Source organism: Tiliqua scincoides, chromosome 5 (assembly GCF_035046505.1).
Source record: "Tiliqua scincoides isolate rTilSci1 chromosome 5, rTilSci1.hap2, whole genome shotgun sequence".
Lineage (NCBI taxonomy): Eukaryota > Metazoa > Chordata > Lepidosauria > Squamata > Scincidae > Tiliqua > Tiliqua scincoides.
This window is the reverse complement of record NC_089825.1, coordinates 116,112,040-116,256,218: the sequence shown is the minus strand read 5'-3', so window position 1 is coordinate 116,256,218 and position 144,179 is coordinate 116,112,040. Positions and strand designations below refer to the sequence as shown.

The window sequence follows — 144,179 nt, the reverse complement described above, 5'->3', positions numbered from 1 at the left end:
AGGACTCTTCAGAATAACATAAATCACAGTAGCCATTGTATTCATGCACAGAAGTGTGTCCTTCTGATGAAGGTTAAGTATATTTAGGCCCAAATCCTAACCAACTTTCCAGCACTGGCATAGCGGTGCCAATGGGATGTGTGCTGCACCTTGCAGTTGGGTGGCATTCATGGAGGCCTTCTCAAAGTAAGGGAATGCTTGTTCCCTTACCTCGGAGTTGCATTGCCTTTCTATCAGTGCTGGAAAGTGGGTTAGGATTGCACCCTTTGCTTTCAAATGCATTTTCCTAATATTTTTGTAAAATACATATAGCTGCAAATACAGCTTCAACATAAAGCATATATCTATTTGCAACATAAAATGTACATACAAACAATGCATAGAAAACAGGTGTTTGTTTTTAATGTAGATTGAATCTTTTTTAAAAATGCTTTGTTGTTCAGCAGGATTGTTTTAGGCCAAACACATTAATTTCCTCTGACTTCACACCAGATTCTTTAACTGCTTGTTTTGCTGGAGGTCATTACTGACTGCCTAATTGGGAGATAATATACTGCTTGGAGATGACAGTCAGATACTCTTCAACAAAGCCCCAGGGAATATAGAACTTTGAGTTGGTTCCCCTGTAATTGTGAAAAGGACTGTAATTAATTCTGTTGCTCACTAGACCATCTTCTAGCCCTTGCTTCAAGTATATCCACAGATAGAGCAATCATTCCAAGTCAGGTTATTTTCCTCAAGGGAGTGCTAAGGACAGTGCAGTAAAAAAGGGGAAACTTTGCTCAAGGGGATGATTTGAAGTCAGTATGGTTACATTGGCGGTATTGCTGCTCATGTTGCTCCCACATGAAGTGTGCAGGGCTCATGTTGCTAAATGCAGAAGGTGGGATCCTGACCCTATTCTTCATAAGTATTTTCAGCCCGGAGATCTCATGTTGGGTGGCTTTATTTTTCAGAAATTCATTGTTACCAGTTCCAAAACCTTCCACAAACCACCTCCTGGGAAAGAATCTGAAAGAATTATGTAAGGACCTAAAATACTTTATGCCTTGGTATAGCATAGCTTATTTTATATGTGATAGTAAACCAGTCGTATGGCTGGATGAAGTGCAGGAATGTATGCAGGAATTTCCATTTGTGAATTTAAGGTAAGTCCTAACCCTGAACTTTCAGTATCTGTTTCGGTGGTGTGCCTCAGTTGACTTGGACACCCCCTTTACAGAGGGTGAGAGTTGTATAAGGCTCTCATGCTTTGAGTGGGATCAAGCAGCATTTTACACTGTGCTGCAGGTGCTTTAAGCAAAATGGAAATGTTCATTAAAAGAATCCTTCATCCTATTAAAAGAAAATGCTGTACAGCTAAAATGTGGTGATGTTTTTGAAACTTGACAGTGACTTTCCTAGAGGGGGAGGCAAAGCACTAAGTTTTGCAGGGCGCCTCAACATGCCCTATAAGCTGCCTAGTGACAGCAATGCAGAGGAGATACCTCCGTTTTGCTCTCGCTGCTCAGAATGACTCCAATGGTGAGGGGGAGGGGCCGCTTACAGGGCACATTGAGACACCTGGCAAAATGTAGTGCTTTGCCCTCCCCCCCAGGAATGCCACTGAAACTTGATTTAATGCTTTCCTGCCATAATACTTTTTTTTTCTTTTTAGATTTTCTTTATCATGCCCTTTTGAAAGTGGTTTTTACCACCCTTCCTTCTCTTAAATCTTGTCTTTGATATTTTGTTCTGACAAACTCTCATCTTGTGTCTCATTCACTGATATTTTAAAACTTTGGCTTCAAGTATGTACATTGCCCAATTCCTAGTTTTGTAATACCATCTTTAACGCAGATGTTGGAAATGAATTTCTTCTGTTTTCCCACTTCCAGTATCTTGCACAACAAAAGTGCATTTAGAGGTGCCTGCATATGACAGTTTTTGTGTGTGTTTTTTTAACTTTTAGCAGACAAAGATGACCCTTCCATCTTTGCTACAGGAAGGGTCCTAATATAGTTTGGTTACTGATTACCTTGTTGCTAAAGTCTGAAATGACTGCCTGCAAGGGTTCTGAGTGAAATTACATCATCTGAATTTGTCCTCCATGTGCACAGTCCAAGATAGCTATTAGAGCCATTTCACCTGCTGAACTGAAAATCAAACATTTGGGATTTGAGAATGTAAACTTGTGTTTCCTCTAGAATGTCTTTGGGCAAGGCCACAGAATTCTCTGGATGTTCAAAATTTATTTCTTATTTCCGTTCTGTATTTGAGAATCATCTGCAAGTACACCAAAAGCCACTGGTGGTCTCTTGACCCTATTAGGAACTGTGGTGACCATTAATACTCATTATCTCAGAACAGACGATTGTGGGTAAATATCTAAAAGACAACTTTTAATGTGTTGATATGGAGAGAGGTTGAACATCAGAAAAATTATGAGCCCCTCAATGCAGATTTGGGGCCTTCTTTACTAGGAAAGACGGCCGTATGCTTAGGTGCAGTTTCAAATACATGAATGTATAATCAGATATTTCCTCAAAATGCATATAGATAGAACATTCTAAGCAATGGATAAACATCAAGAAGACAAGTGATGAAGGCGTGAAGTCATCACCTGAATAAAATCTGGGTGCCACATAGTTAGAATGTTCATAGTTGTCACTGAGTAAGTGGAACTGTGTACATAAAATGGGCCATGTTTAAAGCACAGGCACATATGCAGAGGGGCGGATGGACGTGGGGGAGTAATAGTATATTTAAAGCTATCTTAAAACAGTTTTATTCTTTATGTCATATCATATTGTTCTACCGTAAAGCAAGTTGGGGCAGAGTTCTTTTAGATAACCGTTGCTTTGAATGGCCTTTGGGGATGGGAAATGGGATATAAATCTGTAAATATATAAATAAATAAGTTCTGTTTGGGATGCTGAATTTATTGATCTACCCAGGTACAATCCTATGCATATTTTTCCACCTTGGGGCCATGCCATTCATGCTCAGTTAGGTACATCTTGGATTTAGAATGTCCTCACAAATGGTGACAGATAAATATTGTCATGAATTATCAAAAGAAAATATTCATAGGACAGTTGTGATAATTTTGTTACGTGAAGTAGATGTTTATGGTACAATATGGCAATCTCTTTGTAGTACAATGACTGAAAACTACCAGCATATCCTGGCCTTGGTATTTGCTGTGAAGGAGATCAATGAGAATGCCAAGATCTTACCCAATATCACCCTGGGTTTCAATATCTATGACAGTCATTTGAATGCTAGATGGACCTATCAGTCCGCACTGCAACTCATCTCCCCAAAGAACAAACCTTTTCCCAACTACAACTGTGACCTCCAAGACAGTCTTGTTGCACTCATTGAAGGACTTTATTCAGAAATCTCCTATGAGATACCAAGTATTTTCAATGCCTACAGAATACCACAGGTATGATACTTATGAGTGATTGAGCATCCTTTTTCCTCCAGGGTGGCACTTAAGAACAGCCCCACTGGATCAGGCCATAGGCCCATCTAGTCCAGCTTCCTGTATCTCACAGCGGCCCACCAAATGCGCCAGGGAGCACACCTGACAACAAGAGACCTACATCCTGGTGCCCTCCCTTGCATCTGGCATTCTGACATAGCCCATTTCTAAAATCAGGAGCTTGCACATACACATCATGGCTTGTAACCTGTAATGGATTTTTCTCCAGAAACTTGTCCAATCCCCTTTTAAAGGCATCCAGGCCAGATGCCGTCACCACATCATGTGGCAAGGAGTTCCACAGAGCAACCACACGCTGCGTAAAGAAATATTTTCTTTCGTCTGTCCTAACTCTCCCAACACTCAATTTTAGTGGGTGTCCCCTGGTTCTGCTGTTATGTGAGAGTGTAAAGAGCATCCCTTTATCCACTTTATCCTTCCCATGCATAATTTTGTATGTCTCAATCATGTCCCCCCTCAGGCGTCTCTTTTCTAGGCTGAACAGGCCCAAACGCCGTAGGAAGGTGCCCCAGCCCAGTAATCATCTCAGTCACTCTCCTTTGCACCTTTTCCATTTCCACTATGTACTTTTTAAGATGTGGCGACCAAAACTGGATACAATACTGGACACTTGAGGTTGCCACAGAGATAATTGCATCTCAGTGCTTCACTTTCTATCCATTCACAACTTGAGGCATACATCCCTAAAGAGGTACTCTTTCCCAAATGAGTCTGTTCAGATGCTGTAGTCATCAACAAGACCCCCACCCATGGGTACACAGAGGTGTACATCTGAGGTCACATAGATGTCAGCTGGAGAGAGGGCTGTTTTAACTATGGTATCCCATTTGTGGACTGCTCTACTTAGAAAGGCTTACTGGGTAACACACTGATGTCATTGTGGAATCAGGAAAAGAACTTAAAAAAAGCCCTCGCTTTAAATTCTTAACTATTACAATGCTGATTTAATATGAGAATTTGGATTGCATTTTTCTAGGTCACCTTGTAAGTTGGTCTGAGCATTTTTTTTAATTGAAGGCATATAATTTCTTAAAGTTAAAGTTAAAAGTTTTTCCCCCCTCAAAAATGATGCAATTGCACTAAATCTAAATTGCTTTCCATCTGAGGAATTTTCACTACTCCAATGAGCATCTTTGGAAAGCTGCAAACAGGAATGAAATTTCTCTGTTTTCACTGCAAAGCTCTCCTTAGTACCTGTTCAAGCTGTTGTGCTCGATTAGAATTTCTGCTATGTTAAAAAAAAAAAAATCTTGTTTTGCTCTACAGAAATGAGTTCTGTTCTTTAATAATTTGATATGGTCTCATTTGTGATATCAAAGACGGAAATAGTCATAAAGTTGACTAGTAATAAAGATCCCAAGAAATTGTTCATAAACTCATTCTCACTACCTATTTCTTTTCAAAAATCTTTCTATCCTCTAAATTTCCTTAAGTTTTTATATGCTTCTGCTCCAATAATAAAGGATGAAACCCAATTCCTGACCACCTACCAGATGACCCCAAATGAATCCCATCAGTACAAGGGGATTCTCCAGTTGCTTCTCCATTTCAAGTGGACTTGGATTGCATTCTTTGCTGCAGATGCAGCCAACCTAGAGTGGTTCAAGAAGTTTATGTTTCCCATGTTTTCCCAGAGTGGCATCTGTTTCTCCTTCATGGACTCGTTCACCAATTTAGGTTACTTAAGTGACAGAGGCCGCTATTGGATATGGCAGCAGGAAATCTTTGATAAAATCATGGACACCACAGCCAATGTCTTGGTTTTCAATGGAGACACTCGTTCCATGTTTGTTTTGAGAAACTTGCTAGATATACCAGCATATTTTCACACTGCTCAAAAGGCAAAAGGCAAAGTCTGGATTTTCACAGCCCAGATGGTGTTTAAATGGTATTCTGGCCCAAGGGCCTGTGATATAGAAATCCTCCAAGGTGCTCTATCCATTGGAATGCACACCAGGGAACTTCCAGGATTCCGCCAGTTCCTCCTGGATAGAAATCCTTATAGGAATAAAGAAGATGGTTTCATCAGGGACTTCTGGACAGATGTCTTTGGCTGTGCATTCCCAGAGTCTCTTCCACGCAGTGAGGGAAAGGATGTTTGCACTGGAGAGGAGAGACTGGAATCCCTGCCTGCGCATTACTTTCCAAGGAGTGTAACTGGTCACAGCTACAGTATCTACAATGCAGTCTATGCTGTGGCTCATGCCCTGCATGTCATGTATTCATCCACATCAGAAAGTAGAGCAAAAATGGAAGGAAGGAGAGGGAGAATTCTGGATCATCATCCATGGAAGGTAATGGTTTTGGGGGCTCAATCTTGTTCAGCTTTCTAGCGCTGATGCATCTGCAATCCTCACCTTGAGGAGGCTTCCCTGATGGTCCCTCACTAGAGTCACTAAATTGACTTGCATTTCCTTTCTGCAATTGGACCTCTTAAGAGTACCCACTGATGATGCAGAGTCCTCTGACAAAGTCCATTTGCCAGACAGTGGGAGGGATGGCCACTGAGCCTCGATGCTTTGCTCTCAGAATCATCTGGGTGGATTAATGTGCATGCACCAACACCAGTCTCCTTTAACTCCCCCAAAATTGGAAAAGGTAAAGAAGGGGTCTCTGGCTGCTCCAGAAGGGCCCAGATCTTGTGCCCAATTTGCTGAGATGTGATAAGGTTCATTTTTCCTGCAGGTACTGGTGCAATGATAGGATATTCTCAACTTTGAAGGTTCAAAAGTTTCAATTTAGGTGGAATCCATCAGCTATAGCAAAGCTTAACATGTGTTGGCTTGTAGGATTGTAAATAACAGATAAAGTCTTCAGAGAATATCTGATCCCTTGTGTCGATTTATATGGCAACGATATTCTATTTACATACTGAATAATATACAGCATCTTCTTTATTATGATTGAAGTATGATTGAAATTGATTGTAGATTGTGTTTCATTTATCCATTCCTAAGAAAAGGAATATTTTTGTAATTTGTGCATATAGTGAATTTTTAACCTTTAAAAATATTTATATACCACTGTATCAGGGTGAATTGACATTATTACAGCTGTATCTAGAATGAATGAATAGATATAGATATAGATATATTGAAGGTAGTGACTTTCTATATGTATGGGCAGTTCTGTTCTCTGATGTCTGATGGCACCTTTTGTGACACACGCATGTCTCCCTTTTCAATCCAGCTCCACCACTTTCTGAAACATGTGTCCTTTAACAACAGTGCTGGGGACATGGTTTCCTTTCATCAGAATGGGGAATTAATAGGAGCATCTGATGTGATAAACTGGGTCACATTTCCAAACCAGTCTTTCTTCAGAGTGAAAGTTGGCAAGATGGACCCCCAGGTTCCTTCCAATGAATGCCTCACTGTCAATGAGGATGCCATTGCATGGCACAGGTCCTTTAACCAGGTAGTTCTTGAACACAAGCATGTGAGGACATCCGTGAATGATATGAGCAGGAGGGAGACCATATTCTGTGATATGGTGCATGGTAAATTTTTTCATTATGAAATTTACCAAGACCATTATGTGTGTATATCCCATTACTCACTGGCTGCATTCACATCTATAAAACATGTACAGAGATGGAAATATTCATGTATGGAGATACCTCTGCTATTTCCTGTTCCTCATTTCCTTGCTTAATCTCCCTCCACCTTTTGCTGGACTTTCAGTTCTCCTTAAATTGACCAGTCCTAGTTGCGTACCTCCCATAGACTTTCCTGGGGCAAAAGCCACAGGCACCAGCCACTAGGACCCTGCAGAAGCCTCTCTCAGGCTCCCGACGGGAGCGGAAACTGTGCTTCCAGTTTTTTGGAAGCACAGTTCATAGGTCAGTAAACCTCAGAGAGGTTTCCCCGATGTGGGAGAAGGTCGCACAAGGCTCTGTGAGCCTCTGGTGAGTGGGGGGGGCGGATTTCTGCGCAGAGGGGGCAGCGATAGCCCGTGGGGGGCACCATTGCAGAGCTTTGCCCCAAGCGCGGGGCTGTAGAGGTCTGCGGCTGACCAGTCCTGCACAATTTTTCCTCAATGGACTAACACTGAGGAAAGATAACTTGTCCCTACCTCCAACCTTAAGCATGCCTCGTGTGTTTATGTGCGCATGTGTGTTCATGCCCAATTCTGCAGACCATTTTTAAGTTTTGGGATTAGAATATCTTCTAGGAACTCCAATATAGAGTTGTGCTTCTTCATCTCATTGTATAGCTCATCAGTTGAACGAGGCAATTGACTCTGCCCACATCCCCCAACCAGTATTTTGCCTTTGACTCAAGCTGGTTAACCTGAATTTCTAGGAAAAAGAAAGTGAATCTCTTGAGGCCAAGCCAAAGTTCTGCCTACTATTATCTATCAATACTTAACCTTTCGTACCATCCATTGTGTAAGATACTTTTCTAGGCCTTCTGGCAGGGATGGGTGACACCACAAAAACGGCCACCAACAATGGGAAGAGTCATAAAGTGATCTCATAAAGTGACTCTAGGCTTTGATCAGTTTCCCCCTGAGAGAAGTAAATATCTTTCATATCCTTTCAGTGAGATGATGCAGGGCATGGACTTCCATAGGTTACCCCAGTGCACATTATGGACACAACTCTTCCATAATTGGAAAGTGCTCATACTTACAGTTCATTGGAAAGGAGAGTTAGTTCATGAGAAATGACATGGCTCCCATGTAAGCTTGTACATCATTCTGTTGTTTTCTTAAAAGATTCCATCATGCCTTTCAACACACTCAGGAAACTCACAAGAGTACAGGGCATGCATACTGTGTCTGCTGAACTTGAAGGATTAAAGTGTGTTCCTCAGAGGATGAATTTTCTCCTGTTCTGATTGTGTCTCAGGTGCAACCCATTTCTCTGTGCAATGAGCACTGCCGCTCTGGATTTAGCAAGAAAGTGAAGGAGGGAGAGCCCTTCTGCTGCTATGACTGCATCCCATGTCCAGAGGGGGAGATTTCCAGTCACAGTGGTGAGAGTTGCATTGTACCAAAATATCATTTGTAGTTTGTGATTCAAAATCCAAAGTGACCACCATGCAAGATTAATGTACCCATGAATTAAATCACCCAATGATATTTTTACTTATTATTATTTGAATTTTGGTGTGCAAGTCTGTCATAACAGACAGTTAAATGAATAGTTCTAAATAGTTATAGCACAAATACTCATCTGAGAACATGTACAATGTACCCTGACTAGGTAAGTGGGGGGTCTTTTTCTTTCTTTCTTTCTTTCTTTCTTTCTTTCTTTCTTTCTTTCTTTCTTTCTTTCTTTCTTTCTTTTTATGAACAGATTTATATCCCTCTATTCACAGCACTTTAGGGAAACAAAAAGTCTGCATACTTAGTCTATGGCACTGGTTCCCAAGCTGAAATGGGAACAAGGCATGAGGGTATATCAAGGGTTAAATAACCTGCTACTTAAAGGAGGGAGTCACCATTACAGCCACAAAGGCTTGAGTAGAAGGTAATGTGAAACATTTTTTAGATAGGTCCCAATGCTAAAATGTTTCAGAACCACTGGTCTATGGGACGCATTGCCACAGGATGCCACAGGATGTGGCAATGACCACAAGCTTGAATGGCTTTAAAAGGGGCTTTGTCCAAGCATGGTCTAGCAATGGCTACTAGTCAAACTGTCTACATCCTACTTCCGGGGTGGGTGGCACTCTGCCTCTGAATGCAGTTCTAGGAGAGCACTGAAAGAAAGATCTATGTCCCGTCTGTGCTCTTCCCAAAGGAAATTGGACTAGATGGACCTTTGACCTTTTCGGACAAGAGTTTTCCTGTGTTATGTTCTTAGGATTTGGAATCATTCTCTCCCCCCCCCCCCCCGAGAATTCTCCATCAACTCATGGTTGGTGCATTCACACTTCCATCTTGAAATGCTTGTGCCCTGTCATACTAACATCTGGATCCTGCAGCATGGAAGTGGAAATGGTAGTATTGTCTGGGGAGCTGTGCAATGTTCTGTTACTTTCCTGATGTCAGCAATTATTTTTCTTTTGCAGACATGGACAGCTGCTTCAAATGTCCAGACGACGAATATCCCAATAAAGAGCGGAATCGGTGCATGGCCAAGACTGTAAGCTTCCTGTCCTATGAAGAACCCTTAGGAATCAGTTTAGTCATTGGAGCTCTCTTCTTCTCTTTGGTCACACTTCTGATGCTAGGAACATTTATGAAGCACCACGACACCCCCATAGTCAGAGCCAACAACCGAGACCTCAGCTACGCCCTTCTCTTCTCTCTCCTGCTCTGCTTCCTTTCGGCACTGCTGTTCATCGGCCGGCCTCACAAGGTGGTGTGTCTCCTTCGGCAAACTGCATTTGGCATCATCTTCTCAGTAGTAGTTTCCTGTGTGCTGGCAAAGACCTTCACCGTGATTGTCGCTTTCATGGCCACCAAGCCAGGTTCCAGAATGAGAAAGTGGGTGGGGAAAAAAGTGGCCATCACCATAGTTCTTTCCTGTTCCCTTATCCAGGCACTTATCTGTGCTCTGTGGCTGGCAATGTATCCCCCATTTCCTGATGCTGACATGCACTCTGTCATTGAAGAAATGGTTCTGCAATGCAATGAGGGATCACCTGCCATGTTTTATTGTGCCCTGGGATACATGGGTTTCCTGGCCATTGCCAGCTTCTGGGTGGCTTTCCTAGCCAGGAAACTGCCTGACAGTTTCAATGAAGCCAAGTTCATCACCTTCAGCATGTTGGTCTTTTGCAGTGTTTGGTTGACTTTTGTTCCCACGTACCTGAGCACCAAGGGGAAATACACGGTAGCTGTGGAGATCTTCTCCATCTTAGCCTCCAGTGCTGGGCTGCTGGTTTTCATCTTTTCCCCCAAGTGTTATATGATTTTGCTGTGGCCTGAATTGAACCACAGGGAACAGCTCAGCAGAAGAAACCAACGAAGGCATTTTTTCCCCATTGTAGCAGATTCAGGGCCCAATCCTAACTTGCGCAGGAACAGGCAGGCTAAGAGGCCTGTGCTGTATTCAGTGCACAGTTGGGACTGACTGCAGCTCAGTCTGAGGCAAGGGGAAACTTTTCCCCTTACCCCGGGTAAAGTGGCAGCAGCTCCAATGGGTCTACACAGATCTGCAGCACCTAAAGAGGTGGTGCAGGTCCAAGCAGAATGGAGCAACCTGGAGCTGTGCCGCATGACTTGGGAATGGGGCTAGGATCCAGCATAACAAATGTTCCTTTATCTTGAGGAGGCCTCTGCGACTGCCTCCCCACCACAGAATGCCGCACATGCCCCATTGACAAGGCTGCACCAGCACTGGAAAATTGGATTGAATTGGGCCCTTATTCTGAATCCTGAATGGTCACCAAGGCAGGATGACAGCAGTCTCCCTTGCTCCTTGCTCTCTGCTTAGAACCAGGTTCTTCTTAGACCTGATAGTGGTCAGGGGAGGCGAGATTAGTTCTGCCCCACAGATCCTATAAGGCAGTTGTTCTAACTGTTGAGAGCTGTCAGGTGGCCTGAGATAGGTAGGAATATATATATATATATATTTTCCTCTTGGTAATCTTCACCACTGGATGGAATTTTCCTTGTTTTCTTTACGGACCTTGCAATGTCATTGTTAGGAATAGAATGCTACTAAGGTTTCTGGATTGCCTTTGAACAGGACCCCCGATCCACCATCAACCCCCTGTTCCACCTTCTCTCAACCCCATTCTGCCCACCGCCACCAGGTCTGGCAGTATACTGGCACTCTTTCTCCAGTTCTGCCCACCTCTTGCAGGAACATATGGAAAATGGCAGCTAGCATGTGCACAGATAGTTGCTGTCAGCCATTTTATGGTAGTAGAAGACTTTCTGGTGTGATCAATGTCTCTGGGGGGTGCTCAAATCTGATACAGGATTAGTACCATTTCACCTTAAAAAAATGCATTAGAATCCTGTTCTGGTGGAGGTTAAGTGCATTTCGTTTTCAAATGCATTTTCCTAACATTTTAGTAAATGCATTTAACTGCAGTTTCAACATAAAACATAAATTTACAGTGGGTCTGCTGTATCTGAGAATTCAGGACCCATGGATTTAATTCTCTGTGGATCCCTGAATCTGTGGGTCAGAGCCACATGGAGCATCCAGAGGTGACCGAAACACAGTTCCGGTCATCTTTGGAAGATTACAGAGCCCCTGAAACCCACAGATTTTATCATCTGTGGGTCTTCTTACCCACAAAGGTTCCTGAAATGAAATCCCCACAAATAATGCAGGATGCCCTGAATTTACAGCATAAAATGTGCATACATGTAACACATAGAAAATGGTTCTTGGTTTCTCAGTGTAGATGGAATCCTCAAAATATTGCTCTGTTGTTTTGCAGGGCTCTTTTACAGTCAAACATATTAATTCCCTGTTTGTCTTGACATCAGAGTCATTAACTGCTGGTTTTGCTGGAGGTCATTGCTAGCTACCTAATAGGGAGCTAATATCCTGTTTGGGCATGACAAACAGATGCTCTTCAACAATGCTCCAGGGAACATAGAACTGTGAATTGGCTCCCCTGTAATTGTGAAAAGGACTGTAATTGATTCTGTTGCTAACCAAACCATCTTACATCCCTAGCACATCCACAAGCATATCCACATAGCATATTCAAGATATTCACATACTGAACCATCATTCCAAGTCAGGCTGTTTTCCTCATGGAGGTGCTAAGGACAGTTTTTTGTATTGGCAACCTTCAGTCTCGAAAGACTATGGTATCGCGCTCTGAAAGGTGGTTCTGGCACAGCGTCTAGTGTGGCTGAAAAGGCCAATCCGGGAATGACAATCCCTTCCACACCGGGAGCAAGTGCAGTCTGTCCCTGGTCTGTCTCCCTGGCTATGGGCCTTCCTTCTTTGCCTCTTAGCCTCAGACTGTTGGCAAAGTGTCTCTTCAAACTGGGAAAGGCCATGCTGCACAGCCTGCCTCCAAGCGGGCCGCTCAGAGGCCAGGGTTTCCCACTTGTTGAGGTCCATCCCTAAGGCCTTCAGATCCCTCTTGCAGATGTCCTTGTATCGCAGCTGTGGTCTACCTGTAGGGCGCTTTCCTTGCACGAGATCTCCATAGAGGAGATCCTTTGGGATCCAGCCATCATCCATTCTCATGACATGACCAAGCCAACGCAGGCGTCTCTGTTTCAGCAGTGAATACATGCTAGGGATTCCAGCACGTTCCAGGACTGTGTTGTTTGGAACTTTGTCCTGCCAGGTGATGCCGAGGATGCGTCGGAGGCAGCGCATGTGGAAAGCGCTCAGTTTCCTCTCCTGTTGTGAGCGAAGAGTCCATGACTCGCTGCAGTACAGAAGTGTACTCAGGACGCAAGCTCTGTAGACCTGGATCTTGGTATGTTCCGTCAGCTTCTTGTTGGACCAGACTCTCTTTGTGAGTCTGGAAAACGTGGTAGCTGCTTTACCGATGCGCTTGTTTAGCTCGGTATCGAGAGAATGAGTGTCGGAGATCGTTGAGCCAAGGTACACAAAGTCATGGACAACCTCCAGTTCATGCTCAGAGATTGTAATGCAGGGAGGTGAGTCCACATCCTGAACCATGACCTGTGTTTTCTTCAGGCTGATTGTCAGTCCAAAATCTTGGCAGACCTTGCTAAAATGATCCATGAGCTGCTGGAGATCTTTGGCAGAGTGGGTAGTGACAGCTGCATCGTCGGCAAAGAGGAAGTCACACAGACATTTCAGCTGGACTTTGGATTTTGCTCTCAGTCTGGAGAGGTTGAAGAGCTTTCCGTCTGATCTGGTCCGGAGATAGATGCCTTCTGTTGCAGTTCCAAAGGCCTGCTTCAGCAGGACAGCGAAGAAAATCCCAAACAAGGTTGGTGCAAGAACACAGCCCTGCTTCACTCCGCTTCGGATGTCAAAAGGGTCTGATGTGGAGCCATCGAAGACAACAGTGCCCTTCATGTCCTTGTGGAAAGATCCGATGATGCTGAGGAGCCTGGGTGGACATCCGATCTTGGGGAGAATCTTGAAGAGGCCGTCTCTGCTGACCAGGTCGAAAGCCTTTGTGAGATCTATGAAGGCTATAAAGAGTGGCTGTCGTTGTTCCCTGCATTTCTCCTGCAGTTGTCTAAGGGAGAATACCATATCAGTGGTGGACCTGTTGGCTCGGAATCCACACTGCGATTCTGGATAGACGCTCTCTGCAAGTACCTGGAGCCTCTTTAGTACAACTCGGACAGTATTGGTGCAATAAAAGAAGGGAAACTAACTATGGCTACATTGGCAGTGTTGCTGCTGATGCTGCTCCCACATTTAGCATGCAGGGCTCATGATGCTAAATGCCGAAGGTGGGATCCTGACCCTATTCTTCATAAGTATTTTCAGCCTGGAGATTACATGTTGGGTGGCTTTATTTTTCAGAAATACTTCGTTGCCAGTTCCAAAACCTTCCACAAACCACCTCCTGGGAAAGAATCTGAAAGAATTATGTAAGGACATAAAATACTTTATGCCTTGGTATAACATATTTTATTTTATATGTGATAGTAAACCAGTCTTATGGCTGGTTGAAGTGCAGGAATGTGTGCAGGGATTTCCATTTGTGAATTTAAGGTAAGTCCTAACCCTGAACTTTCAGTATCTCTTTCAGTGGTGTGTCTCAGTTGGCTCAGATGCCCCCTTTAGAGACTGGGTTTTGTATGGGACTCTCTTGCTTTAAGTGGGATCAAACAACCGTGTCTTCCAAGGCACAACCTCCGAACTGTGCATTTTACACTGTGCTGCAGGTGCTTTAAGCAAAATGGAAATGTTCATGAAAAGGATCCTTCATCCTATTGTACAGCTAAACTTGACAATGGCTTTCCTAGAGGGGAAGCAAAGCACTAAGTTTTGCAGGGCGCCTCAACTTGCCCTGTAAGCTGCCTAGTGACAGCAATGCGGAGGAGATACCTCCATGTTGCTCTCACTGCTCGGAATGGCTCCAATGGTGAGGGGGAGTAGCAGCTTACAGGGCACATTGAGACACCTGGCAAAACGTAGTGCTTTGCCCCCCCCCCAGGAATCCCACTGAAACTTGATTTAATGCTTTCCTGTCACATTGTGTTTTTTTTTCCTTTTTAGTCTAGATTTTCTTTATCATGCCCTTTTGAAAGTGGTTTATACCACACTTCCTTCTCTCATATCTTGTCTTTGATACTTTGTTCTGACAAACTCTCATCTTGTGTCTCATTCACTGATATTTTAAAACGTTGGCTTTAAGAACTTACATTTCCCAATTCCTAGTTTTGCTAAAACAATCTTTTACGCAGATATTGGAGCAGAATTTCTTCTTGCTTTCCCACTTCCAGTATCTTGCACAACACTAGCGCATTTAGCGGTGCCTGCATATAGGTGTTTTTTGTTTGTTTGTTTGTTTGTTTTACTTTTAGCAGACAAAGACAACCCTTCATCTTTGCTACAGTAAGGGTCCTAGTGCAGTTGGGAAGATCATCCTTTTTTTTTTTTTTTTTACCTTGTTGCTAAAGTCTAAAATGACTGCCTGCAAGGGTTCTGAGTGAAGTTATATCATCTGAATTTGTCCTCCATGTGCACAGTCCAAGATAGCTATTTGCAGTGCTTTTTTTGTATAAAAAAAAGGGAAAAAAAGTGCAGGAACTCACAACTTGTTAATCTTTTATTTATTTATTTATTTATTTATTTATTTATTTATTTATTTATTTATTTATTTTTACACCATTTTTTATTGGAGAAATAAAATATTTTTATGTGCTTCCCCCCTAAAGATGAACTTACTTCTGAGTCCTTAGGTGCACATAGAAACAGCTACGTTTGCAAACAAGCGATTAAATATAGTTTAATTCAGGTATCAGAATACTCTGTGTCTTTGGGAAGGCGCTTGGCATGCAATTGTATGTTCTCTGCTGCCCTGAGCAGCTGCTGTGCATTGCTGGAGAGGAGCTGCAAACGCTGGCTGGCGGACGGCTTGCTTGTGGGGGAAGGATGAGGAGGATCTCTGGCAAGGCTGGACAGCACATTGTACACACATAGAATCCCTTTTCACCTGCCCTTAGCATGTGAAAACAGGTGCAGATATATATCTCTGCCAGGATTAAGAGCCCAATCCTAGGTATGCCTACTCTGAAGTAAGTCTAGTCAATGGAGCTTACACCCAGGAAAGTGCCTAGGATTGCAGCCTAAGAGCCCAATCCTATACATGTCTACTCAGAAGTCCACTTTAGTGAATGGGGCTTACTGTGGATAGGATGGCAGCCTCAGGGCCCAATCCTGTGCCTGTCTACTCAGAAGTCAGTCCCATTAGAGTAAATGGGGCTACCTCCCAGGAAAGTGTGGAGAGGACTGCAGCCTCAGAGCCCTTCCTCTGTCTGTCTACTCAGGCTGTAAGGCTATGTCACTTTCCCAGAAGTAAGCCCCATTGAACACAATGGAACTTACTTCTGAGTAGACATGCATAGGCTTGGGCTCTCAGGCTGCAAGGCTATGCACCCTTTCCCAGGAGCAAGTCCCATTGAGCACAATGAGACTTACTTCTGAGTAGACACGCCTAGGCTTGTGCTGCAGATTGGCACAGGGGCTGCACCAGCCAGCTTCCTTCCCCTCCTCCTCCGCCAAGCCAGTACCTGGGCATTCCGTGGATGCCGCAGCCCATCTCCCTGGCTGGCTGGCTGTCCATCCATCCTCCTCCTCGCATCGGCGCGTGTCCCCTGTGCCCTTCACCAGCTTGGAAGCTGTGCGGGGAAGCAGAGCGTGGGGGGAGGGGAAGCGGGCTGGGCTCAGGCGAGAGCTTGGGGATGGGGGCAGGAGGGGGTCGTTGTGTGGTCAGGCAGGGGCCAGGCGCCCGCCCACCCTGCACCCCCCAGCCCCCACCCCGCAAATGCCTCTGTTTTGCTCCCCCCCTGGAATGCCTCCGAAGGGGAGGGGCCCTTGCAAAAAGGTGCCGGAACTCCATCCCCCCGCGTTCCATTAGAAAAAAAGCCCTGGGCCTATTTGAGCCATTTCACCTGCTGAACTGAAAACCAGACATTTGAGAATGTAAACTTGTGTTTCCTCTAGAACAGTGTTTCTCAAACTGTGGGTTGGGACCCACTAAGTGGGTTACGAGCCAAATTCAGGTGGATTCCCATTCATTTCAATATTGTATTTTTAATATATTAGTCCTCAATGACTAATTGCAGACAAAGGAAAATTGCAGTCTAATGACTAATTGCAGTCATTGAGGAAAAGAGGAGAGCTCAAGCAGCATACAAGGCCTGTCCCAGTGAGCGCAACCTGCAGGTCCTCCGAGCTGCTCGCAGCAAAGTCCAGCAGACTGCCAGGAGATGTGCTAACGACTACTGGCTCCAGCTCTGTTCCAAGATACAGATAGCAGCTGACACGGGCAACATCAAGGGGATGTATGATGGTATCAAGCAGGCCCTAGGTCCAACACAGAAGAAAATTGCCCCTCTGATGTCTGCCACAGGCGAGGTCATCCAGGATCAGGCACAGCAGATGGAACGCTGGGTGCAGCACTACTCTGAGCTATATTCCAGAGAAAATGTAGTCACCGAAGAAGCACTGAACAACATTGAGTGCCTGCCTGTGCTGGAGGAGCTTGACAGTGAACCAACCCTAGAAGAACTTCACGTGGCTCTGGACTCCCTTGCCTTTGGCAAGGCACCTGGAAAAGACAGCATCCCTGCTGAAGTCCTAAAGTGCTGCAAAGAGATCATCGTCACTGAGCTGCATGAAATCCTTTGTCTCTGCTGGAGAGAAGGTGGGGTACCTCAAGACATGAGGGATGCAAACATCATCACGCTGTACAAGAACAAAGGCGACAGGGGTGACTGCAACAACTACCATGGCATCTCTCTCCTTAGCATTGTAGGAATGTTGTTTGCCCGAGTTGCACTAAAGAGGCTCCAGGTACTTGCAGAGAGCGTTTATCCAGAATCACAGTGTGGATTCCGAGCCAATAGGTCCACCACTGATATGGTATTCTCCCTTAGACAACTGCAGGAGAAATGCAGGGAACAATGACAGCCACTCTTTGTAGCCTTCATAAATCTCACAAAGGCTTTCGACCTGGTCAGCAGGGATGGCCTCTTCAAGATTCTCCCCAAGATCGGATGTCCACCCAGGCTCCTCAGCATCATCAGATCCTTCCACAAGGACATGAAGGGCACTGTTGTCTTCGATGGCTCCACATCAGACCCCTTTGACATCCGAAGCGGTGTGAAGCAGGGCTGTGTTCTTGCACCAACCTTGTTTGGGATCTTCTTCGCTGTCCTGCTGAAGCAGGCCTTTGGAACTACAACAGAAGGCATCTATCTCCGGACCAGATCAGATGGAAAGCTCTTCAACCTCGCCAGACTGAGAGCAAAGTCCAAAGTCCAGCTGAAATGTCTGCGTGACTTCCTCTTTGCCGACGATGCAGCTATCACTACCCACTCTGCCAAAGAACTCCAGCAGCTCATGGATCGTTTTAGCAAGGCCTGCCAAGATTTTGGACTGACAATCAGCCTGAAGAAAACACAGGTCATGGTTCAGGATGTGGACTCACCTCCCTGCATTACAATCTCTGCACATGAACTGGAGGTTGTCCATGACTTTGTGTACCTTGGCTCAACGATCTCCGACACTCTTTCTCTTTATACCGAGCTAAACAAACGCATCGGTAAAGCAGCTACCACGTTTTCCAGACTCACAAAGAGAGTCTGGTCCAACAAGAAGCTGACATAACATACCAAGATCCAGGTCTACAGAGCTTGCATCCTGAGTACATTTCTGTACTGCAGCGAGTCATGGACTCTTCACTCACAACAGGAGAGGAAACTGAATACTTTCCACATGCACTGCCTCCGACGCATTCTCGGCATCACCTGGCAGGACAAAGTTCCAAACAACACAGTCCTGGAACGTGCTGGAATCCCTAGCATGTATTCACTACTGAAACAGAGACGCCTGCGTTGGCTCGGTCATGTCGTGAGAATGGATGATGGCCGGATCCCAAAGGATCTCCTCTATGGAGAACTCATGCAAGGAAAGCACCCTACAGGTAGACCACAGCTGCGATACAAGGACATCTGCAAGAGGGATCTGAAGGCCTTAGGGATGGACCTCAACAAGTGGGAAACCCTGGCCTCTGAGCGGCCTGCTTGGAGGCAGGCTGTGCAACATGGCCTTTCCCAGTTTGAAGAGACACTTTGCCAACACTCTGAGGCTAAGAGGCAAAGAAGGAAGGCCCATAGCCAGGGAGACAGACCAGGGACAGACTGCACTTGCCCCCAGTGTGGAAGGGATTGTCACTCCCGAATCGGCCTTTTCAGCCACACTAGACGCTGTTCCAGAACCACCTTTCAGAGCGCGATACCATAGTCTTTCGAGACTGAAGGTTGCCAACTACTAATATATTAGTCTTGATGCTACAATGGTATGTGACTGCGTTTGGGGAAATGTTACAGACCTGTATTTTTCATAAGATATTATATATATGCTTTTAACAATGATAGGAAATGGGACTTACTCCTGGGTAAGTGTGGGTAGGATTGCAGCCCAGGATTGTTAAAAATTTTCCTGCTCGATGATGTCACTTCTGGTCATGACATCACTTCTGGTCATCACTTCTGGAAAGATTCTCATTCTAAAAAGTAGGTGCTAAATGTGTGAGTACAACCGCTCTAGAAAGTCTTTGGGCAAGGCCACAGAAATCTCTGGATGTTCTAAATGTATTCCTCTTATTTCCATTCTATATTTGTGAAACAACTGCAAGTACACCAAAAACCACTGCTGGTCTCTTGACCCTGTTAGGAACTATGGTGACCTTTAATGCTCATTATCTCAGAACAGATGTTGTGAGTAAATATCTAAAAGACATCTTTTAATTTGTTGATATGGAGAGAAGGAGAGAGGTTGAACATCAGAAAAATTATGAGCCCCTCAGTGCAGATTTGGGGCCTTCTTTTCTTGGAAAGGCAGCCGTATGCTTAGGTGCAGTTTCAAATACATGAATGTATAATCCGAGATTTCCTCACAGTACATATAGACAGAACATTCTAAGCAATGGATAAACATCAAGAAGACAAGTGATGAAGGTGTGGAGTCATCACCTGAAAAAAATCTGGGTGCCACATAGTTAGAATGTTCAGGTTGTCACTGAGTAAGTAGAACTGCATACAAATTGGCCATGTTTAAAGCACAGATGCATATGCAGAGAGGGGGGATGGAAGTGGGGGAGTAACTGTATTTTTAAAGCTATCTTAAAACTATTCTATTCCTTATGTTATGTTACAATGTTCACCCCTAATCCAAGTTGGGGCAGAGTCCTTTTAGATAACAGTCACTTTGAATGCTCTTCATGAAGAGAAAGCGGGATATAAATCTGCAAATAAATAAATACATAAGTAATTAAGTTCTGTATGGGATGCTGAATTTATTGACCTATCTTGGTACAGTCTTATGCATATTTCTCCACCTCAGGGCCGTGCCATTCATGCTTATTTAGGTATGTCGCAGGGACCAAGCATCTACATCACTGAAAATGCAGAGCAATTGTTCAATTTGGTGGGATGAATTATCTCTGAACACTCAGATAAGCTGCAAAGCATTCTGGATTTAGAGTACCCTCACAAATGATGATGGATAAATATTGTCATGAATTATAAAAAGAAAATGACAAATATTCACAAGATAGATGTGATAATCTTGCTAGGTGAAGTAGATATTTATGGCACAATATGGCAATCTCTTTGTAGTACAATGACTGAAAACTACCAGCATGTCCTAGCCCTGGTATTTGCTGTGAAGGAGATCAATGAGAATGCCAGGATCTTACCCAATGCCACCTTGGGTTTCAATGTCTATGACAGTCATATGGATTCTAGATGGACCTCTCAGGCCGCACTGCAACTCATTTCCCCAAGGAACAAACTTTTTCCCAACTACAATTGTGACCTTCAAGACAGTTTTGTTGCACTCGTTGAGGGACTTTATTCAGAAATCTCCTATGAAATACCAAGTTTTTTCAATGCCTACAGAATACCACAGGTATGATACTTAATGAGTGATTGAGCATCCTTTTTCCTTCAGGGTGACACTTGAAGTTGCCACAGAGATAAATGCATTTCTGTGCTACTCTTTCTATTCATTCACAACTTGAGACATAGATTTCTGAAGAAGTAGTCTCTCCCAAATGAGCCTGTTTAGACGCTGTGGTCATATAAAGTGTCCCCCCCCCCAGTGGGTACATAGAGGAGTACATCTCAGGTGACATAGATGTCAACTGAGGTGAAGGCTGTCTCAACTATGCTACCTCATTTGTGGACTGCTCTACTTAGGAAGGCTTACAGGGTAACTCACTGATGTCATTTTGGAATCAGGAAAAGAACTTTAAAAAAAATCCCTCGCTTTAAATTCTTAACAATTACAATATGAGAGAATTTAATATGAGAATTTGGATTGCATTTTTCTAGGTCACCTTGTAAGTTGGTCTGAACATTTTTTTTAATTGAAGGCATATAATTTCTTCAAGTTAAAAGTTTTTTTTTCCCCTCAAAAATGATGCAATTGCACTAAATTTAAATTGCTTTCTATCTGAGGAATTTTCACTACTCCAGTGGGTATCATTGGGGGTTGGGCATATTTGAAAAGCTGCAGTCAGGAAAGCACTTCCTCCATTTCCACTGCAAAGCTCTCCTTGGTAACTGTTCAAGATGTTGCGCTGAATTAGAATTTTATTCTATGTTTAAAAAAAATCTTGTTTTGCTTTACAGAAATGAGTTCTGTTCTGAGAAAAACAGCACAATAGGGTAATATCATTTAGTCCTTCAAAGATTTTACACTAGATTTTACACTTTGGCTGAATACTAAATGGTCATGATGTTGTCACAGATAACAAGTGTCATCTTTAATAATTTGATATGGTCTCATTTGTTATATCAAAGATGGAAGTTGTCATAAAGTTGAAAAGTAATAAAGATCCCAAGTAAATGTTCATAGACTCATTTTCACTGCCTATTCCTTCTCAAAAATATCTTGTTCTGCTCTACATAAATGAGTTCTGTTCTGTAATAAGGAAGGAAACAGGAATAAAAGGGATAGGTTATACAGAAACAACTAAGATTAGTTTATTTGCAGATGATACCTTACTTACATTGGAAGACCCAGTAAAGTCAATTGAGAGGATTAAAATACATTTAATGATATTTGGAGAAATGACTGGGTTACTTGGTGAATTGGAATAAATCAGAATGTATGATGATAAATTATGACATGGAAGATGAAGGAATATTGAAAGGAAAATTTGAAGGGAAACTGAATAAGAGTATAAAATATCTTGGGATAAACATTGTGTGGAATTTCCAAGATACTAAAAAAGCAAATTTAGAAAAAGTTAAAACAGAGATTAAAGAGAAAATGAAGGATTACACAGGCCAACACACATTTTGCTTCCTTAAATGTTACACCAATTCCTGGGTATATTTGGGGTGCTGATTCCAAAAATGGCATCCGTTTTGCCCTATCACGTCTAGTTTTGGAGACATGGCATAGCCTCTTTAGTGGATGGTTCAAGCAGCTTCTTCATGAGGAAGCCTACACTATGGCTATTGCATTCCACTCGAAATTCCACATCCAACAGTATATAATATGATGGGGTTACTTTTAACCCACCGCAATTTTATCATGTCACCTCTCCAGTGCGCGTCATCCCCCCATGCGCATCACCCGGTGCACCCCGCACCCCCCTAGCGAAGCCACTGGAAGAAGATGAGTAATAAAGAACAAATCAAGATGAAGCTGGAAGGGGAGAGAAAGATTTCTTGGTTAAACATTAATCAACTAATTAAATGGACTAAGGATTGGGGGGAAAGCATGGGGAGTTGAGAAAGTTAATAAAGTTGGAAGAGATTATAGAGGAAAAGGAGAAAGAAAATGAAGTTAAAAATAGGAAAGGGATAATAAGTAAGATAGACAATATACTGGTGGTAGCAGGTAAAAGTTTTAATGGTCTTAAGAAGGTTTGGCAAGGAGAATTAAATGAAGAGTTGAGTAATGAAATTTGGAAAGGTTTATGGAATAAAAGAATAATGAAGAATTCATCTATTAGAATTAAGAAAAATTGTTATAAATCTATATGGAGATGGTATTTAACACCTATAAAATTGAATCAGAGCAATAAGGATATAATGAATGTGTGCTTGAGATGTAAAAAAGAGATTGGCAATTATTTTTATATGTGGTAGTCCTGCAAAATAATGAAAAAAAAATTGGGCAATGATATCTAGAGAAGTTAATGAAATGATGGCTTTGTTGAATGTGTTTAGAAATGAAGATATGGAAATGGGGAAAAAGGAATTAATCATGGTGATGGTAACTGCTGCAAGACTGTTGTTTGCTAGGAATTGGAAAGGAGATAGAAATTGAATATTGGGGAATGGTATAAGGGAATGTGGAATATAGCAATAAATGACAAATTAACATGTGAGTTGGAAGTTAAGAAAGGAGTAGTGAAAAAAAAATGTATTTATTGATAGATGGAAGTTATTTTAGAGCATACTTTAGAGAAGGGCAAAGGTTGTATGCCTGATCAAGAATCAATGACTTTTTGGAGAAGAAAGGGAAATTCAAATTAAGAAGAAAATGAAGATGAAATCATAAAGTATGAAGTTGGAAGAGAATGTGTAATTATTCCTGGAGAAGGGGGTGGGGAGCAGTAGTAGATTAATGAGGATAATTGTAAGTTTTTGTTAGTTTTTTTGTTTGTTTATATTTCAGTTATTAAAATAATTTTTTTTAAAAAAACAAAACAATGGGTTCTGTTCTAAGAATAACAGTACAATAGGGTAATATCAATTGGTCCTTCAAAGATTTTACACTGGATTTTACATTTTGGCTAAACACTAAATGGTCATGATGTTATCACAGATATTGTAATCTTCAGTAATTTTATATAGTCTCATTTGCTATATCAAAAACAGGTAGTCATAAAGTTGAAAAGCAATAAAGATCCCAAGAAATTGTTCATAGACTCATTCTCACTACCTATTTCTTTTCAAAAATCTTTCTATCTTCTAAATTTCCTTAAGTTTTTATATGCTTCTGCTCCAATGATAAAGGATGAAACCCAATTCCTGACCACCTACCAGATGATCCCAAACGAATCCCATCAGTACAAGGGGATTCTCCAGTTGCTTCTCCTTTTCAAGTGGACTTGGATTGCATTCTTTGCTGCAGATGCAGCCAACCTAGAGTGGTTCAAGAAGTTTATGTTTCCCATGTTTTCCCAGAGTGGCATCTGTTTCTCCTTCATGGACTCGTTCACCAATTTAGGTTACTTAAGTGACAGAGGCCGCTATTGGATATGGCAGCAGGAAATCTTTGATAAAATCATGGACACCACAGCCAATGTCTTGGTTTTCGATGGAGACACTCGTTCCATGTTTGTTTTGAGACAGTTGCTAGATATACCAGCATATTTTCACACTGCTCAAAAGGCAAAAGGCAAAGTCTGGATTTTCACAGCCCAGATGGTGTTTAAATGGTATTCTGACCAAAGGGTCTGTGATATAGAAATCCTCCAAGGTGCTCTATCCATTGGAATGCACACCAGGGAACTTCCAGGATTCCGCCAGTTCCTCCTGGATAGAAATCCTTATAGGAATAAAGAAGATGGTTTCATCAGGGACTTCTGGACAGATGTCTTTGGCTGTGCATTCCCAGAGTCTCTTCCACGCGGTGAGAGAAAGGATGTTTGCACTGGAGAGGAGAGACTGGAATCCCTGCCTGCGCATTACTTTCCAACAAGTATAACTGGTCACAGCTACAGTATCTATAATGCAGTCTATGCTGTGGCTCATGCCCTCAATGCCATGTATTTATCCACATCAGAAAGTAGAGCAAAAATGGAAGGAAGGAGAGGGAGAATTCTGGATCATCATCCATGGAAGGTAATGGTTTTTGGGGCTCAATCCTGTTCAACTTTCCAGCGCTGATGCATCTGCAATCCTCACCTTGAGGAGGCTTCCCTGATTGTCCCCCCACTAGAGAATACAGTGTACCACCTGTTGGCACAGCTGTGTTAGCACAGGAAAGATGGATAGGCTTGAGCCCTCCACCTTATAATGTGATTAGAATCTGGGCAGCATGAGGCGATCATGTAGTTTCTACAGTAGTTTAAGTGGTACTGCAGCATGTTTGTGGTTTTGCTGCAGCTGGTAGTGGCCGAAGCAAGTTGACCTGTCCATAGACCTGGCATATCATTTTTTCTGCCCAGTCTTTGTGGATGCCCTTGCCATCTCTCTGGTGGGCTGGAGACAAGGTGGCAGACTTAAAGTGAAAGGCACCCTGAATGCATCACATATCAGGAAGATCTGCAAAATAACTTTCCCCGCATACAGAGTGCCTAGATCATTGTCTACCAATGTACATGATGTGTGTGTGTTTACAGACTCTTCAAATAGGCCATTACGTTTATCAGTGTTTCAGCAGAAACATCCTAGGACTTGCTAAAGAAAAGTGATAGAAGAATTTTGAAATGCATCTAGGATAAAATGAACAATTATATCAGTCAGTGACGGATGTGCCTGTTTATATAAGCTTCCATTCATGCCATTTTGAGAAATACATCTGCATTAACCCATTTCTGCCCAACATTGCATTTATGCAACAGGGACCAAATGTGTACACTAGTGGGCTGGGCAAAAATGGGTTAATTTGAGTTTGAAATGTGATAAATTTCAATAGGCAGATAGGGTACTTTTATTGAAATTTCAATCTTTTTTTCTGCAGTTGTTCCCATACTATCAATGTGACCTATATCAATGTGAGAAAATATGTCATGAGGTCACCCAATATGGGACATGCCCAGCAAACCACCCAGATGATCCTTGCAGCCCCCATCAGCAGGCAGGCTGTGTAGTTGCAAGTCACTCAACTGATTTGCATTTCCTTTCTGCGATTGGACCTCTGAAGAGTACCCAGTGATGCTGCAGGGACCTCTGATGAAGTTCACTTGCCAGACAGTGGGAGGAATGGCCACTGAGCCTGGATTCTTTGCTCTCAGAATCATCTGGGTGGATTAATGTGTGAATTTTTAACCTTTCAAGTATATGAAATATTAAAAATATTTATGTATCACTGTATCAGGGTGAATCGTCATTAGTATGGCTGTATCTACAATGAATGAATAGATATAGATATATTAAAGGTAGTGACTTTCTATATGTATGGGCAGTTGTGTTCTCTGATGTCTGATGGCATCTTTTGTGACACACGAATGTCTCCCTTTTCAATCCAGCTCCACCACTTTCTGAAACAAGTGTCCTTTAACAACAGTGCTGGGGACATGGTTTCCTTTCATCAGAACGGGGAATTAATAGGATCATCTGATGTGATAAACTGGGTCACGTTTCCAAACCAGTCTTTCTTCAGAGTGAAAGTTGGCAAGATGGACCCCCTGGTTCCTTCCAATGAGTGCCTCACCGTCGATGAGGATGCCATTGTATGGCACAGGTCATTTCACTAGGTACGTCTTGAATGAAGGCATGTGAGGAAGTCCCTGAATGATGTGAGCAGGAGGGAGACCATATTCTGTGATATGATACATGGTATATTTTTCATTATGGAATTCACCAAAACCATTATGTGTGAATATCCCATTACTCACCAGCTGCATTCTAATCTAGAAAACATGTATAGAGATGGAAATATTCATGTATGGAGATACCCCTGCTATTTCCTGTTCCTCATTTCCTTTCTTAATCTCCCTCCACCTTTCTTCTTTTGCTGGACTTTCAGTTCTCCTTAGATTGACCAGTCCTAGTTGCGTACCTTCCATAGACTTCCCTGGGACAAAAGCCACAAGCACCAGCTACTAGGACCCCACAGAAGCTTCTCTGAGGCTCCTGACATGGGTGGAAACTGTGCTTCTGGTTTCCTGGAAACACAGTTTTGTTTTTTGGTTTTAAAATAAAAATGTCTATTTATTTATTCCAGATACAGGGCAGGAAGATGGGCTAGACTTAGGGTTGGGTCTACACATGTTACACATCAGGATAATGGTCTTGGATTACAACATGCATTCTTAAAAAGTATTTTTAAAACACCAGCTAGAAAGAAAGAGATTATCCATGCAAATGTTACCACATTTGTCATTATAATATTTTCTAATTTATCTAAACAATCAAAATTATTTATCTAAAATTATATATTGAGTCATATAAAGGCTTCCAATATCTTCTTATTCTACCTAGATCTCTCTCTTTCATTCTTTCTGTTAAGACATCCATTTCTGCTGTTTCAGAAATCTTATCTACTAATTTTTCTCTATTTGGAACATCTGTGGATTTTCACATTTGCACATAAAATATTCTTGCCACTGTGCTAATATGTACAATATGGTGTTTCTTGTGTTGTTCCTTAATTTCTGATGTCACATTTAGGAGGAATATTTCTGGTTTGAATGGAATTACAGAATTCAGTATCTCTTGTAACATTTTATGTATCATTTTCCAATGCTTTTTCGCATGCCCGCCACATATGGTAAAAAGTCCCCTCAATCTCTTTACACTTCCAACACTTGTTTGATGAACCTGAATAGATTTTTGCTATTTTCTCTAGAGTCAAATGCCATCTATAAAACATTTTATATAAATTCTCTGTGGAAGATACCGCTTTAGTTATCTTAATATTTAAATTCCAAATTTGTTTCCAATCATCAATCGGTATATTATATCCAAAAATTTTTGCCCAAAGAACCATTTAGTCTTTGACTATCACATCATTCTTTGACGTGACTATCACCTCCATTCTTATCTCAAGGAGAAAATTGTACATTTTTAAAATGTTTTTTCCCTCATCAATCAAAAATATTTTATTGAAACATATCTTATTCATAGAGAGCTATTTTATGGTCTTCTCCTATTCTTGTTTGCAAGTCATTCCATCAGTCCAGGTTTATTCCTTTCTCTTCCAACTCCTTTTTACTTAGGAGCTCTCCTTCAATATTTTGCAGCTCGCTGTATGATCTATTTTGCACAGTTTATAGTGTCAGGGAACCTCAGAGAGGTTTCCCTGACGTGGGAGAAGGTTGCGCGAGGCTCCATGAGCCTCTGGTGAGTAGGGGGAGCAGATTTCTGTGCAGGGGGAGCAGCGATTGCCTGTGGGGGGCACCATCACAGAGCTTTGCCATGGGTGCGGGGTTGCGGAGGTCCGCGGCTGACCAGTCCTGCACAATTTTTGTCAATGGACTAACACTGAGGAATGATAACTTGTCCCTACACCCAAGCTTAAGCACACCTTTTGTGTTTATGTGTGTTCATGTGAAATTCTACAGACCATTTTTACATTTTGGGATTAGAATACCTTCTAGGAACTCCAATATAGAGTTGTGCTTCTTCATCTCATTGTATAGCTCATCAGTTGGATGAGGCAATTGACTCTGCCCACATCCCCCAATCTGCATTTTGCATTTGACTCAAGCTGGTTAACCTGAATTTCTAGGGAAAAGAAAGTGAATCCCCTGAGGCCAAGCCAAAGTTCTGCCTACTTATAAATACTTAACCTTTCGTACCTTCCAATGTGTAAGATACTTTTCTAGGCCTTCTGGCAGGGATCCCCAGGTATGTCAAAACTGTGGACGCTTTGAAACTCGGAAGAGGGGTGATGGGTGACACCACTAAATGGCCACCAACAATGGGAGGAGTCATAAAGTGACCTCATTCTCTAGGCTTTGTTCAGTTTCCCCCTGAGAGAACTAAACATCTTTCATATCCTTTCAGTGAGATGATGCAGGGCATGGACTTCCATAGGTTACCCCAGTGCACATTATGGACACAACTCTTCCATAATTGGAAAGTGCTCATACTTACTGTTCATTGGGTAGGAGAGTTAGTTCATGACAAATGACATGGTTCCCATGTAAGCTTGTACATCATTCTGTTGTTTTCATAAAAGATTCCATCATGCCTTTCAACACACTCAGGAAATGCACAAGAGTACAGGGCATGCATACTGTGTCTGCTGAACTTGAAGGATTAAAGTGTGTTTTTCAGAGGATGAATTTTCTCCTGTTCTGATTGTGTCTCAGGTGCAACCCATTTCTCTGTGCAATGAGCACTGCCGCTCTGGTTCTAGCAAGAAAGTGAAGGAGGGAGAGCCCTTCTGCTGCTATGACTGCGTCCCATGTCCAGAGGGGGAGATTTCCAATCTTAGTGGTGAGAGTTGCATTGTACAAATATATAGTTTGCAGCTTGATACTCTAAATCCAAAGTGACCACCATGCAGGATTAATGTTCACATTGGAGTTATGAAATATATCTCGGTAACTGGAAGGTCTTTCTTTCTTTCTTTCTTTCTTTCTTTCTTTCTTTCTTTCTTTCTTTCTTTCTTTCTTTCTTTCTTTCTTTCTTTCTTTCTTTCTTTCTTTCTTTCTTTCTTTCTTTCTTTCTTTCTTTCTATAGGTCCCAATGCTCAAAAGTTTGGCAACTACTGGTCTATGGGATTCATTGCCGCAGGATGCCACAGGATATGGCAATGAACACTAGCTTGGATGTCTTTAAAAGAAGCTTTGTCCAAGCATGGTCTAGCAATGGCTACTAGTCAAGCTGTCTGCATACTACTTCCAGGGTGGGTGGCACTCTGCCTCTGAATGCAGATATAGGAGAGTACAGAAAAAAATATGATTCTATGTCCAGTCACTGGTCTTCCCAAAGGAAGCTGAACTAGGTTGACATTATCCACCAGACTTTTCCCGTGTCATGTTCTTATGCTTTGGAATCATTCCCCCCTGAGAATTCTCAATCTGCTCATGGTTGGTGCATTCACACTTCCATCTTAGAATGCTTGTGCCCTGTCATACCAACACCTGGATGCTCTAGTGTGGAAGTGGGAATGGTAGCATTGTCTGGGGAGCTGTGCAATGTTCTGTTCCTTTCCTGATGTCAGCAATAATTTTTCTTTTGCAGACATGGACAGCTGCTTCAAATGTCCAGATGACGAATATCCCAATAAAGAGCGGAATCGGTGCATGGCCAAGACTGTAAGCTTCCTGTCCTACGAAGAACCCTTAGGAATCAGTTTAGCCATTGGAGCTCTCTTCTTCTCTTTGGTCACACTTCTGGTGCTAGGAACATTTATGAAGCACCACGACACCCCCATAGTCAGAGCCAACAACCGAGACCTTGAATTTTAGAAGACATGGGCTTGGGGGCATGGGAGAATAGAACCTGCTCACATAGGGGTTACACCAAAAAAAAAAAAAAAAAAAAAAAAAGGACTGAAAATCAGAAGCTGATCAGACACATTTCTTTTCTATATGGGAAAACAATTTCAGCTATTTTATAATCCATGAGACTGGGAAGCAGAATCTGTATCTGGATTTTGCACGTGCAAAAACCAGACACAGGTCAAAACTGGGGTTAATCCAGGACTATTGCATTCCAATAGTTTGGAAATATATCAATCTTTGACATGGGAACAGAATCTGTATCTGGATTTTGCACGTGCAAAAACCAGACACAGGTCAAAACTGGGGTTAATCCAGGACTATTGCATTCCAATAACTTGGAAATTTTTCAAACTTTTTGACATGGGAACTGAATCTATCTGGTATGCACAGATGTGAGATTTTCCCTATAAAAGCAGGACACATCTTTTTTTTGCCACACCACACCTTTCCAAAAGAAAGAAGGCTGCAGATTTTGGTGAGTATATTATTCTCTGATCATGGGTTATGTATGATGTGTGTGTGTATGATCCTATTAGGAAGCATGTCTTGAAATTTTGTCCATTAGGACAAAATGTCTGGATTTTTGTGGGGTCTGATGTCTTTTTTAATTCTGTGTATGCTCAGGGGTTAGTATTGACAGGCGTTTTTTAAAAAAATCCTAGCTCTCTCTCTCTCTTTCTGGTCTTGAATTTTGTATGTGTGAGGGTGCTTGGTCCTCGCCTTTTTTCATGGGATTTGACTGCCCCCTTGTGTCAAACTGTTGAGGGGTTTATTCAAGGGTTGAGGGGGCTGTCTTGAATTTTGACCATAGGGCAAAAAAAGTCTGGATTTTTGTTCAGAGTGAATCTTTTTGTGGGATCTGATGTCTTTTTTTATTCTGTGCATGCTCAGGGGGTATTTTTTATGACAGGAGTAAAAATCCCTACCTCTCTCCCCCCCTTCTAGGTGTGACTGTTTGTCAGAGTTCAATAATTATGCAAGGTTTTATTCAAGGGTTGGGGGGACTGTCTTGAAATTTTGACCATAGGGCAAAAAAAAATGTGTCTTTTTTTTTTCAGGTGTACAGTGCAAAAAAAAAAAATGTTTGACTGTTCAGTGAATAAAAAAAATAGCAGTTTCCTAATAATTTTTTAAAAGTACATGATACATTTACATGTCTTCTTCTGTTTCAAATTTAGTGCTGTTTCTGGGGGAACTGCAGGAATCAACTGCTAAACCAGGTATTTGCACAGTTGAATTTTTATTTTCCATTTCCTCTGAATACTGAGCAAATCAAAATGGTTCTTTTTTTTCAGATCCCCCTAGGCAGTCAGGCGACAATTCAGACTGCAAGAAAAAGCCTTTCACATTTCGAAAAGGTAAAACTGAGCCTATTTTTTAATAAAGTTTCCTGAGTCTCTTTTAAAAAAATAAGTAAAGTGACCCTCCTTATTTTTCTTTTTTAACTGTAGGACTTCCTTCAAGCACCAGATTAACCCCCCCCCCCAGTTCTGATGGCTTATACTCAGCACCCAGTTCTGGTTTGTGTTACTTTACCTCATATTTTATTTAAAAATCAAGAAACTGGGTATCCTACATAATCCATAATTATTTTTACTGTTTTATTTTTTTTTTGAAGGAGAATCATCTCCAGCCCTATTCAAAAGAGGTAAAAATTCTGTTATTGCTCCCCTTTTTTATTGCACATTTATAACCATTTAATATAAAATTAAATTTCTGATCATTTCAGCTAAAGGAATTATTGATACAGCTCTTAGCGACAGATGTGATGGCGGTTCAAGCGTCTTTAAAAGAGATAATATTCATGATTAATAACAAGGAAAAAAAAGTATTGGCATCTACAAAAAAAAAAAAAAAGATTTTCCTTTCTTGTTCTAGTTGCTAGAGGGTCACCAAAATCCAGGACAGGGGGAGGTAATCCTAGGCCTTTTTTTTTTTTAATGGAGCTCAGTTTTTTTTAAAAAAAAGAAAATTGATTTTAAAATTTTGGTTTTTTCCCACAATAGGAAATGTTGAACCTGTGCAAAATCATGCAGGTGTTAATGGACCCCGAGGAAAATCTCCATTGAGTCCAAAGCCTAGCATGTCCAAACCACCTGCTCTGGACAGTCACAAAAAAGGTAACCACTGATCCATGATCAGCTTGAATAAAATACAAAATATGGATATTAATAATAATGGGAAATCCTATGCCACTATTTTCTAGCACTTTTAAATTTTGGTTTTTCTCACACTCAGGAAATACTGGACCTGTGCAAAATATTCTTCAAAGGAAAGCTGCAGGGGGGCCTTCCACTTTTAATGCAGCTAGCAACCAGAAAGGTAACTACCTGTATAAATTACATAATAGGAATATTTTTAATGGGAAATCCTATGCCACTATTTTCTAGCGCTTTTAAATTTTGGTTTTTTTCTACATTCAGGAAATACTGGGCCTGTGCAAAATATTCTTCAAAGAAAAGCTGCTGGGGGGCCTTCCACTTCTAATGTAGCAACTACTGCCAACCAGAAAGGTAACCACTTGTATAAATTTATCCACTAAATTTGACAAAAAAATATTTCTTTACTCCTTGGGACAGGATGCCTTTAAGAGGGGATTGGAGGAAAAAAAAAATCCATTGTGGGTTACAAGCCAGGATTTTAGAAGTGGGCTATGCAAGAGAGTCTCTTTTTTACCTGGTGTGAGATACAGGTCGCAGGACTAGGTGGGGGCCTATGGTCCGTTCTTATGATAATAAATTGCCTATTTCAGTTATGTAGTCTCCCCATTCAGTAAAAGAAAATTATGCCTTTTCCTTCTAGGAACTGTCACACCTACTGGCAGACCAATCCCCGACCGTAAGCGGAGATTTTTGTCTGGCAGTGAAACCGAAGATTTTGCTGAGGATGGTCCTAAGAAAAAACAGAAGAAAACCAGAAACCTTGACCCAGATGAATGTTTTGAATTGGAAGGATTATTGAACTAGTGTATGAATTCTGTTATTGAGAAGGAGAGAAAACTCTCAGCTCAGCTTAGCTACTAGAATTCAGAGTTAAAAAAAAACACCGGTGCTTGTTGTTTCAGGGCAAGGGGCTTGATAAAGAGATGCTTGTTTCTTTTCAAGAAAATATTAAAAACTTCCACATCTATCCTGAAAGTCTGCAGGGGGACCTGAGCCAGACACCACACAAGTCTCCATCTGCTGCAGGGGTGAAATAGGTTGGGGCAGGCTTCCCACACTCCCCACAGGACTCCTCTGATTCAGAGTATGATGATGATGATGATATAGGGCTTTCTCCCATCCCCCAGGGGCCACCTGTTCCTGCACCAGATGCAGGTGATGATATGGTTGAAGACCATTCTGATAGTGGCTATTCCTCCAATCCAAACCCTGTGTCCGATAGCGGTTATACCACCATGAACACTACAGGGGGGGAGGAGGAGCCTGAACCAAGAGTCTACCTGGAAAGGGAGGGTCGCTGGGAATGGCATGCTCCGAGACTACCTGTCTCCCGATACACTTTTTCCTTCTGTTTTGTAAACATGGAGCGCTTAAGTCACCCTTTGTTGGTGGAACAAGCCATAACCAATAGCATACAGGAATTGTTGGACGAGTTACGTAGCGAAATAGATCCGGAGGATTTAGTACAACTGCGTCTTGAAGGAGGGGGCTTAAATAACCCTCTCTTCTCCTTGAGGAGACACATCAGTGCTCTGGACGCTGCATCATTTTTTGCTAACATAGGGAATCTCATTCAGAGCAATGCAGAAGTTCATCTCCATGGTCTGTTACATCTCATTGTTTCTGTTATCAGAAACAGGGGTGGGAGGGGTCAAAGACTCCTAAGCACTGTCCTTTATAGCAAGATCATAGAAAAGAAAAGACAACACCTTGTTGACCTGAATAATGAGGACAGCAACCTTTGCTTTGGGGGGATTCTCTTAGCAAACATAAATGGCCAAGGGTATACTGATTTTCATTTATTACAGATGGCAAGACAGCTGTATGCAGCAGTTGGGATTGCCCCTGATAAAAAAAAATTCTGTTATCAGACCTGGGGAGATTTGAAAGGTATTTACAAGTGAATATAGGGGTTGTCCTACATGGTGATAAAGGCTGGGAAATCTTCAGATCGGGACCACTTATACATGATAAGTCCTACTTTCTACTGCTACACGATGAGCATTATTATGATATTCTAGACATGAAAGGATTCTTTGGTTCTAGAAATTACTGCTCCATCTGTGGAACTCCTTATGCTCATACACACACTTGTAGGTTTCGCTGTCATTTTTGTTTACGGAGACAGTGTACCAGGGAGGTGGAGGTGCGGTGTGAAAGCTGGTATGCAGCTGGAAGGAAATATGTCCTTCCATCGTCAATTTGAAACTTTCTATCGTCTGTGAGTGTGTCCCAGGTGTGAGGGTATTGTATCTCCGCTAACCCCACTTCCCACTCCCCCGGCAGATCCAGGGAGCGCGCCAGATGGATCGTGAAGGCAGCACTACTGTTCTGATCAAATATTTTATTGCAAGCGTTGCTAGGAAGGGTGATGTAAAAATCGTTTTCAGCCATTTTTTTCCCCTTCTCTACTTAGCTTCACACAGTTCAGAGTCTGCGACCCAACTATTAAATTTGTCAGGCCACCCTAACCATTTTACCAAGTGTTGCTTTTTCTTCCCCCTTCCCCTCGTAGCTAGAACTTTTTCAACCCTGTAAACCCTATCCTCTCTGGCCCTCACTCTCTGTAATTCTTCAGGATAGAAAGTCCCCGCAATGCTCTCCCCCTCGTAATCTTTTAAGCTGTACACGGGTCTTCTCCCCTTGCTGCTGACTTGGTCGACTATGAAAATCTCACTGGTAAATCTTTGTTCGTAACCTTTTTCAAATACCCCCTTGAGCTTTGAGATCCTCACATGATCTCCTTTTCTGAACACAGAAACCTCTTTTCCCCCTCTAACCCAATCTCCGTACACTTTTTTCCAGACAGCCCCGGCATTGGAGTGGTTCACATCCACAGGTCAAACCCTGGTTGTTCTGTGCACCGTGCGGTTATAACTGCTTATAAGTCGCGGTAACACTTCCTTGTATCTAAAAGTGTTGTTAGCTGTGAAAAATCTCCACATTCTTGATTTTAATGTTCTATTAAAACGTTCCACAACAGCCGCTTTGACCTCATTTCCTGTAACAAAGTGATGGACGTCGTGTTTTTTTAATAGTTCTCTCACAGTACGGTTTAGAAATTCTTTACCAGAATCAGTCTGCAATTTGCGAGGTATTCTCCCCTGCTTGAAGATGTGTTGAAAAGCAGTTGCCACCTGCCTGCCTGATTTGTCTTTCAAGCTTCTGGCCCATGCATATTTGGAAAGTATATCCACCACCGTTAAAATGTACTTGTGTCCCGCGTTGTACTTAGAAAACTGTTGCATATCCACTAAATCAGCCTGCCACTGCGCATCCATTCCCGAAACAACCGTTTTGTTTCTCTTAAATCGTACTCGGTGCTGTTTGTGCAGTGTATAAGCATCTTGCTCTGCAAGCCAGTCCCGAACATATTTTTGAGTCAGAGATTTAATTTGCTTTTTGGCCTCTCGAAAGTGCGTGTTTACCCCTCCAAAGCTCCCGACCGCCCCAGGTGTATAATATATATTTTTTAAAATTTCCTCATGCTTTCCCATGGCTCCAGTTAGCACAGAAACGCGCACAATCAGATAACGTAATTCTATTTTATTTTCTTCTTCACAGTTATTTTCATTCCTCCTCCAGCTTTTTAGGGAAGCAGGAACAGCCTAACGGCTCACTGAGAGTCATGCGCCCAAAATCCTCTTCAATTTCCTAGACAAAGACAAAAAATCATGTCTCACTGGGCTTTTGGTTGAGATGTGTACTTCATTTAAAAATATATTTTAGAACCCCCTGTGAAATTTACATACAGACATGCAATTTTATAACCCCCTGTGAAATTTACATACAGACATGCATGGACACCACTGCGGTGTCTTCTTTGGGACATTCCAGATATCTTCACCGGTATCCCCATCACCCGACCAGTCTAGTGGCGCAACATCTAGTTCATGCATCTGATTTTTTTAAAAAAGAAAATTGCAAATTATTACCACTCCACGCCATGTACCTGATATCGAAACCATCCCATACCCTCCCCCCCAAAAAACACTTTTTTTTTCTTTTTTTCTTACCATGGATTGCGTCCAATAGGGTGCTGAATCCACTTCACTTTCCAGGCTGTCAGGCAGAGAACTACCCCTGTATAAAACCCCCTCTGGAGGTCCAATACAGGGCTCTGGTTCTTCACTCTCCAAGGGGACCTTTCCAATTAAATCATCCATGTGTGTACCCCATTCAAGTGAATTACTACGCGGATCCATGGCATTATAAAAATTGATAGTTGTACCCAAGCACTGCCAATCTACAGTCTCCATTTTTATTTTTAATTATTTTACACTCGGGCCAGGGCCTTAAATACAGGGGCATGCCATGGCATGCCCAGACATGTTCCTGAAAGCCTATTCCTATTGGTTCATTCCTCCCTCCTCCCCCTCAAAAAAAAAAAAAAAACATACATTGTGGGTCTTCCATTTTCTTTTATTTTTTAAAAAATCATACAAAGGTTTTCTTACATCTCCTTCACTTGTCATGAACACTTAGACAGCAGTGCCCTCTTGCAAGAAACTTTTGATACTTTTTTTTAGAAACCACAGTATATACATACTCAAGGTAAGTGTAATCCTCCCCGTTCACCAATGTATTAAGCCAAACCAGCGGGTCAGGAAAGATACTCATGCTAGCAAACAGGCTTAAAATATAATCAACAGTTGTGGCGGTCAGATGCAAAAACCGAAAACTGGAAGCTATGTTAATCACAGTGTTCAGAATTTCCTTCAGGTAGATTCTTTGACACACAACTTCAAAGAATCCTAATCTATCAAAATTACTCCATTTTCTGCAAAAGTGGGCTTCCTCTTCCTTGGATTTAATTTTACATCCAATGCAGCGGTCAAGTAAATACCCCTTATAGCAATGCTTAAGAATCACATACACTGTAGCTCTGATCAGTGATTTCATAGCGCCTGAGCGGCAGTTGGGGGTGAAATGCTCCACCCAGGTCTTCTGAAGGCCTAAAATTTCACGGAAACTTGTACAGCCTTTTTCTTCTTGATTTCCTGGAAACTTCCGGGTGTTTGGAGATCCGGGACATTCTTTCTCCTTTAAAAAAATATATTAAAAAAAACAATCTTAATTTCTAGTCCATTAATACAGTTGCAATGAGGATCAACCATAAATGTAAAAATGTTACCTGCACAATCTTAATTGCTGCAGCCTTAGGATACTCGGACACTGAGTGGAAAAGCACAAACCCGCAGTCACAGCCGGCTGGGGGAAAACGCACAGTCTCTTCATTCCAAGCCAGCTTGACAAGAAGCTCCATAGGTATCGGCCTATGAAATTCACCACTGACATCGATTTCACAGCAGCGGCTTTTCTTCCTCGGAGGAGAAACCGTCAATAGCTCAGAGCCTGAAGCCTGGTAGGGAAGATTCTCAAACACTGATCTAAGCGCGCTACTATTAGGCAATTCGAGTCTGACCGGGGTCTCCCCCCCTCAGAAGCCAGCACGTTCTCCTTCTCCTCGGGGCTCTCCATCTTGACCATCACCATTGTGTGATTTTCACTCTCCTCCCCGGCAGGGGATTCGCACTCCAACTGGGGAGCCACCATCTCAGAAGGCGATGTGGAAGAGCTTTTCAGAGGGGAGGACATGGCAGAAACAGCAGCAACAGCAAAGGCTGAACGGGTTTCTCCCTCCCCACAAAGGCCCTGGGTCTTAAATACAAGGACATGTCCGGACCTGTTCCCACTCCCCCCTATTTTCCCATTGGCTCCACACGGTGGTCCGAGAGCTATGAAACCTGCGCCTATTGGTCGGCGGTGATGGGGAAAGTTGTTTGAGGGGTCACATGAACCCCTTTCCCACACTTCATTGACGGTCTCCTTTTCCCGCCAAACCAAATGTCGGGGTGCTACAAAACCCCTCCCTAGTGGTCGAGGGGAAAGGGGTAAGTTGTTTGAGGGGTCACATGAATCCCTTTCCCACACTTCATTGGCGGGCTCCTTTTCCCGCCAAACCAAATGTCGGGGTGCTACAAAACCCCTCCCTAGTGGTCGAGGGGAATGGGATAGTTGTTTGAGGGGTCACATGAACCCCTTTCCCACACTTCATTGGCAGGCTCCTTTTCCCGCCAAACCAAATGTCAGGGCGCTACAAAACCCCTCCCTAGTGGTCGAGGGGAACGGGATGAGTTGTTTGAGGGGTCACATGAACCCCTTTCCCACACTTCATTGGCGGGCTCCTTTTCCCGCCAAACCAAATGTCGGGGTGCTACAAAACCCCTCCCTAGTGGTCGAGGGGAATGGGATAAGTTGTTTGAGGGGTCACATGAACCCCTTTCCCACACTTCATTGGCAGGCTCCTTTTCCCGCCAAACCAAATGTCGGGGCGCTACAAAACCCCTCCCTAGTGGTCGAGGGGAACAGGGTAAGTTGTTTGAGGGGTCACATGAACCCCTTTCCCACACTTCATTGGCAGGCTCCTTTTCCCACCAAACCAAATGTCGGGGTGCTACAAAACCTTTCCCTAGTGGTGGGGGGCAGTGGGGAGAGTTGTTTGAGGGTCACTTGAACCCCCTTAGGGGGCAGGATTTCTGGTAAAAAGGGGCGGGACTTGAGCTGTCAAAGTTAGTTTGACATAAAGTATGTACTTCCTACTACTCCCAAATTCAGCTATCTACTATCTCAGCTCTTCCTGAACATTATGCAAGTTCCTCTTTTGCCAAAATCTCTCAGAATGGTGTTATTTCAGGCCAACTCTCTGTGGATGCACAAATTTTCATGTACTTCCTTTTTCAGGCTCTTGGGAGCAAATTCACAGCCCAATACTAACTAACTTTCTAGTGCTGATGCATTTGCACTGCAGCTCTGAGGTTAATTTGCTTCCCTTGGGGAGGCCTCCTTGACTGCCCCCTACCAACATGGGTGTACCACCACTGGAAAGTTGCTTAGAATTGGGCTTTTAAACACCTCTTGCCCACCCAGCATTCACACTAAGGCGCTGATTCTTTTATTAACACCATAATCACAACAACTGAATGATAAACACTTAAAACCACTTTCATGATATGCCTAATTCAGATCTGTTCTTCCTGTGCATCAGCCATTTTTAACCACTGTGCCATGGCACACTGGTGTGCCATGAGTGGTTCACAGGTATGCCACAGGAATTTGGGAGGAGGTGATTTATTAGTAGGGCCAATGGGGGATGTGAGCCCCCACTGGCAGTATGGTGTGCCTTGTCAATTGTCAAAGACCTGATGGTTGCCCTGTCAGTGTGCCGTGAGATGAAAAAGGTTGAGAAACGCTGTTCTACATGCTCTTTATTTTAGGAAAATGAAGTCTACAGGCCCAAACCACAGAACAGGCTGGCATAGATTCAGTATTGTTTGACCAGAAAATATTCCAGCATTACAGTCTTCTGTTGGAAGTCAAATACATTTGACTTTGAAATGCATTTTCTAACACTTCAGTTAAATGTATCCATTTGTAATTACATTTTCAACGTTAACATATAAACAATGTCAACAAAAGAAAGTGTTACTGCAGAATGAAACCGGGGGTGGGGGGATGGGTGGAAGCTGTTCTGTTATTTAGCAAGACCATGTTACAACCAAAGACATTAATTTCCTCTTTGGCTTCACACCAAGGCTATTAACTGCTGGTTCTGCTGGAGATCATTGCTAAGTAACTAATTGCTAAGTAACGAAGTAACTAATGTTTGGGCATGGCAAACACATGCTGTTCATCTGTGCCCCCAGAGAGCATACAAATTTGCTGTAGTTCCCCTGTAACTGAAAAGGACTGCAATTCATTCTGCTGTTTGCTCATTGATCATTTGATCATTTCAATCAAGCTGTTGTCTTCATGGACAGTGAAGGACAGTGTTGGGGATGTAAAAAAAAGAGAAACTTTGTTAGGGGACGTTTTGCAACCAGTATGGTCACACTGGTGTTATTGCTGTTGATGCTGCTGCCACACGTAGTGTGCAGGGCTGGCCCTATCCATCATAACTATTTCCAGGCATATATGGTGTGTGTGTGTGTGTGTGTGTGTGTGTGTGTGTATATATATATATATATATATATATATATATATATATATATATATATATACTCATTCATATACTCATATACCATATAATATATATTATATATATACCACACACACACACACACACACACACACACACCATATATGGTATATACCATATATATACCATATACCAATAATATAATACCATATAATATATATAATAATTACCATGGCCAATGTATTGGTTTTCAATGGAGATACTCGTTCCATGTTTGTTTTGAGTCAGTTGCTACATATACCGGCATATTATAACACCACTCAAAAGGCCAAAGGCAAAGTTTGGATTTTTACAGCTGAGACGTTGTTTAAATGGTATTCTGACCGAAGGACCTGTGATATAGAAATTGTCCAAGGTGCTCTATCCTTTGGAATGCACTCCAAGGAACTTCCAGGATTCCACCAATTCCTCCAGGTTATAAATCCTTACAGCAATAAAGAAGATGGTTTCATCAGGGACTTCTGGACAGATGTTTTTGGATGTACATTTCCAGAGTCTCTTCCAGGCAAGGCAGGAAGGAACATTTGCACCGGAGAGTAGAAACTGCAGTCCTTTCCTGTGTATCGCTTTCCCATGAGTATAACCGGTCACAGCTACAGTATCTACAATGCGGTCTATGCAGTGGCTCATGCCTTACATGCCATGTATTCATCCAGATTGAAAAGGAAAACAATGACAGAAGGATGGAGGAGTGCACTGGATCATCATCCATGGAAAGTAATGGATCAAATTACAAGGCTGAGGCCAGGTCCAAACCCCGGCCCAGGGGCCAAATGCGGCCTGCAGAGAGCCTCTATCTGTCCCGCAGCCAGTCTCTGATCCCCTGAGAGCCTCTGGCCCAGTTGACCAAATACAACCAGAGTTTTGCTTGTGGGGTGGGGGAATGGGGGTCCATTTCAGTGTGTGTGCTTTATTTCTTGGGCTGTGTTGGTACTTGGAAAATCCTGGACATTTGAGCCCATTTATTCATTCATTTCAGTCATTCATCTAAGTTCCATCTCTAATGTATTTATTTAAATTTTATATTTCATTTATTTTTTCCGGCCCTCAACATCGTGCCTGATAGTTGATGCGGTTCTTTGGGTGAAAAGTTTGGAGACCCCTGATCTAGGCAATCGTAATCTAGGGAACATGGAAGTGGGTATCACATTTTATCCATAGCAGTTTGAGAGGTGCAACACTGTTGTGAGCTGGATAGACGTTCACACAGCTAGCCGCTGTCCAGCTGCACGGCTTGCCTATCTCCCAAGGTCAGAGCGCAGGCACTCCCGGGAACAAAGACGACACAAGGCAGAAGTCCTCCACCAAACGCCTCTTTACTATGTACAGTATATACAACAGCAACAGTCCAGATAGCACACGAATCACGGATCACACTGACGTAGCCTTCGGCACAAACTCCACTCTGCATCTCCCACAACCCAGCTTGCCCCTGCTGGAATATATATGAGCTACAGCCAATCAGAGTGGGCCAAAAGGTGCAAAGTCACTCTGATGGTGCATGGGGTGACATACAGGTGACAGTCACCTGGTATGCATCACCAGATGTTGCATCATCCTCTCCCAAGATGCCGTGCTGTGCTCAGTCAGGCCAAGGCTTCAGGGCCTGCTACTATCCAGGCTGTAAATTACTAGCAGTCCCAGGGATGATCCCTTAACAACACCATGTGTGTGTGCTTGCTGCTGCTGATAATGGTTGAAGCAACTTGACCATGTGAATAAGTCCTAACTTGTCATTTTTCTGCATTCTTTTCACTGATTCCCATGCTGCTACAGATAATGTGTGAAGCAACAGGTAAAAGACCAGGTTCTAAACAGCTTCCCCAACAAGCTTTCATACACTTGCATATTTGGCTTCATTTGCAACTAACAGCCCAATCCTACAGGCCATAAGAACATAAGAAGAGCCCTACTGGATCAGGCAGAATGCCCATCTAGTCCAGCTTCCTGTATCTCACAGTGGCCCACCAGATGCCTCTAGAAGCATATAAGACAACAAGAGACCAGCATCCTGGTGCCCTCCCTTGCATCTGGCATTCTGAAGTAGCCTACTTCTAAAACATGTGAGCTTGTATCATGTGATGATGAACTTTTCCTCCAGAAATCTGTCCAATCCTGCTTTAAAGGCATCCAGACCAGATGCCATCATGACATCCTGTGACAAGGAGTTCCAGGGGAAAAGAACATCCCTCTATCTACTCTCTTATCCCCTGCATAATTTTGTGTCTCGGTCATGTACCCCCTCAGGTGCCATTTTTCTAAACAGAAGAGCCTCAAACGCTGTAGCCGTTCCTTGTAGGGGCGGTGCCCCAGCCCAGTAATCATTTTGGTCTCCTTTGTACCTTTTCCATTTCCACTATATGCTTTTTAAGGTGTGGTGGCCAGAACTGGATGCAGTACTCCAGGTGTGGCCTTCTTGTGACCAGCTCATGCAAAAAGCCCCATGATGATGGAAACGGTAAGCCCCTCTGATGACACAGAAGCCTCTTGAGAAAGTGTGTTTGTCAGATATCATGAGCAATGTCTGTTAACCCTTCGTATTCTGTACTCCTCATACTCTGGGTGGCGATGAATGAAAATGCAGCAGCACCATTCCCCCTTACCTTCCCTCCATTGGGAAAGATAGAGGAGACAGTCATTAGCTACAGCAGAAAGCCCCAGGTTTTTTTCCCATTTTATTTATTTATAGAATTTATATCCCGCCTTTCTTCCCAGTTAAGGGCACTCAAGGCAACTTACAAAAGAAATCATATAAAAACATAAAATATATAAATGTGTATAAAAACGAAACGTTTAAAAACAATAAAACACAATAAAACTTGGAACTCAAAATTAAAATAAATAAATAAAAATTTATTTAAAAAATAAATATACATATATAAGTATATTTTATATATATGTTTATATATAATATACGAGATCTTAGGCAGCTGTGTGTTAAGCAGCTTTTTAAAATCACATAGTTTTGCAAATAATAAATTTAATCAATCAATCAATTAAATTGGGGGCGCCAAAATTTTAGTTTGCCCCAGGTGACAGGCCTTGGTACACCACTGCTAGTCCTTACAGAAAAGGATCCCCCAAGTTTGTCAAAACTGTGGACTCTTTTGAAACTGTGGGGTGTTGGGTGCCATCACAAAATGTCCACCGACAAAGGCAGGGAGTTAAAAAACATCATAGACTTCCATAGGTGTCCTGTGCACCCACTGAGTTCCTTGCCTGTGTGTCGCCTGGGGCCAGGACCACAGAATGTCGCTCCCCCCACCAGGAGGCTGCCAGTCCCCACTTACTTGTTGCATATGGAGCATCAAGTGGCATCCTCTAGCCCTCTGAAAACCTTCTGAGGCCTCTGGAGGGCATTTAAACATCACTTCCAGTTTTCTTTGGAAAACCAGAAGGGATGTTTAATGGACCTCTGGAGGATTCAGAAGGTTATTGGAGGGTTAAAGGACACAGCGCAAGGCCTCCCTGGCCCTCAGAAGGGCTCTGGAGGGCAGGCAATGGAAGGGCAGCAGGGAGGCATGGGTGGTGGTGCTGTCCCCATAGGCCCCACAGGTGTGGCGCCCTGGGGTATTTGCCTCCCTGATGCTAGTGCTTGCTCCCAGGAATACCAGTGCTGTGCACAGATTTGACACAACCGTTCCATAATTGGAAGGTGCTCTTATTTACAGTTCATTTGGTAAGAGAGTTTTTGAGAAATGATGCAGTTCCCAGGCAGGTTTGAAGACCATCCTGTTATTCTGCTGAAATCACCATGTGTTCCAACATGCTTAGGAAACTTGCATACAGTTCATTGCATGTATACTGTGGGTTTTAAAGTACATTTTATTCTGAAGGTTAACATTCTCCTGTTTCATGTACGGCTTAGGCACAACCCATTTCTCTGTGTAATGACCACTGCCCCTCTGGTTATAGCAAGAATGTGAAGGAGGGGAAGCCATTTTGCTGCTATGACTGCAATCGATGTCCAGAAGGGAAATTCTCTAATCAAAGTGCACAATATTGTGCATTGCACAATATTTATTTATTTATTTATACTGCCCTTCCTCCAAGGAGCTCAAGATGGTGTACATGATTCCCCCCTCCTTTTTCCTCACAACAACCCTGTGAGGTAGGTGAGACTGAGCGATAGTGACTGGCTGGAAGACCTGTGAGGAGGAAGAAACCTTTAATTACAACAATCACTTTTCCTGAAACACAAGTGCTGAGAAAGATTCACCATTGGCCTTTTTGTGTGACTCAGACCACAATTTAGCCACATGTAGCCAAAGAGACCATGTGCTATTGTGAGAATGCACAGTACTTTGCACATTCTAATGCAGGAGACAGAACTTTCTTGTAGTGTGCTGACAGGCCCTTGTTCTTTGCAATGAACAGCTTTGCCCAGAGCCAGTTCTCAGTCTCGCTCAGAGTGCCACATACCACAAAAGAAAATCTGTGTGGAAGTCTTGGGAGGGGAAGAATCCTTTAATTACTGCAGCCCATTTTCCAAAAACAAAAGTTCTCCGAAAGACTCCCCAATTTATCTTTTACAGATATCACTAACTCTTTTCAATGTCATGAGGATGAGTATCCCAATAAAGAACAGACCTCCTGCATTGCCAAAATTGTAAGCTTCTTGTCATATGAAGAACCTTTAGGAATCAGTTTAGCCATTGGAGCTCTCTTCTTCTCTTTGGTCACAGTTCTGGTGCTAGGAATATTTATGAAGAACCATGACACGCCTATGGTCAAAGCCAACAATCAAGACCTCAGCTACGCACTTCTGTTCTCTCTCCTGCTCTGCTTCCTTTGTGCACTACTGTTCATTGGCCAGCCTCAGAGGGTGGTGTGTCTCCTTTGGCAAACTGCATTTGGCATCATCTTCTCAATAGTTGTTTCTTGTGTGTTGGCAAAAAGCATCACAGTGATTGTTGCTTTCATGGCCACCAAGCCAGGTTCCAGAATGAGAAAGTGGGTGGGGAAGAAATTGGCCAACACCATTGTTCTTTTGTGTTCTCTGATACAAGCAGTTATTTGTGCTTTGTGGCTGGCAGTGTTTCTCCCATTTCCAGATGTTAACACAAACTCCGTGTTTGAAGAAATTGTACTGCAATGCAATGAGGGGTCACCTACCATGTTTTACTGTGTCTTGGGTTACATGGGATTCCTGACCATTGCCAGCTTCTGGGTGGCTTTTCTAGTGAGGAAACTGCCTGGCAGTTTCAATGAAGCCAAGTTCATCACCTTCAGCATGTTGGTCTTTTGCAGTGTTTGGTTGACTTTTGTTCCCATGTACCTGAGCACCAAGGGGAAATATATGGTGGCTGTGGAGATCTTCTCCATCCTTGCCTCTAGTGCTGGGCTGTTGGCTTGCATCTCTTTCCCCAAATGCTATATTATTGTGCTGAGACCTGAACTGAACAAGAAGGAACAGTTTATAAGACGAAAGCCACGAAGACATTAATTCTTCCTGTTAGCAAATATCAGACTCATCCTGAATCATATCTTGGAAACACATGGTCACCAACCAAGGACAATAGCAATTTGCTTTGCTCTGTTCTTAGAAATAGGTACCCACAGTGGTAGAAGAGCAGATATCATTTCTATTCCACAGTTCTTGTGATGTACAAATAGCATCATGTGTTAAAGATTTGAAATTGATTGTGGGCCACTCCATGAAATATACTTCTCATTATGGCACAAGTACAGATCCTGAGCTTTCCCACTTTTTAAAAACATGTAGGCTGAGTTTTGTTATTTGTGAGGTTTCTGTTCCCAGAACTCATGAGGATGGCAAAAATTGTGTTAAAGCAAATCCATTTAAAAACAATGTCCCTTTGCTAGGCGATTTAAATACAGCCTTGCTGACCTTTGTCATTAGGCAAACAATCCATCAATCAGTCTCTCTCCAGGCACTTAGAAAGGCTTCACTCTGAGCCAGCAACCCCTCCCTTCACCCAGAGCACAGAATCCAAAATGATTATCTTTCTTTCACATGCTCAGGGGGTCGCTTGCCTGGAAGTGAAGCTGTTCTAAGTGCCTGGAGAGATAATGATTGATGGATTGTCAGCCACCTGTCCTCTCTCTCATTAATGAGGCAACATTCTTAAAAGGCCATAAAAATTATTTATCCATTTGGAAAACAAGATCAGCTTTACAGCAGAGTTGCTAAACTCAGTGGAATTTGTAATATGTTGTTGAAATCTGCTCATTCTTCAAAGTATATAATATTTTGATTTACCTACACCATATTTGAAAAAGTCGTAAGGAATCAGCTGCCTTCATTTATTTATTTATTTATTTATTTACCACCTTTCCAACAATGTTGAAAGTGGTTTACAATGTAAAACTATTACATCAGCAACAATGTTACATGAGATTACCCGTTTGTCTCAGATCAGATCGTCTTCCTTCTGACATTTCAATTTGAGCCATTTTATAGGCTGAGTAGTTCTTGAAGCAGCCCCTAGGAAAGTGAAGGTTATGGTTCTCCCACATTCCTTTCAGGCCTGTGTGAATCTCTAGTTTGAGTGATGCCTAACTGTGCAGATTTGCTTAATTTATTAAGTAAATGCAGCAGCAATTTCAAGGAAATAAAATTAATGACAATAAGAATATTTATCTACTGTTTTTTTTTAAACATGGAGCAATATACATTAAAAAAATCAATAAATGGATTGTTGTTCTAATTCAAACTAAAATTCAGCTGCTCATATATATTCTAACAATCCAGATTAATACAAATGCAAATACACAGCATTCATTTCCATATGCACAACATGCACAGAAGCTACATGGAACAGATTCTATTCATCCCTGGGAGTAGTATATAGTACATGCTTCATTTCAAAACTATCTTGACATTGGAAGTCCTGCCCCTCTTTACCGGAAACCCCGCCCCCTTAGGGGGTTCAAGTGACCCCTCAAAAAACTTCCCCCAAGACCGTCAACCACTAGGGAGGGGTTTTGTGGCGCCCCGGCATTTTGGTTTGGCAGGAAAAGGCGCTCGCCAATGAAGTGTAGGAAAGGGGTTCATGTGACCCCTCATACAACTCGCCCCACTCCCCCTGACCAGTAGGAAGGGTTTTTGTGGCGCCAGGACATTTGGTTTGGCAAGAAAAGGAGCCCACCAATGAAGTGCAGGAAAAGGGCTTCATGTGATCCCTCATACAACTCAACCCGTCCCCCCCTGACCAGTAGGAAGGGTTTTTGTGGCGCCAGGACATTTGGTTTGGCAAGAAAAGGAGCCCACCAATGAAGTGCAGGAAAAGGGGTTCATGTGACCCCTCATACAACTCTCCCCATCCCCGCTGACCAATAGGCATAGGTTTCGTAGCTCTTGGACCACCGTAGGGACCCAATGGGGAAAAGGGGGAATGGGAACGGGCCCGGGCATGCTCCTGTATTTAAGACCCTGGCCTTCGGGGCAGGGAGAAAGCCGTTCAGCCTGCTGCAGCCATGGCATTGCCTCTGAAAAGCTCACCCGCTTCGCCTGCCGGGGTGGAGACCCCCCCAGATGCCCCCTGAGTCTGAAACCCCTGCTAGGGATTTGACCAAGATGGAGACCCTGCAGCCTTCTGGGGGGGAGACCCCACCCGCTTCGCTTGCCGGGATGGAGACTCCCCAGAAGCCTCCCGCTTGTGAATACCATGCTCGGCAGCTGTTCAAGATGGAGAGCCCTGAAGACCGGGAGACCCCAGTCAGACCGACTGATTCTCAAACCCTACCGCGAGCACCTATGAAGAAGCAGAAACGCAAACGTGATGATGATGATGATGAAACCTCAGATGTGTTACTGTTTCCATCTCTGAACCTGGTTTACCAGTTTGCAATGGAAGATGCACCCGTACCTCGTGAAACTGATGCAGAGAACGAGCCAGTGCCAAAGGTAAATCTGTGCATGTGTGTGCACGTGTGTGCATGTGCGTGTGCGTGTGTGTGTTGACTGATTTGTAAAATCTAAAATTGGTAAAAAAAAATACATTTGTGTTTTTTCTGTAGGCTATTTCAGTGGATGAGAAGCAAGACGCTTACAAAACTTTATGTAACATTCTGGGGGTTCTCCCGCTGGACAGACATAACAATCTGACATCACAGACAAGGCAAAGAATCACAAAAAGTGTGCTGAGAGCAACCCTGTATGCCATTGTGAAGTATTGTGTGACCATCTATCTAGAAAAATCGTGTGATGGGTGCAGAAAAAAGGACCCAGCCCAGGATGCTCATGATTGTTTGGAATGGACTCCTGAGTCCATTCGAGAGAAAATGTGCAGAGTTATGAAAAAAAATAGATATTTCTTGCATTATCCATGCCATTATGTGTATAGCGTTTTCACTGGGGTGTCTGGAAATTAAACAGGATTTCCCAGAATAACTTATGTGCATGCTTCAGCAAATACAATCTGGTTCTGAACCTCACATTGCAATTGAGAAATGATCAAATTTGAAGATCATGTTTTTTTGTTTTCTGTTGAAAAAGTAGTGAGAGCAAAATTGTGGTGGTTCTATCTGAGATGAGGGGTTGTGGGGGTGGATTATTAATATGTGAATGTATGAAATAAAATACAGGTCTTGCATGCTAGGGAAAAATGATCATAATGTCTGATGCTAACAAAAAGAAATGTAGAAGTATAAATATATATATAGAGAGAAGAAGACATGGGGATGTTAGGAAGGAAGGAAGGGGGGTTGCTTATTATTGATCTATGTGATGTATGGAAATAAAAAAAATACAGGACTTAAATGCATGCTAGGGAAAAATGAACATACTGGTTGATGCTTACATAGAAGTATAGAGAAGAAGAAGAGATGCATTCGATTGTCTGGAAATAAAAATCATATTCTTTACAAGGTCTTGTCTGTTTGTTGCTTTCTGGGGACTTATTAAGGATTATTTCATATGAATTTAGAAGACTTGGCTTGGGGGGGGGGGAATAAAGGGCTCATATGAGAATAAAACAGAAGAAGAAGTTGCTCATTTAGGGATACATGATATCTTTACCCCCATGTGTAAACTGATCACACAATCTGTTCCAGGTGGGGAAATAATATCTGCTATTTTATCAATCTAGGAGCATGGGAAGCAGATTTTGGGGTCTGTTACAATCTGTTTTTTCACGTGCATAAACATACTGCTATTTGGTAGTTTATTAGGGTATGACCTGGGGTCAGATTCTGATCTGATACATTCTATTTTTTCACGTGCATAAACATTCTGTTAGAAAAGGTAGTTTATTAGGCCATGACCTGGAGTCAGAAACTGATCTGATACAATCTATTTTTTCATGTGTTTCAACATCCAAACATCTGTGATTTCATTTAAGTTTTAGGGGTTGAAAAACATAGTATCATACCATCATTTTTGTTTATGCAAGGGCCTGGGAACAGAAACTAATTGGTATGCCCAGATGTGAGGGGTATAGAGATTTTCCTATAAAAAGGGGACACCTTTTTTGTGTCAGCACATCTTCCAAAAGAAAGAAAGAAGGCTGCAGAATTTTTGGTGAGTTTTATCCTCTCTCTCTCTCTCTCTCTCTCTCTCTCTCTCTCTCTCTCTCTCTCTCTCTCTCGCTCTCTCTCTCTCTCCTTGCCATGGATTCTGTGTGTGTGTGTGTGTGTGTGTGTCTGTCTGTCTGTCTGTCTGTATGGCTCTGTGAAACTAAGATTCCCAAAAATTGATGTCTTTATTCAGGGCAGGGTGAGTCATGTTTTTTTTCAGTTTTCATATGCTGAATACATTCTGTCTGAAAGCTCAGACTCCTAAAAATGCTGTCTCTATTTCAAGGGGGGCAGGCTACTCACTTTTTGGGGAGGAGGAGGGTGTGAAATGATTGCATGTGCTCTGAACATTCTTGTCCTGAGTAAAAACTTCCATATGCTGGCATATTCAGGGAATATGCTTTTTCATGTGTTCTGTTGTGTGTGTGTGTGTGTGTGTGTGTGTGTGTGTGTGTGTGTGTGTGTGTGTGTGTGTGGCTATCAGCAGAGACATCTCTTATTCAGTGTGGGGTTGTCTGTCTTTTCACTTTACATATGGTCAGGGCAAATTGTTTGAAATCTCTGATTTTTTTGGGGAGGGGTGGGATTGATTTGAGCATTTTCCAACACTGCAGGGGCTTTGTGTGTGTGTGCTGATATGCAAAAAAATCTTGAGTTTTTTTTTTTTCCTGTTGTGTTATAATTTTCAGACTGAACATGTCAGAGGAAGATGATTCTAATTCACAAGAATCTGATGGTGAGAATTATCTTTAAATAATAGTATCCTATTAATTTTTAAAAGTACAAGATACAAATCAATCTCTCCTGTTTTAATTCTCTAGTTTTTTTTTGTTGATGTGCTCAACGATGTTTCAGCTAGGCCAGGTAATTCTTAATGGAATTTTTATTTTCCTTTTTAGATAAATACTGAGCAACTAAAAGAAAAAAATAGGGCTTTCATGTTTTTTTTGTTTTTGTTTTTGTTTATTCCAGATCCCCCTACTCAAGCAGGCCCAAGTCTGTCAGGGAGCAATCCTGGTAAGAAAAAAAGAGGGGTCTATAACATTTAATTAATCATTCATGTCTATTTTTAAAATTTGATTTTCCACATTTTTTTTTACAGGCTATAAGCAAAAGGTTTTTACTTTTCATAAAGGTAAAGATGTGCCTATAATTTTTTTTAAAAGTTTCCAGAGCCTCAGTTTTAAAAATCAGTAATGTGGCCTTCCTTATCTTTTCTTTTTAAAGTAACTGGTGGAGTAACTTCAAGTATCAGATCATCCCCAAATTCTGGTGTGTTATAATTTACCTCTTTTTTTTTTTTTAAAAAACTGACTCCCCTACAAAAATTACAATTATTTTTTTCTGTTTTATTTTTTTTGAAGGAGATTCCCCCAATTTCTTCAAGAAAGGTAATGATTTTGATTTTCTACTCCTTCAATTCCACTTTTATAACCATTCAGTGTAAAAAAAAAAAATTGGTTATTTCAGGTGTAGGAATTTCAGCTGCTGCTGCTGTAGCCAGAACCAGTCTCATTCAGAAGCTTGCTCTTACACCCAAATGTATTGGTGGCACAAACCTCTTTAAGAGAGGTAATGAACCTGATTAATAACAAAAAGTTTTGGAATTTCTACAATAAAAAAAAAAATTAAAAAAAGATTTTCCTTTTTTTTTTTTCTTATAGTGGCTGGAGGGTCAGCAAATTCCAGCATAGGCCCAGGGGGAGGTAACCCATGGACTTTTTGTTTCTAGGGCAGCCAGTTTTTTTAAAAAAAGAAATGATTTTAAAATCTGGTTTTTTCACATGCAGGAAATCCAGGGGTTTTGCAAAAACAAACCTCAAATGCTAATGATAATGTGGTCCAAAGAAAAACTCCCATCACACCAAGAACTGGCCCCTCTACTGCTTTCATTCAAAAAGGTAGCAGCTTTTCCATGACCACACTGTATAAATTAAATATTGATTATTAATAATAATAAAAGGGTGTGGGGAATCCCTGACCTCATTCCCCCCCCCCCGGATGTCAGTTTTTTTTTGTTTTTTTTAAAAGGAAATGATTTTAAAATATGGTTTTTCCACATGCAGGAAACCCTGAGGGTTTGCAAAAACAAAGAAAATCTCCCATGTCATCAAGACCTGGCACCTCTAGTGGGGGCATTCAAAAAGGTATCACTTTTTCCATGGTTCCCCTGTATAAATTAAATAATGATAATAAAAATGGTTATTTTAGTCTTACAGTCTACCAAGTCAGTAAAATAAATTATGATTTTTTCCTTCTAGGAAGTGTCACACCTACTGGCAGACCAATCCCTGACCGTAAGCATGGAGCTTTGCTTGAACTTTTCATAGTGCTCCATGCATTTTTGGGTTTCCTGTTTTTTGGACATAAAATTTGATGGAAAGGAGATACCTTACCCTGATTTTTTCCACTGCATTCAGCTAGAAATTCGGCATCCAACGGAATGTAGCATGATGGGGTTATTCCTAACCTCTGCGATGTTAGCAATGTTGGGTCATGACAGGGGTCGAGCCCTTGTCCGACCCCTGCCTTAACTGGCTGCAGGCCAGGGGCAGTACCGCCTAGCCACAGAGCCACCACTGCCTCTCCAGTTGACCAGGCAAGACTCAGGGCAGCTGGGTGGGAGAGACTGCCTCCAGAGCTCACCTGACCAGAGCAGTGAGCAGGGCAGGGTCACCATTAACCACCAAAGAGGAAGGCAGCAGGCTAGGGTCAGGGCCCATTTAAGCCTAGAGAGGGAGGAAGGGGAGGAGCCAAGGGTGTGGCTGGGGAGGATAAAAGCAGGGAAGCCTATGATGACAGGCAGTTCTGGAGCGGGAAGGCCGGAGACCCTGCCTGAAGACCAAGGGCCTTGGGTCCTGCTTCCAGGGAGGAGGATAAGGGTGTTGTGAAACCCCTCCCCTTGGCTCGGTCTGAGGTTTCCCCTGCAAGGAACCCCAGAGAGGTGGACACCCCACCCAGGGGTCCCAAGAGACAATCCTGCTGACCCTTGGCAACCTGCTGGGTGACTGCAAGAGACCCCCTTTTGGGGCACTCTCACAGGTCATATGTGGTGTCACCCCGCAAGGCTGGTACTTGGGGTGGATCACCCCCCTGCTGCTCGCTAGCTACACCGCTGCTAACAACCAGAATTTCTGAGTTGTCGAGAGCATTTTGGTGACTTTAAAAGACTCCAGTCCCAAGTTTTTTGGCAAAGAAGTCAGCTGTGGCTCTGTGGACAAAAACGGAGCTGCTGCCAGGGTGTGTGTGTGTGTGTGTGTTGGAGTTCTCATTTGCTACTCCCCTGATATCTCCATCCCATCTATAAACAAGGTGGGAGGGGTGGAACAAACTGTGTGAGAGTGGGGACAGAAGCGGTGAGAGGCAGGAGGGTCACATGCAGCAGCTGGCATGTTTACCAGTACGACCCACTCCTTTGCAGCTTGACTCAGAAGCAGTTCCACTGTGGCCAGTCATTCAATGCGCCTGCTGAAACCATGCCATTTTTTCTGGATGATTATGAACCACCACTACCCTTGGCCAACACTTTCTTCCCACACTTGTTAGGGGAAAAACCACCCAATGATTATCAGTTCCTTCAGAGATGCTCCCACCTCCCCCCTACCCTCCTCCTTCTCAGTGCAAAACCCAAACATTAACCCTTCCCTGTCTCCTGGCTGGAATTTCCCTGCTGCTTGCCCTGTCTGAAGGATGGCCCCATAATGTCTTTCATGCCTCAGAAAAAGTAAGCCAGCACACCCAGACTCATTTCCGAGTCAGTGACCTGTATTCAAGACAGTGCAAGAGTATATAATATACAACACTAAGGGCAGAATCCTAACCAGGTCTACTCAGAAGTAAGTCCTATTTTGTTCAATGGGGCTGACTTTCAGGAAAGTGCGGTTAGGATTGCAGCCTTAATTCATAGCATGGGATGGCTGTTTTGCCTTCTTTTTTAATTTTTATATAAGGCACTGGTTCCCAACCTATGGTCCGGGGGACCACAGGTGGTCCATGAGACCCTGAGAAGTGGTCCGCAACATCACAAGAAAAAAAAATTATTTTGATCACTTCCAGTTTCTCGCTGAGCCACTTATTTATTATTTATAAATAATAAATCTCTAATAAACCCTCTACCCCCATACCCACAAATAAAGAGACCAGACTTTGGCTTGGATGAAAATGGGCCACTTTATTAAGTCTTTACTGCAGCAGGGCAATAACAATAACATACAAGCGTCTGGGGCCATATGGGGGAAATGGTCCTAGCCGTCTGCCTCCCCCTGCGATCTCATTGGGTGTACCGCCTGGCTCGAGGCCCCAGATGTCAGGCATCATAGGAGCGGTTCAGACTCACCCCTCCCCCTGCTGCCTTGGATGGACACCGAGCCAGATACCTACCAACCCAGCCCCTCACGTATCCTGCCACAGGGGAGGACAGCCTAGCTCTTCTCATCCCCGCTCCCCACAAGGATGAAATCCTTCAAGCCCTGCTGCAGGTCGGATAAAAACAAGTCATTGCTGACTGGTGACAGGTGCACCCCATCGCTGTGGACAGGGCAGGCTGCCTGAATCCAATAGCAGGGTGTTGGATCACTGCCCTGCCCTGCTCAACTACTACCCTCCCCAGGTAAGCGTTCACTCTTTTCCTGGTGACGTCTATTATGTGGACACTCTGCAACCCGCGCCAAACACGCCAGGGGAGGAAATTGGACCAAAGGATAGCAATCCCCGGAAATGAACTTCTAAGCAATAAGAACTCCCTAAGGGCCTGGAGCCTCAATTACATCGAAGTCCTCTGGTCCAGGTCGTTCTCCCCTAAGTGTACCATGATTATCTGGGAAGGGGGATGCCATGCCAGATAATTAAGCAGCAATGGCATGAACTGTTCCCAGCACACGCCGCTTCTGGCAGCCCAGATGACACTGGCCAGGCCTCCCAGTCCCAACTGGGAGCCAAAGCTGCCAGCCAACGCCCTCTTCTGGGCCCAAAAGATAATTGAGTGACAGCAGATCAGGACCCTCACGAGAGTTGACCAACAAAGACCTGTAACAGAAAAAGTAACATAAGCCACTAACACTGGAATGCAACAAGATGCCATTAGGCAATACAACCAGGGACTCCAACCCCCTCCCTCCATCCCTCCACATTAACACCAAGGCTGGCGATGCCAGACAACACACACCCCCAACCACTGGGGGAGCCCGACAAACTCAGGCCCCACAAGCAGCGGGCCTCAGCGAACAAGGCACCCAAGCACCATCGCCCGATCCTGTGGATAGCTCCAGCATGGAAGCCCAACCTGGCTGCCATCAATGCAGCACCGATTCTAAAAGAATGCAGGCCGAACTGCCCGGCTGCCATTCCAAGCCTCTGCAAAGCGGCATTAAAAACCATCCTGAACTGATACACTGCCAGGGCGGAGGAATTCTGATGCCAAAAAAACAGTCCGTCCCCCCAGGGTGCCACGCGGCGGTAGTCCACAACCACCTGAACTGGGCAGATATCCACATTGGCAGCTCTTTTCAGGTGGACCCACTGGCCCTTACCTCGCTGGTCGGTCTTAGAACACCTTAAAAACAGAGAAACATGGTTAACACCTGACTGAAAATCGCCCCATTGCAAGGCTCTGTCCCCAGGGGTGACTTTAGAAACGGATAATACCTTGCTAGGGCAGAAGGCCCCAAAGAGCAATACCAGGCTACAAGCCTTAAACAGCATCGCCTCATATCCTGATGCGTAATGCAGACCGAAGTCGGCACATAAGCCCTGCAGCAGGCCCGGGGTAACCGGTTTCCATGCTTCTGGGAGCACGGGACAGCTCCTCCTAATCCCTTCCAGCATCCGCCTAACCTGAAAGTCCAATGTCAACCCAACCCAAGGCCTTGGACTGGAAAGACAGAGCTGCCAAGTAGACTGAGATCGAGCGTGCCAACAACTCCCTGCTCTGAAGGGCAATCACAAACTTCATCAGTTGGCTCACTGGCAGAGGCCATGCATCTGCCAGATGCTGCTGCCTGCAAAAAGCCAAAAACTCCTGAACCTTCTTCCTATAACTGTCCCTGGCAGCGGCCGCTAGGGAAGCCCAGATCATGTTTTGGGCAGTGCTGAGCCAAGGCTCCACAGCCATAGGGGCATGGGCTCTGGGTCCAAGCAAGCCTCCGGAGCCAGCTGCCAGAAACGCTCCTCCTGAAAATGAGAGAGAGCATTGGCAATGCTGTTTTGAACCCCAGCCACGTGCCGTGCAGAAAAGAGGACATTAACTGATAGGCACTGGAGAACGAAAGCTCTCACCAAGTGCATAACCCTGGGCGATTTAGACGTTTGCTTGTTGATGATTCTGACCACTGCCTGGTTGTCACACCAGAAGTGAACGGAAGAATTGGCAAACTCAGGGGCCCATAAGTGCAATGCCACCAGGATGGGAAAAACTCAAGAAAGGTCAAATCCCTTGTGATGCCGTCCTGCACCCAGTCACTTGGCCAGTGGGCAGCACACCAGCTACCCCTAAAATAGACTCCGAACCCATGACCCCCTCCTGTGTCAGATTGCACATGCATCTTGGTCTCCACCAACCTCCATGTTCTCCAAAACGAAACCCTATTAAATAGTTCGAGAAAACAGAACCACACAGCCACGTCGCCCCGCAGGGCGGCAGTGACCCGTATGCGGTGGGAAGGCCTACGCAGTCCTGCCATTAAGTCACACATGCGTCTCAAAAAGGCCCACCCCTGTGCCATGACTTGGTAGACAAAGTTGAGGTGCCCAACTAGCACCTGAAGCTCCCTCAGTGTCATTTTCTTGGCAGCCAGGGCCTACCTACGCAAACCAGCCAGTCGCTGCAGCTTGGCTTCTGGGAGCCTATTACACTGGTTAACAGTGTCCAGCTTGATGCCAAGGTATGTCAACCGAGTGGCAGGACCCTCGGTCTTGTCGTGCGCCTGGGGGACTCCCAGCTGCTCACACAGAGCAATAAAAGTCTAGAGCAGCATTTCGAATGTTCCAGTGCCAGCCGGTCCCATGAAAAGAAAATCATCGAGATAGTGAGCGGAAATGACCCACCCCATCTGAAACTGGACAGCTCACTCCAAGAAGGTACTGAAACACTCAAAATGGGCACACGAAATAGCACATCCCATAGCAACGCTCTGTCAACATAATACGCGCCTTCGAAACAAAAGCCCAGGTGGCAGAAATCATCCAGATGGACAGGCAGCAGGTGGAATGCAGACTCTATGTCCGCCTTCGCCATTAGCGCGCCCACGCCGCATGACCGCAGCAGCCCCAGTGCTTGATCTAACGAAGTTTACCTAACGGAACACAGATCACTGGGAATCCAATCGTTCACGGAGCTGCCCTCCGGGAAGGAAAGATGATGAATTAGCCGGAACTCCCCTGGGGATTTCTTAGGCACTACCCCCAAAGGAGAAACCCGTAGGTTACAAATAGGCGGGGTAGGAATAGGTCCAACCACCCTGCCCGCTTCTACCTCTTTAGCAATCATTTTCCGCAGCCTCGCGCCTGCCTGCACCTGCTCGCCCTCGCCTTGCTGAGAGGCGCGCCTGCCACTTGGCGGGGCCACGAGCCAGCCCAGTTCGCTCCCACCGAGAATGCATCTGCCCTCTTTGCCAGCCGGGAGCACACTGAGCCCGGCCGGAGCGTGCACTCCAGGCAGGCGCTCTGGCCCCGCCACCTCCCCCAGCCGCGATAACCAATCAGGCAGAAGCCTCAACCTGGAAGCACGAGGCGGGGAGGGGGGTAATCGGCCGCTGGCGCCAAATTGGCCATGGCCTCTGCGAGCTTCAGAATTAAGCCCAGAATCATTTAAAGTGATTTCTGGTTTTTGGTGAAAACCAGAAGACCCCTTTAAACGAGTTCAGGTTTCATAAGGAAGCCTGCAGAGGCTGAGGGCAGATGTACACGTCCTCTGCAGGCTTCAGAAGAGCCTCTGGGAGTTTGGGGTGGGGGGAAACCACCATTTCATTACCTGTGGGGGTTACAAGAACAGAACCCCTGTGGATAATAAGGGCTGCCTGTATTACAAATTTAAATGTACAGTGGTGCCTCGCAAGACGAATGCCTCGCACACCGAAAAACTCGCAAGACAAAAGCGTTTTTGTGATTTTTTCTGGTGACTCGCAAGACAAATTTTGTATGGCCATGCTTTGCAAGACAAATTTTTCTATGGCCGTGCTTCGCAAGACGAATTTTTAAAATTAAAAAGTTGAAGTTTTGTGCTTGAAATTTTTGAAATCCTCTGTACAGTATGTATGCCTTTAAAGAGCACTTAATAAACACTTTGTAAACCAAATTTGACTTTGTTCTGACTTTTTTTGCCCATAGGAACGCATTAATTAAATTTCAATGCATTCCTATGGGAAACCGCGCTTCGCAAGACGAAATTTTCGCAATACGAAACGACTTGCGGAACGAATTAATTTCGTCTTGCGAGGCACCACTGTATTTTTAGTGTACTGGGGTGGAGGGGTTGCATGTGGTCCCTGACAATTCCAATTTTTGCCTCAGTGGTCTGCGGTCTCTTAAAGGTTGGGAAGCACTGTTATATGTGAAAGAGAAGTTGGAGGGCCTGGCAAATGGAGCTGATCTTTAAGGATGTGGCCGCAGTTCTTTAGGACTTTGCTGTGGTTCTACTCCTGATCTCACCTCTACACAATATTCCAGTGGTTTGCAAACTTTTTACAGATCCTAGAGGCTGCTGTCTAATTTATAAACACTAAGGTGTGTGACTATAATGGTGGTTGAGCAGCAGTGCCCCCACCACCCCAATTAGCAGCTTGTTTAACCCTTGATGCACAATCTGCCCTGTCAGTTTTGCAACCAATCAAAAATTGGGTCATGCCCCACTGGTGGGTTTCAGACTCACAGTTTGGGAACTACTGCATGATTTTAAACAGAACAATGTTTGCATTGACAGCTATTGGGAGCTTTCTTTCTGTTTAAATGTTCACACAGGGGCATGATTGGAAGTGTAACTATAAGCCCTAAAGTCCTAAAGCCCCCCCTCCATCCACCATTGTTCTGTTTATTAAATGTTGTCCCCACTGCTATTAGAAAAAAAATACCAACAGGCCATGTTTTATTTGTAGTATAATATGATTTGGCCCAGCTGCGTAACATTCCCTTATCTGTTTTATTTACCATAGCGTAGCTCAGGGGTGCTCAAACTTTCAACTTTAGAGATCTTGGACCTTTAAAATTGTGTAGGAGAGATAATTTCAGCAGGTGCAGCTTGTCATCTGTGGGATGACAAGTTGCACCTGCTGAAATTCTCGCTTCTATACACTTGTTAAAGATCCAGCATCCCTAAAGTTGAAAGTTTGAGCACCCCTGGCGTAGCTGATCTGTAATGAGGGGTGAAATCTGAACTGGAATCACAGCAAAGGCAACACAAATCTCACATCTCACCATGATCCCAGTTCAGACAGCCCTTCCCAAAATTACATAGTGTTTGATGTTCATAAACATGTATGTTATTCATTTCACAAGGACAATCAGGGAGGTGTTTAGGTACTCTGTAATTATCCAGTACTGTAATTTCCTTCCTTGGGTAGTCGGTAAGAAATACATCCATATTTCAAAAGGAGATGGATTTATTCTGAACTGGGTCAGTGCTTAATGGTGGAACAAAGATTGATCAGGCATCTCGTCTTTAGCTCGCCACACCAGCCAAACATTTCAGGAGGAAACTCTGTGACCACACATTCTGCTTCCATGTGGCTCCTGAGTGAGGTTCTCTTGAGGCACCTGCCATAGAGATATCATTGTAGCTGGAATTGTAGTTCAGGATGCAGAAGTTCAGATGCAGCTGGGTTAGTCATGCATTTGCAGCCCTGTGGTTGTTTTTGCTCTTGTTGCTGCTTCTTCTCCCGTCTCTTGTCTTTTGGGAGGATGTGCCCAGTGAATGTGAATTTGAAGGAAGCTATGGGGATACTAGGCTAGGAGATGCTGTCATTGGCGGGGTCCTCTCTCTTATACGTCCTGTACACACTGCAATCAATTTTCAGAGACTACCAGCAATGAAGGAAGTCAATTTCACGTAAGTTATTTTGTGTTTGGTAGCCATCACTCTACTTGAAACATGAAGACTAGGGAACAAAAGACTGCACTGGGGTGGAATTTCAACAGGTGCAGCTTGTTGAGTAAAACAGTTTGGGGATGGGGCTGTGCCATGGCCAGGAAGGGAGCGGAGAGCATTGAAAGCAGCTCTGTTTATATCCTAGCCCCTTTCCTGGCCACAGACTTAGTGCATATATCCACTTGAATTTGCACCAACAAAATCATTGGCACAGGTCTGAGTAGATCCATTGCAGCAGCTAAGACTTACTTCAGGACAGAGGAAGAAATGTTCCCTTACGTAATCATTTTTGTTCTGGTCCATTCCTGCACCCCTCTTCCTTACACCTCTTTAGTTTTGTTTCCTTTTCTCATTGTCCTTGGGTGAGCTTTTCACTATACAAGCGTATATCCAATAGTGTGGGTGTCATTGTCCCCTAAAATTGAGTGCTGTGCAAACCAGCACTAAAAAAGTCATTGTTCTTGATGGGACAAGAACCTGACACTGATTGGCCAGAATACACTGCTCTGATTGACAATCGCTGTCAGTCATGCCCAGGATGAACAACACTGTAGCAAAACAGTGCTCAAGGAAATGCCATAGTGGCTGGTACTACTGTAAAACCCCTGGAATTGAGAACAGCTCCCTCTTTAGAGTCCTTTCGGTGGGGGCTTTTTATTTAGGGAGGCCTTTTATGCTGACACCAGGGGGCATGGCACTTTTAAAATGGATTTTAATTTGGGATCCAGGTTTTTATTGTGTTTTATTGTTTTAATGTCTTTTATATATGTATATGTTATTTTTTTAATGTGTTCTTAATTGTGAGCCGACTTGAGTGTTCTTCATTGAATAGAAAGGCGGGATATAAATCTTTAAAATAAATAAATGTTTATGTGATGCACATGACAATCAGCTACACCTTATCTCTGCCTCAATGTCAATCTAATTTCAGAAGAGAGTACAAATATTATCAGCATGTCCTGGCCTTCCTTTTTGCCATTCAGGAGATCAACAGGAATCCCAACCTCTTGCCCAATGTGACCTTGGGTTTTAAAATCTATGACAACTTTTTTGAAGGAATGGTCACATACAAGTCCATCCTGAACCTACTCTTCAAACAGCAAAGTAATGTGCCCAATTACAAGTGTGGTAAGGAAGGTGATGTCTTGTCTGTCATTGGGGGATTCACGGTAGAATATGTCATCCAAATGGCCAACATTCTTAGCCACTACAAGTTTCCACAGGTATGTACATTCAGATGCATGAATGGATGGCATAAAACTACTCTTCACTTATTCAGAAGAGATGACCATTTGAGGAGGTCCTTGAGATCTCAGTTGTATAGGAGGACGTAAAATGACTGACCAGCAACCCAGATGTGGGCAGACAGACCTCAAGCTCTTAATAATAATAATAATAATAATAATAATAATAATAATAATAATAATAATAATAATAATAATAATAATAATAATAATTTATTTTATTCACATCAAAATGACAAAACAACTGATAATGATCGTATACACACAAAAAACACTTTATCTGCTGGTAAATCCTCATCCACACGAACATCTGCCTGACGTCTAGGTGTAGATGAGGTATTGATGAAGTATGGGTGCCTTGCCAATTATGGCGGTCTTCTGTAATTCAACTGGTGTTATTGCCAGGGCACCCAGTTGCACAAAGTACTCGTTAAATTGTGTTGATAGTGTTCCTAGTGCACCAATTACTATTTGTTACCCTGCACATGCCTGATCTTGTCTGATCTTGGAAGCTAAGCAGGGTCAGGCCTGGTTAGTACTTGGATGGGAGACCACCTGGGAATATCAGGTGCTGTAGGCTTATACCATAGTCTTTCAAGACTGAAGGTTGCCAACCACCACCACAATTACTATTGGCACTTTTACATGCTTCTTTCAGATACATGTCAATTCTATGCACAGGTCGTGGTATTTGGATATTTTCTCCTGTTCTTTCTCCAAAATTCTCGAGTCACCAGAAATGGCAACAACGATGATTAACACGCGCCTGGCTTCTGTGATGGTAATATCTGGAGTATTGGCTTCCACACGTCTGTCAGTCTGTATCCAAAAGTCCCACACATTTTGACCTCTTCATTCTCTACTACCCTTTCTACCCGGTGTTGCCAGGGCTTTTCTGACACGGGTATGTTGTATGTTTTACATAAGGCCCAGTGAACTAATTTGGCCACATTATTGTGCTGTTCTTTGTAATCAGTGTTGGCTATTTTGGGACATTCGCAGATGAGATGATTGTTTTGTCCCATTTTTTGCACAAACGACATTTACTATCATCACTGGTGCCTTGTATTTTTGTCTTCCTTACATTGCTTTGCAGAGCCTGATGTTGTGTGGCTAGAATCAGTCCTTCAGTCTCCTTCTTGATGGTACCTGTTCTTAACCATGCCCAACTCAAGCTGTTATTGCTTTTGCCTTCTATACCTTTAATGAATTGTCCATGTAATGGCTTTTCTCTCCAGCTATTGACCCATTTTTCATATTCTTGCTTTTTGTACTCCTCTTTGCTTTCTGTAACTTTCATCAGATTTTCCAACTGAACTGCTTTTATCAGATTTCCCAAGCTTCTCATGATATAGTCATTCAGTCCTTGCTTTTCCTCTTCTACTGTTTGTTGTACTTGCAAAAGCCCCCGGCCCCGAACTTCCTCGGTAGGTACAGTTGGTCAACGTCACTACTAGGATGCAGCGAGTGGTAAATGTTCATCAGTTTATGGGTTTTTCGGTCAAGAGTCTCAAGTTCATTTTGGGTCCATTCAACCATGCCAGCTGAATACCTAATCACTGGAAAGGACCATGTATTTATTGCCTTTATGATGTTCCCAGAGTTCAGTTTTGATTTAAAACTGAACTCTCCTTAAGTACTGTCGCTGGGTCACATTTTTTACTCTTAAGTGCAGTATATTGTCGCATTCAAGTATGCCAAGATATTTGTACTAGCCATCATGTGCAAGCACTTTTATTATGTCACCGTTGGCAAGTTCGATACCTTCCAGCTGCTGAACTTTCCCATGCTGCAATTACAATATTGCATATTTATCAAGTCCAAAATTCATCTGTATGTCTGTACTGAAGATCCGCACTGTATTCAACAAGGACTTGAGTTCAACAGGGCTTCTGGCTTATAATTTCAAGTCGTCCATATACAGAAGGTGACTTCTTTTGCCTGCCTGCACTGATATGTTATGGCCCAGTCCTGTTTGGTTCAAAATATCTGTCAGAGGAATAAGAGCAATGTTAAACAACAGGGGTGACAATGAATCACCCTGAAAAATTCCTCTCTTGATGTTGACTTGGCCTATTTCTTCTCCATTAACCAATAAAATAGTAGTCCACTTTTTCATACTCTGTTTTATGAACTTTTGGATGTTTTCACTGATTCTGTAGTTTTCCAGGCAGGTGTTGATCCAGCTGTGAGGCAAGGAGTCAAAGGCCTTCTTGTAATCAATCCAGGCCATACTGGGGTTCGTTTGTCGTTGTTTACAGTTTTTCAAGATCATTTTATCTATCAGAGGTTGGTCTTTTGTGCCTCTGGATTCCTTAAAGTTGCCTTTTTGCTCGGTTGGGTGGAGAGAATGTAGCATCAGGTGGTTGTATCTCGAAGTTGCAATGATTTTTGTGAGAAGCCTGAAGGTAGTTGGAAGGCACGTAATAGGGTGATAGTTGCTGGGCACATTGCCTTTTTCCACATCTTTCAGGATCAAAAAAGTTTGCCCTTTTGTCATCCAATCTTCAGTAGTTGCATTTTGGAGCATGTGATTGAATTGCACTGCAATGCGGTGATGGAGACTACTCAAGTATTCCAGCCAGAACCCATGTCCTTCATCTGGTCCAGGTGCGCTCCAGTTTTTAACAGTCTTTGCATGTTGTTTTACCCTTTGCTCTGTAATTACATTATCCATTTGTTTCTCGCTGTTGTTCTTGTTAACATCCTTAATCCAGGAAGCATCTTTCTTTTGTTCAACCGGGTTCTCCCAGATGTCTTTCCAGAATTTTAAAGTCTCTTCATTATTTGGACCCTCGTTGTTCTGTACTACACTTCCTTTTTGGAGCGATTTGTAGAACAATCGCTGATTCTTGTGGAACTGGGTAGTTTGTTGGAACTGTTGTACCAATGCAAGTATCATCATCATCATCATCATCATCATCATCATCATCATCATCATCAACACAATTTAACGAGTACTTTGCACAACTGGATGCCCCGGCAATAGCACCAGTCCTATTACAGAAGACCATCATGATTGGCACAGCATCCATCCTTGGTCGGTACCTCATCTACACCTAGATGTCAGGCAGATGTCCATGTGGATGAGGATTAACCAGCTGATAAATGTTGTGGGTTTTTTGTGCTGCCTTTTTGTGCTGCCTGTGGGTTTTTTACTGCCTTTTTCGACATCAGATTTCTCCTCAGACTTTAATTCACGGTGGTTTGCATAGCAAGGTTTTCCAAACCCCCTAAGAACCTTTATAATAGAATAGTTCTGATCTTTCATAGAAAGCCTCATTACAGCTGAATTCCTTCCCAGTCTGGCCTCCCTCTGGCTGCTTCACCTCCAATGCAACTTGACAGCAACTCCTCCCTGCCACTGATGGTCAACTCGTTATCAACATGTTGACAGCTCTCAGATAGTTCTGGTTGCTTCAAACTGGTGTCCCCAGATCTTCAGGCATACAAGGCAGCAGCTCTACCACTGAGCCAGACCTCCTGCCCTAAATATGCTTTTCAGTGTATAGCACCCAGGTTTGTATCCCAAGAAAATGTGTCATAAATGCAGCCCATTATATACACCATTCTTAAGCTTAAGCACGCCAATCTGGTCACACGGATTTCAATACTGCTTAGTCATGTATCATATTCTGGGGATGCAAACCAAAGAGGTGATTTTAATCTTTCAAAAAATGGAAACTTGAAGCTCGGCAAAACAATAGCTTGGTCTGAATCAAAGATGTTACCCATTTCAGGACATTAAATGATGGCTTGTGGACATGGTGAAAGGAAATGTGTTATAACACATTTGGAGCACAACCTTATGCATGACTACTCAGAAGTAAGTCTCATTGTGTTTGATGGGGCTTCCTCCCAGGAAAGTGTGTATAGGATTGCAGACTTACTATAATTTATTGATGGGAATGTCTACAAAGATACATTGTTCAGTATACTTAGAACAGTGTTTCTCAAACTGTGGGTCGGGACCCAATAGGTGGGTTGTGAGCCCTTTTCAGGTGGGTCCCCATTCCTTTCAATATCTCATTTTTAATATATTAGACTTGATGCTACTATGGTATGTGACTGCATTTGGGGACCTTTTAACAAGGTTTTAAAAAGCTACTATGTATAATCTTTTAACAATGATAGTAAATGGGACTTACTTGTAAGTGTGGGTAGGATTGCAGCCTAGGATTGTTAAAAAATTTCCTGCTTGATGATGTCACGTCCTATCATGACATCACTTCCGGTGGGTCCTGACAGATTCTCATTCTATAAAGTGGGTCCCGGTGTTAAATGTGTGAGAACCACTGACTTAGAGTATCATCAATAAAGCAAGTCTGGATTTTAATAAACACTTTGGTATGGAAAACTGAGGTTAATTTTCAAACCTGTTATGAGTTATGTTTCCCCCAGTTAGATTACCTATGGAACATATGAGATGCCAGTAACAAGAAATAATTTTCCTTTTATATACTGGATGACAATAAGGGAAGGTACTCTGCACACCGGCATAGTCCAGCTACTACTGCATTTCCAATGGACATGGATTGGTCTCATTGTTTCAGATGATGATAGTGGAGAAGGCTTCCTGCAAAGGCTGACGCCATTGCTGGCCCGGAACAGCATTTGTGTTGCCTTCTTAGAAAGAACAGGCGTTCTCAAGGATCTTAATTTGGATACCACTCAAAATGCATTATTGCAAAACATATTGAGGATACGCTCCACACTTTTATCCACGACAGTCAATGTTGTTATTGTTGACGGGGACGCTCAAACTCTGGAACCATTGGAAATTATTTTATATATAGAAGAATTTATACATAGACGTCTTATAGGGAAGGTTTGGATCACACCACCTCAGTGGGATTTCGTCAGCGTTATTGAAACTGAAGGCTTCTGTGTAAAAACATTCCATGGGACTTTGTCATTCACAGCCTCCACAAGGCCTGTGCCAGGATTCCAGGACTTCCTTCAGACTCTAAAGCCTGATAAGTCACTCACACGTTTTCTCTGCATTTTCTACAAATATGCATTCAGCTGTTGCCATGATGGGCAATTTGAAACTTGTAAACACTGTACAGGAGAGGAGAAACTGGAGAGCCTGCCTCAGTCTACTTTTGAGATGGAGATGAGTGATCAGAGCTACCGTATTTACAATGCTCTCTATGCTGTAGCGCATGCTTTAAATGCCACATATATGCCCAGACCAAAAACAATGTTGAACAGAGACACATCCAAACTGTTGAACATTGAACCTTGGCAGGTATATTCCTCACTGTATTGATATGGTTATGTATGATACTGCTACTAGGAAGAAACTTGCTACTGAGCAGAATGAAAAGTTCTTCTAAATGAAATTGCTGTGGATGGTATGGGTGGTGCGGGTGAAATCATGTCCCTGGGCACATGGGGTGGACACACTGCTGAAGCTAAGCAGATCTGGATCTTGCAGGACTTTGAAGACAAACTGGGTATCCCAGATGCAATGCTTTAAGTTACAAAATGAAAGAAAGGTGGAATATAAATATTTAATTGTGAAAACCAGCCACTAGCATTGTTAACACAAAGCTCCCTGAAAACCATTGAGTAGAGGAACAAATGTAATACTTCAATAGGGCTCAACCCATCCAGCTTTTTAGCACCAATGCAGTTGCTTTGTTGCCCCTTGGTCTCAGTGACTACCCCCACACTGCAGGATGTAGTGCATGCCCCATTGGCATCAGTACTAGAAAGCTGAACAGGATTGGGCCCATAGATAACAAAATGTTGGACATGATGGTGAGCTAAGAGAGGAAAATGAGGAAGATCTGCCAAGCCTATTCTGTTTTTAATGAATGACTAAAAGGCTCTTGTAACTTGTACATCTTAGGTTTACAGGTACCTTTTTTTGACGAGGGGTTTGGTAATACAGTGTACAATATGAAGCTATCAGCTGTTTTCTATTTTCCATTTTTGTCCAATCTAGATGCACTCTTTTCTGAAAAATGTCCGCTTTAACAATGGTGCTGGCTATGAAGTCTGGTTTGCCCATGAGGGATTGTCATCTGGACTTGATGTCATCAACTGGGTCACTTTCCCTAATCAATCCTTCCTTAAGATTCAAGTTGGAAAGATGTCTCCAAGTCAAGAGTTTACCATCCAGGATGATGCCATTGTGTGGAATAGCAGATTTAAGCAGGTAGGGCTAAAATCCTTCAGCAAGGTTGCCTGGGAACATGATTTTACCTACACCACCCAAGCATTCCTGAGCACTAGAGCGTTCCTGGACGCTATGCTATGGTGGGGGAATGATGCTATGAGGCCTTTGAGATGTAAGGGAACATATTTTCCCCTTACCTCTGCTTAGGCCCCCTGACAGCTTATGGGTCTCTTCGTACCTATGCCAGCTACATAATTGGTAAAAGCCCAAGGAGATCTGAAGGGTGGAGCAGGTTGAAAAATAGGGGATCTGATCTGAAATGCATGACTGCCATCAGATCAACCCTTTCCTTCCCTGACACACCCCGGTTTCCTCTCCTGAAGTGCCCCATTACTCTTCCTCTCTGCCCATGGCCCACCCCTGGCAACAACTTACTTGGGTTGGTAGATACTCCTGAAGCCACAGCTGTGCCGTCTGCGCTGCTCACCATTTGTGGCAGTGGCCTGACAGCACGCAACAGTGTCCCGGCTTTTGTGCTGCCAGAAAGTGCCCTGCAATGCTGGAATGTGAGTTCTGGCAGTGCAGGGTGACTACAGGATTGTACCCTTACAGAGCAATCCTATGCCTGCCTACTCAGAAGTAAGTCTCACTGTGCTGAATTGAATCCTCAAACTGTGGGTCAGGACCCACGAGGTGGGTCATGAGCCAATTTCACGTGGGCCTCCATTCATTTCAAGGTGTATTTTATTTTTAATATATTAGATGCATGTGACTGCATTTGTGGAAATGTTACCGATCTGCACTTTTAACAGGCTATTATGGATATGCTTTTAACAATGATAGTCAATGGGGATAACACCCAGGTAAGTGTGAATAGGATTGCAGCCTTTGTGGTGTTTGGGGCATTTTTAAAAAACAGATTGGCAACTGCTTGGGAGGGTTGTTCTTTATTTTAAGTCAATCTGTAATCTTTTAATGTACTTATTTACTCTAATTTTGTTGTATGGGGGAGTTAAAAATGTTCCTGCTTGATGATGTCACTAGAAGCCATAAGATCACTTCCAGGTTAATGACATCACTTCTTGTGGGTCCCAATAGATTGTCACTCTAAAAAGTGGGTCTCAGGGCTAAAATAAATAAAACACAGAACAAAACTATTTTAGACATATTTGCAAGGCACATAGCATGTCATATTGATTAACTAAATACCTATATTGAGATAAACATTGAGATAAATATCAAATAGATAGCTGGGTTTTGAGGTGGGTCTGACCTCAAGCTTGTGTCCCATGTACAAGTTTCAACAAGTTGAAGCCTACTGGAAAAAGAAGGATGGTCATAGTGGGGGACATTAAAAGAGCTTCTACTTTTGTTCCCATTTTTTATTCTTAGACATTACCTCTTCAGAATCTATTGGGCACTGGCGTACCTGGGGAAGAGGCAAAATGCCATGGGGCGCCACCCCTCAGAGCTGGCCAGCCCCCATGCCACCATCCTCACCCCTGCTGCCATCCATGCCTCCTCACCACTGCTTTTGGCTGATCTCCGGAGGCATTCTTGAGGCTGTGGAGGTTGCACATGTCAGATCTGCCACATTTCCCAACATGTATACCATGGTAGCATCAAGTTTAATATGTTTAAAATGAAGTGAAGTGAATGGGGACACACCTGACCGACCTAATCAATCCTGAACCAAACTTAGCTGCCATTTGCACCCCACCACCATCCACATCTCTCAATCACCATTTTTGGCTTCGCTCTGAAGTCCTTCCGGGAACTGGGATGATGGCACAAGACCCTCTGAAAAACCCTGCAAACTGTCACTTCTGGTTTTCTGACAAAAACTGGAAGTGATGTTTAAAAGCACTTGAAGGCCTCCAGAAGGCCAGAGGAAGACATATGCCTCCTGGATGTGATGGTAAGAGGTAGCAACCACTGGGACGGGCAGCATTCTGTGGTCCTGGCCTGGGACAGCACAGGCGCCAGGAATGCCAGTGTGATGGGCCAGTTCCCTGATGAAATAAAAGCATGCTAAGTTTTCTGCTATCAAAGGGCCCTTTGGGAATAAAACCAAATACTGACGTATTTCCTGTTGCATTTGGCTCTGCCCTGAGCTCTTTTGAGCCTTGGTAGGAAAAAGAAACCTCTCTACCAAAATGTGAGAATAGAACACTCCCTGAAATCCAATAGAACAGGAGTCTTCAAGAGGTCACTCACAGCAGGGGAGTAATCTGTTGCTGGTCAGGTGAGCTGCTCTTGATAAGGTGATGTGCACTGAAAAGGAAGGATGGTCATGCTGGTGGGCATCCAATGTTGGCTTCAGCGTTTCTCCCCATTCTTTGTTCTCAGAATCTGCCTCGTTCAACCTGTGTTGAGAGCTGCTGTGTTGGACACAGCAAGGTGGTTCGAGAGGGGGAAGCAATCTGTTGCTATGATTGTACTCCATGTCCTGATGATATGATGTCTAACCAGACAGGTAAGTGGCAGTGCACAGATTTTCCAGGAAATAGTTGCATATATTAGTCCACCCTAAAACCATAACATATGTCTTTGTATTGGCCTGCTCTTCTCCAAACACTTAATTTATGATGCACTGCTTCTTAAAGGGAACACTGATTACAGCTGCAACAAGGGAGGCACCTTGAAAGACTTCAGAGGCATTCCATCACATTAATCCCAAAGATGCCTACGCCTTGCTGCATTTGGTCATCCCCCCGTCCCTAGGCAATGAAGTTCAAAAAAGGAAAATGAAGAATTCTCCAATATTTGCTTCTAACCTCCCATCATTCTTATGTCTTAATAGAGTTACTGTCACTCTCTTTGTCCTCTTCAGATGCAGTTCATTGCGTCATATGCCCAGAAGATCAGTACCCAAACAAGAACCAAGATCAATGTATCCCCAAACGCATGGCCTTCTTAAACTACAATGAGCCCTTAGGAATCGGTTTGGTTTCCATCGCTTTGTCCTTTACAGCTGTGACAGTTTTGGTGATACTGATCTTTTTAAAGAACTGGAACACTCCCATTGTCAAAGCCAACAATCAAAACCTCACCTGCATTCTTCTCAGCTCCATCCTGCTTTGCTACCTTTCCTCACTGCTCTTCATTGGCAAACCTGGAAAGGTCTCCTGCCTTCTCCGACAATTGGCTTTTGGCATCAATTTCTCTGTGGCAATTTCTTCTGTTTTGGCAAAAACCATCACTGTGGTCCTGGCATTCATGGCCACCCAGCCAGGGAACAGGATGAGGAAATGGCTGGGGAAAAAAGTGGCTCACTCCATTGTTCTTTCCTGTTCCCTCATTCAGGTGGGGATTTGCACTGTATGGTTGTCCACCTCTCCTCCGTTTCCAGATGTTGACATGCACTCCCAGACTGAGCACATCATAGTGAAATGTAATGAAGGGTCGATCATCATGCTCTATTCTGTCCTGGGCTACGTTGGTTTTCTGGCCCTCACCAGCTTCACAGTCGCTTTCCTTGCCCGAAAACTGCCAAATACTTTCAATGAAGCCAAATTCATCACCTTCAGCATGCTGGTCTTCTGCAGTGTGTGGATCTCCTTCATTCCTGCTTACCTAAGCAGCAAGGGGAAAGACGTGGTGGCCGTGGAGGTCTTTGCCATCTTGGCCTCCAACACTGGCCTCCTGATTTGCATTTTTCTCCCTAAATGCTATGTTATTGCGCTAAAACCAGCTCTCAACTCCAAGCAGCTGCTAACAGAGAAAAGAAGTAATTAAATCCAATTCCAAGATGATAGTTGTTTTGCATGTTTTTCTCTCTCTGTTTCCATACAGCACGAATACTAGAGCACAGCATATCACATTTTTATCTCAGTCCAGATTCTTTGGTTTGGAATGTACATGGTGGGATGTGAAATCATTTCAGAAGCAATAGTTGCATATCCTTGGTAGCTATCCAAGGATAACGTTAATATTGCAGGATACAGACACAACACAGAAGTCAAAATGTTGAAACAAGGAAATTGAAACTTCATCTAAAGGCATGATACTAAGGCAGCACAGGGTCACCAAACGAACCCAAAGGGTTCCATCTTCTAAGAGAAGAATCTTCCTCCATGTCAATGATGGCTAACCTATGGCACACATGCCACGGAGGGCATGCAGAACATTGTTGGTGAGCACTCGAAGCCATCGCTCCAGCTGCCAGGCACAAGCCTCTGCTCACCACCCCTGGAAGGCTCCAGCAGCTGGGGCAAAGGAGGGAGGTATGAGGCCAACGGGGGGGGGGGAGGAACGGACAGCAGGGGGAAGAGCCAGGCCCCTGGGGAGGAGTCACCACCAGCAGCCCAATGGGAGCGCTTCCTTCCTCCCCTGTCTGGGGTAAGGCGGAAGGCTCGCACGCAGCCAGCGTGTTGGGTGGGCTCAGCAAAGCTGCTGCTGCTGCTTGGGGTTTGCTCCAAGGAAAGCATGGCTGGGATTGCAGCCTCAGAGCCCAATCCTACTGTAGGATTGCATGTCTACTCAGAAGTAAGTTCACTGTAGTCAGTGGGGCTTACTCCCAGGAAAGTGAGGGTAGGATTGCAGCCCTAATCAAAGGGGGGGGGTGCTGGTAGTTTAAGAGCCCAAGCCCATGCATGTCTACTCAGAAGGAAGTCCCATTAGAGTCATTGGGGCTTGTTCCCAGGAAAGTGTGGCTTGGATTGTAAGAACATAAGAACATAAGAACAGCCCCACTGGATCAGGCCATAGGCCCATCTAGTCCAGCTTCCTGTATCTCACAGCGGCCCACCAAATGCCCCAGGGAGCACACCAGATAACAAGAGACCTCGTCCTGGTGCTCTCCCCTACATCTGGCATTCTGACTTAACCCATTCCTAAAATCAGGAGGTTGCGCATACACATCATGGCTTGTACCCCATAATGGATTTTTCCTCCAGAAACTCGTCCAATCCCCTTTTAAAGGCGTCTAGGTTAGACGCCAGCACCACATCCTGTGGCAAGGAGTTCCACAGACCGACCACGCGCTGAGTAAAGAAATATTTTCTTTTGTCTGTCCTAACCCGCCCAACACTCAATTTTAGTGGATGTCCCCTGGTTCTGGTATTATGTGAGAGTGTAAAGAGCATCTCCCTATCCACTCTGTCCATCCCCTGCATAATTTTGTATGTCTCAATCATGTCCCCCCTCAAGCGTCTCTTTTCTAGGCTGAAGAGGCCCAAACGCCGTAGCCTTTCCTCATAAGGAAGGTGCCCCAGCCCCGTAATCATCTTAGTCGCTCTCTTTTGCACCTTTTCCATTTCCGCTATGTCTTTTTTGAGATGCGGCGACCAGAACTGGACACAATACTCCAGGTGTGGCCTTACCATCGATTTGTACAACGGCATTATAATACTAACCGTTTTGTTCTCAATACCCTTCCTAATGATCCCAAGCATAGAATTGGCCTTCTTCACTGCCGCCGCACATTGGGTCGACACTTTCATCGACCTGTCCACCACCACCCCAAGATCTCTCTCCTGATCTGTCACAGACAGCTCAGAACCCATCAGCCTATATCTAAAGTTTTGATTTTTTGCCCCAATGTGCATGACTTTACACTTACTGACATTGAAGCGCATCTGCCATTTTGCTGCCCATTCTGCCAGTCTGGAGAGATCCTTCTGGAGCTCCTCACAATCACTTCTGGTCTTTACCACTCGGAAAAGTTTGTAGCCTGAAAGACTGCATGTCTTTCACTTCTATGCATGTCTACTCAGAAGTAAGCCCCATTAGAGTGGATGAGGCTGTAATCTCAGTAAAGGGTGCCTGAGATTGGAGTTTGCTCCTGTGCGTGTCTCCTGCGAGTAAGCCTCATCCACTCTAATGGGGCTTACTTCTGAGTAAAGAGTGGCTGGGAATGCAGCCTTGGAGCCCACTCCTGTGCATATCTACACAGAAGTAAGCCCCATTAGAGTCATTGGGGCTTGCTACCAGGAAAGCATGGCTGGGATTGCAGCTTGAGAGCCCACTTCTATGCATGTCTACTCAGGAGTCAGTCTCATTAAAGTCATTGGGGCTTGCTCCCAGGAAAGCATGGCTGGAATTGCAGCCTGAGAGCCCACTCCTATGCATGTCTACTCAGAACTAAGCCCCATTACAGTGGATGAGGCTTACTCCCAGGAAAGGGTGCCTGGGATTGGAGTCTGTTCCTGTGCATGTCTCCTGGGAGTAAGCCTCATCCACTCTAATGGGACTTACTTCTGAGTAAAGAGTGGCTGGGATTGCAGCCTTGGAGCCCACTCCTGTGCATATCTACTCAGAAGTAAGCCCCATTAGAGTCAATGAGGCTTACTCCTAGGAAACAGTGGTTGGGATTGCAGCCTTAGAGCCCACTTCTGTGGGTGGGTCTTTTTAAAAAAATATATTTTCTTGTTTGAGAAAATGAGCAGTGGCAAGGTCTTGCAGCCATCCCCTCCCTGGCAATAGTTCTTTGCCCAGCATGTAATTAGTCTGTGGAACTCTTTGCCACAGGAAGCAGTGATGACAACTTGCCTAGATGCCTTTAAGAAGGGATTGGACAAATTTCTAGAGGAAAAGTTCATTAAGGGTTATGAATAATAGTGGGTAAAAGATGTTAATGCATGAGTTGTTTTTTCTAAACTAAAACCTCAATATTCAGGTTAAATTGCCGTGTTGGCACTTTGTGATAAATAAGTGGGTTTTGGGTTGCATTTTGGGCACTCGGTCTCTAAAAGGTTAGCCATCACTGCTCCATGTAGTCCTAGTTTAACAAGAAGAACACTTTTTTCTGAGTAGAGGAAGGGAATCTTTGTAATCCAAACTATTGGAAATTTTCTATATGTCTGAGTTTTTTTCCAGTCATGGATATTTCTGATCATGATTCAATAACCCAATTTCTTCGGAGCATTATAAAGTGCTGCTTCTCATTACTTTTACCACAGTACACTTACAGTACACTTAGAATGGGCCCTTTTCTTTCAATATTCATCATCTAGATCTCAGCCACACAGTCATAATGAGCTCTAGGTTGATGCATTAGACCAGAATAAGTGCCCAACTCTGCTGCACTGGTGGGGTCAATGGGTCAGAAAGAGAGAAATTGAGATATGCCTTCTGTGGTATAATGAAGCGGTGTGGAAGGTGTGTACTGCATCAGCTGACACCCTCAGGGGGATGGAACCACTAGTGGATGACATTTTGGAAACCTTTTAGACTCTTCATATTTATGAATAATAGCATCATGTTATATGGGATTTGAATGTTATATATGGGAATAGTGATTGCATGCAGAACATAAACGAAACAAGCCATGTTGAATTATCTGTATTCTTTCATACATTGGGCCATTTAACCCCCCCAAAAGAAAACACAACTGCCTTATGTAACAAAAAGTGAATTTGCTGAACTCAAAACTCACCAATAACACTGATTGTTCCAAGAACCAATGATGTGTTATTGTGACACAGCAGGCAACCAATAAGGTGTACAAATGCAGAGATGGGCAAAACCAGTGCAGCTTGATTTGAGTCAAGTTGTGAGTCTCCACCCCCTTTAATTTGACTCAAAAAGGAGCCCAAACAAGCGGACTTTCCGAGTTGCCTAGAGCATTCTGGGGACTCTAAAAGACTCAAGTCTGGAGTTTTTAGGTAAAAAAGGCAACTGAAGCTCTGTGGACAATAATGGAGCTGCTACCAGGGTGTGTGTTTATGTGTATGTTGGAGTTCTCATTTAATACTCCACTGATGTCCCCATCATATATGTAAACAAGGTGGGAGGGGTGGAACAAACTGTGAGTGCGCAGACAGAAGTGGCACGATGGAGGAGGGTCACATGCAGCAGCAGGCAGGCTTACCAGTATGACCCACTCCTTTGCAGCTCTACTCATAAGTAGTTTCTTTGTGACCAGTCATTCAATGAGCCTGCTGAAACCATGCCATGACTCCTGGATGGCTATGAATTACCACCACCACTACCCCCGCCACCTTCTTCCCTCACTCGTCCAAGGAAAAAACCTTCTTCCAATTATCACTGGTTCCTTTAGAGATGGACAAGAGAGCCCACCTGCCTCCCCCCACCTGTTTCTCAATGCAAAACCAAAACATTAATCTTCCCTGCCTCCCGGCTGGAAATGCCCTGCTGCTTGCCCGGTCTGAATGATGGCCCCACAATGTCTTTCACACCTCAGAAAAAGTAAGCAAGCACACCCAACAAAAAGCTGATGGAACATACCAAGATCCAGGTCTACAGAGCTTGCTTCCTGAGTACACTTCTGTACTGCAGCGAGTCATGGACTCTTCGCTCACAACAGGAGAGGAAACTGAATGCTTTCTACATGCACTATCTCCGATGCATACTTGGCATCACCTGGCAGGACAAAGTTCCAAACAGCACAGTCCTGGAACGTGCTGGAATCCCTAGCATGTATGCACTGCTGAAACAGAGACGCCTGTGTTGGCTGGGTCATGTTGTGAGAATGGATGATGGCCAGATCCCAAAGGTTCTCCTCTATGGAGAACTTGTGCAAGGGAAGCGCCCTACAGGTAGACCACAGCTGCGATACAAGGACATTTGCAAGAGGGATCTGAAGGCCTTAGGAGTGGACCTCAACAGGCGGGAAACCCTGGCCTCTGAGTGGCCTGCTTGGAGGCAGGCTGTGCAGCATGGCCTTTCCCAGTTTGAAGAGACACTTGGCCAACAGTCTGAGGCTAAGAGGCAAAGAAGGAAGGCCCATAGCCAGGGAGACAGACCAGGGACAGACTGCACTTGCTCCCGGTGTGGAAGGGATTGTCACTTCCGAATGGCCTCTTCAGCCACACTAGACACTGTTCCCGAACCACCATTCAGAGTGTGATACCAGAGTCTTTCGAGAGTGAAGGTTGCCAACTACTACACCCAGACAGAGACAGACTTGATTTTGCATGTGTGGGGACTCCTTTCTGAGTTAGTGGCCTCAGACCCGAGTCAGTGCCAGAGTAAATAATATATAACACTAAATTCATAGCATGGGATGGCTGCTTTGCCTTCTTTTTTATTTTTTTAGAAGTCAAATAGCAGTTGGAGGACCTGGCAAATGGAGTAAAAGTTTGAGGATGTGGCCGCAGTTCTTTAGGACTTTGCGTTGGTTCTACTCCCGATCTCACCACTATACAATATTCCAGTGGTTTGCAAACTTTTTAGAGGTCCTAGAGCAGGGGTGCACAATAGGTGGATCGTGATCTACCGGTAGATCGCGAGGCAAAATGAGTAGATCGCGGAGTGCCAACCCCCCCTTCAGGTGCCTCTGGGAGGAAACGCCGGGAGTAAGGCCCATTGTATTCAATGGGGCTTACTCCCAGGTAAGTGTGGCTAGGATTGCAGCCTCACAGCCTAATCCTAGGCATGTCTACTCAGGAGTAAGTCCTGTTATACTCAGTGGGGCTCAAGGTACACCAACATACATTGTACACATAAATGTTATATGTTATGATGGCTCAAACATTGTAAAAAAAACTCTGGTAGATCTCCGGGCCTTGCTGGGTTTCAAAGTAGCTCTCGAGCCAAAAAAGTGTGAGCACCCCTGCCCTAGAGGCTGCAGCCTGATTTATAAATGCCAAGGAATGTGGCTATAATGGTGATTGGGCAGGAGTGCTCTCCCCCCTCCTGATTAGCAACTTGTTGCACCCTTGATGCACAGTCTGCCCTGTCAGTTTCACACTCAAACAAAAATGGGGTCAAGTCCCACTGGTGGGTTTCAGACTCACAGTTTGGGAACTGCTGCACGATTTTAAACAGAACAATGTTTGCATTGACAAACCATTTGGTGTTTCTTTCTGTTTAAATTTTCACACAGGAGCATGACTGGAAATGTAACCATATGTCCTAAAGTCCTAAACCCCCCTACCATCCACCATTGTTTTGTAACATTAAATACTATCCCCACTGTTTTTTAAAAAAATTCCAACAGACCATTTTTCATATGTAGTATAATAAAATTTGGCCCATCTGCCTAGCACTCCTTTATCAGATTTATCTAACATATAGCAATTAATCTATGGAAAGAGGTGAAATCTGAATGGGGATCACAATGAAAGCAACCCACATTTCCCCATGATCCCAGTTCAGACTCCCTTCCACAAAATTGCATACCATTTGATCTTTGTAAACATTTATGTTTTTCATTTCACTAAGAGGATCAGGGAGACGTTTAGATACTCTGTAATTATCCAAAGTACTATTATTTCCTTCCTTGCGCAGTTGGTAAGAAATGCATACATATTTCAAAAGGAGGCGGATCTATTCTGAACTGTATCAGTGCCCCATGGAAGAACAGAGATCACCGAACATTTCTGCTTCAAAACATTTTGGGGAGACATCTCTGTGACCACACATGCTGCTGAGTGAGGTTCCTGTGAGGTTCCATCAGGATGCCAGCCACAGAGATATCATTGTAGCTGGAACTGTAGTTCAGGATGCAGAAGTTCAGGTGCACCTGGGTTAGACATGCATTTGCAGCCCAGTGGTTGTTTTTGCTCTTCTTGCTGCTGCTTCTCCATTCTCTTGTCTGTTGGGAGAATGTGCCCAGTGAATGTGAATTTGAAGGTAGCTATGGGGATACTAGGCTAGGAGATGCTGTCATTGGTGGGGTCCTCTCTCTTTTACATCCTGTACACAATGCAATTAATTTTCAGAGACTAACAGCAATGAAGAAAGGCAATTTCTCATAAGTTATTTCTTGTTTGGTACCCATCATGCTATTTGAAATATGAAGACTAGAGATCAAACAACTGCACTAGGTCGAATTTCAACAGGTGCAGCTTGTTGGGAAGAACAGGGTGGGGTTGGGGCAATGCCATGATCAGGAAGAGAGCAGATATCTTTGAAAGCACCTCCATTTATATCCTAAGAACATAAGAACATAAGAACAGCCCCACTGGATCAGGCCATAGGCCCATCTAGTCCAGCTTCCTGTATCTCACAGCGGCCCACCAAATGCCCCAGGGAGCACACCAGATAACAAGAGACCTCATCCTGGTGCTCTCCCCTACATCTGGCATTCTGACTTAACCCATTCCTAAAATCAGGAGGTTGCGCATACACATCATGGCTTGTACCCCATAATGGATTTTTCCTCCAGAAACTCGTCCAATCCCCTTTTAAAGGCGTCTAGGCTAGACGCCAGCACCACATCCTGTGGCAAGGAGTTCCACAGACCGACAACGCGCTGAGTAAAGAAATATTTTCTTTTGTCTGTCCTAACCCGCCCAACACTCAATTTTAGTGGATGTCCCCTGGTTCTGGTATTATGTGAGAGTGTAAAGAGCATCTCCCTATCCACTCTGTCCATCCCCTGCATAATTTTGTATGTCTCAATCATGTCCCCCCTCAAGCGTCTCTTTTCTAGGCTGAAGAGGCCCAAACGCCGTAGCCTTTCCTCATAAGGAAGGTGCCCCAGCCCCGTAATCATCTTAGTCGCTCTCTTTTGCACCTTTTCCATTTCCACTATGTCTTTTTTGAGATGCGGCGACCAGAACTGGACACAATACTCCAGGTGTGGCCTTACCATCGATTTGTACAACGGCATTATAATACTAACCGTTTTGTTCTCAATACCCTTCCTAATGATCCCAAGCATAGAATTGGCCTTCTTCACTGCCGCCGCACATTGGGTCGACACTTTCATCGACCTGTCCACCACCACCCCAAGATCTCTCTCCTGATCTGTCACAGACAGCTCAGAACCCATCAGCCTATATCTAAAGTTTTGATTTTTTGCCCCAATGTGCATGACTTTACACTTACTGACATTGAAGCGCATCTGCCATTTTGCTGCCCATTCTGCCAGTCTGGAGAGATCCTTCTGGAGCTCCTCACAATCACTTCTGGTCTTTACCACTCGGAAAAGTTTGGTGTCGTCTGCAAACTTAGCCACTTCACTGCTCAACCCTGTCTCCAGGTCATTTATGAAGAGGTTGAAAAGCACCGGTCCCAGGACAGATCCTTGGGGCACACCGCTTTTCACCTCTCTCCATTGTGAAAATTGCCCATTGACACCCACTCTCTGCTTCCTGGCCTCCAACCAGTTCTCAATCCACGAGAGGACCTGTCCTCTAATTCCCTGACTGTGGAGTTTTTTCAGTAGCCTTTGGTGAGGGACCGTGTCAAACGCCTTCTGAAAGTCCAGATATATAATGTCCACGGGTTCTCCCGCATCCACATGCCTGTTGACCTTTTCAAAGAATTCTATAAGGTTCGTGAGGCAAGACTTACCCTTACAGAAGCCATGCTGACTCTCCCTCAGCAAGGCCTGTTCGTCTATGTGTTTTGAGATCCTATCTTTGATGAGGCATTCCACCATCTTACCCGGTATGGATGTTAGGCTGACCGGCCTATAGTTTCCCGGGTCCCCCCTCTTTCCCTTTTTAAAAATAGGCGTGACATTTGCTATCCTCCAATCTTCTGGCACTGTGGCCGTTTTGAGGGACAAGTTGCATACCTTAGTCAAGAGATCTGCAACTTCATTCTTCAATTCCTTAATAACCCTTGGGTGTATGCCATCAGGGCCCGGTGACTTATTGATCTTTAATTTATCAATGAGGTCTGAAACATCTTCTCTTTTAACCTCTATCTGACTTAACTCCTCGGTTAGGAGGGGCCGTTTGGGCAGCGGTATCTGCCCGAGGTCTTCTGCCGTGAAGACAGATGCAAAGAACTCATTTAATTTCTCTGCCATCTCTAAGTCTCCTTTTATCTCCCCTTTCCCTCCCTCACCATCCAGAGGGCCAACCGCTTCTCTGGCGGGTTTCCTGCTTCTAACATATTTGAAGAAGCTTTTATTATTCCCCTTAATGTTGCTGGCCATGCGTTCCTCATAGTCTCGCTTGGCCTCCCCTACCACCTTCTTACATTTCTTTTGCCACAGTTTATGTTCCTTTTTATTCTCTTCATTAGGGCAAGACTTCCATTTATGGAAGGAAGCTTCCTTGCCCTTCACAGCCTCTCTAACTTGGCTGGTTAGCCATGCGGGCACCCTCCTGGATTTAGTGGAACCCTTCTTTCTTTGCGGTATACACCTCTGCTGGGCCTCTATTACTGTTGTTTTAAGCAGCCTCCATGCATTCTGGAGAGACTGGACTCTTTTTACCCTCCCTTTCAACCTCCTTCTAACCAGCCTCCTCATTTGAGGGAAGTCCGCCCGTCGGAAGTCAAGGGTTTTTGTTAGAGATTTGCTTAGTATTCTTCCCCCAACGTGCACATCAAAACGGATCGCAGCATGATCACTGTTCCCCAATGGCTCAGTAACGTTTACATCTCTAACCAGGTCCTGCGTACCGCACAAAATTAAATCCAGAGTCACCTGTCCTCTGGTGGGCTCCTTGACTAGCTGATCTAAGCCACAGTCATTCAGCACGTCAAGAAATCCGGTTTCCTTATCGTGACCAGAACACAAATTGACCCAGTCAATATGAGGATAATTGAAGTCCCCCATGATTACAACCCTGTCCTTCCTTGTCACCTCCCTGATCTGTTTCCTCATTTCAAGGTCCCTATCCGATTTCTGGTCTGGAGGACGATAGCACGCCCCCAGTATTACATCGCTGCACAAGCCTGGTAATTTAACCCACAGAGATTCTACGGTGGAGTCGGACCCACCTTCAATCTCTACTTTGCTGGATTCTATCCCTTCCTTAACATAAAGGGCCACCCCACCTCCAACACGCCCCTGCCTGTCCCTCCTGTAGAGTTTATAGCCCGGGATTGCGGTATCCCACTGATTCTCCGCATTCCACCAGGTTTCCGTTATGCCCACTATGTCAATATTTTCCCTTGTCACCAGACATTCCAGTTCTCCCACCTTTGCTCGTAGACTTCGGGCATTCGCATAAAAGCATTTATACACGGAATGCCCCAGGATGGGCTGCTTATTCACTCCTTTGTCCCCGCATCCTCTCATTGTGCCAAACCGTCTATCACATCCCATCTCCCTACCTTTCCCAATTTCTTCTCCTACCCTGCCTTTGTCTTGTTGTTCTCTAACCTCCCCATCCTCATCCCATAGGGATGAGGAGTCCCGAACCGGATGCCCCTCGGCTCCTGTCGGCCTTCCCCCAGGGATCAGTTTAAAAGCTGCTCTGCCACCTTTTTAATGTTATGCGCCAGCAGTCTGGTTCCATTCTGGTTCAAATGGAGCCCGTCCCTCTTGTACAGGCCCCGCTTGTCCCAAAACGTTCCCCAGTGCCTAACGAATCTAAACCCCTCCTCCCTACACCACCGTCTCATCCACGCATTGAGACCCCTGATCTCCGCCTGCCTAGCTGGCCCTGCGCGTGGAACAGGTAGCACTTCAGAGAACGCTACCTTTGAGGTCCTGGCTTTCAGCTTCCTGCCTAAAAGCCTAAATTTGGCCTCCAGGACCTCCCAGCTACACTTGCCCACGTCGTTGGTGCCGACATGCACCACAGCCGCTACCTCTCCCCCAGCACTGTCTACTAGCCTGTCTAGACGAGAAGTGATGTCCGCAACCTTCGCACCAGGCAGGCAAGTCACCATGCAGTCCTCACATCCGTCGCAAACCCCCCTCTCTATGTTTCTAATAATCGAATCCCCCACTACAAGAAGCCCCCGACCCCCCTCCCGCTGAGGAGTATCCCGAGTGCGCTCGGATACGGGGCCATCCCCTGGAGAAGGGATCCCCCCTAGGGGATTGTTTCCCTCCTCTCCAGGATGACGTCCTCCAGTCCCGAGACTTCCCACCCGGGCAGCCGAGGAGCTGCACGCCTGAGGTTGGGAAGAAGCCTGATTGTCCCCGGAAGTCACCCCACGGTCCTCCTCTGGCTGCCTGCGCTTCTCCAGGTCGGCCACCAAGGCTTCAAGGGAGCGGACGCATTCCCTGAGAGCCTGGAGCTCCTTGCACCGAGGACACACCCATGACTTATGCCCCAGAGGCATATAATCATACATGTGGCACTCGATGCAGAACACTGGATAGCCCCCACCCTGCTGCTGGCTGTTTGACTGCATAGCTTTTTTGTTGTTGTTGTTGTTGTTGTTTTATTTAGGGGTCCTTTTAAAAACCGTACACTGGATAGCAGCCCTTCTCTCTAGGGAAGAGGAAGGGCAGCGTATGGGGCCCTGGCCTCCTCGCCCTGCTGCTGAACTCGCCCAGATGCTAAACTCTTGTGCCTTACCTGGCACTTAGTTCCCAGAGGCACTGGGGGTCCCAGAGGCCACACGCGTCTGCAGAGAGCCTCACGCGATGGCCTGCCTAGCTTTATACTCCTGGCTGGCTCCTCCCCCCTCCTTCCTTCCTGGTTGAAAGGGGGCTGGCCTTCCCAGGTGAGTTTACAAAAGCTCAGGAAGGCAAATGGCTGCTGATGGGCGTGACCTACTCTGCAGGCTCCTGAATGGACTGCTTGGATTAGCCTAATGGGGCTCTTAATGGGTTGGGAATTGGCCCTTCCTAGGTCCTTTCCCTCCTAGTTCTGTTCTCTTAGGCTGGACTGTTTTTGTAACCTCAAGCTAGTTTTTATTTGGGTTTGTTTAATTATTTATTGCTCTCTAGATCCTGTGTCCCAATTTACTGACCTGTTTAGGTTATGTTCTAACTTAGATTAGGTTTAACCTGGGTTAAGTATAGGTTTAATTTAAACAAGTAGAAAACCTGCTTTTCACTTTATCCTCCTCCCTTCCTTCGATTAAGTGCTACCTTAGGTGCAGCTAACTTTCACTTTTGATTTAAATGCCTGACCCTTGGGCACTTACTCACGAGTAGGACTCTGCTCCTGCTCAGAGTAGCCCTATGTACCTCCCTTAGGTGCTAACTTTCAATTTTGATTTAAGGTTGCTTTAAAGGTAAGGTTAAGGTTAGAAGACAGGGAGTTAGAAAGACAAAGCGTTAGAATGAGTACACTTACCTCCTCCTCCTGCTCCTCCTCCTCTCCTTCTCCAAAACTCAGAGGTCTCCTTGCCTTCTCCTCGCCCAGATGCTAAACTCTTGTGCCTTACCTGGCACTTAGTTCCCAGAGGCACTTGGGGTCCCAGATGCCACACGCGTCTGCAGAGGCCACACGCGTCCTATCTCCCTTTCTGGCCACAAACTACCTACACATATCCATTTGGACTTGCACCAGCAAAATCACAGGCACAGTAGATCCATTGCAGCAGCTAAGACTTACTTCAGGACAAAGGAAGAAATGAGTAGTATATAGTACATACTTCATTTCAAAACTATCTTGACAGCGGAAGTCCTGCCCCTCTTTACCAGAAATCCCACCCCCTTAGGGGGTTCAAGAGACCCTTCAAACAACCCCCCCAAGACCGTCGACCACTAGGAAGGAGTTTTGTAGGACCCCGACATATGGTTTGGCGGGAAAAGGAGCCCGCCAATAAAGTGTTGGAAAGGGGTTCATGTGATGCCTCAAACAACTTCTCCCGTCCCCGACGACCGGTAGGAAGGGGTTTTGTGGTGCTAGAATATATGGCTTGGCAGGAAAAGGAGCCAGCCAATGAAGTGCGGGAAAAGGGGTTCATGTGACCCCTCAAACCACTCGCCCCATCACCGCTGACCAATAGGAAGGGGTTTTGTAGTTCTTGGACCACCGCAGGGGCCCAATGGGAAAAGGGGTATGGGAACAGGCCTGGGCATGCCCCATGTATTTAAGACCCTGGCTTTCGGGGGAGGGAGAAAGCCATTCAGCCTGCTGCAGTCATGGCCTCCACTCTGAAAAGCTCACCCACTTCGCCTGCCAGGATCGAGACTCCCCAGATGGAGTCTGAAACCCCTGCTAGGGAATTGATCAAGATGGAGAGCCCTGAAGAGAAGGAGAACGTGCAGACTTCTGGGAAGGAGACCCCACCTGCTTCGCCTGCTGGGATGGAGACTCCCCAGAAGCCCCCCGCTTGTGAAAAGCATGCTTGGCATGCTCGGCAGCTGTTCAAGATGGAGAGCCCCGAAGAATACCCGGAGACTGTGCAGCTTTCTGGGATGGAGACCCCGGACAGACCCACTGATTCTCAAAGCCTACCGCGAGCACCTATGAAGAAGCAGAAACTCAAACGTGATGATGATGATGAAACGTCAGATGTGTTACCGTTCCCATCTCTGAACCTGGTTTACCAGTTTGCAATGGAAGATGCACCCGTACCTCGTGAAACTGATGCAGAGAATGAGCCAGAGCCAAAGGTAAATCTGTGCGCGTGACTGCATGCGTGTGCACGTCCGTGTCTGTGTTGACTGATTTGTAAAATCTAAAATTGGTAAAAAAAAAAAAAATACTTATTTGTGTTTTTTCTGTAGGCTATTTCAGTGGATGAGAAGCAAGATGCTTACAAAACTTTACGTAACATTCTGTGGGTTCTCCCGCTGGACAGACATAACAATCTGACATCACAAACAAGGCAAAGAACCACGAAAAGTGTGCTGAGAGCAAGCCTGTACGCCATTGTGAGGTACTGTCTGTCCAAATATTTCGAAGTGTTATGCGAGGGCTGCAGAACATGGGATCCAGCCTAGGATGCTCATGATTGTTTTGAATGGACTCAAGACTTCATAAGAGAGAAAATGTGCAGAGTTATAAAAAAATTAAATATTGCATGCATTCTCCATACAATCGTGTGTATTGCATTTTCACTGGGGTGTCTGGAAATAAAGCAGGATTTCCCAGAATACCTGATGCGCATGCTTCAGCAAATTCAATCAGTTTCTGAACCAAACAAAGCAATTGAGAAAATGATCAATTATAAAGACCGTGTTTTTTTTATTTCTGTTGAAAAAGTAGTGAGAGCAAAATCGCTCTGGTTTTATATGCAGTGGGGGAGTGCTTATTAATATGTGAATGTATGAATTAAAATACAGGTCTTGCATACTAGGGAAAAATGAACATAATGTCTGATGCTAACAAAAAGAAATGTAGAAGTATTTATATATAGAGAGAGAAGACATGGGGATGTTTGGGGGCTTGCTTATTATTGTTCTATGTGATGCATGGAAATAAAATAATTACAGGGCTTGCATGCATGCTAGGGGGAAAAAATGAACATACGTGCTGATGCTTACATTGAAGTATAGAGAAGAGATGTGGGGGAAATCTGAAATAAAAGATCCCATTGGAGATTCATCTGATTGTGTGTGGAAATAAAAATCAAATTCTTTACAAGGTCTTGTGTGTTTGTTGCTTTCAGGGGATTAATTCAAATGGATTTAGAAGACATGGGGTGGGGGGAATGTGAGAATAAAACAGAAGAAGAAGCTGCTCACACAGGGGTACAGGATATCTTTACTCCCATGTGTAAACTGATCACACAATCTGTTCCAGGTGGGGAAATAATATCTGCTATTTTATCAAATCAGGAGCATGGGAAGCAAAATTTGGGGTCTGTTTTTTCACGTGCATAAACATACTGAAAGATTGCTAGTTTATCAGGTCATGTTCAGGGGTCAGAATCTGTTGTGTTACAATCTATTTTTTCACGTGTAAAAGCAGCCCAATAGTTTGGTATTTTATCAATCTATTTGACATGGGAAGAGAATTTGACCTGTTTACCCACATGTATATAAATCCATCTATTTTGGTAGTTCATCAGGCTATGACCTGAGGTCAGAATCTGTTCTGTTACAATCTATTTTTTCACGTGTAAAAGCAGCCCAATAGTTTGGTATTTTATCAATCTTTTTGACATGGGAAGAGAATTTGACCTGTTTACCCACATGTATATACATCCATCTATTTTGCTAGTTTATCAGTCCATGATCAGGGTCAGAAAATGATCTGTTGCAAACTATTTTTTTCACGTGTATCAACATCTAACATCCGTGACTTCATTTAAGTTTTATGGATTGAAAAACACAGTATCTTACCATTATTTTTGTTTTTGCAAGGGCCTGGGAACAAAAACTAATTGGTATGCCCAGATGTGAGGGGTGCAGAGATTTTTCCTATAAAAAGGGAAAACCTTTTTTGTGCCAGCACATCTTCCAAAAAAGAAAGAAAGAAGGCTGCAGATTTTTTTGGTGAGTATAAGCCTCTCTCTGAACATGGATTCTGACTGTGTGGTTGTGTGTGTGTGTTAGAATCCTAATAGACTGTCTCTATTCATGGGGTCATGCTTTTTTTTCAGTTTTCATATGATGAAATCATGTTTGTTTGAAAGCTCTGTTTTTTTTTTGGGGGGGGGGGGGGGTTGGGAATGAATTTTGTCCATTTTCCAGCAGGGCAATGGCTGTGTGCATTTTTGTTCTGAGTAAACTTCCATATATCTTTCTGGCTCTGAATTCTGTCTGTATCAGATTCCTAAAATGTTGTCTTTTATTCTGGGAGAGTTTTCCACCCTCTGGGGCATTTTGATATGAGTGAAATTCCTATCTCTCTCTCAACATGGATTCTGACTGTGTGTGTGTGTGTGTGTGTGTGTGTGTGTGTGTGTGTCAGAATCCTAATAGACTGTCTCTATTCATGGGGTCATGCTTTTTTCAGTTTTCATATGATGAAATCATGTTTGTTTGAAAGCTCTGTTTTTTTTGGGAGGGGTGGGAATGTTTTGAGCATTTTCCAACACTGCAGGGGCGGTATGTGCTGTATTGCGGAAAAATCTTGATTGAGTTTTTTCCTGTTGTGTTATAATTTTCAGACAGATTTGTGATTAGCAATGTCTGAGGACGAAGATGTTAATTCACAAGAATCTGATGGTAAAAATTAAAAAACTTAAAATATCATTTCCTATCAATTTTTAAAAGTACAAGATACAAATACTTGTCTTCTGTTTCAAATACAGTTCTCTTTCTGAGAGCCCTCAATGAATCTTCTGCTAACCAAGGTAATACTTAGTTGAATTTTTATTTTTCCTTTTTAGATAAATACTGAGCAGACAAAAAATATGGCTTTTATGTTTTTTTCAGATCCCCCTACTCAAGCAGGCCCTGCTGTGTCAGGGGGCAATACTGGTAAGAGGGGTCTATAACATTTAACTGGAAAGTTGCTGAATAATCAAGCCTATTTTTAAAATTTGATTTTCCACATTTTTACAGGCTGTAAGCAAAAAAAAAAGGTTTTTACTTTTCGTAAAGGTAAAGATGTGCCTATATATTTTTTTTTAAAGTTTCCAGAGTCTCAGTTTTAAAAATCAGTAACGTGGCCTTCCATATCTTTTCTTTTTAAAAGTAACTGGTGGACTACCTTCAAGTAACAGATCAACCCCAAATTCTGGTGTGTTATACTTTACCTCTTATTTTTTAAAAAACAAAACTGACTCCCCTACAAAAATTATAATTAATTTTTCTGTTTTATTTCTTTTGAAGGAGATTCACCCATTTTCTTCAAGAAAGGTAATGATTTTGATTTTCTAGCCCTTCAATTTCACTTTTATAACCATGCAGTGTAAAAAAATAAAATTGGTTATTTCTGGTGTAGGAAATTCCGCTGCTGGTGCTGATGCTGCAGTCAGAAGCTTTCTCATACAGCCAATTGTATTGGTGGCACAAACCTCTTTAAGAGAGGTGATGAACCTGGTTAATAACAAAAGGTTTTGGAATTTCTACAATAAAAAAATTTTTAAAAACATTTTCCTTTTTTCTTATAGTTGCTGGAGGGTCAGCAAAAACCAGCACAGGCCCAGAGGGAGGTAACCCATGGACTCTTTTTTTCTAGGGCAGCCAGTTTTTTAAAAAATTAAATGACTTTAAAATCTGGGGTTTTTTTTCCACAAGCAGGAAATCCAGAGCCAAAGCCTCTAGCACCTGGTAATGTGGTCCAAAGAAACACTCCCATCACACCAAGACCTGGCCCCTCTACTGCGTTCATTCAGAAAGGTAGCAGCTTTTCCATGACCACACTGTATAATTTAAATATTGATTATTAATAATAATAAAATGGTGTGGGGAATCCCTGACCTCATTTCCCCCCCCCCCCCCCCGGGATGTCAGTTTTTTAAGAGATTTTGATTTTAAAAAATGGTTTTTCCACATGCAGGAAACAATGAGGGTTTGCAAAAACAAAGAAAATCTCCCATGTCACCAAGACCTGGCACCTCTACTGGAGGCATTCAGAAAGGTATCACTGAATAAAATATAAATTAATTACTACTAATGATGATGATAATAAAAAATGCTAATATTAGTCTTGCAGTCTCCCCCATCAGTAAAAGAAATTATGCTTTTTCCTTCTAGGAAGTGTCACACCTACTGGCAGACCAATCCCCGACCGTAAGCGCAGAGCTTTTTCTGGCAGTGAAACTGAAGATTTTGTTGCGGATGGTCCTAAGAAAAAACAGAAGAAAACAAGAAACCTTGACACGGATGAATGTTTTCAATTGGGAGGATTATTGAGCCAGTGTATGAATGCAGTTATTGAGAAGGAGAGAAAACTGGCAGCTCAGATTAACTACTGGAATTCAGAGTTAAAAAAATACGGGTGTTCATTGTTTCAGGGGAAGGGGCTTGATAGAGATGCTTGTTTCTTTTCAAGAAAATATTAAAAACTTCCACATCTATCCTGAGAGTCTGCAGGGGAACCTGAGCCAGACACCACACAAGTCTCCACTTGCTATGGGGGTGAACCAATTTGGGGCGGGCTTCCCACACACCCCACAGGACTCCTCTGATTCAGAGGGTTCTGATGATGATGATTCTGATACAGGGCAGAGGGGGCTTTCACCCATACCCCAAGGGTCCCCTGTTCCTGCTGCTGCTGTTGCACCTGAGGCAGTGGCAGTTGTGGAAGATCAATCTGATAGTAGGTATTCCTCAAATGCACACCCAGACACCCTGATTTCTGATAGCGGATATTCCACCATGAGCACTACAGGAGGGGGAGGAGGAGGATGTCCAGCCAAGAGTCTACCTGGAAAGGGTGGGGTGTTGGGAATGGCATGCTTCAAGACTCCCTGTCTCCAGATACACATTTTCCTTCCATTTTGTAAATTTGGAACGCTTAAGTCACCCTTTGTTGGTGGAACAAGCCATTACCAACAGCATTCAGCAATTGTTTGATGAGTTACGTGACCAGATAGAGGACTCTGATGTAGTGCAATTGTGTCTTGAGGGACGGGGGTTAAATAACCCTCTCTTCTCCACGAGGAGACACAGGAGAGCTCTGGACGCTGCCTCATTTTTTGCTAACATAGGGAATCTTATTCAGAGCAACGCAGAAGTTCATCTTAATGGTCTGCTGTGTCTCATTGTTTTGGTTATCAGAAACAGACGGGGGCGAGGGCATAGACTCATAAGCACAATCCTTTATAGCAAGATCATAGAAAATAAAAAGCAACACCTTGTGGACCTGAATAATGGGGACAGCAACCTGTGCTTTGGGGGGAGTCTCTTATCTCTCATAGTAGGGTGAAGGTTTACTGATTATCAATTATTACAGGGTGCAAGTCAGCTGTATGAGGCGGTGGGGATTGGCCCTGATAAAAAAATACTACTATCAGACCTGGGGAGATTTGAAAGGTATTTACAAGTGAATGTAGGGGTTGTCATTCATGGTGATAAAGGCTGGGAAATCTTTAGAATGGGTCCCCCTATACATGACAAGTCCTACTTTCTGTTGTTACACGATGAGCATTATTACAGAATTCTAAACATGAAAGGATTCTTTGGCTCTAGAAATTACTGTTCCCTCTGTGGGACACCTTATGCTCACACACACACTTGCAGATTTCGCTATCGTTTTTGCTTGCGGAAACAGTGTACTGGGGGGGTTGAGGAAAAGTGTGGAAGCTGCAATCTGATATGCCCTTCTCAGAGATGTTTAAACATTCATAAAAAATTAGCGGCCAAAAGGGAGAGTGACTATTTCTCTAAAGAGCTGTGTGTAGAATGTGGAAGTTATGTTACTAAGGACCACTATTACAAGCCGCGAAAGTGTCTGGAGTGTCTTAATATACCTATTCCAGGCCATTTCTGTTACATTCCCCATTTTAGGAAGCCCAAACTTTCGTACAACTATATCTTTTTTGATTTTGAATGTACGCAGGAGACAGATATTCATATTCCAAATTACATATATGCGATGGGTACAGTGGAAGGGGCAACTTGGGAGTTCAAGGGCAAAGGCTGACTTACATACTTCATCACAACTTTTATCTCCCCAGATTTCAAAGAATTCACATTTTTGGCACACAATGCAAAGGGGTATGACAGTTACTTTATCTTAAACCAGCTGGTGAAGGAAAGGATGGAGCTGAATCTTATTGTTCAGGGAGGTAAACTTATGTGTGTGACCGTGAAAAAAATAAAAATTAGATTTATAGACAGCTTAAACTTCCTCCCCTTGGAGTTTGGGAAGCTTCCCAAGGCTTTGGGGTTTGAGGGCTGCAAAGGTTATTTTCCCCACTTTTTTAACACTGCTGAAAACTGGGATTACCGAGGACCTCTCCCCCACCCGAAATTTTACGGGTATGACACCATGATGCCTGATGAGAAAAAAGATTTTCTCACATGGTATGAGGAAAATAAGAATAACATTTTTATTCTCCAGAAAGAGCTAGCACATTACTGCCAGCAGGATGTAAAAATACTGAAGAAGGCCTGTATGCTGTTCAGGGATGAAATCCTAGGGATGACTAAATCAAAGAGGAGGGATGGGCTAGACCCCTTTCAATACCTAACCATCACTAGCGTCACTATGGCCATGTTTAGATACATGTTTCTAGAAAGCGATACCATTGCTATTCTTCCGTGGGACAACTACCTCTTGAGAGGAAAAAGGTTTTCCTCTCCGGCTATACAATGGCTGATATATCTGGAGCATAAAGAATCAATTGAGATCAGACATGCTCTGAAAGGGGGAGAATTTCGGGTGGGTGAATTTTATCTGGACGGGTATGCAGTGATTGGGGGCAAACCAACAGCTTTTGAATTTTACGGTTGTTTTTTCACGGGTGCCCCATTTGATACAAGGATATGGATATAAACCTGCTCAGGAACACAACCTACCAAATACTTTATTATGAGACCATGCGCAGGGAGGGTGATATCAGAGACATGGGCTTTGAGATCATAGCTATATGGGAACACAAATGACGAGCTATGTTAGCCAGCGATGCAGCGCTTAAAGCATTTCTATCTGAAATAAACCCACCACAGCCTCTGCAGCCTAGAGATGCTCTGTATGGTGGGAGAACAAATGCCATAACCCTCTATTACAAGCCCAAAGAGGGGGAGGAAATATGTTATTATGACTTCACGAGCCTGTATCCTTATGTGAACAAAACAAAGAAATATCCTTTGGGGCATCTGGATATTATCACCAAAAACTTTTTGGCCCTCTCTTGCTACTTTGGTGTTGTAAAAACAAAAGTGCTTCCCCCAAGAAGTCTCTTGTTCCCTGTATTACCTGTTAGGGTGCGGGGAAAGCTCATGTTCCTCTGCAGACGCGTGTGGCCTCTGGGACCCCCAGTGCCTCTGGGAACTAAGTGCCAGGTAAGGCACAAGAGTTTAGCATCTGGGCAAGTTCAGCAGCAGGGCGAGGAGGCCAGGGCCCCATACGCTGCCCTTCCTCTTCCCTAGAGAAGAGGGCTGCTATCCAGTGTACGGTTTTTAAAAGGACCCCTAAATAAAACAACAACAACAACAACAACAAAAGCTATGAAGTCAGACAGCCAGCAGCAGGGTGGGGGCTATCCAGTGTTCTGCATCGAGTGCCACATGTATGATTATATGCCTCTGGGGCATAAGTCATGGGTGTGTCCTCGGTGCAAGGAGCTCCAGGCTCTCAGGGAACGCGTCCGCTCCCTTGAAGCCTTGGTGGCCGACCTGGAGAAGCGCAGGCAGCCAGAGGAGGACCGTGGGGAGACTTCCGGGGACGATCAGGCTTCGTCCCAACCTCAGGCGTGCAGCTCCTCGGCTGCCCGGGTGGGAAGTCTCGGGACTGGAGGACGTCATCCTGGAGAGGAGGGAAACAATCCCCTAGGGGGGATCCCTTCTCCAGGGGATGGGCCCGTATCCGAGCGCACTCGGGATACTCCTCGGCGGGAGGGGGGTCGGGGGCTTCTTGTAGTGGGGGATTCGATTATTAGAAACATAGAGAGGGGGGTTTGCGACGGATGTGAGGACCGCATGGTGACTTGCCTGGTGACTTGCCTGGTGCCTGCCTGGTGCGAAGGTTGCGGACATCACTTCTCATCTAGACAGGCTAGTAGACAGTGCTGGGGGAGAGGTAGCGGCTGTGGTGCATGTCGGCACCAACGACGTGGGCAAGTGTAGCTGGGAGGTCCTGGAGGCCAAATTTAGGCTTTTAGGCAGGAAGCTGAAAGCCAGGACCTCAAAGGTAGCGTTCTCTGAAGTGCTACCTGTTCCACGCGTAGGGCCAGCTAGGCAGGCGGAGATCAGGGGTCTCAATGCGTGGATGAGACGCTGGTGTAGGGAGGAGGGGTTTAGATTCGTTAGGCACTGGGGAACGTTTTGGGACAAGCGGGGCCTGTACAAGAGGGACGGGCTCCATTTGAACCAGAATGGAACCAGACTGCTGGCGCATAACATTAAAAAGGTGGCAGAGCAGCTTTTAAACTGATCCCTGGGGGAAGGCCGACAGGAGCCGAGGGGCATCCGGTTCGGGACTCCTCATCCCTATGGGATGAGGATGGGGAGGTTAGAGAACAACAAGACAAAGGCAGGGTAGGAGAAGAAATTGGGAAAGGTAGGGTGATGGGATGTGATAGACGGTTTGGCACAATGAGAGGATGCGGGGACAAAGGAGCGAATAAGCAGCCCATCCTGGGGCATTCCGTGTATAAATGCTTTTATGCGAATGCCTGAAGTCTACGAGCAAAGGTGGGAGAACTGGAATGTCGGGTGACAAGGGAAAATATTGACATAGTGGGCATAACGGAAACCTGGTGGAATGCGGAGAATCAGTGGGATACCGCAATCCCGGGCTATAAACTCTACAGGAGGGACAGGCAGGGGCGTGTTGGAGGTGGGGTGGCCCTTTATGTTAAGGAAGGGATAGAATCCAGCAAAGTAGAGATTGAAGGTGGGTCCGACTCCACCGTAGAATCTCTGTGGGTTAAAATACCAGGCTTGTGCAGCAATGTAATACTGGGGGCGTGCTATCGTCCTCCAGACCAGAAATCTGATGGGGACCTTGAAATGAGGAAACAGATCAGGGAGGTGACAAGGAAGGACAGGGTTGTAATCATGGGGGACTTCAATTATCCTCATATTGACTGGGTCAATTTGTGTTCTGGTCACGATAAGGAAACCGGATTTCTTGACGTGCTGAATGACTGTGGCTTAGATCAGCTAGTCAAGGAGCCCACCAGAGGACAGGTGACTCTGGATTTAATTTTGTGCGGTACGCAGGACCTGGTTAGAGATGTAAACGTTACTGAGCCATTGGGGAACAGTGATCATGCTGCGATCCGTTTTGATGTGCACGTTGGGGGAAGAATACTAAGCAAATCTCTAACAAAAACCCTTGACTTCCGACGGGCGGACTTCCCTCAAATGAGGAGGCTGGTTAGAAGGAGGTTGAAAGGGAGGGTAAAAAGAGTCCAGTCTCTCCAGAGTGCATGGAGGCTGCTTAAAACAACAGTAATAGAGGCCCAGCAGAGGTGTATACCGCAAAGAAAGAAGGGTTCCACTAAATCCAGGAGAGTGCCTGCATGGCTAACCAGCCAAGTTAGAGAGGCTGTGAAGGGCAAGGAAGCTTCCTTCCGTAAATGGAAGTCTTGCCCTAATGAAGAGAATAAAAAGGAACATAAACTGTGGCAAAAGAAATGTAAGAAGGTGATAGGGGAGGCCAAGCGAGACTATGAGGAACGCATGGCCGGCAACATTAAGGGGAATAATAAAAGCTTCTTCAAATATGTTAGAAGCAGGAAACCCGCCAGAGAAGCGGTTGGCCCTCTGGATGGTGAGGGAGGGAAAGGGGAGATAAAAGGAGACTTAGAGATGGCAGAGAAATTAAATGAGTTCTTTGCATCTGTCTTCACGGCAGAAGACCTCGGGCAGATACCGCTGCCCGAACGGCCCCTCCTAACCGAGGAGTTAAGTCAGATAGAGGTTAAAAGAGAAGATGTTTCAGACCTCATTGATAAATTAAAGATCAATAAGTCACCGGGCCCTGATGGCATACACCCAAGGGTTATTAAGGAATTGAAGAATGAAGTTGCAGATCTCTTGACTAAGGTATGCAACTTATCCCTCAAAACAGCCACGGTACCAGAAGATTGGAGGATAGCAAATGTCACGCCTATTTTTAAAAAGGGAAAGAGGGGGGACCCGGGAAACTATAGGCCGGTCAGCCTAACATCCATACCGGGTAAGATGGTGGAATGCCTCATCAAAGATAGGATCTCAAAACACATAGACGAACAGGCCTTGCTGAGGGAGAGTCAGCATGGCTTCTGTAAGGGTAAGTCTTGCCTCACGAACCTTATAGAATTCTTTGAAAAGGTCAACAGGCATGTGGATGCGGGAGAACCTGTGGACATTATATATCTGGACTTTCAGAAGGCATTTGACACGGTCCCTCACCAAAGGCTACTGAAAAAACTCCACAGTCAGGGAATTAGAGGACAGGTCCTCTCGTGGATTGAGAACTGGTTGGAGGCCAGGAAGCAGAGAGTGGGTGTCAATGGGCAATTTTCACAATGGAGAGAGGTGAAAAGCGGTGTGCCCCAAGGATCTGTCCTGGGACCGGTGCTTTTCAACCTCTTCATAAATGACCTGGAGACAGGGTTGAGCAGTGAAGTGGCTAAGTTTGCAGACGACACCAAACTTTTCCGAGTGGTAAAGACCAGAAGTGATTGTGAGGAGCTCCAGAAGGATCTCTCCAGACTGGCAGAATGGGCAGCAAAATGGCAGATGCGCTTCAATGTCAGTAAGTGTAAAGTCATGCACATTGGGGCAAAAAATCAAAACTTTAGATATAGGCTGATGGGTTCTGAGCTGTCTGTGACAGATCAGGAGAGAGATCTTGGGGTGGTGGTGGACAGGTCGATGAAAGTGTCGACCCAATGTGCGGCGGCAGTGAAGAAGGCCAATTCTATGCTTGGGATCATTAGGAAGGGTATTGAGAACAAAACGGCTAATATTATAATGCCGTTGTACAAATCGATGGTAAGGCCACACCTGGAGTATTGTGTCCAGTTCTGGTCGCCGCATCTCAAAAAAGACATAGTGGAAATGGAAAAGGTGCAAAAGAGAGCGACTAAGCTGATTACGGGGCTGGGGCACCTTCCTTATGAGGAAAGGCTACGGCGTTTGGGCCTCTTCAGCCTAGAAAAGAGACGCTTGAGGGGGGACATGATTGAGACATACAAAATTATGCAGGGGATGGACAGAGTGGATAGGGAGATGCTCTTTACACTCTCACATAATACCAGAACCAGGGGACATCCACTAAAATTGAGTGTTGGGCGGGTTAGGACAGACAAAAGAAAATATTTCTTTACTCAGCGCGTGGTCAGTCTGTGGAACTCCTTGCCACAGGATGTGGTGCTGGCGTCTAGCCTAGACGCCTTTAAAAGTGGATTGGACGAGTTTCTGGAGGAAAAATCTATTATGGGGTACAAGCCATGATGTGTATGCGCAACCTCCTGATTTTAGGAATGGGTTAAGTCAGAATGCCAGATGTAGGGGAGAGCACCAGGACGAGGTCTCTTGTTATCTGGTGTGCTCCCTGGGGCATTTGGTGGGCTGCTGTGAGATACAGGAAGCTGGACTAGATGGGCCTATGGCCTGATCCAGTGGGGCTGTTCTTATGTTCTTATGTTCTTATGATTGTGACTCGTTCACCAAACTTTTTCAACCCTGTAAAAACTTTCATTTCCTGCCTTCACTCTCTGTAATTCTTCAGGATAAAAAGCCCCTGCAATGCTCTCTCCCTCATAATTTTTTAAGCTGTACATGGGTCTTATCCCCTTGCTGCTGACTTGGTCGACTATGAATATCTCACTGGTAAAGCTTTGTTCGTAACCTTTTTCAAATACCCCCTTGAGCTTAGAGATCCTCACATGATCTCCTTTTCTGAACACAGAAACCTCTTTTCTCCCTTTAACCCAATCTCCATACATTGTTTTCCAGACAGTCACAGTGTTGAAATGGTTCACATCTGCAGGTCGAACCCTGGTTATTCTGTGCACCGTGTGGTTATAACTGCTTATAAGTCGCGGCAGCACTTCTTTGTATCTAAAAGTGTTGTTAGCTGTGAAAAATCTCCACATTTTTGATTTTAATGTTTTATTAAAACATTCCACAACAGCCCCTTTGACCTCATTCCCTGTAACAAAGTGATGGACGCCTTGTTTTTTTAATAGTTCTCTCACAGTCCGGTTTAGAAATTCTTTACCAGAATCAGTCTGCAGTTTGCGTGGTATTCTCCCCTGTTTGAAAATGTGCTGAAAAGCAGCAGCCACTTGTCTACCTGTTTTGTCTTTCAAGCTTCTGCCCATGCGTATTTGGAAAGTATATCCACCACCATTAAAATGTACTTGTGCCCCGCTTTGAACTAGAAAACTGATGCATTTCCACTAAATCAGCCTGCCATTGTGCATCAATTCCTGAAACAACCGTTTTGTTTCTCTTAAATCGTACTCGTGGTTGTTTGTGCAATGTGTAAGCATCTTGCTCTGCAAGCCACTCCTGAACATGTTTTTGAGTCAGAGATTTACTATGCTTTTTGGCCTCTTGAAAGAGGGTGTTTTCCCCTCCAAAGCTCCCGACAGCCTCAGGTGTATAATATATATTTTTTAAAATTTCCTCATGCTTTTCCATGGCTTCAGTTAGCACAGAAATGTGCACAATCAGATAACTCAATGCGATTTTATTTTTTCTTCAGAACTATTTTCATTCCTCCGGAATTTTAGGGGAGCAGGAGCAGCCTAACGGTTCACTGAGGCTCAGTTTTTCAAGACCCCCAACAGCCTCTTCAATTTCCTAGACAAGACAAAAAAACCCCAAAAAAACAACAACCATGTCTCATCAACCACATTTTTTTTTCCTCAGTGGTTGAGGTGTCTAGTTATATTTCAGACCCCCACCCCACTGTAAAATTTTACATACAGACATGCATGGACACCATGGCTTTGTCTTCTTTGGGACTTTCCAGATATATTCACCGGTATCCCCATCAGCTGACCAGTCTAGTGGCACAACGTCTAATTCCCACATCTGGTTATTTAAAAGAAAAATGCAAATAATTACCACCCCCACCCATGTGCTCAAAATCAAAACCACTCCATGCCCCCCACCCCCCAAAAAAACACTTTTGCTTACCACGGAATGCATCCAATAGGGTGCTGAATCCATTTCTATTTCCTCTCTGTCGGACAGAGAATTACCCCTGTAAAACCCCCTCTGGAGATCCAATACAGGGCTCTGGTTCTTCACTCTCAAGGGGAACCTTTTCAGTTAAATCATTCTTGTTTGTACCCCATTCGAGTGAATTACTACACGGATCCACGGCATTATAAAAATTGATAGTTATACCTAAGCACTGCCTGTCTATGTTCTCCATTTTTTTTTTTTTTTTACTCTCAGGCCTGTGTCTTAAATACATAGCCGGTGCCGGGCATGCCCAGTCATGTTCCTGAAAGCCGTTTCCTATTGGTTCATTCCTCCCTCCCCTCCGCCACACCCCCATTCCTCCCCCCTGTCAAAAAGCAAACATTGTGTGTCTTCCATTTATTTTTTATTTTTATTTTTAAAAAAACAGACATTTGCTTTGTAAGGCATAAAGGTTTCTTACATTTCCTTCACTTGTCACGAACACTTATACAACAATGGCCTCTTGCAAGAAACTTTTAATACTTTTTTTTTGAAACCAATGGCTGAACATACTCAAGGTAAGTGTAATCCTCCTCACTCATCAATTTATCAAGCCATTTCAGTGTTTCAGAAAAGGCATTCATGCTAGCGAACAGGCTTAAAATATAATCAACGGTTGTGGCGGTTACATGCAAAAACCGTAAACTGTAAGCTATATTAATCACAGTGTTCAGAATTGCCTGCAAGTAGATTCTTTGACACACAACTTTGAATAAACCTAATCTATCACAATTATCCCAATCTCTATATCTGTGGGCTTCCTCATCCATGCATTTAATTTTACATCCAAAGCAACAGTCAAGTAAATACCCCTTATAACAATGCTTAAGGATCGCATACATCTTAGCTCTGATGAGTGATTTCATAGCGCCTGAGCGGCAGTCTGGGCTAAAATGCTCCACGGGGGTCTTCTGAAGGCCTAAAATGTCACGGAAAGTTGTACGGCCGTCTTGATATCCTGGAACCTTCTGGGTCCTTGGAGAACCGAGACATTCTTTCTCCTCTGGGGATTCCTTTAAAAAACAAGCAAAAAAAAAACTTAATTTCTATTATTTCTGTCTTTCTAACCCATTAATACAGCAATAATGAGTATCAAGCATATCTGCAAAAAAAATGTTACCTGCACAATCTTGATTGCCGCGGCCTCCGGAAACTTGGCTACTGTGTGGAAAAGCACAAACCCACAGTCACAGCCATTTGGGGGAAAACGCACAGTCTATTCATCCCACGCTAGCTTGTAAAGAAGCTCCATAGGTATTGGCATACGAAATTCTTCACTAACATCGATTTCACAACAGCGGCTTTTCTTCCTCGGTGGAGATCCTGTCAAACGCTCAGAGAATGAAGCCGAGTGTGGGAGGTTCTCAAACAATGATCAGAGCACCCTGGTGTTAGGCGATTCGGGAGGGCTTTGAGAATCAGTTGGTCTGACCAGGGTCTCCGGGTCTTCGGGACTCTCCATCTTGATCAACTGCCAAGCATGCTTTTCACAAGCAGGGAGCTTCTGGGAAGTCTCCATCCCAGCAGGCGAAGTGGGTGGGGTCTCCCCCCCAGAAGGCTGCAGGGTCTCCATCTTGGTCAAATCCCTAGCAGGGGTTTCAGACTCAGGGGGCATCTGGGGCGTCTCCACCCCGGCAGGCAAAGAGGGTGAGCTTTTCAGAGGCAATGCCATGGCTGCAGCAGGCTGAACGGCTTTCTCCCTTCCCCGAAGGCCAGGCTCATAAATACAGGGGGCATGCCCGGGCCTGTTCCCATTCCCCCTTTTCCCCATTGGGTCCCTGCGGTGGTCTGAGAGCTATGAAACCAATGCCTATTGGTCAGCGGGGATGGGGCGAGTTGTATGAGGGGTCACATGAACCTCTTTTCCTGAACGTCATTGGCGGGCTCCTTTTCCCATCAAACCAAATGTCCTGGCACCACAAAAACCCTTCCTACTGGTCGGGGGGTGCGGTGAGTTGTATGAGGGGGTCACATGAACCCCTTCCCTACACTTCATTGGCAGGCTCCTTTTCCTGCCAAACCAAAATGTCGTGGCGCCACAAAACCCCTCCCTAGTGGTCGACGGTCTTGGGACAGTTGTTTGAGGGGTCACTTGAACCCCCTAAGGGGGCGGGGTTTCTGGTAAAGAGGGGCAGGACTTCCGCTGTCAAGATAGTTTTGAAATGAAGTATGTACTATATACTACTCTTGGGAATATAATTTTACTAAGATTCCTGAGCTGCTTTTGTTTGTATAAAGGCTATGTCTACTCCTTTCACCAAGCTGCACAGAGCGAACTCCTAATCTCCTTGGACAGACACATAGGTGAGCCCTCTTGCATAACCATCACCATCACCACAGCATTTGTGAAGCTGCTTCTGGAAGCAGACAAAGTAGTGCACTGCCAGAGGGCAGGCAGGAAGTCCTGAGCCTGCCCACATGTGTTGCCAGACTGCTGGCCACCTGCTGGAACAGGTAAGCCAGCCAGAGAGGCAGAAGGAGTGTGGGGAGAATGGAAGGGAACAAAATTGGCCAAGGAAGGAGGTGTAATGGAGGTAGAGAGACTGCAGGAAGAGATGGATCTGACATTGATGGCATGCACCAGATCCTACCCACTTCCCCAATCATCATTTTGGAACTCAATGGAGTTTTTTTATTGATTTGCTATTCATTGTGGGAAGCTCCAGCAAATGGAGCTCTCACTGTCACACATGTATGGTTTCTCTGCTTTCACAAAGTCTATGCTCATAATATCTTAATATCTATGAGAATTTAATGGGTCAACAGAATACATCTCAGTGATGAACCTGGTTCAGATGCAATTCCAATAATCTTCATTTGATCTTTTTTGTTTCTTTCCATAATGTGCTTTTGCTCTTTTGACCTGAGCTGTGTCAATGCATCATGTAGACAAATAGCCCAATCCTACCAAACTCCTCATGTGGCCATGTAGCTGGGCCAACAGGGCACATGCTGCATTTCACTGGAGAGTTTTGGGCTACAAAAACTTCCTTGGGGAAAGAGAAATTTCTTCCTTTGCCATGTATAAGCCTTCATTACCTCACTGGATCTACTTGGAACTGAGCCAGCTATATACCTAAGTTCAACCAAACCCAGGGATGTGGATTGAGGCTGAGAAGGGGGATAGGATATTGGTGGCACTGCTGCTGCTGATACTGCCTGCTTCCTGGCCTTGAACTACCTTCCTTCCCACCCCACTCTCCTCTCCTTTCCCCCCCTCTCTTCTGCTCACCCCCCTTCCTGCAGCCCCAGAGCTCTTATACAGAATTAATTCAAATGAACTTCCCCCACCTTCACCTCTCCTATTACCTCTTCCAATCCTCCTTTTGAAGGACCTGGGGTTATGGGGATAGAACTGGGGGAGCATCTTGTGCAGGTACCTATGTCCTGCAGCATGTCTGGTCATGCTTTTTAAAATTATTTTTGGCTGCTACAAGGCAAAACCTGCCACAAGGGCTGCCAAAAGGAACACCCCACATGTGGAAAGGTGGTGGAAAGGTGGCGAGATCAACACAACAATAATGAAGAGATCACTTCTGAAAGTTTGGCCTCTTCTTTCTTATTGCTGAAAACCTTCCCAGGTTCCTTCTTGCTCCAAAAGCATAAGGTGGAGATGGAGGACTACTGTATTTGCAATCGAGTCTTGCTTTCAGTTGTGAGGAGCAGTTATTGTTTCTTGGACAGAGGCAGAGCATGCCCCTTCCCCCAAGCCTTGGCATGACCGGGGCTGAAGCTATTTAGGTGCTCAGGACTTCTATGTCTGAATCCCTTCCTACCAACCGACTATCCAGTGGGGCTGTTCATATGTGTATGTGCAACCTCCTGATTTTAGAAATGGGCTATGTCAGAATGCCAATGCAAGGGAGGGCACCAGGATGCAGGTCTCTTGTTATCTGGTGTGCTCCCTGGGGCATTTGGTGGGCCGCTGTGAGATACAGGAAGCTGGACTAGATGGGCCTATGGCCTGATCCAGTGGGGCTGTTCTTATGTTCTTATGTTCTTAACAGCAGACTGATTCTTCTTCTGACTCATAAAAGAGGTCTTCCCACATACTTCTTTCAGACCAAACTAATTGTGATTATAAGTCTGGCATTGGCCCTGGCAGGATGGAGTTTTCTTTAAACATAATGGGTGTTCTCCTTCCCTCCCATACACTGTGAGAAGGTCCTTTCCATCTTCTGGCAACAGAGTTGAAAGGCAATTAGAATAATTTGCTGAAGTGATGAGGAAACATTTAGCTCAGACAACATGTTTAACACCCCCACCACCACAGAGACTTGAGCCAGATTTTGTTTTAATCATAGTTTCAAACAGGCCACTCCAATGATAAAAAGACATTATTTATTTGGATCCAGATCCCTGTCTTCCTGTGGGTCACTGCTGCCCAATTAACAGGGCTGCACCCCTTCTGTTCAGACATGACACTTGTGCTCCTCAGCAGTATCTCCAGGAATACACAACTTGTTCTTTGTAATTACCAAGGACTATAATTAATTCTGCTGCTTGCTAATTCCCCAGTTGAGCGCTAGCAGCCAAGTTCACAACTAAGAACAAAGACAGCAAAGAATAGCATAAATATATCTGCATAGATTTCCAAATGAAGGCCGAGCAAGGCAGGCTCTGATAAGACAATAATCAACATTTTATTCTTCAGAGGCAGGAACTACTCAAAGGGAAGGTTCTTTCCATCTCCTTTCTGATACTTGACAATTTCTGTTCCTGCCCAACTCATTTAGCAAAGCAAGCAGTCTTTCAAGTTAACCGATGTAACCATGGGGACTCCAAGGACCTTGCTGTAAATTCAGACAGGGGATTCTGTGATCAGAGAAAATCAGAATGAGGACATGTGTGGTGATTCTGTTAATACTGCTGCCTCACAAGGTGCTCATGGCTCATGTCGGTAAATGCCCGATTCTGAATCCCCAACCCTCTTTTCATGAGTATTATCAGCCAGGAGATGTCATGATTGGTGCCATTGCTTCTCATAGCTTCTTCATTTCTAGTGTGTATGACTTCACGGAAAATCCTGTCCTATTAGAACATGAAGAATTCATGTAAGGGTTTTTCTTCTTCTTTTTTTTAGTGAATGCTATTCTTTTATTCTTGTTTATTTCAAGGAGATCAAAGGCAGCCTCAAACCTTTTCCACCCAATACTCTACTTAGCAAAGTAATCATATTTTGTCTGTGCTAGATGTTAGCGCAATCCTATTTCCTGTTCTCCACTCCATTAGATTTTTCTCCCATGTGAGTTCTCCTCCATAGTACTGATTTATTCATCGCATCGCACACACATCATGCTTTGTCCCCTTTTATGCATCAAGAACCACTAATGTTGAAAAAATAATAACAGAATGCTTATGTGTATATTTGCCAGTGCAATCCTATGATTCTCTTCATACTCAATCATATGATATGATATCATACTTCAATCATATGATTCTCTCCATACTAATGTGAGCAGGCAAAAATGGTTCACACTGCATCGGGGGGGGGGGGGGCACATTCCGGGAGGTCTCCTCTGGATAAGTGAACATTCATTCCCTTACAGCAGTGTTTCTCAAACTGTGGGTCGCAAGCCAATTTCAGGTGGGTACCCATTCATTTCAATATTTTATTTTTAATAGATTAGACTTGATGCTGCCATGGTATGTGACTGTATTTGGGGGACATGTTACAGACCTGTGCTTTGAACAGGCTACTGTGTATATGCTTTTACCAATGATAGTAAATGGGATTACTCCTGGTTAAGTGTGGGTAGGATTGCAGCCTAGGATTGTGAAAAAATTTTCCTGCTTGATGATGTCCCTTCCAGTCATCACATCACTTCTGGTGGGTCCTGACAGAATCTCATTCTAAAAAGTGGGTCCCAGTGCTAAATCTGTGAGAACCACTGCCTTACAGAGTGAGCCTCCATGACACAGAAGTGTCTACTCAGACCTGTGTTAGCAAAACGGATGGCGCAGAATGTGTGAACCTGGGGCACAGGATTTGGAAGGGGGTTTGGAGTTGGCAGCCACCACTGCTACCAAACATGCTCCTTTTAAGACCTGATCTGCCTTCCTCCTACCCGTCACTAGCCCATTACTCTCTCCCCCTTCCCCATTCTGCCTCACCTGCTTACTTGGCGCATTCGATGATCTTTCCTCCATCACAATGCATTATGCCACTCCAACCTTTCCACTGGTGCTATTGGAGCACTTATTGCAACTGCCATAAGGCAGTCAATGCTGCAGAATGCTAGTTCCACCAGTAATAGAACCCAATATGATTAGGCTGTGTATGTATGAATACATATATACTGGGTATTATTGGAAGAAGCAGGGATGTTGTTGTTGTTTTTTAAGAGAAATGAGAATCCCTTCAGTTTATGTGCATTTCTCCATTTTAGAGCATCTACACGCACACACTGTCCTCAAAATATGTACCTAACTGAGACAATATAGCAGATCTGGTCTGAAGATTAATATGGTTCTCAACCCCAGCGTAGCTAGAGAGGGTGCAAAGCACTAAGTTTTGCAGGGAGCCTCACTGTGGCATGCAAGTGGCTCCTCCCTCTCCCTTTCAAAGCCATGCTGGGTGACAGAAGCGTTTGCTTTGCACCCCCTCTAGCTACACCATTTTTCTACCCCAATATGATATGATTATATTATCTATGGTCTTAAATATTTGATTTATAAAATATAGGGTATAAGTTTTGCAATGTATCCATAATGAGATACACATTAATGAGGGCAATCTATGAATAGCAAAATCTGCTGCCTGCACAAAATATTAATCTCATTCTAGGGCTGTGACGAAGAATTATCAGTATATCATGGCTTTAGTATTTGCAATAAAGGAGATAAATGAAAACCTCCACATTTTACCCAATATCACCCTGGGATTCAACATCTATGACAACTATCTGAAGGCAAGTTGGACATATCAAGCCACAATTCAACTGCTGTCAACGAGGAACAGGTTTGTCCCCAACTATAAATGTGACACCTGGGACAAATTAATGGCAGTTATTGGGGCACTGTACTCAGACAACTCCTACCAAATGGCAAATGTGTTGGGCCTCTACAAGACTCCACAGGTGAGGTGCGAGGGGGTATATTATGGACATTTAGCAGCTCATTTTTCTTTCCTGATGTGAATGTGTAAATTTGAGAGCAATTGGAACATTTCATATAACTAGGACAATCTTACAATTTGTATGAATCTGTAGACCACAGAAAATGTTTAAGATCCAGTCATATCATTAAGCAAAACCCTGCCTTATCTATACCATAGTCATATGCATCAGTCTGAGAAAAGATAGCATCCCTGACTTTTCACTAATATCAGTTGGGGGAAAAAGTGTTTAACTATGCCGATATGGGCACTAAAAAAAACATTACTATGCCTCACAATAATCTAAGAAGCCAGTTCCTCATAATCTTCCCATGAGGCTATCTACCCATGGTAACTCAGGTTGCTATCCTATTTACACTTTCCTAAGAGTAAGTCCCATCAAACATAATAGTACTTACTTCTGAGTAGACATGCACAGGATGAGAGAGAGAGAGAGAGAGAGAGAGAGAGAGAGAGAGACTCAAAGTTATTTCCTACTGAAAATCTTTCCATCTATCCTTCCCTCCAAATGTATCTTTAGCTTCTGTATGGGTTTAATCCAGGGATGTCTGATAACATCCAAGTCCCTTCCTTCTATCAAATGACCCCAAATGAAGCCCATCAGTATATGGGAATTCTCCAGTTATTTCTCCATTTCAACTGGATGTGGGTTGGATTCGTTGCTGACAATAGTGATAATGGAGAAAGATTTGTGCAGAAGATGCTTCCACTCTTCTCTCAGGAGGGCATATGTTTTGCCTTCACCGAAATATACCGCAATCTCCATTTTTATGATGATGTTGCAAAGATGAACACTTGGGTGTACTCCATTTATGCAAGAATCATGAACAGCACAGCTAATTCAGTGATCTTTTATGGAGAAGCTAATTCCATGATCACTTTGAGATGGTTACTAAGGGCACCAGAAATGGAAGACACAATACAACAGCCAAAATACAAAGTGTGGATACTATCAGCCCAGATGGAGCTCACCACATTTCTCTTCCAACATGGTTGGGAAATAGACATTCTCCATGGTACTTTAGCCTTTGCAATTCATTCACGCGAGTTACTAAGGTTTCAACAGTTTCTTCAGAACAGAAGCCCATCCAACACCAAAGAAGATGGTTTTATCAGGATATTTTGGGAGCAGTCATTTGGTTGTAAATTTCAAAATTCAGATCTGGACAACATGGATGGGGTTTTGTGCACAGGAGAGGAAAACTTAGGGGACCTTTCTGGGCCTTACTTTGAAATGAGCGTAACTGGGCACGGCTACAGTATTTACAACGCTGCCTATGCTGTGGCCCATGCATTGCATGCCATGTTCTCATCCAACACCAGAAGCAGAGCAGTGATAAAGGAAGAGAAAATAAAACTTCAGAATCAGCAGCCATGGCAGGTAGCAGCCAGGCACTCTACTCAGGGAAGCAGTTCGTGCCTGATCTGTAGCAGTGAGAGCTACTCCAGCTGAGCGCCTTATTGCCATTCTTGGTGGTGGCACCAACCCTGTGAAATGTCTATCCTCCCATGGAGACCTACCCTAGATTTCTTCAGGCTTTTTCATGGGACATTTTTCATGGGATGTTTGAAAGAAGGGCTGATGGGAGTCATTTACAGCCCAATCCTTTCCGCAGTACCCAGAAATACAGCAGTGCTAGAATGGCAGCTGCTGTATCCTGTGGAGCCAGGGAAACTGCTAGAAGTCTCCCTTACCCTGTGATGAGCCCAGACAACCCCAATTGGTCTAGGCAACCCTAGGGCTCCACAGCTCTGGAGGGGGATTAGGATTTGGTGGTGGGCTCTGCCACAGTCCCCACCCCTCTCCTGGGTCTGATTCTCCCCCATTCTGCCTTCCCTACACCCAGTTCTCCCCCTCCCTGCCTTCCTCCGCCCTCCCCCATCATGAAAAGACTCACCACCAGGAGCTCCACCAGCATGTCCTTCTGGCACAGAGACCCAGCACCTCTCTGTTGGAACTGGGTGTCTCCCACCAGTTGAAAAGTGCCTGACAGCACAGCGCCCACTACCACTTAGGATCAGGCCTTTAAGGTCCTTTTCTAGCATGAAGAAGTTGTGGAATTCAGACTTTCACTTTTCTTTTTTCTGCTAATTTTGTATTGTTTTTTATAGGGGTCTGGAAAGATCTGTTTTACTGATGGCAGTAGCAATATGTGTGTGACTGAATCAAACCAATAATGGGAAAGGATTAATGAAAGAAAAGCTAATGCCCTTTAAGCTATTTCTGCCCAACGTTGCATATACGCAATAGGGATCAAATGTATACACCTGTGGGCTGGGCAGAAATGGGTTAATTCATTATACTATGTTGTTATGTTTGTATTTGCTTGTTGCTGCACTCTGTTTGTAAGCCACCTTGGGTTGCCTTAGGGCAGTGGTTCTCAGCTGTTTAGTACTGGGACCCACTTTTTTAGAATGATAATCTGTCAGGACCCAACAAAAGTGATCTTATGACCGGAAATGACATCATCAAGCAGGAAAATTTTTCACAATCCTAGGCTGCAATCTTGCCCACACTTACCCAGGAGTAAGTCCCATTTACTATCATTGTTAAAAGCATATATATAGTAGCCTGTTAAAAGTACAGAGCTGTAACATTTCCCCAGATGCAGTCACCTACCATGGCAGCATCAAGTCTAATATATTAAAATAAAATATTGAAATGAATGGGGACCCACCTGAAATTGGCTTGCGACCCACCTAGTGGGTCCCAACCCGCAGTTTGAGAAATACTGCCTTAGGGGCAAAACTGGGTGGTGAAGGGAAAGAAATAGGATGGGAAAGCTCTGGGAGGGGATGGATCTGGCGGTAATAGTATGCACTGAATCCTATCCCCTCTTACTAGCATTAGAAGAGCCCTGATGGATCAGGCCAAAGGCCCATCTAGTCCAGCTTCCTGTATCTCACAGTGGCCCACCAAATGCTTCAGGGAGCACACAAGACAACAAGACACAACCTGTGTCCTGCTGCCCTCCCCTACATCTGGCAATCTGAGGTAGCCTATCTCTAAAACCAGGAGCCTCCCCTCCCCTTTTCCTTGGACTTGCACTTAAACTTCTCCTTGGACTTGAAAAAATTCCCCCTTTCCATCCAAAGCCTCCTTATTCGCCTTATTCATGGATACAGCACACTCATTTTTGTGTGCCAGCATTGGCAGGAGAGGGGAAAAGATAGTTTGGGATCTGCTGGCCCAGTCCTATCCAACTTTCCAGCACTGATGCAGCAGTTCCAAGGGGGGCGTTTGTTGCATCCTGCCATGGGGAGGCAGTTATGGAGGCCTCCTCAAGGTAAGAGAATGTTTGTTCCCTTACTTTGGGGCTGTGTTGTGGCTGCATCAGAGTTAGAAAGTTGGATAGGATTGGACCTTGAGGGCGCAATCCTAACCAACTTTCCAGCACTGACATAGCTGTGCCAATGTGGTGTGTACTACATCCTGCAATGGGGAGGCAGTCAAGGGAGCCTTCTTAAGGTAAGGGCATGTTTGCTACCTTACCTTGGGGCTGTATTGTGGCTAGGTCAGTGCTGGAAAGTTGGTTAGGACTGCGCCTGAAGTTTCATTCGTTTAGCCTTAGTTTTTCCACCCAGATACACAATATCTTTGTGCTAGAAAAGTATGCTAAATCATTCAGAACTGCCCTTCTTTCAATCACATGATGTTTATATAGAGTTGTTTAGATGTGGTGTGTGTGTGTGTGTGTGTGTGTGTGTGTGTGTGTGTGTGTGTGTGTGTGTGTGTGTGTGTTAACAACTGGTATTTTCCTATTCAATCTAGCTCCACCATTTCCTGAAACAACTGTCTTTTAATAATAGTGTGGGAGACAAGATTTCCTTTGATCAAAATGGGGTATTAATAACAGAATTTGATATTATCAACTGGATTGTATTCCCAAATCAGACTTCTGTTAGAGTGAAAGTTGGAAAGATGGATTACCAGGGCCCTCCTAACCAAGCCTTATCCATTAATACAGATGCCATTGTATGGCACAGCTCGTTTAACCAGGTAGGTCTTAGTTATTTATTTGGGGTATTTATATCCCATCTTACAGTCCAGTCTCCTGATTTTAGATATAGTTGTGTTTTTTTTCATGAAACATGATGCATGGATGACCTCTACACTGTGAACCAGACTGTGTGTGTCTCTTCCTTTACTGTCTCCGTGCTTTAATAACCCAACATGCATCAGAGCACTAAAGCTACAAAAATAAATAAATAAATAAATAAATAAATAAATAAATAAAAACAGCTCTATCTCTGTTATGTTAAGGACATGAAGATATTTTTTGAAACTAATGGTTTTCAATTACAATCTTCTAATATTCAAATACAAATATTATGTTTGTTTGCCTAAACCAGCCATTTTCAACCACTGTGCCATGGCACACTGGTGTGCCATGAGTGGTTCCCAGGTGTGCCGCAAGAATTTGGGGGAGGGTAATTTATTAGTAGGGCTGTTGGGGGATGTGCGCCCCCCATTGGCAGCACAGTGTGACTTGTTAATGGTTGAAAAGCTGGTGGTGTGCCTTGACCATTCTAGAGCCTTGCCAGTGTGCTGTGAGATGGAAAAGGTTGAAAATCACTGGCCTAAACTAAGCATGTGAATGTCAAGTTCTCCTTTACTATAACATTACGTGTGTTTTGTGTTTCATGCAATACATATTATTTATGTATTAGAAAGTTGCAATGGCATCGCTAACGGGGTGTGGGCCACACTGGGTGACGCGCACGGGAGGGTGAAACCACCACTCACCAAAATTTTTAAAATCTTGGTATTTTCAAATAATACCATCATGTTATATATCATTCAATGTGTGATTTCATGCAGGATGCAGTGAAACAAACCAAATTGAAATATCTCTATTCTATCAAAAATTATAACAAAAAAACCCAGCAGGGGTTTGGCACTGGTGCATCACCATGCACACCGCCTGAGGTATTACCCCACCCACTGCAAGGGAGGAAGTAAATCATGGTGGTGATGCACTGGCCTCCCACAGCAGGTGACACAATTACTAGTGATGCCACTGGATATAGCTCTGTGTATTCTCTTGTACCTTAAAGACGTCAAACTCATTCTTCTGACATTTTTCTCTGTCATTAATGGACTAGGTACTGCCTCTTTCTTTATGTAATGAAAACTGCCACCTAGGCTACAGAAAGACAAGGAAAGAAGGGGAGCCATTTTGCTGCTATGATTGCTCTGTTTGTCCAGAAGGGAAGATATCTGACAAGAAGGGTGAGAGCTCTAATGTACAAAAATTCTCAAATAACACAGGCCTACAAAATTGAGGGTCAGAAAAGTTTTTTTTTCCAAACTTTATGGTGGTTTGATATGAATTTGGGGTGCCAATTTCAAAAATGGCATCCGTTTTGCCCTATCACGTCTATTTTTGGAGATGTAGTATAGCCTCCTTAGTGAATGGTTCAAGCAGCTTCCTCATGAGGAAGCCATGGTGTAGGCTTTTCCACTTGGGCAAATTTCAAAGACACATAAAAAATTTTTTGTATTTACACCCTGCTTATTTTTCAGATATGGATGACTGTTTTAAGTGCCCAGACGATCGTTACCCAAATAAGGATCACAATCTATGCATTCCCAAAATTGTAACCTTCTTGTGCTATGAGGAACCTCTGGGAATCGGTTTAGCCTCAGGCGCTCTTTCCTTTTCATCAATCACAGCTATGGTGATAGGGATATTTTTGAAGCACCACAACACTCCCATTGTCAAAGCCAACAACCGGGGTCTCACCTACACTCTTCTTGCCTCCCTCCTGCTCTGCTTCCTTTGTGTGCTGCTGTTCATTGGCCAACCACAAAAAGTGACATGTCTCCTCCGGCAAACAGCTTTTGGTATCATCTTCTCAGTCGCTGTTTCTTCTGTGCTGGCAAAGACCGTTACTGTGGTAGTGGCTTTCATGGCTACCAAACCTGGAAGTAGGGTGAGGAAGTGGGTGGGGACAAGACTAGCCAATTTCATCGTTCTCTCGGGCTCCCTTCTTCAAGCAGGCATATGTACTGTGTGGTTGGCAATCTCACCTCCATTTCCAAATTCTGACCTGCACTCAATGAATGAAGAGATTATACTAGAATGCAATGAGGGATCACCCATCTTGCTTTACTGTGTCTTTGGCTACATGGGAATCCTTGCCATTGCCAGCTTCATTGTGGCATTCCTGGCCAGGAAGCTCCCGGACACCTTCAATGAAGCCAAGTTCATCACCTTCAGCATGTTGGTCTTTTGCAGTGTTTGGCTCTCCTTTGTTCCAACTTACCTGAGTACAAAAGGGAAATATATGATTGCTGTGGAGATCTTCTCTATCTTAGCCTCCAGCACTGGGCTGCTAAGCCTGATCTTTTTACCTAAATGCTACATTATTGTTCTGAGGTCTGAATTGAACACAAGGGAACATCTAATAAATAAAAGCCACCAATGATGTTAAATGTCCCTCTCGGTAGCTGCCTTGTACAGTTCTTCTTCAAACTTCCCTCCAAAACAACAATGCATTGTTTCTGAACAGGACTCCTTTGTGAGCACCAACCATATTGGTTTCTGCCTTTCCATTGGATCATTCCAGCGACGTGGAGAGGGGGGATTTGCTGCATGGGTAACAGCCTATCCTCCATACCGTCTTTACCCAGGCTTTGCGCACTGGAGAGGACACTCCAACTTCGCCATACGGCGTCGGCACAACACGGGAAGCAGCAGTTACCGGTTAAGGCCCATAGCTAGGGAGACAGGCCAGGGACAGACTGCACTTGCTCCCAGTGTGGAAGGGATTGTCACTCCCGAATCGGCCTTTTCAGCCACACTAGACGCTGTTCCAGAACCACCTTTCAGAGCGCGATACCATAGTCTTTCGAGACTGAAGGTTGCCAACTACTAGAAGGAAATAGCCATGGATATGCACCATCTACTATCTGTGCCCGCCCCCCCCCCCATGGTTTAGTCAAGACTCTGTGAACCGATCAGAGTTTAGAAAGTAGATCTCAAAATAATTGTGGTTCACATGAAGATGATACTCACTTGCCCAACTGGCATCACAGCCATCTTTGAGGGTGAACCTATCCAAGGATTAAACCTAGTCCAGATCAAATCTAGTAAGCCTACTTTTCAATCCTATATTGATGATTCTATGTTGCCACATGCCAACTTTCCTCTCATAAAGTTATTTCAGCTCAGTTATTTGCAGTTATTAAGGTTATTTGCAGCTCAGACACAACTGTGCATATACATCAGGCAGCTGAATCTGAACCAGGCTACCAGCACTACTGTATCCTGCAGGGCCCAGGAGGCAGCCAAAGTTCTCCTTAGAGTAAGGGAACATGGGTGGATTAACATTCTACCAGTTAAGTGTGAGTTTGCAGTAACTAGAGTCCAGAAATTCTTCACTGTCAGCTATATGTCACACTGTTGTTTCATGAATTGAACCCCAATATCTCATAACCATCCCTACACTGATTTCCCAACTCACATTTCCTCCCTTCTAGAGCTGTTGTCTACTACAGGGAGAAGAACATATAGCTACAAAACTACCCAAATCTGTTGCTCAAGGCTGTCTGGTTCTGCAGTTCCTGTAATTTTTGATTTCTAGTCAGCATTCATTTAGATAGCAGTCAGTGTGCCTTCTAAAATGGGAACGCTCTCCCCCCATCTGTCTGAAATTTGGAAAATTTGGCGACTGGAAAGAGTACTGTTGAAAAGCAGTAAACAATTAATTAGTAGTAGAATACCCCAAGAATGTCATGCCAATCAGACACAAAACAGAAATGACAGGCAGAAGAAATGGTCTCTTATTGAGAGCAATGGGGGGAAAATGAATAGCGGACAAAAATTCATTACCAGGCAGTTTCAATTTTAACAAAAAAATAAGTGAACAAGTGAAGCTTGTAATAAGACAGATAAATTGTGTAATGGATGGAAAGAAAGAAAGAAAGAAAGAAAGAAAGAAAGAAAGAAAGAAAGAAAGAAAGAAAGAAAGAAAGAAAGAAAGAAAGAAAGAAAGAAAGAAAGAAAGAAAGAAAGCTTATAGCAGGTAGACTGACAAACATGTACAGCAATACCATAGAGAATACTCAACTGCCTGCCCAATAATTACCTGAAGGACTGTACATAATGTTGCAGATTTCTAAATCCTCTCTGGACTTCTACCAGCCAATAACAAAACTGATAAAAACATAATGAAGGATGATAACACTTTTGCCTACATATAGCTTCAAACTGGTGTGACCCTTGTAATCATAGAGAGACTAGTGCCAGTGCTGTAGATGGAAACAGGGACATCTCTGTCTAGCGGGGATAGTTGTACAAAGGATGAAGACATCAGTGCTCTGGCCCCTGGTGCTGCTGCTTCACAAGGTTTGCAAGACTTCTGCAAATTGCCAATTACGAGATTTCTACCCTATTCATCACCAATATTATCAGCCAGGAGACGTCATTGTGGGCAGCACTGTATTGCTGAGCTTTCTCCTCTCCAGTCCAAAAGCCTTCAACCAACAGCCTCCTCATATGTTACCTGAAGAGTCTTTGTAAGATTTTATTTTTATAATAACCTCCATCCAGACCAATCCCTAATCTACAACCTCTTTTCACTCTGGATGCCAAAGATTGCCATGGCAGCAGATGGTTATGGAAGAGGCAGGAAGATTCCATGATTTGGGTGGTACCAGGAGGACAAGTTCTAGATGTGACTGCTAGACAGTTGCTAACAGTCCAATCCTATCCAACCTTTCAGCGCCAATGCAGCCACAAAGAGGCCCTTACGTAAGGGAACAAACATTCCCTCCTCTAGGAGGCCTCCATGACTGCCTCCCTATTACAGAATACAGTGTGTGCCCCATTGGCACAGTTATATCAGTGCTGGAAATTTGATTAGGTTTGGGATATAAGCCACAACAATGGCTAAGTTATAAGAAATGAACTCTGTTTTTGTACTCAATATGCCATTTAGAATGTACTGTGGCTTTGAAACATCATTTGACTTTTTTTATATAATATTGCCTGTCGCTTGTTTAGGTTTTTGTTCTCCTTCTGTTTTTCTGTTCTTTTGCCACCGATCTCTCTTCCATACCATGCTACTCCATAATGCTGTCTACTTCAGTTCAGTTTATACCCCAGCCTTTCTCTCTGTTTTGCTTTTCCTTAAGTATTCATCTATACAACATACATCCGTACACAACATTGGAGTTGATATAAGGGTGTGCATACTTTTTCAACCAGGATACTACAGGAAAGGCCAACAACCAAAAATAATCAAATCATTCTTGTAATTTTCCAAGGATCCTAATTGGAATATCAAAAAATTATAAATCAGGCAAACTATATGTTAGTCTGTCTTTGCCCCCTTCAACTTTCTGGCTCCATGGTACAGCTATCAAAACTAGTCCTTTTCAACCCATTTCCCATTGCTACAACTTGATTTTTTAGTCTGTTTCCAAGTATCATCTAGGCTTCACCTTTAAGTACTGCTAAGTTATCATCCCTTTCTCATACCTCTCTGTTTTCACTTTAGTTGTCAAATGGGTCCATTTCCGAGTTCACTTTAGGAGAATTAACCCAACTACTAGGTAGAAGTTAAAAAAATGCTTCTTGTTTGTTCTAGATCAGCGGTCTTCAAACTTTTTCATGCCTTGGCCCCAATCAATCAATCAATCAATCAATCAATCAATCAATCAATCAATCAATCAATCAATCGTATGTGAACTCACCATTGGTCCCACCCCCTCTTGGGATCCTATCTGCACACTCCCTGCCCCCATTTCCCCAACTTCCTGCCCCTGTTACGCCCTCCCAGCACTGTTCACTGTAACCAAATATTCTTATTAGAGAAGCAGAAAACTTTACCATGAAGCCTGGCACTAGTGAAATCTATTTTAGCACAATTGCTAAGAACCTGAACAGGATGGGACACAATCTCCTGGTACTTGAAGGGGTGCATCAGATGCCTCCCCCTTTATCTCATGGTTCTCTAGTCCAGTTGTCTTCAAGCTTTTTCATTCCTGTAAGTTGCAACAACCCCACAACTTAAATCTTTTAAATAAATAACATGATTTTATTTCCTGTGCAACCTGGATTAAGGATCACTTCATAAAATATGGTATATATTTTCATGTGTGCTAACAATGAAGAAGATGCACTACACAGTGGCAATAATTTTGCAAAGTACACTATGTGCTTGTGACACAGAGTGTATATTTCTTTGTAGTGTGGTGACCAAGAATTACCAGCTTGTCTTGGCCTTGGTATTTGCTGTACAGGAGATCAATGAAAATCCTCAGATTTTACCAAACATCACTCTGGGATTCCATATTTATGACACTCATTCTGATTCCATGTTGACCTATCAGACCACAATGCAACTTGTTTCCACAAGGAATAGATTTGTCCCCAACTATAAGTGTGACTTCCAGGACAATCTAATCACAGTCATTGGGGCACTTCACTCCAAAGCCTCCCACCAAATAGCAAATGTTTTCAGTATCTACAAGGTTCCACAGGTAGGACGTTTGGTTGTAGCACATTGACGTGTTTTCTGCACATTCTTTTTCTTTCCAGTAGTTATGTTGTGTACTTTATGCAAGGAAAGAAAGGCAATGAGATTCCTATCACTTACAATAGATCAGAGATGCCATAATTATATGGCATAATTATATCAGCAGTCAAGGATGGGCAATTTCAGTCCCTCCAATTTTCAGTCCACTTCGTTTTCACTACAGCAGTGATGTATAGTTATACAGATTCTTGTAGATTCTTGTTGTATAGTTATATCCTTTGATGGTAAGGGCAGTTCGACAGTGGAACAGATTGCCGAGGGAGAAGGTGGACCTGCCTCACTGGAAAACTTCAAACAGTGGCTTGACAGGCACCTGATGGAGATGCTCCAGGAGGATTTTCTGCCACAGACATGGGGTTGGACTAGATGAACTTGCGGGTACCCTCCAACTCTATAAGAACCTAAGAACATAAGAAGAGCCCCACTGGATCAGCCCATCTAGTCCAGCTTCCTGTATTTCACAGATGCCTTTGGGAGCACACAAGACAACAAGAGACCTGTAACTTGGTGCCCTCCTTTGCATCTGGCATTCTGAGGTAGCCTACTTCTAAAATCAGGAGGTTGCATATGCTCACCATGACTTGTAACCTGTGATGGACTTTTCCTCCAGAAATTTGGCCAATCCCCTTCTAAAGGCTTCAAGCTCAGATGCTATCACCATGTCTTGTGGCAAGGGGTTCCACAAACTAATGACATTCAGGATAAAGAACTATTTTCTTTTGCTTGTCCTAACTCTCCCAACACTCACTTTTAGTAGATGTCCCCTGGTTCTGGTGTTGTGTGAGAGGGAAAAGAGTATCTATGATTCTTTTTTTTTTTAATGCAGTAATGGATGCCAATGTGTGACTGAAATCAAAATCTGAGATTTAGGAAAAATCCCTTATATTATTATGCATAGTTGTACATAAGTGAAAGGATATTGCTTGTGGCACTAACATAAACAGAATGTCACGATTCTTCATGAGCAATGAATAGTTCAGAAAAGTCAGTGGCATGGAACAAACCTTGTCCATAGTCCATGCGCAATTTTCCTGCTCCCAACTTTATTCCTAGTCACTTTTGCCTCAGTAGCTGCAAGACATGTGAGGTTGGTTGTCTCAAACTTCTGTGTGAACTATAGTGATGAGAAGCACTATTCCTCAGATTTTTTCCACTCTATTATAGTCTTACCTGGGTGTGTACATAGTCTCTGTACCAATTAATCCACAGAAAAGTGGCACAGGGGAGGATGTCTGACCACATGAAAATCTGTTATATGAACATTGACCTGTTTTGACCAGTATTTGGCGGAAGCTCTCCAGGAGCTTCAGAGGTAGGTATTCCCTGCTGCTATCTAGAGGAATGATTTTCAACCTTTTCTATCTCGTAGCACACTGACAAGGTGGTAAAATTGTCAAGAGACACCATCAGTTTATTTACAATTGACAAGGCACATCATACTGCTGATGGGTGGCAGGTTTACATCCTCTAATGGCCATGCTAATAAATGAACTCATCTATAGACCATCTGCATGGAAAATATGGGTTCAATCACTGTACCACAGTTGCTCCCCCCAAATCACTGTCACTGATGAATAATAACCCACCTTTCTAGTGTGTTTTCCTCTTTTTTTCAATTCAAGAATAGTCAGTATATGGGGGGAAAAGTCAGATACAACTTCAGAGAGTTAACATTCAGGATCATGGATGAGGTTTGTACATTTGAATTGTTTCTTTTATTAATGGGGTATAATTATAACAGAAACTGGCCTCTCTTTGTCCTTTTTTTCCATAATTTTTACAAGGTTTGCAACTCCTTTTTCATTAATCAAAGATATTTGAAAGCTTCTGCTAATGTTTGGGGAGATGAAAGGATGCGAGTATAGCCTCTATATTCTTAAACCATTGTGAAAGACTACTTTGTTCCACATTGCTGTGAATATAAGTTGGAATATAGGATCTAATAGTCATGGTAAAGCCGTAAGAAAGCATTTGGTTAAGACTGTCTGTTTGGGGGACGGGAGGAAATTACTATTTTTTGAATGAACCAAAGCACACATTCTCACAAATATGTAACTAATTGATTTCAAATTATTTTTGTCTCTCCTGTCCCCAAATCTGTCTTAGCTCTTGGTGGGTTCTGCTCCACAAATGATGGATACAACCAAAATCATTTGTTCCTACTGGATGGTCCCCAGTGAAGCCCTTCAGTACATGGGAATTCTCCATTTACTTCTCCATTTCCAATGGGTATGGATTGGATTCATTGCTGATGATAACGGAGAAACATTTGTACAAATCATGCTTCCAATACTTATCCAGCATGGCATTTGTATTGCCTTCATAGAAACATACCCCAAGAATGTAAACTTTGATGATGATAATGAAGGCATACTAAAACGAGGGGAAGATATTTATGGTCAAGTCATGAACAGCACAGCCAACGCATTGGTATTCTATGGAGATGTGGATTCCATGATATTTTTACTACTGTTGTTAAATCTACCGGAATTGAATGATATGATACAAAAGCCCAAAGGAAAAGTATGGATTTTGACAGCCGAGATGGAATTTAAAGCACTTGTCTTCCAAAGAGGTTGGGATATCCAAATGCTCCACGGGGCCATATCTTTTGCAATTCACTCAAACGAACTGTCAGGATTCCAACCATTTCTTCAGAGCAGAAATCCTTCCAATACACAAGAAGATGGTTTTTTCAAGGACTTCTGGGAGCAGGCATTTAACTGTATGTGGCCAAATGCAAGTCTGGAAAAGATTAATGGGAATATCTGTAGTGGGCAGGAGAGGCTGGAGAACCTTCCTGGACCCGTGTTTGAAATGAGTGTGACTGGTCACAGCTATAGTATCTACAATGCTGTCTATGCTGTGGCCCACGCTTTGCACAGCATGCATTCATCTTCATCCAAAAGAACAGCAACAATGCAGGGACGGAGAAGGCAGTTTCAGAATCATCGACCATGGCAGGTAATGGTCTAAACTCTAAATCAGTGATTCTCAGCCTTTTCTGTCTAACGGCACACTGACTAGGTCCTAAAATTGTCAAGGCACACCATCTTTTTTTGAAAATTGACAAGGCATACCATAATGCTAGTGGGGGCTCATGTCCCCCAATGGCCCTATTAACAAATGGCCCTCCTCCAAACTCCCATGGCACACCTGCAGACCATTCTGCAGGCACAGTGGTTGAAAATGTCTGGCCTAAACACCTAGAGGCTAGTTCGTATATTACCTGCAGTGGTATGGAAGCTACTAGGACACTTACAATGTCTGAAGCAACTCAGGAAGGTAGGTGAGGCTGGAGACATGATTGTTTTCACACCAATGCCATCTGACTCTTATATTACTGTCAACCCAATCAAATTATTATTATTATTATTATTATTATTATTATTATTATTATTATTATTATTATTATTATTATTATTTGTATATGCTGATTTTCAACAAAAAAGTTCACAAAGTGATTTACGTGCAAAAATCAAAATCCAATAGGCCAATAGGCAATGGGCACAATCCAATGGGTCAATTAAAGCAGCAGATCTATCGATCCACTTAAACCAGGGGTGCCCAAACTCCGGCCCTGGGGCCACATGCAACCCTCAAGGCCTCTCAATGCGGCCCTCAGGGAGCCCCCAGTTTCCAATGAGTCTCTGGCCCTCTGCAGATTTGTTGGATCCCACACTGGCCCGATGCAACCGTTCTCAGCGCGAGGGCGACTGTTTGACCTATTGCATGAGCTGTAGGATGAGGGCTTCTCCACTGCTTGCTGTTTCAAATCCGTGATGCAGTAGCAGCAGCAAAGCAAAGGTCAGCCTTGCTTTGTGCAAGGTCTTTTAGAGGCTTTGAGCTATTGTAAGACCTTGATTCATATAAGTTTATCTTTAATATATTCATTTATGTATACTTATGTAAATGTAATCAAATTTTAAATGTTAATTAATTCTTTTTTCCCCCGGCCCCCCAACACAGTGTCAGAAAGATGATGTGGCCCTCCTGCCAAAAACTTTGGACACCCCTGACTTAAACAATGCAGGGTGCAATCCTAACCTACTTTCCAACACTGACATAAGGGCAATGCAGCTCCGAGGTAGGGGAACAAACATTCCCTTGCTTTGAGGAGGGCTCCGTGAGTGACACCCAACTGCAGGATGCAGCACATGTCCCACTGGTACCGCTATGCCAATGCTGGAAAGTTGGTTAGGATTTAGGCTGCAGCCACCAATGCAAGTATTTCAAGGCTCCATCACACTGGACATTTTGCCAGTTGAGGTAAGGTGGTGGAGAGGATGGTTCAGAGTGGTGATTGGGCTGAACCAGGGGCATGTTGAGGGGCAGATCTCAGTAGCAGCACAGATATCCTCTACCCCCAGCAAGGGGGTATACCCCCTTGGCCCTACTTGGATTTACACTAGCAAAAGAGGTGGTGTAGATCAAAGTGGCCCAGGGAGTGGCGGAGTAGGTAAGTAAAAAATGTCCCTACTTCTTTAATGCTGCCTTGTCCCCAGCCAGCCCACAGCATGCAGGAGAAGCTGTGTCAGCACCATTGCACTCTCTAGGCCAGGGATTTCAAACCTGTTTTATACTGTGGGCCAAACAGCATTCATGATACCTGTTGAGGGCCGGAAGTTATGTCAGTAGGCAGGAAGTGGTGCAGATCATAATCAAATAGATCATAACCAAAAATAAGAACTTTTCCTCACTTAGGAACTCATTAGCTGCAAATAGCAGAAGAGTAAATACACAAATCTTGATCATATTTCAAGATACGGGAGAGCCCAATTTTCATGTGGGCTGCCCTTTCAGCAGTAACACCTCAGCACTGCTCAACAGCTGAGAGTCCAATGGCCGGATTAAAAGCTTCTGCGGGCTGCATTCAGCCCCTGGGCCTTAAATTTGACACCTCTGCTCTAGGCTAGTGCAAGTAAGTAATAAATGAGCCACGTAATAAAATAGACCATGTAAGTAAAATGGGCTGTGTAAGTAATAAATAAGCTGCAGTCATAGATTTTTAAACATGATTAAAACTTTGGTAGAAATGTGGTTTCAAATCAACCATTTGTACATTCCCTTCTCACTTTCTTCAGTAAAAGTGGCCTTGTATTAAACATACTTCTTTTTCAATTTAGCTCCACCACTTTTTGAAACACGTGTCATTTAATAACAGTGCTGGGGACAAAGTGTCGTTTGACAAGAATGGAGAAGTAGTAGCAGGATTTGACCTTTTCAACTGGTTCACATTTCCCAACCAATCGTTTGTTAGAGTGAAAGTTGGAAGGGTGGACCCACAGGTTCCTTCTGATAAAGCATTCATCGTAAATGAAGATACTATGGTATGGCCCAGCTGGTTTCACCAGGTAGGATCTGAATGTGTTTGGGGGGGGGGAAGAGTTCCCAGGGTTGAATGAGCACTTGCAGCATCAAAGTATGTTCCATTTATTTTATGAATTAGAAACGGCCCCTTTCGGTGTGTAATGACAATTGCCATCCTGGGTATAGCAAGAAAAAGAAGGAGGGGCAGCCATTTTGCTGCTATGATTGCATCCCATGCCCAGAAGGGAAGATTTCAAACCAGAAGAGTGAGTTGCTGGCTATTGAAACTACTTTCTACTAACAGTCCAATGGAATAAGTACAATGAAATAATCACAATAAAATGAATCACGGTAAAAACCGCAGAAGAGGAAAGGGGGGTGGAACGAACTGAGTACCGAACGTAGCCTCTTGCTACCAAAGAGTTTGGCTGACTTTGATTTGTATGTCTCTTCCTACTGGAATTCAGGAAAGTTTGAGTCAGTGATGAGCCTGTGGATGAGCCCATGTTCCTGCCAGCCCCCCTTCTAAAAAGGGAGGAGAAAGAAATCAGGTAACAGATGATGTCATTCCAGCTGTGGGAACTTGCTCTCTTAGTCCTCCAGCCATCCAGGGGAGAGCCCACTGCCCCATTTGATGTTAACGCAAGGGGAAAAAGTTGGTGGCCCCATCATCCAGATACAATCAGATAAGGAAGAGTATATTAATCAGAATCAATAGCTTTACGTTGTTTGGGGGTTTGTTCTTCTTTACACTGTGCCGTGGCATTACAAAATAAATTGAACTGCTGCAGGCTGCTGCCCACAGTTTCAATGCATTCATGCAATTCCACCGTACCTCAATTCCGTTTGCTAGTGTTCTCTATAGTATTATCACTACTCTGTTGTTTTGCAGGTTAATGAACCCCTTTCCTACCAAATTCAGTTCTCCCTTTTTTTCTTTTCTTGTTCACTTGTTATGATCTCCTTTTCCTGTTAATTAGACTTTTAATAAACCTTTTGCATTACTCTGAGTCTGTCTGGGCCCTAGTACAGGAAGTATAGTAGATTTTCATGTCTCCTTGCTCTGCCGGCACTACTGTGAGGATGATTCTGCTAGAGACTTCTGAAGCTCAGTATCCAATGAGGGGGGTTCTTCCCAGAGAACCCCTTTGGCTAGCTTGATCTCCTGGACTGGCGACAGCAGATTTAATCTACCAAGTGTTTTCCCCAGTCAGCTGCATGTCCAAACAGGGGAGTGCCTGCGCTAAGCACTAGACACTACTACCTTGGATCAGCATGCAGTCACTGGCAGCCCCTCTCTTGACCCCGACAAGCCACCTTTAGCACAGTGGCTTCTCTCAGCTTGGGCAGAGGTGTGAGAAAAGGTAGCATAGCAAAAGAGAGCAGGAGTTACCAAACCTGAATGCCAACTTGGCATGGTGGTGCTTGGGTTGCAGCTGGAATGACGATGGTTCCCAAGGAGATGTACAATCTACAGCAGGGGTGTCAAACTCACGTCATACAGAGGGCCCAATAGCATTCATGATGCCTGCTGAGGGCCGGAGGTGATGTCATTAAACAGGAAATGATGTCATTAAACAGGTCAAAACCAGAAATAAGCACTATTCTCGTGTAAGAACTCATTAGCTGCTACTGACAGGAGAGAAAATACACAAATCTTGATCATATTTCAAGATAGCCCAATTATCATGCGGGTCACCCTTTCAGCAGTGTCACCTCAGCATTGCTCAGCAGCTGAGAGCCTGAGGGCCAGATAAAAAGCTTCTGCGGGCCACGTATGGCCCCCAGGCCTTATGTTTGACACCCCTGATCTACAGAGAGCAACACCTGAAACCACGTTTTCTTTTTCAGACATGGATGACTGCTTTCGATGCCCAGGTGACAAGTATCCAAACAAGGACCAGACTTTGTGCATTCTAAAAGTTGTTACCTTCTTATCTTACGAAGAACCTTTAGGTATTGGTTTAGCCATTGGGGCTATTTCATGTTCTTTCCTCACAACTCTGGTGCTCGGTCTTTTTATGAAGCACCACAACACGCCCATCATCAAAGCCAACAATCGGAACCTCACCTACACTCTTCTCCTCTCCCTCCTTCTTTGCTTTCTGAGTGCATTGCTGTTCATTGGCCATCCTGAGAAGGTGACGTGCATTTTCCGCCAAACGGCCTTTGGCATCATCTTCTCAGTGGCTGTTTCTTGTGTGCTGGCAAAGACCATCACAGTGGTTCTGGCATTCATGGCCACGAAACCTGGATCCAGAGCAAGGAAATGGATGGGGAAAAGTCTGGCCAACTCCATTGTTCTTTCCTGCTCTCTTACTCAAGCAGTCATTTGCACTGTGTGGCTGGCTACCTCTTCCCCATTCCCAGATGTTGATATGCACTCAATGACTGGCCAAGTTGTTCTGGAATGTAATGAGTCTTCTCCTACCATGTTTTATTGTGTCATTGGCTACATTGGTTTCCTGGCCACCACCAGCTTCTCTGTAGCTTTTCTTGCCAGGAATTTACCTGACAGTTTCAATGAAGCCAAATTTATCACTTTCAGCATGCTGATCTTTTGCAGTGTTTGGTTATCCTTCTTTCCAAATTACATGAGTACCAAGGGAAAATACGTAGTAGCTGTGGAACTGTTTTCGATTTTAGCCTCCAGTGCTGGGCTGCTTAGTTGTATCTTTTTCCCTAAATGCTACATAATCTTGCTAAGGCCTGAACTGAACAATAAGGAACAGCTAATAAGGAGAAAAGCCTGAAGAATTGAGGGACCTGTACAGTGCAGCAAATTCCAATTTTTTAAAATTATTATTTAATTACAATAGTTGGGGCTTGTTTGACTGGTTTGAAGCCCACTCTGAGGAGTTGACACCAGTCATTGAGGAAAAGAGGAGAGCTCAAGCAGCATACAAGGCCTGTCCCAGTGAGTGCAACCTGCAGGTCCTCCGCGCTGCTCGCAGCAAAGTCCAGCAGGCTGCCAGGAGTTGTGCTAACGACTACTGGCTCCAGCTCTGTTCCGAGATATAGATAGCAGCTGACACGGGCAACATCAAGGGGATGTATGATGGTATCAAGCAGGCCCTAGGTCCAACATAGAAGAAAATTGCCCCTCTGAAGTCTGCAACAGGCGAGGTCATCCAGGATCGGGCGCAGCAGATGGAACGCTGGGTGCAGCACTACTCTGAGCTATATTCCAGAGATAATGTAGTCACCAAAGAAGCGCTGAACAACATTGAGTGTCTGCCTGTGTTGGAGGAGCTTGACAGTGAACCAACCCTAGAAGAACTTCACGTGGCCCTGGACTCCCTTGCCTTTGGCAAGGCACCAGGAAAAGACAGCATCCCTGCTGAAGTCCTAAAGTGCTGCAAAGAGATCATCATCACTGAGCTGCATGAAATCCTCTGTCTCTGCTGGAGAGAAGGTGGGGTACCTCAAGACATGAGGGATGCAAACATCATCACGCTGTACAAGAACAAAGGTGACAGGGGTGACTGCAACAACTACCGCGGCATCTCTCTCCTTAGCGTTGTAGGAAAGTTGTTTGCCCGAGTTGCACTAAAGAGGCTCCAGGTACTTGCAGAGAGCGTCTATCCAGAATCACAGTGTGGATTCCGAGCCAACAGGTCCACCACTGATATGGTATTCTCCCTTAGACAACTGCAGGAGAAATGCAGGGAACAACGACAGCCACTCTTTATAGCCTTCATAGATCTCACAAAGGCTTTCGACCTGGTCAGCAGGGACGGCCTCTTCAAGATTCTCCCCAAGATTGGATGTCCACCCAGGCTCCTCAGCATCATCAGATCCTTCCACAAGGACATGACGGGCACTGTTGTCTTCGATGGCTCCACATCAGACCCTTTTGACATCCGAAGTGACGTGAAGCAGGGCTGTGTTCTTGCACCAACCTTGTTTGGGATTTTCTTCGCTGTCATGCTGAAGCAGGCCTTTGGAACTGCAACAGAAGGCATCTATCTCCGGACCAGATCAGATGGAAAGCTCTTCAACCTCTCCAGACTGAGAGCAAAGTCCAAAGTCCAGCTGAAATGTCTGCGTGACTTCCTCTTTGCTGACGATGCAGCTGTCACTGCCCACTCTGCCAAAGATCTCCAGCAGCTCATGGATCGTTTTAGCAAGGCCTGCCAAGATTTTGGACTGACGATCAGCTTAAAGAAAACACAGGTCATGGTTCAGGATGTGGACTCACCTCCCAGCATTACAATCTCTGCGCATGAACTGGAGGTTGTCCATGACTTTGTGTACCTTGGCTCAACGATCTCCGACACTCTTTCTCTCGATACCGAGCTAAACAAACACGTCGGTAAAGCAGCTACCACGTTTTCCAGACTCACAAAGAGAGTCTGGTCCAACAAGAAGCTGACGGAACATACCAAGATCCAGGTCTACAGAGCTTGCGTCCTGAGTACACTTCTGTACTGCAGCGAGTCATGGACTCTCCGCTCACAACAGGAAAGGAAACTGAACGCTTTCCACATGCGCTGCCTCCGACGCATTTTCAGCATCACCTGGCAGGACAAAGTTCCAAACAACACAGTCCTGGAATAAGCTAGAATCCCTAGCATGTATGCACTGCTGAAACAGAGACGCCTGCGTTGGCTCGGTCATGTTGTGAGAATGGATGATGGCCGGATCCCAAAGGATCTCCTCTATGGAGAACTCGTGCAAGGAAAGCGCACTACAGGTAGACCACAGCTGTGATACAAGGACATCTGCAAGAGGGATCTGAAGGCCTTAGGAATGGACCTCAACAAGTGGGAAACCCTGGCCTCTGAGCGGCCTGCTTGGAGGCAGGCTGTGCAGCATGGCCTTTCCCAGTTTGAAGAGACACTTGGCCGACAGTCTGAGGCAAAGAGGCAAAGAAGGAAGGCCCTTAGCCAGGGAGACAGACCAGGGACAGACTGTACCTGCTCCTGGTGTGGAAGGGATTGTCACTCCCGGATTGGCCTTTTCAGCCACACTAGACGCTGTGCCAGAACCACCTTTCAGAGCACGATACCATAGTCTTTTGAGACTGAAGGTTGCCAATATGGTAATATATGGGGCTTGTTACTGAATTTTTTTAAAGCCTGTACTCTATAACTGAGGTTCTCAAATTGGGGTGCTGTTATCCCCATCCTGAGGACTTCAGCCTCTGGCCCCTTAAACGGCGGGGGAATGAGAAAGGCAGCAACACAACCCTCAGGATTACGCCACCACCGGGCACACAGGAGCATTTTTCATCCTTCCCTGTGTCTCTCCCAGCCTCTCTGGGGTGCAGGAAGCCCTGCAGAGTCCTCTGCAGAGCTCCTCATGGCTTGTAAAAAGGAAAACCAACTTCTGACCCACTTCTGGTTTCGCGATCGCAATCTGGAAGTGGGCCACGATCACTTTTTTTTTTTCCTTTTACAAGCTGTAGGGAGCCCTGCAAAGGGCTCTGTTGGGTCCCCGGCACCCCAGGGAGGTTGGCAGGGACACAGGTAAGATAAAAAAATGGCCCTGTGTCCCTGGTGGCATCGCGTTGCTGGGGGTTGCGTTGCCACCATTCCCCACCCCCGCAAACACTTAGAGCAGTTCTTAAACTCTAGGAAAGTTTGAGAATCGCTGCTCTACAGTAATACAAGTCTTCTACAATGCTTTACCTAAGTTAAACCTTCTTCAGCTTGGCAAGGTCTATTTGTAAGTGTTACCTATATGCATGTATATTATTTTCTCCCAACATCCCCTGAATTCTACCGAATGGAAAAGTGCAACTCTTCTGGTGCGTATGCTCTACAGATGCTTAAGCTGTGCACAGCTGAAAGTGACCATTCAGTTGGTACGTACTTATTATTATTATTATTATTATTATTATTATTATTATTATTATTATTATTATTATTATTATTAATAATAATAATAATAATAATAATAATAATAATAATAATAATAATAATAATAATAATAATAATAAAACTTTATTTTTATCCCGCCCTTCTCCCTAATGGGACCCAGGGCGGCTAACAACATATTAAAAAAAAACAGATTTTAAAAACATTAATACACAGCAGATAAAAACATTTAAAAACACATTACAGAGGCCATAAAAACAGTAGTCAGATTAAAAGACAGAATAAAAGAGCAAGTCACCGAGGAATCAAGCCTGTAAAAAACTAAAAGATGTATAAAAATGTTAAGAAGGCCAGAAATCAGAAGGCTTGTTTAAACAACAGTGTTTTCAGGCCTCGCCGAAAACTCTCAAGAGAGGGAGCCATTCTCACGTCAAGGGGAAGGGAGTTCCATAATGTTGGTGCCACTACCGAGAAGGCCCTATTTCTTGCAGCCACCCCCCGGACCTCCTTGACTTCTCAGAACTAATAATAATAATAATAATAATAATAAAACTTTATTTTTATCCTGCCCTTCTCCCTAACGGGACCCAGGGCGGCTAACAACATATAAAAAAACAGATTTTAAAAACATTAATACAAGCAGATAAAAACATTTAAAAACACACTACAGAGGCCATAAAAACAGTAGTCAGATTAAAAGAGTAAAAGAGCAGATCACCGAGGAATCAAGCCTGTAAAACTAAAAGATGTATAAAAAAGTTAAGAAGGCCAGAAATCAGAAGGCTTGTTTAAACAACAGTGTTTTCAGGCCTTGCCGAAAACTCTCAAGAGAGGGAGCCATTCTCAAGTCAAGGGGAAGGGAGTTCCATAATGTTGGTGCCACTACCGAGAAGGCCCTATTTCTTGCAGCCGCCCCCTGGACCTCCTTGGGTGGTGGCACTTGCAAAAAGGCCTTCTCTGATGACCTGAGAGGACGAGCCGGATTGTACGGGAGTAGACGGTCTCTAAGATATCCTGGCCCAGAGCAGTATAGGGCTTTAAAGGTCAAAACCAGCACCTTGAATTGGGCCCGGAAACGAATGGGCAGCCAATGTAGCCCCCGGAGGAGTGGGCTGACAGAGTCAAACCGCCTGGCTCTGGTGACCACACGGGCCGCCGCATTCTGTACTAATTGTAGTTTCCGAACCGTCTTCAGGGGCAGCCCCACATAGAGCGCGTTACAGTAATCTAACCTCGATGTCACCGTGGCATGGATCACCGTGGCCAGGTCTGCACGATCCAAGTACGGTCGCAGCTGGCGCACCAGCCAAAGCTGAGCAAAGGCCCCCCTAGCCACAGCCGCCACCTGGGAATCCAGGAGCAGCTGCGAGTCCAGGAGGACCCCCAAGCTGCGAACCTGCTCCTTCAGAGGGAGTGCAACCCCATTCAGAGCAAGTCGATAATCCAGCACCTGCATCGAGGATTTCTGAACCAGGAGAGCCTCTGTCTTATCCGGATTTAATTTCAGCTTGTTAGCCCCCATCCAGATCCTCACTGCTTCCAGACAGCGCTCCAGGCCCTCAACCACCACCCTGGAGTCTGGAGGAAAGGAGAGATAGAGCTGGGTGTCATCAGCATATTGATGACACCTCACTCCAAACCCCCGGATGACCTCTCCCAGCGGTTTCATGTAGATATTAAATAGTATGGGGGACAGAATTGAACCCTGCGGCACCCCGCACCTCAAGGGCCAGGGTGTCGAACAGGCATCCCCCAGCACCACCATCTGGGACCAACCCTCCAAGTAGGAGCGGAACCACCGCAAAACAGTGCCTCCAACTCCCAACTCGGCCAATCGGCCCAGAAGGATACCATGGTCGATGGTATCGAAAGCCGCCGAGAGGTCCAGCAGGACCAACAGGGACACACTCCCCCTGTCCAGTCCCCAGCGTAGGTCATCCACCAAGGCGACCAAGGCAGTTTCCGTCCCAAAGCCCGGTCTGAAACCAGATTGAAAAGGATCCAGATAATCCACTTCATCCAAGACCCTCTGGAGTTGGGCCGCCACCACCCGCTCAATTACCTTGCCCAGAAACGGGATGTTGGAGACTGGCCATGTTCAACTACATTCAACTACATTCAACTACAGCCATGTTAACTGCCGTGTCATTACAACTGCTGTCCACCCTACTTCTTCAGGCTGTTTTTATAATGTTTAATAAAGTTGTGTTCATATCCAGTCCATATTAATTCTGTGTCGCCTCTTTATTTACCTCAGGAAACATTATGCTAATATCAAAAGTGTGTCTCCCCACAGTTTGCATTTTGAAAATTAATACTACATAATCATACTCAATCCTACAACTCAAACTTTTACTTCCACTTTACTTTTACTTTTAATTGCTGATGATGCCTTCCCTGCTATGGTCACTCCTAGCAAATTGCCAGGGTGAAGACACTTCTGTTGAGACACGGCTAACATACTTTAGTCCTTTTAAGATTCATGGATATTGCAGATACAACAAAGGCTGTTTTCCATTTGATTGTATAAGATAAGGCTATCCAACTCTGTCTTCCATAGTTCTTGATCAGCACAATCCAACCTCTCTTCCTGCATGCTGATAAGGTTGCACCAGCGGGGTACATGCTGCATCCTGAGGAGAGGTTTAAGGCCCTGGAGGTCTCTTCCAGGTAATGGGACATTTGTTCCCTTGCCTGGGGGTAAACCTCCACCGCCAGCATAGATCTACTTAGATCTGCACCAGCTACTTTGCTGGCACAAGTCTGAGTGGACCGGAAAGGTGGATTGAGGCCAGGAAAGGAGATAGCATATTGGAGGTGCCACTGCCATCAATAGAGCCCACTTAATGGCCTCAATGGCTTGTACAGAAGTGTGGGAGTTATTCAAAACATTTTACTCATCTTGGGATTTGGGTATAGAACATCCTCACTTGACTGATGGCCCAAACCGATGGGACTTTTATGACAGCAGAACTGATGTTCTGTCTTTGTAAAGGCCACAGAAGTGCAGTGTATGGCAAACTGTTTCTATGTGCACTGCAGCCATTGGTGCAAACATTCTGCAGCTCCATGTGCCTGCCATTAATGAAGGTGGCCCACGCCAGAGCAGTTAAGGTGGCGGTTGGGGTGATCTATGGGCAGTTGGGGGAAGGTTTGGGGTGGAGAGGGAGAGGACAGGGGGAAAAACAGTCTGGTGGGATTAGATCTCAGATGCAACAGTGTGTGCCAGGAACCTATCCCTAATTTTCCAGCTTTCCCCGCCCCCTTCCTCTCCTCAGATGTATGCAAGCAAAATAGCAATTGGTGATCAGGTGGCCTACCAGGAAGTAAAAGATATTTTTACTCCCCTCTCACTGGCCATCTGATTGCCACCCCCATCATAGGATGAACTGAGCACTCCATTGCCATGTCTGCATGCTATTTACTGGTGTCAATGGCATTGCTAGGGGGGGTGCAGGCCGCACCAGTTGATATGCACGGGGGGTTACACCACTACTGGCCAAAACAGTTAAAATCGCAAGTTTTAGAAATACCATCATCCACTTACTTTACTGTAATTATCAAAAAGACTGTAATGATTCCTGTTTTGCAGCAAATCCCTTGTGAAGTTCTAGTAGTCCCCAAGAACTCGTAATAAAGGTGATTGAGGATGGCCCATTAAAAATTAGAAATGTGGAGAGTCACAGCTCTGTCAGGCTGATATCTGCTGCTCTGCATTTTATTCCTGAAACTTTAAGTCTCTCAGCAGGCTGGAGGACTGCATGCTAGTCTTATATCAGGGACAATAATAAAAGCGTTGTAGATGAAAACATATAGAGATACCATATCCAGATGGAAGATAATATTTCAGGTGGGGGCATTTGAAGTGTTACTAATGGCAATTGTGTCCCAAGAGTTGTATAAAGCTGATCCTGTTAAATTGGAGATTCTGGATTTCCCATCTGCCTCTCACAGTTCTTATCAACCAGGAGATGTCCTCCTTGGTGCCGTTGTTTCTCAGAGTTTTTTCCTCTCCAGTCCAAAAACATTCAGTGAACAAACTCCTGGGACAGAAGACTTTATGTAAGAATTTTTTTTTTCCTACCATATGAATGTATCCAGACAATATTGTTGACCGTATCAATGGTATGAGTGGTTGGTTGGCAACCTTCAGTCTCGAAAGACTATGGTATAAGCCTACAGCACCCGGTATTCCCAGGCGGTCTCCCATCCAAGTACTAACCAGGCCTGACCCTGCTTAGCTTCCAAGATCAGACATGTGCAGGGTAACAGTTGCCCTTCAGTACAAGCTCAGATTGGTTGTAGAAATGCATATATCATCAGGAAACCGGGGAAATATGATCAAACCTCCCATATCATTTTAAAAGGATTTGTAGCTTGTAATTCCAATGAAATTATACACATGTGTTGGGCAGTTACTTCTGTTAATAATTCTCTACTTTGTTTTTTTCTAAGTGCAGTACACCTATTTCCTGATTCCACCATCCTCATGAGAGCCACCACAATGCAGATATCAAATGAGTTTCTTGTTTACCTGCTTTTTTCCTTTTCTTACACAACCATGTTGATTTTGAAATTCAGAGAGAGAGAGAGAGAGAGAGAGAGAGAGAGAGAGAGAGAGAGAGAGAGAGAGTTGACTGCAAAGAGCTATAGTATTAAAAAAAAAAAGTTGATCTTGTCCTAAAGGCCACTAGTTGAATTGTGTGATTTTTGCTGTCTACCCATCTTCTATGGCCAACCTCAGTCATACAGATTGGAGGACTTTAAATGAAAGCCCATCAGTTATGTCTATGTCTATGCATAATGAAATGCATATAAATGGCATAAAATGCATGTAATGGCATAAAATAATGCCATTTTATAAACTGGAGATTCCTGTTAGGATGCTGAAAAATGAAAATTCATCCAGTGCTGTGATGTGGCTTTGTTTTATACCCCAGATATGTTCCTTATAGTAGAAGTTAAATTCTGGAGATCAATCTATATACTGATAGAGTTTAATTTCTTTATAAATTATTGCAGTGTTTCTCAAACTGTAGGTCGGGACCCACTAGGTGGGTCATGAGCCAATTTCAGGTGGGTCCCCATTCATTTCAATATTTTATTTTTAATATATTAGACTTGATGCTACCATGGTATGTGACTGCATTTGGGGAAATGTTACTGACCTGTACTTTTAACAAGCTACTATGTATATGCTTTTAACAATGATAGTATATAGGACTTACTCCTGGGTAAGTATGGGTAGGATTGCAGCCTAGAATTGTTAAAAGTTTTCCTGCTTGATGATGCCACTTCTGGCCATGATATCATTTCTGGTGGGTTCTGACAGATTCTCAATAAAAAGTGGGTCCCGGTGCTAAAAGTTTGAGAACCACTGAACTATTGTGTATGAAGTATTGTCTAAAAATAAGAATATTGCACTGTACAAAAATGATATTTTTATAGAAGGACAGAATACACTTGTGATGCACAATGTAAATTTCATTGTAGTGTTGTGACCAATAACTACCAGCACATCCTGGCCTTTTTATTTGCCATAAAGGAGATCAATGACAATCCTGAGATTTTAACCAACCTCACCCTGGGGTTCCAGCTCTATGACAGCTACTCCGATGCCAAGTGGACCTATCAGGCTACAATGCAACTCACATCCTCCAGGAACAGATTTGTCCCCAACTACAAGTGTGACCCCCAGGACAATCTCTTTGCAGTCATTGGGGGACTTCTTTCTCAGACTTCTCAACAGATTGCAGAGATCTTGGACATCTATAATATTCCACAGGTAGGATATGGTGTGGGACATATGGCAATTGACAAGTGATTTACCCGTCTTTGTTCATTCCTGATGTGATTTTTGGGAGACTGAAATTGATGTGTTTCATGAAATTATGCAGGTGTTAAGTTTGTTGTGATAATCAAATCTATGGCAGAACACATCAATATTGTGTTTTGTTTCACTCGTACCTGTGAAAAATATTTGCAGCTGTATCTTTTGCTATATTGGTTCCTACCAATATGAGAAAAAAGTGCATTCTTATAATATCTTAGGGCTGAATCCTAGCCAACTTTCCAACCCCGGTGCAACCACTGTGCAGCCCCGAGATAAAGGAACAGACATTCCCTCACCTTGAGGAGGCCTCCGTGACCGCCTTCCCACCACAGGAAACAGTGCATGCCCCATTGGCACTGCTGCACATGTTGGTGGGAACCTGATATGGGAACATTTATCCCCTTATCTCGGGGCTGCATTGCGGCTGCCCCGGTGCTGAAAAGTTGGATAGGATTGGGCCCTTAGTCTCTGAGTCCTAAAAAGATCTGTAAAATCTTTAGTAAGAAACAATATCTGCTACTGAATGTCATATGTAGTGTTTCATTTCTGAGTTGTTCTTCCTTGGTGGTGAGATTACTGTGGTGTAAGCCAAAGATGGACTGCTGTATCCTTTGAACCAAACATTGTTTTCTTTGAATGACTCATGGAAATGTCTTGTACCTTAGGAGTTGGGTGTTCTTGTGAAAGCTGGTCCCAGAATTGGCATTTTCATGGTCCTTCAAAGCTCTAGGTCTTTCTGCCAAAAACAGCCAAGTGTTGTTTCAAATGAATTGTGTGTCACCTCTAAATTTGGCACCCAGAGTGTGTCTAGCAGTTACCCCCGTTCAGAATGAACTCAGATGATTTTTGGTAAGAGCTAGAAAAAAAATGGGAAGCCCCTTTCAATTAAGCAACAAGCCCGATCCTCAAACATGCATTATCATATATTTTGAAGTCCTCTTGGAGAAGAGATAGGAGTAGATCAAGTAAGCATTCTTTCCCCCTTGTTAGTGAAATCTTAATTGTAAGCTTTCATTTAGGTCTGTTGAAGTCTCTGTTCTTCTTCATCTCAGTCAGCCCCTACAACCAAATAAAAGGGGACACTCCCTCCCACTGGTGGTCCTGGTTGTCCTGCCGTCCTGGGGGCAGTGCAAAAAAATTCTGCCCCCTGATTGGAAGTAATTGCAGTGACATCATCAAGTCACTGCAATTACTTCCAGCATTATTATGCCAAGAAGGAGGTGGTCCTCAGATCAGCATGGTCAGGAACTGTGCTGACAGTGGCTGTGATCTCGCAGCTTGCCCTCTAGACTAGTCAGTGTGAATACAGGCATGTGTCGCTTAACAACTGTTCGCTTAACTATGGACCACAATACATGAAGGTGGTCAAAGCACAATAAAGATGCTCTTAATGAGGCAATCATGTCTCCCATAGCCTGCAGCAGAATGTGTGTTTACACAACAAAGAGGCTCTTAATGCAAAGAAGAGGAGGTACCTCCTGTAGCCTGTGCAGTCAGCTAGTGTCTGGCAGGGAGTGTCTGTTGACAGAACAAAGGCAATAGATTGGACTCAATGTTCACTTAATGACCTAATCACATAACAACAGGGAAAGGAGAAAGTATCCCTGTCGTTAAGTGGTGCACACCTGTACTACATATATTCACACAAAGCAATTTCTATCATACTTTTAGCTTGTGTATGGGTTTGCTCCACTGATGATGACAGCGAGCAACCAAGTCGCCTCCTTCTACCGGATGGTGCCAAAGGATTCCCTTCAGCATATGGGAATTCTCCAATTGCTTCTCCATTTCGAGTGGACATGGGTTGGATTCCTTGCGGACAATCAAGAGAGTGGAGAGAGGTTTTTGCAGCACATGCTTCCAAAGTTTTCCCAGAGTTCCATCTGTTTTGCCTTTGCAGAGATATATCCCAATTTAGGTTTCAATGACCTAGATTTTATGATGGAATGGCGAGAGAAGATATATGATAAAATCATGAACAGCACAGCCACTGCTGTAGTTTTCTATGGAGAACCTAATTCCAAAATATTTCTGAGAAACGTGCTGTTTGTACCAGAAATCAAAGCCGTGCTACAAAAACCCAAAGGGAAAGTGTGGATTCTGACGGCCCAGATGGAGTTCAAATCACTTGTCTTCCAAAGAAGTTGGGATCTACAAGAACTCCATGGTGCAATATCATTTCCATCCACTCCAATGACCTCCCTGGATTCAATCAGTTTCTTCAGAGCAGAAATCCTTCCAACACAAAAGGAGATGGTTTCATCAGAGACTTCTGGGAGCAGGCATTTGCCTGTGTATTCCCAGATACAAATGTAGGAAACATGGAAGGGGATATATGCACTGAAGAGGAGAGGATGGAGGATCTTCCTGCGACTGTTTTCGAAATGAGCATTGCTGGCACCAGCTACAACATCAATAATGCTGTCCATGCTGTGGCCCATGCTTTCCATGCCATGCATTCATTCCGATGGAAAAGGAGAGCAATGTCAGAGAAGCAGAGAGGAAAGCTTCAGAAATGGCAACAATGGCAGGTAATCAGCTTCATAATTGGGGTCTCACTGCATCATTTCTTGCTATTATTAGGCAGTTGTCCTCACACTAACAGCAGCAATGTTTGAAACAACTTGAGTGTACAGGTGTCCCCCATATCCATGGCAGATACATTCCTGGGACTCTTGTGAACATTGAAACCATAGATAAAAAGAAGCCCTATACTTTTCCTTTGCAGAATGTTAGAAGAGGAAAGCAAGAAGCAGTCAGCCAGAATGCTGGCGAAGGGAGACAGCTAGAATGCTAACAGGAAGAAGGAAGCTTCCTGTTAATTTTCTCTTTGTCTCCCATCTCCAGCGTTCTGGACAACTTGTTTCATTCCTCTTCTAGACATGAGTGCTTAGTGCCACAGTAAAGGAAGGCAAATAGGTAATGGGTGTGGTCATGTGAAGAGCCACAGATAAGTCTCTAGATACAGGATCCATGGATACAGAGTGGCGCCAGTATAGGCATAAACTGCAATCATGGTAATTGTTCCATTCCATGACACTGGTCCCCATGCCATTCCATGTGACATGTAAGATGCCTGTGGAATGCCAGCCCAATGGCTAAAAGATCACAAATCTTTTATTTCTCAGATATATGAGGAAATATGGTTTGCCAACCAAAATTGCACATAAACTCCAGTTTGTGGAGACACACCACTCAGGGTGTGTTGTCCACCTTACTTTTGTCTGTGCACTACACTGTTCCATTCCTTCAAATGAGAAAGGGTCCAGTTGGTATATCACAGCTCTGGGGTCTACTTGATGACTGAACTAAGACTGCAATGTCATCAGTGGCAAAAATGTTGAGCATGATGGACAAGTGATTCAGATGGTATAGTGTGATGGTCCAGTTATGAACTGAGAGCTTCCCTGGAGCTTGCTTGCTTTCCCATTTGCGGCAGTACTGTACATACTTCATCTGAAAATTCCCCAACAGAGTCTTCCAAAACTCCTTCTCCTATTTATTAAACATGATTTTTTTTAAAGCTGACTTCCATCCATCCGTCAAGACTTGATGAACTCACGTGTTATGAATACCATTGGCATTCACGAGAAACAATATTCCATTTATCCAAACATATTCAGAGTTCTATTTTTAGAAAGAAAAAGAATATATCTGATGATACTATTCTTTAAAAGTTTGGTTTTGCATATTCATGAAAAAAAATTATTCATGAAAATAAATAAAAAAAACCAAGACATTCAAATTGACTGGAAATTTATGGGGAAAAAAGAAATGAAATGCAAAGCCAGAAATACACTTGGAATTAGTATAAATGTTTAAAGCATGACTTGCTGAAATGGTCTTTCTGTACGTTGATGGCATATGTCTCTGTGAGAAAGATTCAGTTCCCTGCTCACCAGTTGCATCTTCTGGCTCAACACTTGTTTTCCTTCTCAATCCAGCTCCACCACTATTTGAAACACATCTCATTTAACAACATCGCTGGGGACACAATTTTCTTTGACCAGGGTGGGGAATTAGTATTGGAATTTGATATCATCAATTGGGTGATGTTCCCAAACCAGACTTTTAGAAGAGTGAAAGTTGGAAGAATGTCTTCCCAGGTTCCCCCAGATCAAGCATTCACCTTTAATGAAGATGCCTGGGTTGTATGGCACAGCCATTTTAACCAGGTAGGACTTGCCTCCGTGGTGTGGTGTGGGCCTACTCGGAACTACGGTAGCTATTTTGCTGGTGCAGGTCCACGTTGATCCAGGCCACAGGATCGGGCACAGGAAGGAGTTAGGATATCAGTGGCACCAATGCCACTGATCCCGCTTCTCCCAGGACCTGATCCACCCATCCTCTGCCCCATTTCACCCCCTGCCTTCATTCCACCTGCCAGTCACTCCCTCCTGCCGCTCTTACAATGTTACCTGATCTGGAGAGGGGCGGGAGACACAACGCAAGTATTGGAAGAAAACATAGTGGAATTCAGTGCAATCTGTCTCAGAATAATCACTCAACTTTCTAAGTTAGTTTCCATCTCTTTGTATCACTCATTGAAGGAGAGTTTGAACCCATGGATTGCAAACAAGGCTTTGAACTTCAAGGTGATCCTTACATTTTATTTTACTTCCAAAATAATCATGAAAATTCGCTTAACATGATTATAGTTTGTTTAACATGAAGCATATAAACACCTATGCCCCAATCCTATTGAGCCAGAATGCATCTTGCTGGTGCATGCTGTTACAAAAGTGCTGTAAAGGACTTTGCCACATCGCTTTTAGCTGGTGTGCCAGCAGGAAGGCCAGAGTTTTCCTGCGCGTGCTAATGCTTGCTGGGAAGCCAGCCAGAGCAGGTAAGTCTGGTACATGGGGCAAGGAAAGGGTGGGGGTGTAACAGGACAGGGGGGAGGTTGCTGGCAGCAGAGATGGACAGATCAGGCCCTGGAGGGGCAGAATCTGTGGCACAGGAGTCCACTGTATGCTATGCCCCTTCCCAGGTCTGATTGCCAACATGGATCAACATGAACTTGTGGCAGTGATATCGTTGATGCAAGTCTCAGTTGACCCATAGCAACAAACATCCCCTTACTGCAAGGAGAACTACAGCATCCAAAATTCTCTGTGGGATGCAATGTAGCCTAGCCCAGTGTCATTGCATCACTGAGCATGAATTTCGTTAGAATTGGGCTGTTAATGGATGAAATCACTTTGCAAAATACTGGATATTCTTTTCTTAAAAAATCCAATTTCCTACTTGGTTAATATGGAAATAAGTGGATACTGTTGCTTCAGACCTTTAGGACACAGGGAGAATGTGTCCATCGTGCTGAGAACCCATTCCAGATATTTATCTCTGCAACCTTATGATGCCTAAGACAACGAATCTGAAGACTGACATACTTCTTTTCTCATTTGTGGATTAGTCACAGCCTCTTTCTGTGTGCAATGAGGACTGCCAGCCAGGTTGCCATAAGAAAAAGATGGAGGGGCAGCCATATTGCTGCTATGATTGCACTGAGTGTCCAGAAGGGAAGGTATCAGACAAGAAAGGTAAGAGATGGAATATAGAGGGATATCACAGAGTGCTATACAATCAAAGGCTTTTGTGGTTGGTATCACTATTACTACAATTAACATTATCCAGGATTAAAGGCCACACTCTAAAAACATCATCTCCTAATGTTTTGCCCACATCTTTGGTGGACATTCTCAAAGGTTTGTAAGCAGAATACTCAAAACCCTCCTTCTATGTCAGGAGAAAACCAAGCTATAAATGCTTGCAGCGAACGGATTGCTGGTTATATGCCTTCAATCACCCCGTAAGTACTTCCGTGCACACCTGTTAACTCACTAACCACCTTTGGAGATTTAAAGAGATCTGATCCTCCTTCTTGCCTATGTTCTTCCTTCTTGTAAGCACAGGCTGCTTGAACTCTCAAAGAATGTGTGTGTGGCATGGAGTACATGGTGCTATTTCCCCTAGTTCTGTGTGTTTGATATAGGGGCGTAGCAACACCCCCCCCCCCAAAGGTTGAGATATGAGTCAACATTCAGAACTGCATGATAGTGACACAGATACTTCGGTGGGTGGGGAGCCAATGAAGCTGGGTGGGGGAGGGATTGAGGCAGGGAGATGGGCAAAAGAGGTGGATCTAGTAGCAAAGGCAGAGGTACCCTGCTAAAGATTTGGTGCAGGTCCAAGGATACCCATTGATGAGTGGAGGCTGATGGAGGGGTAAGGGGAAATAATTTCTCTTTTCTATCCCAAGCCTCTCAATCACCCGCCTCCAATGGATACAGTGTGCACCTTTTTGGCATGGCTACATTGGCAGGGGGTGGTGGTATGGAAATAATTAGGCTGTAACACTGAAGCCCTGTACACACTTTCCTGGGAGTCTGACATACATTCAAATAGGCATGCATAGGATTTTGCTGTAAGACAGGAACTATATCTTCAAAGGATCACAGCAATACTAGCAGAACTATCGTCCTCAAAGCAAATTCCCTAAAAGAAGTTATGGGGACATTATGGGATAAGAAGGAAGAACTAAAAACTGGTTGCTCTTTTAGGTGGCTGCCCATTATTTTGTTGTGTTTTTTTTTTAATGTAATGGACAGCTTGTCCTCTTTGTCAGCACTTTTATCTCCTTAGTGAAAAAGTATTCATGTTTCATGAAAACTCCCCAAAGGAGAAAAAACTACAAAATAATTATTAGAGTGGGGAAATGTATCAATTGTTATCATTGTACGGAGAATGTACTACAGGGCCACCATAGTATGCCAAAATGCATCAAGCATATTGTATTATCCAATATTTTGCTTGTCAAGCACCTGACTGTGGCTTTTCCTTCATCCAGGTATTTCACATAAGTCCACATCAGTGTGAAATCAAATATCTGCAAGAGTGAGAAGAGCACTAAGAGGACATTGTTAGACTTCTAAATAAAAGCAGTAGTCTTTTTTCCCACTGAAAGAGCTTCTCAGAGAGACTTACACTATATATGTAGGCACATACATACTATGTGATTCACAGCCCAAGTCTATGCATGGCTACTTAGAAGTAAGTTCCATTACAGTCAATGGGGCTTACTCCCAGAAAAGTGTGGCTAGGATTGGGCAGTAATTTGACAACTTTTTCTTTCTTTCTTTCAGACATGGAGGTCTGCTTTCAATGCCCAGAAGGTCATTACCCCAACATGGACAAGAATACATGTATTCCCAAGAATGTAAGTGTCCTATCTTATGAAGATAATTTGGGGATAGCTTTAGCCATGTTGGCACTTGTGTTTTCTTCGGCCACAGCCCTGGTTCTAGGAATGTTTATGAAGCACTGGAACACTCCCATTGTCAAAGCCAACAATCGGAACCTCACCTACACCCTCCTCATCTCCCTTATGTTCTGCTTCCTCTCTTCATTGTTGTTCATTGGCAGTCCTGAGAAAGTGACGTGTCTCCTCCGCCAAACTGCTTTTGGCATTGTCTTCTCAGTGGCTGTTTCTTGTGTCTTGGCCAAAACCACCACTGTGGTTCTGGCTTTCATGGCCACCAAGCCAGGGTCCAGGTTGAGGAAATGGGTTGGGACAAAACTGACCAACTCCATTGTTCTTTCCTGCTCCCTTTTCCAAGTAGGCATCTGTACTGTGTGGCTGGCCACCTCTCCCCCATTCCCAGATGTTGACATGTATTCAATGAGTGAAGAAATTGTGCTAGAGTGCAATGAGGGATCACCCTTCATGTCCTACTGTGCCTTGGGCTATATGGGCTTCCTGGCCATTGTCAGTTTCTCTGTGGCATTCCTGGCCAGGAAACTACCTGACAGTTTCAACGAAGCCAAGTTCATAACCTTCAGCATGTTGGTCTTTTGCAGTGTTTGGCTCTCCTTTGTTCCAACCTACCTCAGCACCAAGGGGAAATCCATGGTGGCTGTGGAGATCTTCTCTATCTTGGCCTCCAGTGTTGGCCTTTTGGGATGCATCTTCTTCCCCAAATGCTACATTATTGTGCTAAGGCCTGAGCTGAACAACAGAGAACAGCTTATACGGAAAACCCCTTGAAACAGTAAATCCTTCCCTTAACATCTGCACACTACAGCCCATTGAGACTCTTTCCTGCTAAACACTGCTGGTTACTGATGCATAGTTAAATGAAGAGCTATTGGAAATAGCTCTTTTAATTTGATACCTTTGATACCTCCTTTGATACCAGACTGTATGTGCTGACTTCTAGTTTTCCTAGTCTATACTAATTGTGGTTTCATAAAAATGTGTGTTATCCTATATTATATTTTTACCTAATGTACTCTGAATACACACATTTGGATTATGGATTTTTAGTTTTGCTGTGACTGCATTAAAATTTCTACACATACTTGTTTTAAGAATTATTTCATTTGTTGTGTTTTCTTGCTGTTTGTATAGCCATGTATTATTGTTCCTCCATTTGTTCAAGAACCTTTGGGGTCAGATATCTGTTCCAGCTGTGTGAAAGGCCAAGCAGCTGCTCTTTCTAGCTCTTTCCACGGACTGAATATTTCACAGAGGCGAAGAAGCACTTCTGTCGTAGAAGCTCCAAAGCCTAACAATCAGTGTTTGGCAAGGCATTCACACTTGTTCTCTTGTTCCTGTTACAACAATCTTGGCCAGCAAAACTTGATGGAACTATTGCTGGAAGAAGAACTGCAAGCAGTTGAACATAAACTTTTCAGTTTTTCCAATGACAGACCTGACCTTGTATGTTCCTCTTCAGAGACTACCAGAACACACAGCTCTTGTACTAACAGGTATTTGTCACCTGTGATGCACAGCACTGCCTGTAGCTGCCATCGCCATAGTGATTCAGCAGTGTCTTTGTCACCAAGTATAATGCCTCTTCCAGCAGAGTTGCTGGGATCCAACTTGAAACGATTGCAGGAGGAGAAGAATGAATCAAGTGAATCACAGCTACAAGGAGTACAGCAGTCTTCAGGTTCTGCTGAGTTTATGCTTATTAAACCCACCTGTCAGGAGTGTTTGTCCCATCTGCTGCACTCTAGAGAAGTTCTGAACAAGCCTATATTAATGCATCTTAAATGTGCTATCCATTTACCTTCCTTCCTCTGTAATAATCTGGAGAACAGCTCTTCATCTCAATCACTTCATCAAGATACTAAGCCTCGAGGCAATAGTTTAGGTCACCCTTTATTAAACGAATCCTTACAGCACATAATTAACCACAAGTCTGTACTGGTGAGAAAGGAAAGTGTCACAGAAAAAGCCCTTTTTTCAGAGTTTATTTCTGAGCAAGCCAGTGTGCCTGAATGTGCCCAGTTCCGTCAAAAGCTTAGTCCAGATCAAACTTCCTTGATACAGAAGGACCAGCTGACTCAAGCAATACAGAGCAATGTGAGCAGCCTAGCTAGTGAAAAAGATATCAGTGATGTGGTAGGTGCAATTCCTCATTGCTTCCTTGTTTGATTAGAAGACTGAGCAATTCCAAGAATGTTGAATTTGTCCTGTTTAACGTGGAATGACTCTCAATCCATTAGAAAAGTTACGCTTGCCCTACTTTCCCCTCTTGTTTCAAATGCCTGAAACGACACCTAAACTGTACTTAGTTGGAATGGTCCCATGAATTCCATGACAACATCATGTTTTTAATCCAGGTGGAAACAAAAAAATCATTGGAATTTGTATCCAGTGTTGCAATAATTCACCATATAAATACCACATTGTGGGTTTGTCTCAATTTGCTGCTTTTTTGTATAAAACTTTGCAGCTTTGATTGACTAATGATTGAGCTTTGTAGCAGTGTGTGTAAGAGCCAACTCTATCCTTGTTATTCCTCTGATTTTAATGTCCTTGGTAAACTATGAATGTAACAATCATTATAATAATGTATAGTTTTTAAAACAGAATATTTACAAAATATATACTTAATCTGTAGTCATCACAACAGTTTTCCTGAATTGTAGTGTGATTTTAAATTTTGCTTAATTAGCCTACTTCAGTAGATATATTATGAGATGGCTTACTGAACGCTTATTTCAATAAGACAGTATACCTGTACATAGATGGGTAGATGGGACTCGTCAGCCTAGGAAGGCAGCTCATCTAAGAGAAGGAAACTCTGACCTCAAATGAAACTCTGACCTCAAACCTCCACTGCCTTGTGGCTACATCCAGTTATGGAAAAGGCTTCAGGAGTCAACCTCGAGGCAAAATCAGGAGCCGGAGTCCCTTAGGCAGTTCATAGCTGAACACAGTCACGTTCTGGCAACTCCTGCGACGCCGCTGGAACCAACCGTATTGGCTTCTGCCTTTCCATTGGACCATTCCAGCGACGTGGAGAGGGGGGATTTGCTGCATGGGTAACAGCCTATCCTCCATACCTTCTTTACCCAGGCTTCGCGCACTGGAGAGGACACTCTAACTTCGCCATACGGCGTCGGCACAACACGGGAAGCAGCAGTTTACCGGTTATGTCTTTGCTCGATTGGCGTAGAGCATGACGCCAGGGGCTGCTTCCGACGGTGGGAGAGATCATTGCATCTCATTGGGCAGCTACCGCCCGCCTTAAGCTGGGCAGTCCCCAGCCAGTAAGGTGTTGCCTCGCCACGGTCTGTTAACCTCATGGGGTGCGTGGGGTTTAGGGTGAAAACCGACAAGCGGATCGACAACTCTGCACCATGCAACAGAAAACAGAAAACTCCTGCCCTAAAGCTGGGTACCTGGAATGTTAGGACAATGACACCTGGCTTCTCTGATGACCTGCAAGAAATAGACAACGCACGCAAAACAGCTGTCATCGACATGGAGCTGAGCAGACTGCAGATGGACATCGTCGCCCTTCAAGAGACTAGGCTGCCAGATTCCGGATCTGTCAAGGAGAGAAATTTCTCATTTTTCTGGCAGGGAAAACCACCAAACGAAACCAGGGAACATGGCGTTGGCTTTGCGGTCAGAAATACCCTGCTGAAATCCATCATCCCACCTACTGTGGGAAGTGAAAGAATTTTGTCCCTGCAGCTCCAGTCATCAGCAGGACCTGTCACTCTCATCAGTGCTTATGCACCGACTCTGTCGTCTCCAGCAGAAGCCAAAGACAAATTCTATGATGACCTGGCCACCACTGTCAAGAAAATCCCTGTAAAAGAGCCATTGTTCATCCTCGGCGATTTCAATGCTAGAGTTGGTGCTGATAACAGTTCATGGCCCACTTGCTTAGGTCAGTTTGGCACTGGGAGGATGAACGAAAATGGCCAACGCCTGCTAGAGTTTTGCTGTCATCACGGTCTCTGTGTCAGCAACACGTTCTTCAACACAAAGCCCCAACATAGAGTCTCTTGGAGACATCCAAGATCAAAGCACTGGCACCAGCTCGACCTGATCCTCACCAGACGCTCCAGCCTTCCCAGCATCAAGATCACACGCAGTTATCATGGTGCTGCCTGCGACACTGACCACTCCCTGGTGTGCAGCAGAGTAAAACTGCAAACAAAGCGACTGTATCACACGAAAAAGGAAGGAAGACCTCGCATTGATACCAGCAAGACCCGGGATCAGAGAAAAGTGGAGGAATTTGCACAAGCGCTTGAGGAATCTCTTCCAGGCCCGGCCGACGCAAACGCATCCAACAGATGGGAACATTTCAAGAATACCGTTTACAACACCGCCTTGTCCATATTCGGCAAGAAGAACAACAAGGCGGCAGACTGGTTTGAAGCCCACTCTGAGGAGTTGACACCAGTCATTGAGGAAAAGAGGACAGCTCAAGAAGCATACAAGGCCTGTCCCAGTGAGCGCAACCTGCAGGTCCTCTGAACTGCTCGCAGCAAAGTCCAACAGACTGCCAGGAGATGTGCTAACGACTACTGGCTCCAGCTCTGTTCCGAGATATAGATAGCAGCTGACACGGGCAACATCAAGGGGATGTATGATGGTATCAAGCAGGCCCTAGGTCCAACACAGAGGAAAATTGCCCCTCTGAAGTCTGCCACAGGCGAGGTGATCCAGGATCGGGCGCAGCATATGGAACGCTGGGTGCAGCACTACTCTGAGCTATATTCCAGAGAAAATGTAGTCACCGAAGAAGCACTGAACAACATTGAGTGCCTGCCTGTGCTGGAAGAGCTTGACAGTGAATCAACCCTAGAAGAACTTCACGTGGCCCTGGACTCCCTTGCCTTTGGCAAGGCACCTGGAAAAGACAGCATCCCTGCTGAAGTCCTAAAATGCTGCAAAGAGATCATCGTCACTGAGCTGCATGAAATCCTCTGTCTCTGCTGGAGAGAAGGTGGAGTACCTCAAGACATGAGGGATGCAAACATCATCACGCTGTACAAGAACAAAGGTGACAGGGGTGACTGCAACAACTACCGCAAAATCTCTCTCCTTAGCGTTGTAGGAAAGCTGTTTGCCCGAGTTGTACTAAAGAGGCTCCAGGTACTTGCAGAGAGCGTCTATCCAGAATCACAGTGTGGATTCCGAGCCAACAGGTCCACCACTGATATGGTATTCTCCCTTAGACAACTGCAGGAGAAATGCAGGGAACAACGACAGCCACTCTTTATAGCCT

The 144,179-nt window shown here is 44.0% G+C and overlaps 4 protein-coding genes and 2 pseudogenes across 4 annotated transcripts; all 6 read left to right on the top strand.

Moving 5' to 3' along the window:
• The first annotated feature begins 3,142 nt into the window (after nucleotides 1-3,142).
• On the top strand, nucleotides 3,143-10,517 carry LOC136653348 (vomeronasal type-2 receptor 26-like). The gene is made up of 5 exons (XM_066630256.1): nucleotides 3,143-3,430; nucleotides 4,924-5,784; nucleotides 6,680-6,907; nucleotides 8,343-8,469; nucleotides 9,511-10,517. Exons 1-5 carry the CDS (start codon nucleotides 3,143-3,145, stop codon nucleotides 10,515-10,517), a joined length of 2,511 nt encoding a protein of 836 aa, XP_066486353.1.
• Nucleotides 10,518-20,210: 9,693 nt separating this feature from the next.
• LOC136653347 (vomeronasal type-2 receptor 26-like) lies at nucleotides 20,211-45,322 on the top strand (annotated as a pseudogene).
• A 19,818-nt stretch (nucleotides 45,323-65,140) lies between these two features.
• LOC136653346 (vomeronasal type-2 receptor 26-like) lies at nucleotides 65,141-70,540 on the top strand. Its single transcript, XM_066630255.1, has 3 exons — nucleotides 65,141-65,926; nucleotides 69,152-69,278; nucleotides 69,636-70,540. The coding sequence occupies exons 1-3, from the start codon at nucleotides 65,141-65,143 to the stop codon at nucleotides 70,538-70,540; spliced, it is 1,818 nt and encodes a 605-aa protein (XP_066486352.1).
• A 12,907-nt stretch (nucleotides 70,541-83,447) lies between these two features.
• Nucleotides 83,448-110,553, top strand: LOC136653345 (vomeronasal type-2 receptor 26-like). The gene is made up of 13 exons (XM_066630254.1): nucleotides 83,448-83,921; nucleotides 84,036-84,187; nucleotides 84,920-85,001; nucleotides 86,588-86,678; nucleotides 87,033-87,059; nucleotides 87,900-88,064; nucleotides 89,825-89,935; nucleotides 91,076-91,154; nucleotides 103,792-104,083; nucleotides 104,642-105,502; nucleotides 107,894-108,121; nucleotides 109,228-109,354; nucleotides 109,649-110,553. The coding sequence occupies exons 1-13, from the start codon at nucleotides 83,448-83,450 to the stop codon at nucleotides 110,551-110,553; spliced, it is 3,594 nt and encodes a 1,197-aa protein (XP_066486351.1).
• A 1,877-nt stretch (nucleotides 110,554-112,430) lies between these two features.
• LOC136653344 (vomeronasal type-2 receptor 26-like) lies at nucleotides 112,431-122,732 on the top strand. The gene is made up of 6 exons (XM_066630252.1): nucleotides 112,431-112,645; nucleotides 114,322-114,613; nucleotides 116,776-117,633; nucleotides 119,796-120,023; nucleotides 120,119-120,245; nucleotides 121,831-122,732. The coding sequence occupies exons 1-6, from the start codon at nucleotides 112,431-112,433 to the stop codon at nucleotides 122,730-122,732; spliced, it is 2,622 nt and encodes an 873-aa protein (XP_066486349.1).
• A 6,943-nt stretch (nucleotides 122,733-129,675) lies between these two features.
• On the top strand, nucleotides 129,676-139,681 carry LOC136653343 (vomeronasal type-2 receptor 26-like; annotated as a pseudogene).
• The last annotated feature ends 4,498 nt before the right edge of the window (nucleotides 139,682-144,179 follow it).

What these genes read in the sequence shown, in the direction of transcription:
- LOC136653348 (XM_066630256.1), top strand. Translation starts at nt 3,143, where the DNA reads ATGACTGAAAACTACCAGCATATCCTGGCCTTGGTATTTGCTGTGAAG. An exon ending in TGGATCATCATCCATGGAAG is followed by an intron (nt 5,785 to 6,679) that starts GTAATGGTTTTG and finishes TTTTCAATCCAG; the next exon opens with CTCCACCACTTTCTGAAACA. An exon ending in GGCACAGGTCCTTTAACCAG is followed by an intron (nt 6,908 to 8,342) that starts GTAGTTCTTGAA and finishes ATTGTGTCTCAG; the next exon opens with GTGCAACCCATTTCTCTGTG.
- LOC136653346 (XM_066630255.1), top strand. Translation starts at nt 65,141, where the DNA reads ATGACAATAAGGGAAGGTACTCTGCACACCGGCATAGTCCAGCTACTA. An exon ending in TGAACATTGAACCTTGGCAG is followed by an intron (nt 65,927 to 69,151) that starts GTATATTCCTCA and finishes CTTTGTTCTCAG; the next exon opens with AATCTGCCTCGTTCAACCTG. An exon ending in TATGATGTCTAACCAGACAG is followed by an intron (nt 69,279 to 69,635) that starts GTAAGTGGCAGT and finishes TGTCCTCTTCAG; the next exon opens with ATGCAGTTCATTGCGTCATA.
- LOC136653345 (XM_066630254.1), top strand. Translation starts at nt 83,448, where the DNA reads ATGGCCTCCACTCTGAAAAGCTCACCCACTTCGCCTGCCAGGATCGAG. An exon ending in AAGAAGCTGCTCACACAGGG is followed by an intron (nt 85,002 to 86,587) that starts GTACAGGATATC and finishes TTTCCTTTTTAG; the next exon opens with ATAAATACTGAGCAGACAAA. An exon ending in ACCCATTTTCTTCAAGAAAG is followed by an intron (nt 87,060 to 87,899) that starts GTAATGATTTTG and finishes TTTTCCTTCTAG; the next exon opens with GAAGTGTCACACCTACTGGC.
- LOC136653344 (XM_066630252.1), top strand. Translation starts at nt 112,431, where the DNA reads ATGAAGACATCAGTGCTCTGGCCCCTGGTGCTGCTGCTTCACAAGGTT. An exon ending in GTATCTACAAGGTTCCACAG is followed by an intron (nt 114,614 to 116,775) that starts GTAGGACGTTTG and finishes AATCTGTCTTAG; the next exon opens with CTCTTGGTGGGTTCTGCTCC. An exon ending in GAAGATTTCAAACCAGAAGA is followed by an intron (nt 120,246 to 121,830) that starts GTGAGTTGCTGG and finishes TTTCTTTTTCAG; the next exon opens with ACATGGATGACTGCTTTCGA.